Source organism: Anopheles arabiensis, chromosome 3 (genome assembly GCF_016920715.1).
Source record: "Anopheles arabiensis isolate DONGOLA chromosome 3, AaraD3, whole genome shotgun sequence".
NCBI classification, from domain to species: Eukaryota; Metazoa; Arthropoda; class Insecta; order Diptera; family Culicidae; genus Anopheles; species Anopheles arabiensis.
Genome location: NC_053518.1, coordinates 5,285,754 through 5,395,266, shown reverse-complemented (window position 1 = coordinate 5,395,266; position 109,513 = coordinate 5,285,754). Strand labels below are relative to the sequence as shown.

The 109,513-nt window shown below is 48.1% G+C and overlaps 8 protein-coding genes across 9 annotated transcripts; 4 read left to right on the top strand and 4 right to left on the bottom strand.

The window, feature by feature from the left end:
- The first annotated feature begins 44,741 nt into the window (after nt 1-44,741).
- Nucleotides 44,742-51,741, top strand: LOC120902442 (nuclear pore complex protein Nup205). Its single transcript, XM_040311178.1, has 5 exons — nt 44,742-44,945; nt 45,081-48,208; nt 48,275-51,026; nt 51,093-51,269; nt 51,333-51,741. The coding sequence occupies exons 1-5, from the start codon at nt 44,936-44,938 to the stop codon at nt 51,533-51,535; spliced, it is 6,270 nt and encodes a 2,089-aa protein (XP_040167112.1). The 5' UTR covers nt 44,742-44,935; the 3' UTR covers nt 51,536-51,741.
- Nucleotides 51,742-52,658: 917 nt separating this feature from the next.
- Nucleotides 52,659-63,205, top strand: LOC120902351. 2 transcript variants are annotated; one of them, XM_040311038.1, is made up of 4 exons: nt 52,659-53,997; nt 61,122-61,527; nt 61,606-62,302; nt 62,382-63,205. In XM_040311038.1, exons 2-4 carry the CDS (start codon nt 61,384-61,386, stop codon nt 62,627-62,629), a joined length of 1,089 nt encoding a protein of 362 aa, XP_040166972.1. In that variant the 5' UTR covers nt 52,659-53,997; nt 61,122-61,383; the 3' UTR covers nt 62,630-63,205. The 2 variants fall into 2 exon arrangements, with proteins under 2 accessions (XP_040166972.1, XP_040166973.1); XM_040311039.1 differs by lacking the exon at nt 52,659-53,997 and adding an exon at nt 60,213-61,001.
- A 4,781-nt stretch (nt 63,206-67,986) lies between these two features.
- On the bottom strand, nt 67,987-69,473 carry LOC120902352 (ribonuclease H1). Its single transcript, XM_040311040.1, has 3 exons — nt 69,267-69,473; nt 68,780-69,184; nt 67,987-68,715 (listed from the first exon to the last, which is right to left on the bottom strand). Exons 1-3 carry the CDS (start codon nt 69,362-69,364, stop codon nt 68,343-68,345), a joined length of 876 nt encoding a protein of 291 aa, XP_040166974.1. The 5' UTR covers nt 69,365-69,473; the 3' UTR covers nt 67,987-68,342.
- Nucleotides 69,474-69,683: 210 nt separating this feature from the next.
- Nucleotides 69,684-74,604, bottom strand: LOC120902348 (ribonuclease 3). Its single transcript, XM_040311034.1, has 3 exons — nt 73,759-74,604; nt 73,114-73,697; nt 69,684-73,046 (listed from the first exon to the last, which is right to left on the bottom strand). The coding sequence occupies exons 1-3, from the start codon at nt 74,401-74,403 to the stop codon at nt 69,779-69,781; spliced, it is 4,497 nt and encodes a 1,498-aa protein (XP_040166968.1). The 5' UTR covers nt 74,404-74,604; the 3' UTR covers nt 69,684-69,778.
- A 66-nt stretch (nt 74,605-74,670) lies between these two features.
- Nucleotides 74,671-76,863, top strand: LOC120902350 (mitochondrial-processing peptidase subunit alpha). The gene is made up of 3 exons (XM_040311037.1): nt 74,671-74,853; nt 74,992-76,391; nt 76,458-76,863. Exons 1-3 carry the CDS (start codon nt 74,798-74,800, stop codon nt 76,628-76,630), a joined length of 1,629 nt encoding a protein of 542 aa, XP_040166971.1. The 5' UTR covers nt 74,671-74,797; the 3' UTR covers nt 76,631-76,863.
- Nucleotides 76,864-76,905: 42 nt separating this feature from the next.
- LOC120902349 (endoplasmic reticulum transmembrane helix translocase) lies at nt 76,906-82,517 on the bottom strand. The gene is made up of 4 exons (XM_040311036.1): nt 79,147-82,517; nt 78,734-79,073; nt 78,386-78,662; nt 76,906-77,879 (listed from the first exon to the last, which is right to left on the bottom strand). Exons 1-4 carry the CDS (start codon nt 82,010-82,012, stop codon nt 77,763-77,765), a joined length of 3,600 nt encoding a protein of 1,199 aa, XP_040166970.1. The 5' UTR covers nt 82,013-82,517; the 3' UTR covers nt 76,906-77,762.
- A 230-nt stretch (nt 82,518-82,747) lies between these two features.
- On the top strand, nt 82,748-84,163 carry LOC120902353 (TBP-related factor). The gene is made up of 3 exons (XM_040311041.1): nt 82,748-83,004; nt 83,096-83,175; nt 83,451-84,163. The coding sequence occupies exons 1-3, from the start codon at nt 82,915-82,917 to the stop codon at nt 83,968-83,970; spliced, it is 690 nt and encodes a 229-aa protein (XP_040166975.1). The 5' UTR covers nt 82,748-82,914; the 3' UTR covers nt 83,971-84,163.
- A 10,559-nt stretch (nt 84,164-94,722) lies between these two features.
- LOC120901030 (PH domain-containing protein DDB_G0275795-like) lies at nt 94,723-108,890 on the bottom strand. Its single transcript, XM_040308734.1, has 3 exons — nt 107,980-108,890; nt 101,590-103,484; nt 94,723-101,504 (listed from the first exon to the last, which is right to left on the bottom strand). The coding sequence occupies exons 2-3, from the start codon at nt 103,447-103,449 to the stop codon at nt 101,385-101,387; spliced, it is 1,980 nt and encodes a 659-aa protein (XP_040164668.1). The 5' UTR covers nt 103,450-103,484; nt 107,980-108,890; the 3' UTR covers nt 94,723-101,384.
- Between the last annotated feature and the right edge of the window lie 623 nt (nt 108,891-109,513).

Sequence of the window (109,513 nt, the reverse complement as noted above, 5' to 3'; positions counted from 1 at the left end):
ACTATGCCGTACCTGCTACACTGCTATTGGATGATGTCTATTCGCCGGTTTGACCGAAACACTTGTCCGAATCGTGTTATTCAACCTGTACGAACGGGTCGAAGGCACAAGCACGTCGTTGCGCTTCCATATGAGCAGGTAATGTTTGAGTTTTATTTCCCAGGGTAATGAGTACTTTGGCCGCTCAACGAAATCGTTTGCGAGGAGTCTGTTAGTGCGTAAGAAGTCTGCAAGCCCTACAAAGAAAATGACTTCAGACATTGTGTACGATCTGCATTATCGTTCTCAGAATTGCATTTGACGGAGTGTCTTCGATGGTCGAAGCGCATTATAAAGATAAGAAAGAGCCATTCCTTTCCTAGGTTCGTGTTTATCTGGCTTGAGACATGCTAGCCTGATGATCGTACCATATATAAGCACAGTAATATAGAGAAGATTCATACCTTTTGCAATGTACCTGAGATAGTCTTTTAATACATCATTTTTACACTGACCACGAAGACAAAGAACGTACGATATGGTACCTTATGAACGACAACGCGTGTTTTGCTAATGCATTTTATTTGTTTTGATGCATCATTTCGCAATCAGAGGAATCAGTCATCGATCGATAATATTTTTATAGTATTTTTATCCCAAAGAGTCAGTAGTAATTCCTTCAATTACTTTATTATAACACTTCTTAGACATGAAGCTGTAACTGCTTACTCAATACCCAGGATTTAAAGTACATAAAAATAGCATAAAACATGCAAACTGTTTACTATTCTCATTACGTGAACAACAATCTAAAATTTAAAATCTAAAATGTGTTTATTGAATGATTTATTATTATTTTTCCAATTACTTTCCGCTCGAAAATCTACAATGTCTTACCTTTTGTGTATACCGCACATTTTACAAAGGTTAACAGAAAACAACAACATCTTCCCAATAATTAATTATAACGCCCCCAGCCTGCTCGCTAGTACTTCCGCCAGTGCTCCCCAAGATGCTCTTCTACGATAGTACCCCCGCTAGAAGATTGTTTGCAGTTTCGATTTCCGTTAGGCCGCGTCGAACGCTCGCAGCTATATTTAGAATTGAGCGATGTTTTACAGAAACGCGATGCATATTGTCTATGACGTTGTGTTGTGAGCATTCTTCTCAGGGGTGTTTGTTGCCAGCATTGTAACTTGAGGGCGATGAGTAAACACATTCCAGCCGATTTGTCTTCGGCTCGGGTAGCGCTTGTTAGAGTCGCGAGCAGGTTTTTTTATGCAGTCATCTTCGCATCGTTTTGCTTCGATATGCTCTTCAGATCACAATCAATTAATGCTTGATAAGCATTACCAGTTTTTCTCCTCTCAATCTCTTTTAATCGCTTCCAACCTAAATGGAACACTTTAATGTGTCGGACAAAATGAGCAGAACCACTTAGGAATATTATTTTTGCATCCAATTTATTCAACCCGGAACCCAGCGTCCTCTCCTTCGGGGCTTTTAGCACAAACATGTTTTCGCTGTTTATTCCTGCATTCTGCGAAGATTCTAGGGGTTTCCCGGATACACTGTCGCTGTTCTTGCGTTCAGTTCTTCTTTGTATGGATTTCCCGGTTCTTTGTTTTTGAGAAAGATTTCGTTCGAAATTTCCTCCCCATTTTCGAACCTATGCTGCACGCCCTTTCATTTGCAATTCCACTTCCGGCAGCCGAAACCGAGTGGGAAAAAGTTACGAATGAATAAGTCCCATACCGATCGTTTCTTTCAACGTGCCACAAAGCCAAATCATCCAACCAACGGACGCTCAAAACAAGATTGCAAACGAAAATGGCACCTGACAATAATAAAAGAACGCACAAAATCCGCTCCTCATCCGCCCCAGGGCACTTTAGATCACGATCGCTGGCCCTGAACACAGCAATTCAGAAATCTTCACGGGAAGCGCTGGTTAGCTGGAAGTCTCTGCTTAGCGCCGATGAGCCTCGCGGGCGAGAACTGATTTCCATCACACCCGGATGTACCGAAATGGAACCATCCCTCTTTGTGGAGCTTCTTTGTGGACAGCTCATCTGCCTCCGAATGAAGAATGGGCCGGCCAGTGCAAAGCTTCAGAATCCTGTCCCTATCCCGGAACTGCACGACGACGTTCCCTGTGGCATTTTGTTAGAATTTGGGCTTGCGTGGACCACAATCAACAAAAAAAACAGTGCCCGTTGCGTTCCTATGGTGAGGAAATTATAAATGTTAAATTGCTACAACCTCTCCACGGTCAGGGCGCCACCTATATCGCCATGGACCGAACGGGGGATTGCCCATAAAACATTCTCATTTGCAATTTTTCACGCTCAGTTGGTGTCATCCTCTTCAACTTATTTCGGTGTACCGTGTGTACCCTCCAAATTCACCGCACGATACCAATCTTGTTCAGACAATCATACAGCGCATTAGGAATGGTTCCACACCGCGCTCAATTGGCGGGAATTATGTTAGCCCTAAATTGTATTTATTCTCTCTTATTTCATAATTAGGTTTTACGGTTAAGCCTACGCACCTACAGCGGTCAATTCAAAAGTACATCCGGAAGCCCTTTCCGAGCCGGCTCTATGTCGTGCTGCTCGACCAAATACACTAGAACTTCCATCCGATTTAAGCCCTCCCAGCAGCAGCAACAGCAATTACCCAACTGGAACTGGTTCCGGGAAATTTGCAACCCGCTCGTCGATGCGGTGGGTGTGAGTAAATATCGCGAGGAAAATATTATTCAGTCAATTTTCCATTGTTCCAGCTCGGGCGTCTACGTCCGTGCGATGAAAAACATTCCCACGGAGCGCTTTTCGTAACAAAACTCCAGCTCTAAATCTAGCACCAGAACATGGCCACGTAAGGTCAAGCACGGTGCTGAGCCTTGGCTGAAAAGGTTTCGAACGAGCGTTAGGAAAATAAATCGACAGCGATTACAAACGATAAAGTGAACAAATGTTACGACGATCGGGCTAATCTCAATGAAAATCGGATCGTCTACAAATGAGACTCCAGAGTCGGGGCTGGGAAGATGTTTGTTGTACCATACGTGGTAGCGAGGAATTTGAGTTTTTTTGTCGACAAGGGTGAGAAAGTTGAGCCTGTATCATATTCTGTCTGGGCTTTCTATAATACATTACTTTTTGGCGCCATGCTCACACCTTTCTGCAGCAAATCAATAACATATAATGCCTTTATATTGTCGAATTTCCTTTCGCAGCGAAAGTCTACAGGAAGCACAAGCTTTCTCCACAAAATTTATCACTAAAAGGGGATTAAGTTTCGGCTTACTGCTCGCAAAAAAACACCCTCCGAGTGCATTTCCCTTGAACTTGACCATCAGCGGACACAAATAAGCCGATGCCCGCAAAGCCGCACGGCTCATCCATTCTCCTGCGTTCGTTCAACTTCAACCGGCTACACAGATACAGCGCCGCGCGTCTGCCGAAAACCTCTGCCTTTAATGAACAATCTGCGAAATGTCAATTACTCCCTCCGGTGCTATTCAAACACCCAAACAGCCTCCGCGGAATTAATCCGCACTTCCTTTTCCTGCTTCTTTGTGAGAGCGCCCGGGCACTGTTATTTTGGCAAGCTTGTTTGTATGCTCGGGCACGGGGGCCGTTTTGTTTGCGCCCGGCGCTTACAGCTTGGGCTTGAGGACATCATCACGCCCCGGGGGCAGTTGATCTTCACCTGACGGGTACAGGTAGACGCAAATCACCCCGTCGATGCAAATTGGGCCCCCCGGATGAGTAGGCTATAAAATTTCACCATAGCCAGTTTTTTTTCTTCTCTGCCCCTTAGGCTCTTGTTTTTGGACCGAAGACAATTTTTAGTGACACTTCCGGATTGCATCCATTGTTTCGAGAGGACGATGGCACCCGTCAATGTGCCATTTAATTAGTGACCCGTTAGTGGCGGCGTCAGGTTTGTTTTTTCGTCAGAATCATAAACCAACTGTAAGTTTTTTGTGTGGTTGTTTCTTATTATGCGTAAGATTTCCGCGAAAGAAACACACACACACGCACACACGAACGCCATACAAATAAAGCGACTTCTTGCTTTCAGCGACTTATTTCACACGCCAATAAATCATTCCTAACCGACGGGCCCGTACAGAAAACGGGCACGGGCGCCTGTGTCGCGCAACATAATCTCCACCTTTCCATAACGGGGCAGGCACGCAAAACATAAAAACCTCAGCGTCAAAAAATATGATCTTGCAGAATTAGCGAAAATAGTTTTATAACGCCCCGAACGGAGACTCCGGGACGTTACGGAACGGTCCTCGGCGTCTGTGCTGCGGTTTTTTTCTCTTTCCGAGGGACCCGCGCGTAAGCTTCCTAACCTTGGTTACGCACATTAGCCCATTAGACGGCGGCTTAGTGATGCCACCGGTGCCGACCCAACGTTGGTGGCCTCGTGCGCCTTTGGTGAAACTTCCTCCATTCCCGAACGTCAGCACATCTTCAATCACCTTGCCACTTAGCTGCGGGCGAATAGGTGTGTTTGGCGTTTATTCTGCGATGTTTCGATGTCTTGAGGGGGAGAGAGAGCACGTGCCTATTAGCGTACTTCATCCGAAAGCGCGTTGGCATTGTTTGTATTGCCTTGGGGAAAGACGCAGTGATGTCAATAAAGCTATGCCCCAATGGATTAGTCATGGATCACCATCCATTGGTTCAAGCGAATTATCTTCTTTTTTTTGTAAAATACTAATCAACATGTTTTACTACCAATGATGTTAAAGCTAATCTTGAGAGCACAATTTGCCACAAAACCTCGATCTTAATTTGTACACAAATAGCGCTAGCTTGTCTCCCTTTCACACAGACTTCAAGACGACAAACTGTTCCATTTAGCGCACACAAAATTGAATAACGAACGTGACACCATCAAATGCCAATCCGTCCATCATCGAATAATCGTCTCATTGGGACGTCCAGCCAGAACGATGGACCTCAATTGGACCGTGGATGAATTATCGCTTCAAAAACATTCCATCTGCATACCAGCTATTGTTGGCGCTCACATTGACGCTTGTCATGTGTCCTCTTCCTTTTGCTGCGGCACCACTGAAACGTTCCCAAACGAAGGCACGCGACAATAAGAAATATTCGTTGACTCACTGCGAACCTTCATGCAAAATAGACAAAATTGGCTCTTTAGAAAATCTAATTCAAATCACTCGCTCTATCGCACTCGTTTGCCTCTTGCATCATCACCCACGGAAGAGGGTTTCACTACGAATGTTTCCTTCTTTTGCAAGGGGCTACGAACGACAGCCCTCCCGCCAATACCCCAAATGGGCAGATAAGAATGCAACGCTGGCAAGCAAAACTCACCCAACAGACGTGGTCAAACATTTTTGTTGTCCCGAGAGACAACCCGCCTCGCGAGCAGGCGTTTCGTCAAGTCGGGCTGCAAAATTATACTTCCCTCGTCACCGGTTTGGACGATTTCGCAGCTCGCAGCCAACACAATGGTCCATTATTAGTGGGCTGTAAATGTGGAGCAGTAAAGTCGATGAGCCATGTACCGTTTAAAACGTTTGTGGCTGACTCTTCGCACACCGCCTCGGTGAGTGAATGTCTACCATGTGACAAGTGAAGGGTACGCTGGGTGTACTTTTTTGTGGTGCGTCCAGAGATTCAGCACCATTCCCTGAGCCTGAGCTTCCACAAAACAACGTTGTCGTTTTTGGAGAATTCAGACAAATCGCTCGTCCCAACCACAATCACGGGAATGTGACTGCTGAAAGATTATCAAACGTTTACTTCGGTTTTAAAGGAACCGCTTATGATTAGCGCTTAAAACACACAGATTAACAGCGATCAAACAGAAACGATCGTCGGGACGTAGAACCCGGTGCACGTACCGATCTGCTCGGTCCTCTCCCCCTCGGGGCAGCACGCTCCGGAATTGGGCCATTTGATCGGTGCGAGGGCGAAGGTGCACGCGCACACGCTCGGAATCTCCCTGCAGGCGGTCAATCTCGCCGTCGCACCGGCACCGCGTGGCCCCCGCAGGGCTGCGACGCTGTTCCGCTGGTGAATTTGAAGGGCGGAGATATTACTACACCGCTCATAATGAAATGCAAATTTCAAGTAGCAATCCTCCACGGCTGTGTGTTTCTTTTCTTTTGTTTTTCGCAGCCACCCCAACTCTTCGGTAGATAGCGCGTCTTGTGGTGTGTGTTTTTTCCCCTTCCTTCTCATCTTGCAGCAGCTGCTGCCGCTGCTTCCAATCCATCGACCGTGGCAGGGTGTAAGTGTTGTGTTTTGTGACGGCACGGTGATTTGTAAATACACACCCGGGTCGACCTATTTCTGATGAGTGGGTGAAGAAATCATGTGCTCCGGGCACGCGATCATTGCGATCAGCGCCCCACCACCCATCCGGACGCTACGAAATGGGAGGAATTTACTGAGTTCGGGTGTCGAAATTAGCTGGAGACGTTGGAGCATTGGGTGGTGAAATGGAAGGATGCGTTAGTGTTTTGGGGGTGGCTAGGCGGGAGCACTTTTTTGCGATCTTATGACATCCGATTGACGCGAGAAGGTTACCTCGGTGACGCTTCGCTGCTTGACAGACATTCCGGCGGGGGCTTTTAAGCTAATATTTGTGACAAGCAATTTGCAGCATTTATCCACCCACGATAATCTCCCAATCTCACCTACATTAATTAGCATAAATGTGAACCATGATCAAAGCAAAAAGTTCAACAGTGTTCTTTCACTGTTGTGGTCTTCGGTCCCGTCAGATCAGTTAAATTGAAGCTCTCGACTCAGATTGAACCTTTTAGTACAGCTAATTAATAGTGTTCATTAGATAACCTTTCTCAACTCAAACTCCTTTCTCTTCTACGAAACCATTACCTTCTACCAAACAACCATCACTGCACCAGTCAAACTGGACCTGCCAGTGGTCATTTGTTATACTTAATACCCTCAATTTCGCATCGTAGAACCTCCACAAACAGCTCTCCTTTCACAACTAAATTTCCCAACACACAGCACCTCTTGCGGACTGTCATCCCGGTTCTGCTTGAACCACGGCGCGGTCCATCTTCTGCCCCAAGAAAGTGACAGAACGTAAAGTGTCGCAATCGAAGCGTGGCATCCATTGCGCAAAAAGCCACCCGAACCGATCGGACCTGCCCGTACGACTAGCGGGCCCATACGCGCACGTGAAGAGCCAGCCATATCGAGGTGGATTATAGGGATTAATGTCCGGGTGACGGATGCGTTCACTTGACAAATGACAAACAGGCTGGCAGAAGAAGCAGCAACAGCAGCAGACGGCAGTTTGCACTCCGGTACAAAGTGGAGAAAGGTCAGGCAATGGCACCAGATGTCACCACCAAGGCAATATGATGTCTGCGAGAACTACGCGATTAAGACACAAGTGAGTGAGTTGATTGGCTTAAACTCTAGAAGACTGCGCACACTGGATGTCTCATTGGGTTCCAAAACTAGACTTGTCTATCAGGTTCAAATTTTCAATCTCATGTGCTTCAGGAAGAAGTCACGGACTGTAAAGCTACGCTTCCTCAGCAGCACACAAACAGCATGAGGGAAGAAGCAGTGATTTAGTTTTGATTAAAATCACGACTCAATCATACCCTCGGAATCGTGCCACTCGTCCCAAATCGCGACAACCGCGAACGAGTTTACCCGGTGGGGCGAACAGATTGACTGATTTATCGAAAATTACTTACTTAAACTGCTGTCTCGGATCATCAACACGGACGAGGCCCTAACGGCACGCTCATTTGCCCAGTCGAGCGGATGTCACCTTTTGCTTTATGGCCGACCATCATGCGAAGCAACGTTATTTGCACGTTTGGCCAAATGGCACCGGCCGTGGGGTGTTGGGAGTTTCAGCCCTCGGTCCAGTGGGATTGTCGCAACGGCGCGCTGACAGCAGGTGGAAACGGTACGCCAAAAGATAATCATGATCGGCCACGGCGATGCAGCTGAAGATGCTGAGTTACCGCATGATTTATGCTTGTGCGCTCCGCGCGGTCGCACATCCTTGAACGGGTTGCGTTTTTCGGTGTGCTGGGGTAGAATTCGCACATCAAAACCTCAACTGCGGGTGCGGGGAGCTTCGGTCGTTTGGTCAAAACGAGCAAATATCGTTTTAATTGCCCATTCTCGTGCCCAGTTGCATTGACATTCAACCGGATGGGTAGCTCGAAGAAAACGATCGAGCGCCTCAAATCTCACGATTTCGGTTTGGGCCGCAGTGTGCCAGCCCCCGTAACCTTTTGCGCGACAACAAAACATTTGGATGGTTCGCCAGCCCAGTGGTCGGGTACTTAAAATAGCCCTCTCTCATACACACACACACACACACACCCAATCGACACTTGCCGATACGGTTCTGCGGCACTATTTGCAAATGTCATTAGCGTAGCGATTTAGCGGACTTTAGCAGTTTGCGATTGTGGGTAATTTGCATCGCCGGAGTCCTCGGCTGCTCCCAATAGTGCGGGACATAAAACGCAACGCGTTTTGTTGCCAGATGTGGACGATGGGAAGTGTATCTGTTGTAAGAGGACATTAAAGACTGCGGGCTACTGAGCTTTTTTTCGCAACATGATGCAACGGTTCAATGGGTCTTCTAGGTCGCGCGGGAACAAAAACTGCATGCTTGACCTTAGAACTGCCTGAGAGCTTTGTACAAAACTGTAGCGTGAAGTGGATATTGAAATGCTGTTGGTAACATTCGATAACCTTGTGCAGATGTATTAGGATTCTTCTGAATTTCTATGGGCACTTGAACCTGTACTTCAAAATAATCGAAGAACCAATCACAGACATTGCAGACACATCCTAGATCTCGATCAATTAGCATCATTGATTCTTTTGTCAATGACACTGGTGACCAACCTTTTGCTGACGGATTTCCCTCAATCCTTGATCTGCAGCTTAAATGAGCGTTTTTTAATCGACTCAACCGATGACTCAGTCGAATTTCCTTATGCGGCTTCGATCGTTCCGTTGCTTCCCCGCGAAGGTCACTGGTATCCGGTCCACACATTGACACCAGGACGCCCACACGTACAGTTTTAAGGTACTGCCGCTAACGAAACGAAGCCACTAACGCATATGCACCCGACCTCGGGCTAGGAGTTCCCACACCCATGCCATCTTAGTCGCGCGTCAATTCTATCCTCCGTTTAGTCATGATTTCGATCGATTGCGCGAACGATGTTGAACCCTGTGTGCGAGTGACTCAAGTGACGTACAGCTCGCTTCTGATCCAGCAGAACAGTTACCCAAAGCCACGCAAATAGAGGGAAACACATTCATTCCTTGTTAACGGCGAATGAACCGGATGTCGCATGAGTGATCCGGGTCACCCGTTGTAAAAAGCGTGCACGCGAGTAGGCATTACCAGCCGTGTTCTCATCAGGTTCTTTGTGCCGTTTGCATTATGGAATTGGAAAATCATTTCCTGGACGCATCGTCAGCAGATTGAAGCGGCGAAGCGAAAGAAGATGTCATACGTGCCCACAGTGACAGCGGGCAGCGGGTCCTTCACTTTACATGGTCTCATTAGCGACTAATTATCTTAAGTACCACGCTTTACGAGTCATGAAGTGGTGACTTCTTGTTTTATTTTTCCGTTCATTTCTTCCACAAGGCCTCCAGCAAACCAACGATGAACTCATTTTACGAACGAGCGATGGTACAGCATTGCCGTTCGGTTTGTTTTTTAAGATGCATTTGTTTATGTTTGTCTCATTTATGGTAATCATGCATTGCTGTGTCTAAATATAATTTATCTGTTGCTAATGAAACTGCTGAGCTTTTAAATAATCCGCCCTTCAGGCCGGATTGAAACGTTTGCTCCACGTAGATCAATCCCAACAACAAGTGGAATGTAAATCTTCCCTTCAAATATAACTCCTTTGGCATCCGTTTGACCTAAGCCCTTTTACCGGGTCGTTTATGTGCATGCCTCATTTTGTGACCAATAAATCTTGCATTGAAGCATTAAATGTTTTACCCGAAAAAAGGTGTAAATATTCATAACACATCTTTTCGCTCACCCATCGACAACGGCTACCTCTAACGCCATCACGGTTGATAAGCGGATCGGAAACTTTGCAACCACACGGCACGTCAGCGTTTCAAACCCCCGTCGACGCATTCGGTGGCTCACCCGGCTACCCCAATGACTGCATAACAACGTCGTCCTAATCGCTTGCCGATAAAATACACCAAAAAATTTCCCGCCAAACGGTGATCGGCTCATCGGCGTGAGCAAAAGGACCCGACTGGAGGGTGTGTGCGCACACACACGGGGTGAAGGCAGCTCCGCAACCTTGTTCGGGGACACAGTTCGACCTTTCCTTGAAATACCTTTCGGGCCCGGGGGCAGGTGACCATTTCGCTGGGGACGTTTTCTGCCAAACCGCACCGGCGCAGGTGAGTCAACGAAGCGATGAGCATGCCCGGGCGGAAGGTGGTAGATGATAATAGGCAAAAACACCGCACAAGGAAGGCAGCTTTCGCGTGTTTTCTAGCCGATAGCGAAATTGGTGAGATAAACACAACAAAAAAATATCCCACCGTTGGTAATCTGGTGGTGGTTGTCATTCCGAAAAATTAGCAAGTATCAGGCAAACTACCCACAGAGAGAGAGAGAGAGAGAGACAGAGAGAGAGAGAGAGCGAGAGAGAGATCAAAAGGGAAGCAAAGAGTAAAAGGATGGATCAATTTGGTTTCTGGAAATTCGTAACGACTCACCGCGTTCAAAGAGAAGCGCTTGTCAGCGTGATGCGCTTATCTAGCCAAACATTCTTCAGTTTCCTGTTTTTTCGTCGCTCCCAGTGATGTCGAACGATAGAAAGATCGAGTTCTTCAGCAACCCGTGTTCAAAGATTTGTGTCAACCGGTCAGAAAGTGTTCCTTCTCGTTACCGATTCTAATCCGCCAGCAAGTTTTTTTGTGCAACTCACGAACTTGTTCGCGGTGCCATAAATCCGTAACATACGTGACTAAGCCTTATTGAAGATTGGCCGATCGTAAAGTAGATCAATGACCTGCTTTGAAGCAGCGGTCTAGAACCGTTTTAAGTGGCTTGAGAACGTGAAAGAGTATATATTGATGATAAAGTGATCCATCAACGCTTGTTAGTTCAATGAGATTATCGACAATTTGTTCCCAGTTGGGGAATTGCGACTCTAACAGCACAGCTTAAGATCAATGAAATTTATTTAAAACCACAAAACATGCTATTAAAGACGGACAGCAACACAACAAAAAACATCACCACCGCTTGCGAATATTTTAATATTATTGGCGAGAATTCATCAAAATCGAACAAGCGAAACCAGTTTCATAGTGGAACTTGTTTTCGGACCGTGATAAAAATACGAAGGACAATCGATGCTTTATCGCTCGTCCGCGCGATAGGTTGGCTTTGGATCTTTCTTTTTTTGTTTGTGAGTTTGTGAGTAATATTATGTCAGTGAAACCACACACCTGCAGAGCCTTTAAATAGAATGAAATTTATTTGGGTACCTTAGGCATAGTTTGTGTTTAAAATATTATAGTTTTAAGAAAGGATACAGCGACATTCTTTAACTAAACCAAGTTTTGGTAGTTTGTTTGAAGATTTTGCAAGCCCAAATCAAAACGGTGGGAACCTTTCCACGAAACAAAATAACAATAAAATATTGCCTTCGAACAAACCAACTGGTTGCATTCCAGTCCCTCTTGCTGGTAGAGATAAAAGACAGTGAATTTAAATTTTATCCATTGCATCCGGTCAAAACATACCGATTAAATTGATCTCAGCAACATTAGGAACATCAGGTTGGTTTTTGCTCCCGTTTTCGATTTCTACACCACTCGTCAACTCGATCCTTCACCAACGGAAATCATTCATTATCACCCAGACTCATAGTTCACAGCAAAGGATGTATTATAGAAATTTCTTAATTAAAAGACACATTACGAAAAGCGAGTTTCTGATTATAAAGTTGATTTGCATTTTTATTGGTTTGCCTTAATACTACAGAATCAGCATTGCTTTTTGACGCTAGATTTCAAACCTAGCGACACAGACACATTAACTCTAAGCGTGGCCTAACCTGCGTCTAGCAAAAAGAACGAATTCAATCTCAACTACTAGATTAAAACATGTCCGAAAATGTTGATTCCCTACAGGTGGCAAACGCTTCCCACCAACGAACCAACCCACCCCGCCACTGAGAAAAGCCTTCAACGTCCTTCACCTGCAAGGCGTGGAGAATTAATTTTGGGATTATGATACCAACAACCTTCTCTCCTACTCGTCCTCCCAAGCGACGTCACTCAGACAGTGTGCGAGTGCGGCCCTTTCCCAAGCGTACGCGTACGTCATGCTGCGCTTTTCTGCCCCCATAGCCACCGTACACCCGGGGTCTTGTCTTTTTTGGGATTAGGCTTGTTGTGTTGTTGGCCGATCGCAGGTCACTGCTTCTGGGCAGCGGATAGATTTTAATTAAGACATTGGGCAACGCTGGGTCGCTACAGCTCGGGCTTTACAAAAAACACCCTCGGCTGCAGTCGGTGCCCATGCGCCGAGATGGAATTTAGCTGGCATTTTCAGTTTTTATTAGCCAGCCTGCGTATCCATCATATCGTGTGTCGTGATCTTGTGCGCGATCTTGAGATTCGTAATCGATTCGGGAATACAAATTGCTGCTAATGAATCGTTTTTCGGCTGCAGGCTCAGGTTACACGTGCACGGCATTCCTGGGTGGCCTTAGGATTGACCCTCCGGTGCAGTCTGAATTACCAATCAATCGTTGGATTAAGACAAAAGGCCCCGCTGCTTAATGGTGCGGGTGCTCTTGGTGTTTTTTGGGCGTTTGGAAAATGTGACGCGTTATGCGTGAGGTGAGATATAGCTCCGTGTCTTGTGAATGTCTTATCTGTTTCAATTGAATTAATTCGTTTCACTTGTGATGTGTTGCGCAATCTGATCTTCCTTGAGAATCTGTGGAATGAGGAAGACGACACCCGCGAGATGTTGTTGAACTGATGTAGCAGGAAGCACCGCATAATTGAGCCACAATCGAAATAATCCATCACGAGACACTGCCGTACACTGTGACGCGGCGACGCATCTGAATAAACTCATTAGCGTTCGCTGCTGCGTCCTTCTATCCCTTCTTCAGGTTTTGCGGGTAGCAGAGCTTGAGCCTAGAAATCGCTTACGATCGCGTAATCTGAAATCAAATCATAATTTATCACGAAATGCCACTTCCCGCCTGTCGTCTTCTCAGACGAAACAAGGTCGTTGCGAGAGATGGGGGGAGTGCCCATCAGAGGCCGAAACAACGGCCGAACGAAGAGTCCGGAGAGCTCGTCGTGTTCTACTTCTGCACAATCAGATTGTCACGCGCCTCATCATTCAGCCCGTAGAGGGCCCTGGTTTGCGGAAAATCCCAGAAAAGGGTACGGGCGAGCGATCTTCCAGCAGCAGCCACAAAAAAACGGACGCTTAATAATTCCATGCGTGCCTGTTATGATGACATTTAGATTCACGGTTAAGAGGCGGAGTAGTTTCGGTACTTCTCTTGCTTCGGTGGCTAGCTGCGGCTTTAGCTAGCTGTGACCGGATCTCCGCGATGTAAACACCTTCTTTTAAAAGCTATTCCGACACCATCGCACCCCATCCCGGCTGCTCAATTGCTCCGTGCGGACCCCGAACACGGAGACTGTCCCAAAAACCTGTGACGACAAAAGTGCGATGACTTGCTGAGGTGATGTGGTCTGGCAGACGAAACAGCAGCAGCTAAAAAAAAACGAATGGGGGACACCACAGTCTGGCTGGACAAAAATGCCAAATTGAACGATTAGAGATGGCAAAGTGATCAATCATAATGATAATGCATTATACATTCATGATTCTTCCCCGCTCACTCACATACACACTCAGCTCACCCCTCACCGTTAAGGTGTTGGACGACGTCGCTCGAGGTCATCCGTGAGACCGTCTGCTCCTTCACGTCTAGAGCTAGCCATCCAACCAAAGACACTGGAGCGATTGTTTCTGGCTATTTTTGCGAACCTTCGTCTTAGCTTCGCTCTGGGCAGAATCTGATCTAAAGGATGCGATCTTCAAGGAATCTTCATGAAAAGTTCACCCCGACAAGCACTCACTCAAGTGTCTGTCAACGGTGCGTATGCCCATTCTGAGCTGCGGTGTGAGTCACGTTCCATTCCGGGGAAGCACTTTTGGGTGTAATCGAAAGCGCCCACAATCGTTCTTAAGGCTCTTCATTGTCAAGGGTTTCGCATGTGGAAGTTCCCGAGTGACGGCTTACCTTTCTCAAAACACTCAAAAGCAAAAGTCACTGAACCGACTCGATCTTTTTTTTTTGTACTTGCTTGATCGTATACACACGATTCACAGATGTTGGCATGAGTGGGGGGAAAAACCACAAAAGTATAATCCCAAAATTGCACACACACATTAAAAACGGCTCCTTCATCAGCCTCCAACGCAACCCAAAATCGAAAGGGAGTTCCGGTAATTCGGCTGTCTGTTCGTTTATCGTGTCTGCCCTCTAGCAAGCCGCTCGCAATCATTTGTAATGCTGAGAGTGTGGGAAGTACCTGAGTTAATCGGCAAGCACACGTTGCCTGCTACCGGTATATTAATCTCCGAGCGGATCCTCCTTTTCCACGCGAAACGAATGAAGACGGGCAGTAATCTGAAGCTTTCAAGGAGTGTGTCAATATTTCATTTTCGGTGTTTGGTTGGAGCAGATTATAACGAGTTCCCGGAATGGAATGCCTAACCTAATTTTGCTTTCGATTATACACGTTTATCATTTAAAAGGCTTCATCCTTTTTGCTGGGTAACTCTAGAACTTTCAAAACATTCGCAATAAAACACTTCAAATATATAGCGTCCATAAAATTGTTCATAGCTCGCATGTTCGTTTCAGCTGACTTCCCGTACATTCGTTTTGTTTTGATTGCCATCTCGTCGTGAGTCATTTCGTCATTCTAACTGCCACTCTTCCGTCCCCTCGAATTCGCAACCGTCAAAACAGACCCGGACCCAGTCCGGACGCATAATTTACAACCGTTCTGCCGAAATACATCACAGCCGCTTCGTTTTATTGACCTTGTTTACCCCCTCCGGCGTGGACGGCCGCACGACTAAAAATAAATCCAGAATCCTTTTCCAGAACGCCTACGGCACTTTCGTCATCAACACCGCACGGTTAAACCAGTTTCGTTCTTTCGAAGGAGACAGCTTCTCTTGCCGAACCATCGGAAGACACCGGGGATAGGTATACCAAAACATCTTCGACTTCTTGCTGGCGGGTCGGCATTCTTTTGCCTTTTGGTACGCACGCGTTGCCGTGAACGTTAGATCCGGTTCAGTGTTCCGCAAACGTTTCGGTTATGGGCCCCGGTGTGCTGCTTTCTGGTTCTGGCTAGCCGTGTGGCTCTTGCCGTCCACTCGAATCACGGCAAGAGCACGAGAGTGTACTTCACGCGCAACAGTGACGTAATTTTTATGACGTTCCGAACGAGTTGGACCAACCGTTCCAGGCCTTGCCAACTTTTTTTATTGCCACACGTTGATCTATTCTGGGAAGTTTGGTACAATCAAGAGCTTGTTCTGTTGGAAATTAAGTTATATAAACCGTTCTTTGATTGACAATAATGTTTCGGAACATAGCTAAACAAACAAACATTAAAACAGCTCTTAAAACTTCATCCCTGACTTGACCTTACCACTCAAGAATCACTCATTCCTTTTAAGGCACAAATATGCCATCGAAACGATGCTCTGTTGTCGCCAATCAAGAAAGTGTCGAAACGGCTGTGGCTGAAGTTTTGTTTGTTGCTTTATGGCACTTTTCTTCCCTTAGTTTCTCCTCGTCATCCGATAACTGGTGCTACTTTCTTTCATTTTCTTTCGATATTCGTTTGTTTGTTTGTTTGTTTACTGCATTTGCTTCACGGTCATTTTTTAACACATTTCATTTCGTGATGTGTTCGTTTCCTCTTTCATCTGCCTCGATATGGACGAAAAAGCGAATGGCGGTCGTCTGTGGGTATGATATTAATCCTGTCTGGAGCCGGACTGACCTATAAGCTTCTTAAATTGGGCTTATATGCGAGGATGCTCTGAAGTAGTATTGTCGCTTTCTCGAATCAAGTGAAAAGCTTGCTTGAAATTGTTTGAAATGAAAGAAGCAATCATACAAACTTGCACTAGTATGTTGCAACCCAACAGAACCAAAAATCTTTGCTAATTGAAACTTGCGCCTTCATCAACCGCTCAAAGCCTAAACCCCTAAGTACAGACTGAAGCTTCCTCAGTGCGTAATGAATATTAAATTCAAAATAAAACGATATTAATTACTGTCAGCCAGTACGACAGGTGCCAGTATCTCTTCGGCAGCGCTAACTCTTAAGCGCTTCTGTGGTTCTACCCATGCGCCTCGCGCAAGGACCTATCGTCAGTGGACCTGTCCTATTCGATGCTAATTTACGTTTCTCACCAAGCGGCAAAGGCAAACGCTTGCCCACTCAAAACTTCTAAACCGCGTCTTCTTCTATTTTAAACGATCGACCGTGTGCGTATGCGATGCATCCAAATAACGCAATTGATACCGGTTGTAGCTTCACCGTAGTGGATAGATTTATTGCCTAATTAATAAATAATAATCGTTGAGAGTTGTTACAGGCAATACTGTGCCCTTCGTCCGTCGAGGAATGCAAGAACTGTAATAAGTGGCAATCGTAGATCTTCACCCGCCACCATGTCCACAACCAATCTACCGGTATTTCAATTAAAGCCACAGACAATTTTCGGCCGTCTGCTGAGATACCATCTGACTCGCAGGCGGACTGCGTGGACCGTGTGGACCACCGGCAATGCGACAAAACGATTCTGGCTTACTGTGCTTCACCGCCCGGCCAGGCAGCGTCGGATGATTTATGCACTGTGTTGACATCGAACTGGTCACGCTGTTTATCAAAGAAAGCAATCCATCGAGCGAACAAGTGTTCGAGTATTTCACCAGCCGATTCCACCTTGCGTTAGAAGACACCCCAAAAACTGTAAACCCTCGAGCCGGATCTGCTTGGAACATTCCTCTAAGGACACGGCGCGTTCACACACCAACACCAGCATCAAGGGAACGCTTATTTATGACCTACACGATCCTCGAACCGTCTTGCCGATGACTATCAGGAGCTCCATTGACGCTCCTGCTGAACGATCTTCGCGGACGACCGATCTTCGTTGGTCCGATGATGAAACGACCAGCGTGCAGCGCCTGACTCGTGTTGGATATTCATTTTTAGTACCGTCTGCCGCCATCGATCCAGTGGCGCCACCAACTATGCCCCCTACTTCGGCCGAGCAGAAACTTTCATGCAATCGAGGTGTCAGTGTACTCAGTAGGTCAGTAAAATCATCGCTAGCTGGGATGGGAAAAAAGGAGGTGATAGTTTCGGGCCTGGGTGAACTATCCGTATGATTAAATATTTACAGCCAGACATCCACTCCACGGGCCTGTGGAGGGTGTAGGTATCGGTTGCGTTCGGTTCTTTGTCACATTTTGTACAATTTGTATCGTCCGTAGTGGATGCGCTTGGATGCTTGTAGGTCACTTCTTGTAGGTCGTTGGAGTGCTTGAAGTTTCAATTTATCTTTCCCGAAAGTATGAGTCACTTGGTGGAATTGAAATGTCACATGAAGTGTTTCTACCTTAGAACATTACAAATAAAACCTTGTTTCATAGCATTTGCCATCTGTAGGATGTTTACCTAGCGTGCTATAATCGTGTTTTATGTCGCTTTATTGCTGGTGAATGCAAATGGCTATTGCTGGTCTAATGTCCATAATATTGTAACGAAACGATCAGGCCCCCTATTGATCAACACGATCAAGCATTATTGTCAAGAATTTATTTAAAAAGACGACCGATAAAGTTGTCTAATTAATTTGAATATTTTTGCATATATATGAACGATTTCTGCAATTCCCTTCACACGCAAATATTGCTCAATTTGCCAACGAAAGCAATGGCTGTTTCATCATAATTAAAACTACATTTACGTGGGAGTTTTATTCACTCTCGCAAAATGGCCGTCCACGCTGGTGAGTGCTGTCCTACCACCACGAACCCTTTATAAAGAATTATTTAACAGCGTACCGATTTGTAGGACAAGCCATCACGAGAACGGTAAGGTGTCGCCTGGTTGCAACACGCAAGCATTACTCATTGCTCAAACTATACGCGAACATCCATTGAATGGGAATCGATCTCATCGTGGCGGCTGTTAACGAGGTCTGGCCTAGGTGTCTTACCTTCCGTTCGCGAGCGTGATAATGTCGCCTGGACACGGATTACGTCGCAAGGGCCGGGCACGGATCAAGAAGCCTGGCACAGTTTCGTCACCGGCAGCGATAGACCGGCAGCATTTCACACCTACCGCACACCAGCCACCACAACCAAGCGTCGGTACCGAACGCCAAAAGGTTCAAGAGCCACCGGAATGCACCATAAAGCGTGCCGTTTTACTGCCTTGACCCAAACGGGGGAGGGCAGACCGGGACGAGCTATTTCACCTGTTGCACCATCTGATTGGAACGCAGCTCGTGCTAACCGATCGCTGACCTCTTAATGTAACACTTTCGATCGCTGTCGATGTCACTTGGGGCTGCTATATGATCGAGAGGTTCGCCGCTTGCCACTGCAGACGCGGATCAAAGCTAATGCTGTTTCTTTTACACCCAACCCGGGTTTTTTTTTATCCCGGGATGTCATCCGTAACAAAACGGATGGACTTGGATTATGATAGGCAATGTGTAGATGAGGGCGAGGGAAAGCAGACGAGTGATAAAACGTTTAAGCGCGGCTCATCCATCGGGGTGACAACTGGGTGTTGATTTCATGCTGATCGTGAACCGACCCCCGGTCCTTATCAGGCCGCTTAAGATGCTCCCGCTTGGACCACAAGCGCCCGGGGCTAAAAGCATCCCGAAATGTTTCGTTTAGCGGGAGCACCAAGACGGCAAAAAAGCCCCCGAAAACGGGTGACGATGGGGAAATTTGAATTTTTGATTGATTCATTTAATTAGATTATTGGCAACCGGCCTAATGACCCAGCCTCCCGTACCCCCTCGCCTCGAGTAGGCCAGAAGTTCCTGCTTTTATATCACTCAGCGGGCCAAAACGTTCCTTTCAAATGGGCAAAAAAGCCTTTTTGGGGACCAAAAAAAACCGTGTGCGATGTGAGGATGCTAAGGTTTCCTCATCAGGATTCATCCATTCCACTCGATCAATCGATCGTTTGCTCAGGACCCGTTGACTCTGTACCCGTATCACACCCATTGTATAACGTGACTTTTCGAGCCGCGCGTCTTCCACCAATCGTGCTTGTCTCGAGGGAATCAAAGCAACCGGCAGCCGGTGTGAGGCTCGCAAAAGCATGCTAAAACTTAAGCTGTCCCCAACACCAGGAACACCAACAGCAACACCATCAACAGCAAAAACAGACTCCCCTAACGTATCGCACGGAATGCGCAGTCAGCTGATTTTTTGAACTCATCCTCTCTGCCCAGACTCTCGACAGCTTATTCATCTTCACCTGCCCTTTCCCCCTCCCTCATGTTGCCCGGTCGTGTCGGGCTGATACATTTTGTTTTGCTGTTGCCGTGTTTTCCTTAACGACTTTGACGCCATGTCAACGCGCCAAAGCGACGAACCTCGACGATGCTGTTATGTTGACCGTGCCGGGCTGTGCGTCTATCTTTCTCCACGTCTTTCCACCGGAGCCTTTCTTTCTTTTTTTGTCGCCTTGTGCATCCAACGTATCCTAACACCGGCAACCCTCTTCTGCTACTTTGCCACAGCTGCCCTTTACGAGTGATACGAACAAATCTCGCTAATTTGCCAGAGGTTAGAGATCAAATTTATGTTTTAATTATAAACATTCCTCGCGTTCCATTCCTGTCCATTCCTTTCCCTGCGGTGCGGGAAACGTTTGTTTGATTTGCGTATTGCAAAGCCACCCTTGCAAGACGACAACGCAAATCGGTGTCGCTTCGGCTTGTCATTCGGCGTGCAAATAATAGTTTCGACCTGCGCCAACCCTCCCTTGCGTACACACGTACGCTTCCCACACCGACGCGCGCGCACGCGTGAAAAGGGTGAAAGATGAGCCTTTCGGGGGTTTAGCTGTGGTGCTTTTTTGTTCGTCTTCAGATTTGTAAACGCTCAAGTTGTGATTTCTTTCGCGAGCCAATGTGCGCAATCGTACGCGTCATTACACTTGCGCGTTTGAACAGGTGGGTATGAAGAGGGCAAGAAGCCGGTCAAAACGAGGGTCACTTGGAATGCCAATTGCCAGTCCTGAGGGAGGTAGGGAGGGTGAGATGCTGTTTTTGTTGTGTGTGTTGCTTGCATAAAGGTGGCACACGCGATCGTACAACGACAGTTCAACGCTGCGAATTGAACGATCGCTTTCAATTTTGTTTGCGCAGTCAAACAAAATGCGTACTCCAAACACAATTTCAAGGTAGAGCTTGTTTGCGTACCTAGTTGGCAAACCCTCCGCATCCTTTTGTTCGCTCGCTTGTGCGCTGGGTGTAGGAAGAAAAACAGCAGAAAATCGATCACTCAAACGCTGCTCATCTAGTGCGATCGATTTAAACAAAGTACGTGAACGTTCTCCTTTCGTCGTCCTACACATAAAATCCTAATAATTATTTAGTCCTACACGCTTAAAAAATAGCTAAAAGCCTTCTGCCGTTAATGGCAACCCAACCCCATGCTAGAGTAGAACTCATTTCACCTTCGTCTCTTATGTCTGCTCATTATTTCTCACATCCTTCAAACGCCGGCTCGAAAACTCCAACCTTTCCAGCGAGCGACACCTTACCTAACGAACGCGTTCGACGAAAACGATTGCGAGTCCATCAATAAATGTCAAAACTAAATACTCACCCAAACGATCTTGGCAATCTCTATTACCCAATCTGGCGCGTTCGCAGAAGAAGATACGCCAAGATGCATCATGTCCTAGGCGCATAGCGCATGCATGCACCTTAGCGTATAATTATTCGCGACATCGAACGCGCTACCGCGCATAACGAGCTATTTCCACTGTTGCAGAAGAAGTATGAAAACCCTCTCGTCTATTTGCACGTTTCTTTTCTCGTGGCAAATGTGCCCAAGGGCACCAAACGCTACCACCCTTTGTGGTGAAAAGAAACGCATTGGCAATAATTGCTCTATAACTCATGTCACTGAACCGTTTTGGGGCACGTGAAAACCTATGGGAAAATCAACCTGCAGCTAAATATTTCTCAGCCTCGTATTCTTCCTCGTGTGGTTTTTTTTTATCTCTGCCAGTGTCATGTACGCCGAATAAGTGCATATTAAACGCTAATCGCTACCACTCCCATCGTGCTGCGTGTAAACTCATGCACCCTTCCCGAACAAAAGGCAAACAGTTTAGATCGCCATTTAACGAACGATACACAAATTTAGACCGCGTATAATGCGCATGATATGAAGTCAAAACATAAAGCGACAGGCGAGGCAACAATGAAGCATGTAAATTGTGCGGGATACACATGACCAACATGTGTACAACACATACCCACACTGCGAACGGCCAAAGACTTTTAGGCGAGGGAATAAACGCAAAGAGAGTGAAACAGTTTTTTTTTTGTGTGCAAAGCAAATTTGCGCCAGTTGCTCACACGTGTATTTCGAACATGCACGCGAATAAGTAATTGCATTCTCACGAACGAATGATAAACGGATCTCCCACGTGGAAGAGACGCTGCTTGTAATGTTCGCATAATGGGAAGTTTATCGATCGTAAGAACAGTGAATGAATGTGTGATCAGATCGAATATTTTAAGGTATGAAGGCATTTTTTAAAGTATTTGGTAGACTATCTTGAAAATATTCAGAGTGCTCGACGTACATCCGGAATAGCAGTAGTATTACTAATGTGAATTTTGATTTGCTAGATTGCTTTATATCTCTCTACCACAAGCATGCAATAAACCAATCAAGCTACCCTGGATTCCTCCCGCCATCCAAGCCTTAATTTACAATTATATTTCAGTTACCTATCCCACGGTCAACAAAATGCGTCTGATAACAGAGTAGCATCGATAGAACCCTATCCAGCAAACGCATGAAACTATCAATCAAACTACGCGAATACCAACCCAACGCTTCACCTTCGACTGGACCTCCAACGACGAAGCTATTGTGATGCTACCAACTCGAGGAGCCAGTCTCAATTCGGTGGCTCCAAACCTTATCTTTTGGCCACCCACCGGGCCGACTCTACCTCGCGGTGATGATGCTCACACACTGCTCGCCCAAGTGTGCCAATAGTTATAGTCAAAAGTCAAAGCAATTTCAATTCAGTTTCCGAAAGAAGAGCCACTCGGTACCCTTCCAATCCTAATCGGGAAAGGTTCGTCGCCTATTCGGCAGCCTCTCGAGAAGTCTTTTGTTTCCGCACGAGCCGTTTTGAAAATATTCCACCACAAAGCCTCTCTTGAGCTAGCCAGGTTGTAGCTCTGTATGGTATAGAGAGGTGAGGCTGCTACAGACGATCTTCTTGGAATGTGATGGAAGAGGAACTGTAAAGATTAGAAAAATATTGACACAAACACTCACACACACGCGTACACACGAGACAAACAACAGCGTACAGCCCCCAAAACAGCTGGCCAACATTAATGCAAACAAATCGAATTCCGATTGACTTCGAGTGGAACCTATTAATCATTGCCGGGTTTTGTGCTAAATATCATGTGCGAGAGAGCCGGTAAAGAGATGCTATGGCGCGGGCAGATCATGACTGAAGATGTGCGGATGGGGACACAAAAAAAACACGAGTGGAGCTAATCGAGTTGTGCACCGCGTGAGCGTACTGATCTTTCGATGCTGTTCTTTTGCTCGATGATTGACAAGGTTGCGCATGAATTGTCTTTGTTGAAGTTTTGTTTTCTTATTTTAATTCGTAAAATACATTGTTTATAATCAGTTTACACTGTTTCAAACACATCGATCGGTGTGTGAAAAACAATCAATCTAAGATCCAATTTTTTCCAACATTCCAACAGTCTCTCTGTCCTCCAAATTCCAAATGGCATCGGACAGCAGGGGCCGCAAAACGATTATCCTTGTACCGCGTCTTCAGATTGAAGTTTAATTGCTTCTCAACTGTCAACGAATGAAACTATCGAGCACTTCCTGACGAGCTCGTAAACCCTCTCTCAATTCGGCTGCCGGCAAACACGGAACACTAGCCTCCAGCGACCCTGTCACACTACAGTCAGAAGCAATCATATTGATGAGGCTGTATGTGATGTGATTTAGAGCATCTACCACAGCAAAAAAAACTATACCAGCAGGAAATCGATCGCATCATTTGTCTTCAACGTTCCACTCAACATAGGTTAAAGAACAAGAAACACTATGTTAGAATGGCAAAACACAATCACAACGCGCGTGTACTAAATCAAGCCCACCGGATACCGATCCGACAGGCCACCGGCTACTGCAGTTCACCACGAAGAAGATGTTAAAGTTGGCGATCCAAAGGCAGACGTACAGGGCCCAGCAGGCACCCGTCATCCCTCCCGCAAAAGAACTATTCGACTAATTGGTTTGCTTCGGCATGAGCTCGATTCGCGTGCGTTGCGTGCGTTGTCCAGCGATGCTGTACGATAATCAATATCACAACGCTGTTAAGAACGCTGGTTCGATTGATCGCTGCGGGAAGCTTAGGTTAGCAAGGTCACCCCCCCAGAGCCCAGTGGGATACTGCCTGCGCCGGGTCGGCACGATGGCGTTGAAAGTCACTGCCACGGGTACTTAAAGCTTCAATGACCTACTCCCTCGAAAAAGAAAAAGGCATTCTGACACTGACAGGCCCTCTGCTGGGAACGCCTGGTACTAACTTAAGAGATACCGACAAACGACGATGTACTGCTCAAGAAACAAACCGTTTTCATTCTTCTCTGCTTCGAACGTTAATAGTTGTAGCATGTTTTTATTATTTATTTTTTTACATATTACTTCAGTGATCAGCCTCCCTTACCAAACCGGCTCCGCTATGCTTGCTTCTGGCCTTTCGTAGCTTCCCCGTTGATCGCTTAGCACTGCAATTAGCGTAATCTTCAATCGAGGCATCTCAAACGAACGAGACTGACTGACGAGCGCGCCTGAGAAGCCGTTGGCCGCTGATTTTGCCCTTCAAGTCCAACAAATTGACAAGGTCCCTGGTGCAACCAACAAACAGCAGCAGCAGCAGCATCAGCACCAGCAGTTGTTAAACAATATCATCTACGCATCTCTTTTTTACTGTCCAAAAATAAAACCCTGCGTAGATAATAATTTCAGTGACCACTGCCACTACCACTACCACCACCATCATTATCTGTACGATCAGAAAGCACGGAGATGACAGAGCCAATAGAAAGATAGATTTTCGACCCCGATCGCCGTCGATGATGATTCGTACCCAACGAAGGGGTCGCATCAGCTGGTTGTCGTTCACGTGTCAATTATGCCACCGGAGGAATTCCGTTCCCACTTGCGACAAATGCCGTAATGGAGGGCCTCGCGTTACATCCTTTAGTTGATTTTTTGTCTTATGTTTGAAAGGGCTTTCATAAGGACAACAGCGAAATAACCTTTTGTGTTTGGGGGCTTTCGCACTCTCGCTCCTCTCTGCTGAAGGAACTGAAACATGAATATGAGGCTCGATTAGTAACAAATTAGGACAAAAAAGCCCTTTCACGACTCATCGTGGTTTGGGGCGTGAAGGTCAGCCTGATTCAGGGGCCTGAACATAAACAAACGGCTGCACCAAACAAATTGGGAACACAAACGTGAAGACGGTGAAGCGTCTCGGCTAGGCCAGTATCGAGGTACCAAACGGGTTGGTGCTGCTGGCCCCCCCTGGCACACGATGGCAATAGAGTGTTGAAGATTTTAATTGCAACTCGATTGGGCTGACGGCATGGTTCTCCCGCTCTCAGCTGGTTCCACTCGTTCTTTGGCGCCTTTAACGCTTCTTTTTTTTTCTACACATTTCACTCATATTTCGACAGCATTAATGAGCGACGGATCGATTGAGAGCGTAAGAAGCGGCTGCTGGCGGGCAAGATGCGCATAAGCCACAAGGAAAACCACCAGCAATTAGGGTTAGGACGGTGGACGGTTGGAACGAAAACATCTTTTTGACGGTTTTTTTTTTTTGCAATCACGGTTGTATGCGAGGCTCGATACTGATGAGAGCTACTAATTACTACCATTTATTGGGGTAGACATAAATAATGCGGCTGTATTGGAAGGAAGATAAGAAGCTGATTAGCCATTTACGAGACATTCATCTTGCACTTAGCGCGATATAGCCGTTTGAAATAATATTTTTACTGTCTGCTATCTAATTCCACTCACATAAACATTAGCAGACGTGTCTTCTGGCTCTCAGACACCTTCCATCGGCCGGGGACATTCCAGTGCCACTCATTGCAACAGCAACCCAGCCTTCCCACCCTTCCCCTTTTTTCCATTTCAACGCAATCTCTATTAATCAGCGTATAAGCTCGTGATACTTTTGACCAAATTACCTTTTTCCTCGCAAAGGTCAACCCGAGGCTGGCGGCACGATACCGCGATCCTTTCTTTTTGCGAATGTCGCGAAAATAATCCAATATCGCCCACTCAGCCCAGGGCGAGCCGGGGAGAGCCAAAAGCGCTCGGTGCTGATTAGTTTTTATTCCCCTTGGTCTAGGTCGCACATATATATATTTTTCAAACTCCCCGTCACCTCACGGGGCCATTGCTTGTGATCGTTTCGGTTCCAGCTCCACACTGGTTTTTCATACTTCTCCCTTGATTGTGCCTATTGTTTGAACGACGTGCTCGTATACACTCGCAAGCGAAACGGCGCTTAGTTAAAACCGAAATTTTGTAACACGCCTCCACCGCAAACTTCTAGCGGCGTGCGCCTGCAAGCATGCAAACTCGTTACGGAGATCGTGTGCGCCTTGCTCACGACACGCTTAACGGTTGTAAAGAAGGCACGGAGCCTCCTTGAAAATAAAAGTAATCACCCAAAGGAGCTCGCTAGCCTGATGAGCTGTGTGGGTCAGTAAAGCTGAAGCCCTCCCTAACCAACAGTCACCTCCTCGTAGGAGCTGCTCCAGAGCTGTTTTGCCGCCGTTCGACCTACTAATGTAGGCAATTTCCGGGCCCACATAATAGCCTCACGGTCTTCAATTAAAAATCGATATTTTACCTCATTTGCATTAATTTACGACACTCGCGGGGGTTTTTTTTTTTGCAAACACGTAGGCGAAGCGCCGGTTTCGTCTTACGTCGCTTACATTACTTACTTTTGGGGCCCGAGGCCTCCGAGAAGGGAAGGCTCAGAACGACCGGTACAGCACTGCCAGCGAAAAGAAAGAAGACCCCCAGGCAAACATTGTAAGGAGCAGAAAACACGATTCTGCCACAACAACATCGTAAAAAACATCGTCTCCAGTTGCGTCCTTCACCGATCGCGAAGGAACGAACGGAGGCGACCAACATAACGCTTCACTTTCCCTGTCTGCCCGTCTGCCCTGTCCTGCCCTGCAGTCGCCAGTGCAGTCACCATGATTTATGGGCGCCTGTGGGAAAGTAGTTTTTCATTTGACACGCGATCACGCTCCCTTCGACACTTGCCCGTACCGGACACTCCCATCCGAATCTTGGTGCCACCGTTACCGTACCAGCTTCTGGTGCGCTTTGTTTTATTGCATTGTGCAGATTGGATTATAGCAATAATGCATAACCGCACGACTACTCTGCACGTGCTTCGAACAAACACAAAAACGAAACCATTCCACAACAAACACACAACACTTCTCACCCCAAAGCATGGAGTGGATCCTCTGCTTCTGGTCCAACCGGGACACTGGGAATGGTCGAAAATACCAGCACGCAGTGCTCCTCGGGTAAGAAGCGTAATTTATTTGTGCTACCTTCACGGTCCCTGCCGGCAAAAAAAACGGCAAGGATGTTGGCTGGCCTCCAAGGTCACTGCGCACGCACACGAGGGCCGGCTATCGCACAGCGCACGAGGTCCAGGCACGCACTGTGCGCCCTTTCGGTTCACGAACACCAACCACAACTAATGGCAGATGATACCTCCGCAGCACGACGCTCACAGACAGACGCACGGCAAAAGCATCACGTCCTCCGCTCAGCAGACGCGGCCCGGCCGGACGCACCAAAGTACTGATTTTATTATTAAATTACACCACCGGTTGCGCATCCTCGCCATCTCAGCCGTAACACATTAAATGCTAATAAAGTAATTTATCGGAAAACTATTCCCTTTTGCGCCGACTTCGGTTGCGATCAAGTCCCACCGGTGTGAAGGTCGCCCAGCGTCCGTTGCATAATATCCACGATCCCATAACACCACCCAGGCGGGGAGGGGGGGAGGAAGTTTCGTTGGCCCTTCAGGTGGTGGCCACGAGCGCATGCTTTCACGATCACTGCCAGTTCGGTTTGGTGCTGTGGATTATCCTCTTATGGAGAGGATATTCTGCAGCGCTACATTTTTACGAGCCCTTTCCTAGATGTTCTCGGAGCTACAGCGGGGCTGTTTTGCGCCGTACAAACGATTCATCGATACAGCAAGATGCATAATTGATTATTTATGGCTACACTTGCCTGACAAGTACAGTGACACGTTCGACTGACATGTCTGAATGCGTCCTTTTTTTTTGGTTTTTCTTGCTACAAACAGTTATTTGAGTTACACACCTCATCGTATTGAAAGCAAAACCTTTCCCTTTCTCACACACTCGAATAGGTCACGGTGGGGTGGTGTGCATACATCGTGGGCTTAAAGCGCACAGTCGCAGCACATTAAATAATTTTTAACGGCACAGCAAAGCAAGCTCAGCCGAGGGGTAGTTTTGAAATTTATTTTAATACACTTAATCTGGCTCTCCATCTCGAAGACTTGCGTTGTAGTGGCTTTTATGTCTTATGAACTTTTGCGTGACACTTATTTTACGACTATTACTTCACTAGTGACAAATTTTTGCTATCTCAATCATCGGACAAACTACGGTTTGGCGAAAAGAAATGTATCCGACTGTGCAGTGAGACTTAAGTCGCTTTACTTTTCTCCGCGAAGCAGCAAAAAAAAACAACACCTTACTTTATTAGGCACTGCGGCTCGCGCCGTCCGTACCACCCAGGCGCTGAGGAGACCCAAAGATCGACCGATCGACTGACTGACCGACTGCGGTGGACGTGGCAAAATTATGAAATTGCATCATATCCATAAAATAACTCACTTAACACCCAAGCCGGCAGAGCGGACGATGAAGAAAAAGAACACGCCACGCACGCAGCTCGGCATCCTTGCATCAGCGTCGGAGTCATTCTCGGTGCTTGGTTCATTAAAAAAAGCGAACACACACACACGGTGTATTAAAATTTATAATCTGCGAACAGGACAAGCGCACGTTTTGCGTCCCACGAGGGCAGAGATAGGAAGTGGCCCCCGGGAGCGGAAGGAATCCAATCCAGGCAGGTTCGTCGCTTGGTGAGTGGTAGGCAAACGGGGCGTCCCCGGAGGTAAGGACACGATGACATCGCGAAACGATGCGTGAAATAATAATTGATGAGCCGGTACACGGATCGTACCGGGAGTAGAGGCGCACGCGCGCACACGATCGAGAATCTTACGTGAGCGCTGCGGCGAAGGAAACAAATTCCTTCGAGCGAGTGACGGCTGAGTATGCAGCCACGATCGCAAGCGATTGATAAAAAGCCGAACCACTACTGATGAAGTCATTCATTCGGAGTGTGCAGGGAATCGATCAGTTCAATGAGTTTGAGGCGCTCGAACAATTGAGCCATAATTCAGCAGCTGAGCTCTAATTGAAAACTGCAACAGTAACTCACACTTTCGTACAGCTTTCACGAAACTGTTCGAGGGGGAGTGTTCGAGCTCAAGAGCGTTCATTCGCCTCCGCCTGTCCTGTGGTAGACGCCAGTCCTTGTAATCGATAGCTTGTCGCGTGACATTGGAAGATGTGCATCAGTTAATCATCATCAATGCCTTCCTCCCCGGCTTTCTTTGTGCAGCGGCAATAAGGTTATGCAGATTACGCTTCCAGCACCGAGCTGGCCGGGACGCTGAGCTGAAAAACGGCATTGGTGGTATCGTTCGTCGCAAGATGGATTAGTCGCCCTGCGTAGTGCATGATCGATCGCTCGTAGGGTGTGTGCGTTAGTGAGTTACGGTGATCGCATCCCCGTGATCCAAGAGAATGGTATTTTAGATGCCTAGAATTCTAATATGTCAGCCTGCGCGACATAGGTAATTATTAATTTCAAAGACACACTACTATTGATGCTCACCCAGTGACCTTGATGTCTCTAGCGCGGCACAATACCCACTTCTGCGACATTGTGTTCATTAAAATATTGCCTCGCGGCCACAATAGAGGAAGCCATTTGTCGAGCACGCGCTGTGGAATAATAAGTATAGTAATCTGCCCCTTCGCGGATTAGCATGTGCAAACTGAATCTCGGTCAAGATCGTAACCTAGAAGTTATATTTATAAAAATGGGGAACGCTCTTCCTTCCCCATCACAATTTAAACGCGCAATCTGCATCTGAATTCCAACATCCTTATGCAATACAGAGACAAACACCGTCTTGCCACCGTATTCATATGTTTCCAAATCATCAGTTTAATGATGAAACTCTTCTTAACCGCCGCGCATTAGCACTCCATCTTGCGCTAAAGTTTAATTTTATTTAATGGCTTGTTAATTTGACATCGACGAGCCGTATCGCCGTATAATCTATACCTAACGATACTGCGCGCTGACCAGTACCGTACCCGGTCGTATCTGGCGGCGATGATCACATCCCCACGGTAGCAGATTTTGTAACTCATCTGTGCCTATCATTTGCCAATACGCACCAACGATTTGCTGGAGAGTACTCCAGCCCCAACCCGCGAGAAGAAAGCACCCGCACCCCGAAAGCTGTGAGTTTTTTGCCTCCCAAAACAAATCCTTCAAACGACACTAATTTGTTTGTTTACCACACTCTGCACTCGCGCGACCTGGACCGTTGTTTTCGGGACACTCAGCTGGTGCAGCTTGACATCAAGTACCGCAGGTGAGTGAGCAGCCGCCGAGAAGATGGGATGCCGAGCCGCTTTCTACGCGCAAAGAAGGTGGGCAACGTAGTAGTACCTTTGTGTACGCGTCTATCGATTGCATCACTTACAAACCCCTCTTGCCAGGCGTGTTTTTAACGAAGCGTTAACATAAAAAGAACCTCCCGCGTCCCTTCCCACACGCACTGCTGGTCGGTGAGGTTTGCAAAATTATAAGGCACGCGCATTATTCCATCGTGGAGCAAAGGCGTGTGTGCCAACATTAAAAGGTATCTAAATGAACGATAACGACACACTGGATGAGGACAGACCGTTGCGTTGCGATCTTCCTTGAAATCAGGGGGTTTTCGCTATCATTCAGACTCGCCTAGCTGCACTTACCTTTTTTTGATTCATCGATTTTAATTGCACCACCAAGACAGCGGCCACCATGGTTTAGGTTTCGCGCAGCGCCGTACCCGTACGCAAAATCATGCAACCTGTGACAAAGGATTACACTGGTGGAAAAGGGGAAGAAATCTGTGGAGAGGATTATCAAAACCATCAAATGTGCATCCTATCAACGTATCAGGCATCACCTCATTTCATTATACTAAAGCTCGCTTATGTGCGGCCGCAGCATTCACACACACACAAGGAAAAAAGGGGCTAAATTAAAAACGATACGTCTTAGCGCATCGAAAGACTTGCGCGATCGGGACGGACACGAACCCGCCTATTCGTGCAGTTTTGCGCTTTGCAAGTTCCCGAGGCCGGGGACCGCGGGTGATGAGCATGAAAGTGAATGATGTCGGACTCGGTTTCGGGAACGGGGTGGGGGGGAGAGAGAAAAAGTGTCCTCACATACACAACCGGGCGCTTGATACCGTACCGAAACGGACGATCGATGAAAAGTTGGTCAAACAGTGCGGGAGTAGCGAACGTCGAGAATTTACATAATCGCTACCGCAAAACGACGCCACCGTGCTCGTCTTCGGCTGGTAGTCCTGGGCTGCCTGTTGGCTACCCCTTTGGTCACCTAATCTCGGCACGTATGTATGCCTGTCTCGCTTCAGCAGTCACGCGGGGACTCCCTTATCGGGCTAGCTTCGCTGGTGGTGTAAATAAGGCTGCCTGGGAAGAGAGATGTACGTGCAGCTATTGCCACATGCAGAGGAATAGAAGAATGTACGTTTATCATAATGCGAGATTGGTTCATGAAAAAGAGATAAAATGAAATAATGCATCTTATCGGGACGTGCGATCGGCGGACGCCGATCGTGGACGCCGCTCGTGCGTTTCAATTAGAGCTGAGGCACGTGTCTCCTTATTTTACACCGTACAATTATTGTGTATTTTATGAGCAATTTTTAAACCCATTTCGAAGTTGTTCCATTTGTTATACTGCACCGTCTCCAATTCGTTGCATCTTACCAGTGAGTATGCAACTCCCCCAAAAGCGTTTGTTATGCAATGGTGCGAATATTATTGAGTAATCTTGCATCGCATACCGCGCAGGGGCCATAAGTAAGCTTCTGCTACTTTCTCGAGCAATGGATGCTCCATCTGTTCCTTATCGTTTTTGTTTCTTCATTCTCTCGCCTCCCCTTTCTCCACAACTCATGGTTGGGATCAGGCCACACTCTTGTGTCCCAACTCTTGCACTCAAAAACAGGCGATACTCCACATCAAGGAACAGGCACAAGCGGGAGTGTTGAGAAAAATTTGCATTCCTTTCGCCCCTTAACGGGCTAAAGAGAAGGTGAGAAAAACAGGGTCCTACGCGCTCCTTTCTTTTTGCCTGCCGGAGAGCTTCCTCTTCCACTCGCCAACAGAGAACGCAATCTTCACCTCAGGTGGGTGGAAGCGAGCATTCAATCGTTTCCCCAGTTTCGGTCTATCATCGCGGTACGATCTCTGCTCAATTTTCACGCCCGTTTGCGTCCGTTCATTCGTCCGTAACAAGGCCGTAGCAAAGCAAAAGTTGCAATAATGCACCAGCTACCACGGCACGGGTATTGTTTGGGTATATGCACCCTTGGGTTAGTCGTAACGCGATCACAATTATATACCTTTACTTTCTCACTTGGCAATTCGTATCCGGTAACTCGAAGCTCGGCGTGGACCCGGTATCGGTGGACGCGAAAACCCATCTACGAACGTTTTCGTATCGCGTTAATGAGGGTGCACATACACACACACGAGACGGCAGCTGGCAAATCGTAAATTAAGGAAAATATTACGACCAGTGCGGTGGTGAGGCCACGGTGCTGTGGTATGGTGGCTTCTATCGGTGGCAGTCATCTTTTTGTGCCGAAAGCAAACAATGGGAAAGCATAAAAAGGAGTCCGAACGTGTGGAACGTGTTACCGTTTTGGGTAAGACTGTAGTGTTTTTTTTTTTGTTTAAGAACACTTGCTTAAGGGAAACGGTTGGCATTGAGTAGTGCGGAACAAATCATTAGTAAATAGTGTGTTTTTTCTTAGGCATTTGCTCCTTTTAACAAATATCTATTATCCATAGAAACCTCTGAAGAAGTAATGTACACCATATTAAACCTGTCATAAATGCATTTTTTCTACGCTTTAAGTAAATCCAGAGCTTTATTAATAAAAAACACCCTAACGCTTTACTGCACAAAAACAAAACCCTCTTCGCAACTGGTTACGCTTGGAAGCTGCAGCATAGGGGCTGCAGGCTTGCAACGGGCCGTCCTGCTGACGCAAAGGAATCTGCCACCATTTGGAAGCGATATGGAGCAATAGAACGGGTGTAATTTTAATTAAAAGCTCACCCACTACCATTGAGCCAGCGGGCCAAGGTTCACGTTCAAGCCAGCCAGCTCGGGCAAAGGTTCGGGGAAGGAAAAACAACTCTCGCCCCGGAATGCCATTGTGGGTGGGAATTGTGTGTTTCATCTTTGGTGAAATCCATTCATCGGTTGTGTGTGCGAGAGCATCGGTCGCATGGTCGCTTGCGTCACAACCCGCCCGGGGACGGTCGGGGACCGGTGTATCATCTTCGTTGCGTGTGCTGTGGCCTTGGCACTCTGTGATGTAGTGTACGCATTGAGTTGGCTGGCAGGGTAGCCCTTGTAACTGGGGCAGTAGGATGAAAGTTCATGAAGAGATGACATCGTTGTATTGGATAATTTGTGTTGGATACTTTTACTTTCATTGTATTAAGAACACCGAATAGACTTTGCGTCTTATTTCTTTATCAGTATAAGTATGGCATTTTCTGCTACTAACACTGAAACATTACAGACATATTTAATATTTTCATGTTTCGCAACATCCACTGAAACGGGCGTGACATTGATGCAATAACAACCAAACGTATTACCTTATTATTATTATCCCCTTTCACTAAGCCCTTATCATTAAAATAATAATAGCCCTGCAGACAACAAAAAACGCACCCAGCAACCTAACACTATGCTGCATCTTCACTCGATCGTTTAATGTTGTTTTATGCTTTATTGCCCTCCCAAAACGCGTCACTTTAGCGTGCGCTGCGTTCTTCTTCTCACTCTATCAATTCCCAGCACAGCACGGTACAGTTTGGGCCCAAAACCCTTCACCCCACATGAACACAAGGGCTGACATGCACTGTGTCAGGTTGCTGTTTCGACAGTTTTCGGGAAATGCGCCATCATAGATCATCTACGGCCGCTTCTTCACCCGCCTTCGGGTGTGAACACAATGCACACAGCGCCGCCATAACTAGACGAGAGAGTACGAGCCCTCCCAGCGACCCAATGACCCATTGAACCCTTTGGTGGGATGGAGGAGAACTGTCGTGCCTTTTCCCTTTTCAGTGCGGTGTTTTTCGTCCCACCCTGAGGACAAGCGTTAAATTACCGGAGCGCCCAATTAGTTAAGCGCAGTTACTAAACGTTGAGAGACTGTTTTGAGGCGGACGCCCTGCTGATGCTACCGAAGGGCGTCGGCCAAAACGACCTCGATGGCCACCTCCAACAATTGTGAAAGAGCAAGAGAGAAAGAGCAAATTGGAGACTTCAACTAAGACTGTCCAGCAAGCAACATAATGCTGCATGCAACCCTTCCCCATCGTCCACCCCGTCACGTCACCTGTCGATGGCTGTTAGGCAGCAAAAGCGTTTCGAATCGAGTCGCCACCGCCGCCGCTGCCATCGGAATGACAGCCCAGCCGTGTGGCCAGTGAGCGCCGGAGCTTCGCCCGCGGCACACATGAATATGTAAATCGGATCGTTTAAAGGATTATTAAAAGCAAATGTGTTTGCGCGCGCGAGCGAATTTCACCATCGCTGATTAAATTTTATGCTCCCTTTTGGCGGTGGAGCGCGCCAACATTCCAATCGCTTTGCCGTCCTCGAAGGCAGATATTTCTATCACTCACTGTCCATTGTTAGTCCGGTGTGCATGCTAGAATAGCGCTATTAATAGCCCGCCGATTAGCATCTTCACACTAAGCAGCTATCCGGATTTAGACCGTATGTACTAAGAATCAATATCAGGCATCCCCCGGATGTGATAAAACCACGGCTTACATCGAAGGACGAGCTTAAGGATTACTTTATCGTGCGTTTTTGTCAGCTGGCATTTCCATAACAATCCACTCGACGCGACTCGTGAGTGGCAATTTTTCTCGCCCTGATTAACCATTCACAGGCAGCGTGGACACACGGATCGAACACATTAGCTAAACACCCGCCTCGCTCGCTCGTCTCCGGAACGATCCCGACTTTCCTTAAAGCGTTTTAAGTTCGAGACTAACCGAGAGAAGACCAAAAAAAACCTTCCAAAACCGTGCCAAACTAGTACCGAAAGCTTAACGTCATAAAAAAACAAGACGAATCCGTCCAACCCGCTTGACAGACCTGCCCGATGATGGACGTAATCGTAATCCATCGATAGCGGGAAAATTAACAGCCGCACATCTGCAACGCTTCCATCCGCAACCGTTGGCCGATGATGGTGATGGTTGGCAGCGCCCATTCTTCACCGTGTCCAGGCGCCTGTGAGGCGACCCCGCCGTCCGACGTTTGCATAACGGTGAGCGAATTTTCCAGGATTCGACCCCCCAATCGGCCACCCGCATAATGGCGCTGGCATTCGGGGCGTTCTTCTTTTTTTGTTCGTACTCAACGATCTCGACTCCTCCCGGCATTTGCAGCCTGGCAAAAGGTGATAATGGCGATGGGGGAGCCGGTCGTCGAACATAATGTGTGATAATGGCGAGCATAATAGCGATGATCGATTGGAGGCTGTTTTTGTTGTTTTGTTTTTATTCGATGTTCCAGCGTGATCGTGATCGGTTTTGGTGTTAACTGGAGGCGATTTAGACGATTGTTTCGATTACCGTGGGTGGGAAGCTTGAAGGAGTAGCAAGCTTTATTGGCCATTATAGACAAAGGTGTCAAAGGTCAGTTCACTGCCCGGGAGTCATATAATCATAAATTGAACTCGGTGCGATGTTGGTCCACGCAACAACAAGGCAAATTTAAGCACAAAAACAGATACATCGCCCCAGTTAGCTTAGTAAGCCTATTTAAAAGTCCATCTTTTATGGGTTTAGTAGCATTTGAAAATATAACACCCAATTAAGCACCATCAAAAAGCTTACCCTTCACCCATCAACACGATCGAACCTTCGAATCGATCAACCGCGAAAGCGAATCCTATCGACCAGAAGTTGACCAACCAACCATCACCCAGGAGCACATCCCTTCGAACGATTGCAATACGTCTACGGTTCACTGCTCGATCGATTTACATTTATGTTAACCTCCGCGCCACAAACAATAACTAACTGGATCGACTTGGCGATTTCGATCGGATTCGAAATAAATTATGCGATAACTGCGCGCCGGACAAAGCGACGATAATGATCGGTATCGCCCATTAATCTAATTTCTTTTTTATGTAAATATTTTCGTATTTTCGGATCGAGTCATATAGTGGCGGTCAGAGCGGTGTTGAGGAAATGTTCAGAAGATAAGGCAGGAACAGCTGAGACATTGCTTTCCTTGAGCGGGGTAGTGCCGGTTGCAGTGCCGACGGAAAGGCTGGATCGACTCGTTCTCTCGACCTTGACACAAATTTCGGCTTCTTTTTTTTTTTGTTAAATGATTCACTTTTAACTGGTACCAGACAAAGCAAAAAAAAAGGAAATTTGCGTTTGAAATATTGTCTGTTGAAATCTAATAATCACAAGTCCGGTGTATGGGGTAGTTTATCGTTAATTAATCGATCATTAATAATTCTATTATTGTTACCCATTCGCTCCATAGTCACTAGTTTTAAATGGTCAGGTTTCAAAAGGGCTCAAAGCTCCCGGTCGATGAACATTCCATAAAACACCGGGCGCCACCGTGTGCCTGTTGGTTGTTGCCACCGTACAGGGCATTAGCGCCGTTCGCACGCCCTTATTTGTACGCCCAGGCCGAGTGTCAAACACCTCGGCGCGCTAGATTTTGGGGATGAAAAATGATCACCAACGGGCAGTTCAAAGCGTACCTCCGAAAACATTCCAAATCTGCATTCGAAAGCATCGAACACACTTTTGGGGCCCTTTTTCACTCGGACTCCCCAGTGCCCTGGTATTCGATTCGATTCGGCAGCGCGCAACGTACATTCCATAAGGGTTCGGTTCCGATTTTTTTTTCTCCCGCTGCTTAAAGGATGAATCCAGTCTTCGGTTCGGTTCATAATTAATGACACCAAACGAATGGCAGCCTGAAGGTCACGTTTAGTAACATCATAGACATTTTGTTTTCTGCGCAGAGGGCGGGGATGGAGGATGGTTTGTACACATTTCTCAACACCTCCATTCCTTGCCCCGTTCCCACGTGTGGTCGATGCCAAAAGGGAGTTCAAAATCAATCACCTTCAAACGTAAAAAGAAACAAGAAAGTCGGAGGAACCGGCTAGCGGCGCCAAGCTTTTAGGGACAGGTTTGTTGCTGCAGATGAGCCCGGTCCCGGTACCTTTGACACCGGTCGGCTTAGGTTGGGGCGGAGGAAAAAAAACGAGACCGATGCCGAAATTAACCACCACCAAACCACCGGCCCCAAAGCTAACAAATCCGCCCAACACATGCCGTTGTACACATGGGCACGATTGCGCTGCGAACATTAATTATGCTTTCGCTCTCTCTCTCTCTCGACGACATGTAATTTATGCTCCATCCTGCTACAGCGACTCATCTTCGGGATTCCCTCTCAAAGACGGATTCCTCTGCCCACCCCTCCGACAGTCCCGTGCCAAACGGTTGTGGGCCAAAAAGCGGGAGGATTTAATGTTGCGCCCGGCGACGCTTGCGTAAACACGCGTGCGTTGAATTGGTGCGTGATCGGACGATGATCGTCTCCAGCGCCGACCTCGCTCGCCTTTCCTGCTCCTCCTTTCCCCGTGGCTTTTACTCCTTCTTCTTCTTTCTCTTTATTTATGATGTGCGACCAAAGCGAATGCAACGATGCTCCCGAGTAACCTGTTCCTGCTCGCTTGGCCACTTGTTACCACACTTGGGCTTTGACACGAAACGGGCAGGGGTGGTGGAAAGAGAAAAATCAACACGCCACGACCGCGGTTTCGTTTGCATCGGGAACGGCGCACACACACACAAATTCGAGTTAGAGGATGCATCTTTATCGGAGGTCGTGTATTGACAAACCGTCCCATTCGACCTGTAGGTGTCGGTTCGACTCTGTCCGTTTTGTGTTGGAATGCATTTCCAATCGCAGTAGCATCGAAGGCAGCATCGAAATGCATGTCTTGAGCTGTGTTCCACAACGCGGTGTGGTAGCATAGGTGGAATTTTACTACCATTTTTACACGCGCGTTAATATTGTTGCTCAAATTTATTGCGTTTGATTGAAATCGGGCGAGATCGAACCATTTTCCTTCCCTTTTGTATCCCTTTCGTCACGGTCCTCGATCGATTGTAATGAAGTGAGGGTTTTAGTTAATACTATTTTATGTGCGACAGCAGTCCACTTTTATGAGCCGGAGGAGGATTAGTGCACTCCTCCTCCCAAAAAAAACGATCGAAACATCAGTAGAGGGCGTTTGAATGGAGTGTCTGTTTTGAATTTAAATGGAAATCGAATGATGTTGTACATTTCGGGTACATAAAAGTCACCTTAAAATGCAATTTAATTGATTTATTTAAATATTTTCTTCTTCTATTTGCAAAGCAATGCATGTTATGCCATCCCAGCGGACCGATCTTCTTTCGCACGCCTTCGTCTTCGTGTCTACACTCTAGTTTCCGTTTTGGAAAGCTTTCAGCAGCAGCCGCAACATCCTGGAAGCCATCTGACCATGATTTACGATGATTAATGAATCGAACCACCGTTTTTTCCCTAATGTTTCGGCCACTAACCGTTCGGGGTAATCCTCCCAAATGGGTGGAAAAACAATTTTGCACTCCGCTCTCAAGGTTGGCCACAATTCACGTCCGCAGCTGGGAGGAAATCATTAGCCATCTCTTCGCCATTTATGCACGGTAGCTGCAAGACAGACGCACGGCTGTCACAATACCAGCGAGGGTCGGAAGTATGGAATTGCGCGTTTTGATTTATTTTGGCAAATTTGGTAGGATGGTTCGTCGCCAAATCCCCTATCATAATTTATTATCGGATTGCTTTATCGCTGTCAGCGAAGGTATTGGCGCGGTGAGTCTAATGATAGAAACGTTTAGTGAGGCCAAACAGCTACTTGTTTTTCGACGCTGAAGTTCCTCAATTTTGTTTCTGATTTGAAGGCAGCATTGAAATTCAGACATCTCTACTTTTCAATCAACCCTAAATGCTTCGGATGTTGAAGTAGGCAACGAACGTCCAATGCCTCATTACAAACCCCTGCACCACCAACCATAGCCCCCTGTGCACTGTGGCGTATCAAATTTCCCGATTCCCAACGGATTACAACGCCCGATTGCATGATCGGATCAGTGTGCGCGACAACATGCTGAAATATCGCCCGATCCATAAGTCAGCAGTGCAGTGGGCTAATGGGCGACGCCACCGGAGTCGTAGTCGCACGGAGAACTTTATCCCGCGCAAACAAAACCTGAATACTCCCGAAAAAACCTGAATTGTAAGCCGGAGCCGATCGCCATGTGATCATCACGGGGGGGCTGCCTGTATTACGCCTTCGGTTGTTGGGCACACTGTTCGGAATGGAACTAGAGAGAGAGAGAGAATAAGAAAGACTGCAAACAGCCGATCCAACAGATATCCATGGATATTTGCTTACATTTGCGTTGTTGTGTTTTGCAGAAAGTTTGTTTTCGAACGAAACAGACAGAAGATAGATGATAATTCTAAGCTATAAACATATTATTCTTGTAGTTCGTTTCGCGGATGATCTAACGATGAGGAAGCAAAAAGAATGCATCAATCAACCCCAATTAACATCACGGTATGGGAGTTTTCTAACGCGTCAGTCGGTGTAATGACTCAATTACTCAGCTAACCTTCGATCTCCGTTCTTCTGTCAAGCACAATCAACATCCAGTTAGAACGAGTGATAAAGGACCGCCAGAGCTCTCTTTTCCCTTGAGAAGCCTCCACTACTTCAACAATGTTTACTCACTTTGGCTGAACCTCTTCCTCCACTAATAGGCCAAACGGCGGGCGCCTTTACCTACCTGTGTGTCACGGTTGCTGTTCGGGCGTCGAAGATGACACCCGTACGCCCCACACCCGACACGTCCGTGTGGTTTGACAAGCTTGGCCTAATTTGTTTGACCAATCAACAATTATGCAACCACAAATCCTTCACACACACACACACACACTTGCCTTCGGTCGGGCGGTCGGGTGTGCCTTCCTTTCCGTTCGCACACGACTTCCCCATCCTGACGCCCGAAAGCCACTGCAAAAGAAAGCCACCCCGAAAACGATCCCCCGGACTACAAAAAAACACGCCAATCCGTATAACATATTTGCATACATGCATTTAGCGCGAGGTGGTTACATTTTTCACCACCCCATGGATAAAAGATAAAAAGGCTTCTCCCTCTCTCTTTTTCTCTTTCGGTCCCAACAACCGGCGTGATCGACAACGGCGTCAAAGTGCATTTTGATGGTGATACGCAAAAAAGTGCCAACATTAAATTGGTGGCAAAGCAGTGGGGAAAAGAAAGTTGTCCCACATTTAGTTCCAAATACTCAAGCGCGGCTCATGCGGTTGGATTGCATTCAGTTCTAGCTGGTGTTTTAAATCGGGAAAAAGGAAGTATTGCATGAGCAAACAAAAACAGCTATTAACGGGCTAAATACGTTTAATTTCGAATGATATAATTTAATTATCCTAACTTTGCAGTAGGGCGTTTCTCCACTTCTCGATCATTTATGTTCCCGATACGATCGTTTAAGTTGAAGTATCGCCAAAAAGCTGCATTCCAAGCACCTTTCGTACGATCGTATCATTTAAAAACTCGTTCAATTTTAGCCTCATTTCACGAAAACGTACGAATTTTATACACTCTCATTTTCATTTTATGACCCATCCACATTTGATTGCTCCCGGTCAGAAAAGCAATCGTGCGAGAGAGAGAAACCCAACAAAAAAAATTAGTCGCCTGACTTAACTCCACCCTTTTGCGTGCATCGGAAAGCTGCACCCGACGCTGGGTGCATTAAATTTGCCAACTTATCAATTGGCCAATGGATGTCACGCTAATTGCTCGTAAGTGAGTGTGGTCGCTCTCTTTTCTACCCATTTCCGATGGCGTGAACGATCGTCAATCTTTCTCCAACCCGTCCGCAACATGGTGGGCAGATTAATGGGGTTCGTCGTCTGCGCTTCGCCTGCGTGCACCAGAAGTGATTCACCAGGACCAAAAGCAGAGCGCAATGCACACACCTGCAGTCCGTTTTCGGTTTTTTTAAGCGTGGTCTTTTTATTCCAGAGCTTTCAGCGGACCAACGATTCAGGCGAGATAAGCCCGCATCGAAGGCATGTGAACGATAAAACCTTTGACATGAAAGGTTTCCTGTTTCGCGCTACAATGTAGGCTGCAAACAGATAGCAGAGAAATTGTCACAACATCCTTTCGTAATCTGCTTAAAGCTACACTACACACACACACAACTCTTATAAAAATGTAAAAGTAGACCTGAATTCCCTCATTCACACCACTGCATGCAGCACATTGGAATTGGAACTAACTGGGTGCACTAACTTGCCAAAAAGCGTTGGAGAATTACTAACAATTTGAAAAGTGACACAACAACGGGCGTTTGGGAGTGCGCCACACGCCAAATTGTTGAAACAATCACGGTAATAACTTATCCCGTGCGAAACTGCCCAGTTTTTCCTCTCCCCCTCTGCGTTACAGCCTGGGTGGAGGGGGTGGCAACATAATTATGACTTCTGCAAACAGCTGCAGAATCGCATTAGAGGTGTGACGGTTTTGATCTTCGCCCGGGCGCAGTGCAATGAATTATGCCACTTTTGCAAACAAAAGGGTACACCACACACCACCGGCAGTTGGATAAATTAGAATTTAAATTCTGTTTGATGAGCGCGTCACGATAAGCCAGGGGGATTTGCGCATACAATTCGCCAAGTTTAGCGCCGGTACCTGTTTTAGTGCAAACTTCCTTGTGACTGGGACTGTCACAAATATGACAAAACACTGTATTTTGCATTGTCTACAGGCTGCAGGTGTTGGCAGTGGTTGCAATTTATGTGTTTTGTCTAATTTAAAAGCTCATTGCAATGACCGCGGGTGGCTTTGGCCGGGCACGTTTTGGGTATACAGCTCTGTCCGCGAGAGTGGAAACGATTCATCACCAGCAGCACCGAAGGAGGTCGCACTATCTATCAAATTCTGTCGTTTTATAGCAACATATTTTAGAAACTGCGTCACGAGTTCGATTGTCATTACTTGAAGACAGTGTTAATTGCTTAATTTTGTCTACTGTGGTTGAGTGATTGTACAGGAAGATGCTATCAGGAAGCCCAAACTTCAACAAATGTCACATTTCATCATTAATCTATGACTTCTCTTTCCTCGGTTGGGCAGTTTTGAAGTGTCTTGAGCTGTCCCAATCTGCAAACTTTTGTGCAATAGGAGTTGGAATGGATTTATCTGAAGAGAAAGAGCTCCATTCCCACGCCAGTTATGAGTGTGTATCTGATCCGCCGGCAGTTCTCGTCGTCTGCAGTCATGCAACTAAACGGGCAATATTGAGTTGCGTGCCCATTAGAAAAGTGACATTTATAAATATCATTTGAAATTGAACACTAGCGTGCCTTATCGTCGGACATCATCGGCTGCTTCTGCAGTAGGTCCAATGTATCTCTCTCCAGACTGCTGGAGGTGCTGGTACTACTCGTGCAATGAGGTTTTTGTTAAGGTTCGGTCGTCTCTGTTGGAGCATCCAAACGTACCGGTTGTTATGATGTCCAACTAATGCCTTACGACGGTGATATGCATCAACACATGCAATTGCATTCGAGTGCAGGTGTTTCGGGTGGAATACGGGAATTTGAATGTTATGACATAAGCTAGTGATCGTAATGGGCGCATGTTGGGTTTAATGATAGTGAACTTCACCCAACTCCATTAGAACTTCCCCGGATTGTTCGTTGAGAGCTCTCATTACCTTAAATGCGCTTTCCACTCGAAAATTGATTAACGATCGCTGATGCACATTGACCTACCCGATGTAAAAAGGTTTGCGGGTGGGCAGCGCATCGAACCTGCAAGATCTATCGCCTCACCTTTGGCTTATGGACTAATCGGAGCGCACGGCGAATAAATTCAGTAGTTCGACGGGAGTCACCTTTCACGAAAGATACCGACCCAATCTTTCGATCGTTCACGACCCTCCCTAGCGATGTTGCGACAAGCGATTTCGTTTCATTCATCTTCACACAGCTCCTATACCAAAGTGCCTACGCGCAAAAGTATTCGTAAGACGGTAACAACGATTCACTCCACACTAGTATTCGGTGCGAATTTTGCCTTTTGACTCTTACCTCAGCCACCAGTCCGAACGACTCCCGGTGGGTAGATTTATCTGCAAACCACCTCAATGACCGTAAATATTCGCCTACCGGTGCAGTAGACCGGGCAAGCCCTCGAGGGGTAGTAGCGTTGAGTTATTGGGATGATTAACCACCCCAACCTCTCCCGAGTGGGGCTATGGTAAAGCAAGTGGTACCGAAATGTTTGAAATTGAGCTTCAGCCCAAGCAATTGAGGTGTGAAGAAATTGCCAGCAACCATCTTTCCAATGACCAGTGCTGTCTAATATGGCGATGCAGCGTCGATCGTTCAGTTTGGTTCAATATTGCAATTATGATCACGTTGCATGCCCAATAAATAGCACCAAAAGGCTATCCTGAAAGTAGCCAGGACTTGTAAAGGCTAAAGTTGTATTTTATATTTCACTTTCTAGGCTGCTTTTATATAATGTAAGTTCACACAGCGTTTGAAGCGATGTTATCCTGAAGTAATGTCATTATTCAATTCACAGTTTTCACATGAACCAAATACGCAACAGCGAGGAGCAACGAGTTGAGCAAATATCACCTCCTTCATTTGAAAGATTCATTCTTAATTTGACAGTTTGATGGATAAACATATTTGTGGCCATCATCTATCGATCCAGCCCGCCAGAAAAGGATCGTGATTCAGTGATCATCTCTACCCCTCGGTCATCCTTCCCTGCAGCGCATGTAGCGCTCGTTTGCACGGCCGCAAGATGACCCGAACCACGCGCAACCGATTGCAATGGTCGCAGAAACCGGCGCCCAACCTCGTTCGGGACGCATCTTTCGTTGCGGTGATGGCGCGGTTTTAATTGATTCTCTGACATTATATCCGTGCGATAAGCGATAAATTTTTACATAATCAGCACTTATAAACGATGACTTTTATTGATGAAATCGCGCTGTCGACGTGTCGACGGGACGCGCGCGATGATAGTGTGCAAGCGAGTGCAATGGATTTCATGATGCGCCCCGATGCTGCCGATGCTTATCATCGATCTTATGGAAAGCACTATTTTATGCTACTGTATGCTCTGGCTTTTGCGTGGATGGAATCGAGTGAGTTTAATTGCAAACATTTAAAACACTTTTATTGTCTTTGGGATTGTGCTGGCCTAGATCTGGGTCAGTAGGGTATAGAAATTAACTTTTACGTGTAGCATGAAGCATATAAAACAGCTTTTTATTTTTTTAATATCAGCTAAAAACTGCATAACGGCCAAACGGAGCACGAGATAGCGTGTTTGTGCAATTTTTCCAATTTGATAGATAGAATCCCCCTTAAACGTTAAAAACATCGCAAACCTCATCGCGATGTTTTTACAATATTTATGTAGTTTTGGATGATATTTTATTCATTTTGCTTCTTGCATCTCGCATATTTATTAAAATTTGTGAAAAATAATCTGCATCATCACAAGTATCCATTTTACTTCTGATTTCAATTGTTCTCTTTCGCATAATTTTCGTTTGCATTCCCTTCATGACCGTAGTTCCATCCCGTTGTGCCACAGTTTGACAGCACAAACATAGAACAGAGGAAAAAACAAGTAAAAGAATTCGTTTGCCGCCTGTTTGTGTCTCGGCTGCTGCTCGACCGCAAAACGACACTTTTCGCAGTAAAATAGGTTCATAACCGTGTAAAAAACACCCCCAAAGTGCTCTAACGAGTGCGCCGTACAGTTTCGCTTGTGGTTTCCGTGGAGTTCAGACACAATGGCCGATGGTAAGTGTGTGTGTCCGCCGGATCGCAGCCCCGATCCAGTGCGAACCGGCATTGTGAGGTTAGGTAGCGCGCGGAACAACAAACGCTTTTCGGGCTCACATTCCGTTCGCCGTGGTAATGCTTTCTCTGTTGTAGGCACGCCGGACGATCTGTGGACACCGTACAAATGTCTGCTGAACAACGTCGAAACCTATCTGCTTCCATCGACCGACCAGGCCGACACGACGCACGCCGTCGCGCTGGAAGCGTTGCTCCGCAAGCACAAGCAGAACTTTCTCTCGCTGCTGAAAAACCCGCCCAAGAACGGGAAATGCCGGGAGGCGATCAAACAGGGCATCACCGAGGGCATCACGCTGCCCGAGTTCGGTCACACCATCCTGTCCAAAGAGCTGGTCGACGAGAGCATCATCCTGTCGGACATGTTCGACATGAACGAGTATGTGGCGCTGGAGCTGCTGTGCACCTCGCAGCAGCAAACCATCAACCATCCGGGACTGACGCGCGGGCTGGTCGCGGTGCTGCTGTACTACGACGGGCGCAAGTCGCTCGTGGCCAGCCTGAAGCAGCTGCTCAAATCGCGTGCCGGCGTGTCGTGGTGCACGGACGCGCCGCCGGAAGTGACACAGATCGTGACCAACTACACCGACGGGCTGGTGGCGGACGGTTTGCTTGAGCGCATCATCGATCTGCTGCAGGAGCTGGACATCACCAAGGAGCTCGACATACTGACGACGAACCGTGCGCTGGGGCCGCCGCGCCACCATCGGCAGGTGCTGGATTTGTTCGAGGAAATCCGGCTGCTGCTGGCCCAGTGCATCTACTACTACGCCGCCCAGTCCGGGCTACCGAGGAGCGTGACGATGAAGCTGGTGCAGTTCCTGCGTGGGTACAAGTGCACGGAATCGAGCGGCGGCATCGACGACGTGACGGTCACGCTGCAGATGGGCCTGCTGTACGCGTTGGATTTGAGCGTACTGCAGCGGCGAGAGGACGGCGAGGAGCTGGTCCGCAAGCTGCCCATGATCAAGGACGATCTGTACATCGACTTCCTGATGGACGCCCTGTCGAACAGCTGGGAAAACGATGGTCTGCACGCGCTGACACTGTTCGCGTTTGGGCTGTCCATTGCGACACTTCGACTAGCGCCGCAAACGCTCGTGCAGGATGCTTCGAAAATGATCGACCAGGACGAGCTACTCGTGAACGGAGCGCTGCAAGGGAAGGTGTTCGACTTCCTGTACTACACCTTCCTCGACAGTGAACTCGTCTTCGACACGGAGTTCTTCTACCGCCGGCTACACACGCTGTTTGCCGACTTTATCGAGCTGATGCACTCCAAGGTGACGGAGCTGCGTGGCCGAGCGGACGAAACGGCTCGAACGGTGCAGGTCTACCAGCAGCAGGGCATCGAGCCGCCGGCCAACCTGTGCAGGAACTTCGAAATGCTGCTCCTCTCGGTCGGGAAGTTCTACGCCAACGATCGGTTGCATCTGAACCTCAGCATGGAGTACTGGGGCCCGACCGAGTTCGCCCACGGCCTCCAGGGACACCGGGTGTCATCCCGCTCGGTGTGCCTGTTCAAGTTCATTCGGCTCGCGGGTGAACTGCTGCCTCCGACGCTCTTCATTCCCTACCTCAAGATGCTGTCCGGGCTTAGCTGCAACGTGCAGGCCGCCCGGAGCGCGTTTAACCTGCTCAAGCAGGGCAGTGCCTACTCCGGCAGCAGCACCGTCTCGTGGGACCACTTTTTCAACTCGCTCAGCGAGTACTACTTCAACCTGCGCCAGGAGCAGAACCCACAGTCGGAAACAGTGTACCGCAATCGTATGATCTGCAAAAGCATCAGTCCGCAGGAAATTCTCGGCCTGCAGGCTGTGCTGCAGGTGGTGCAAGCGGTCGTCAAACACGACGAGCTGTCCCGCATCGCTCTGTGCGAAAGTGACAAATGGGCGCCACTGAACGTGCTGGTTGGGCTGATCAGCTGTTCCGTGCCCATTCAACTGAAGGCGGAAATCGTGCGCACCCTTGCGTCGCTGGCCGGAAGCTTAGAGAATGCGATCAAGCTGTGGCACAACCTGGAAGACTCGCAGATCGTTAATACGATCCCATCGACGAGCAACTTCAAAACGCGTGGCGTGATTTCCGAGCTGGAAGAGGTTGAAAGTCGCAACGAAACGTTCCCACTCACGCAGGCCATGCTCGATCTGCTCGCCTCGCTCATGAGGACCGCCATTCCGGACGATCTGGGTGAGGGATCACGTGCGCCCGGCATCCATCCGTACCTTTCGTACGTAGTCAACACTGTACTGCTGCGACTGTTTAGCCGTAACTACAAGGACGGTGCGGAAAAGTGGCAGCTGGCACAGAAGTGTCTCCAAATCGTGCACATGTTTGTGAACGGCTTTAACTTTAACCCTGCCAACGCAAACCAGATGAGAGAGCTGAAGGAGGGCCGCACGCCACCGGCCTACCGGATTATGCTGCAGCTCAACACAAAGTCCGATCTGCTGCGCTTCATTCTGCACATTATCGATGAGTCGATCGTGTGCTTTGACTCGTACACACCGTTCCCCGGGAAAAGTTCCCTCGAGGCCGCATCGCTGCTGTGTCTGCAGATCATTGAAAAGGCGCTGAACCTGCAGGAAGATTTCTTCAACATGCATCTCAGCACACCGAGCCCGGTGAATCTGAACGGCATCAACAAACTGCTGCTGGGGGTGAATCCACGCAGCGGCACGGCCAACCACATGCTGAACATAATGAAGCACATCACGTACAGTACGTGGCTGCCGGGGAATAGCCTGGTGGCGTTGCGTATCCTTTCGATCATCATGACGCTGCCGGACGTGAACCAGCTAATACTCGGCCTGGTGACCCAAACCGACGAGCTGAAGAACGAGATACGGCAAGGCTTTGTGGAGTGTTTGGAGGCCGATTTGAACGTATCGGAGGAGGCGGAACCGTTGCCGCTGTTGGAACAGCTGAACGATACGGCCTGGGTGATGGGCGTTGGACCGATGGAGGACGAAGCTTCGTCCAAGAGCACCAACGAAACGTTCATCACGACAAGCATCAAAGGCGCGGTCATACAGTTGATTCAAGAGTGCTTGCAGCAGCCCGTCGTACCGAACCTGGCCCACTATCTGCTAGGGTTCGATCTGGGGAAGGATTTGCATCTGACCAGCTTGCAGCAACCGGGCATCATGAACTTCCCGAGCCACTGTTCGAAATCGCTCATCACGCTGCTGGACAAACATTTGGAGGTAAGTGGTCGCTTTTCATTGGTACCAAAAATTCAAAAATAATAATTATATTACTGTTTTTTTTAGCATTTACGAACCGGAAACGCACTGTCGACGAGCTACAACAAGCTGATGGAGTACGCCTATCGACTGCTGTACCAAATTTGCCGCAACTATCACACCTCGGAAGTGTTTCTTCGCTTTTTGCGCTCATGCAACGATTTCCTTTGCCGGCACACGACGTCATTGCCCTTCCCGGACGCGAAAAATCCATTCCTGCTGAACCAGATGACCTTCCTGCTGAAAGCGATCGTAATCGAGCTGAAGCTGACCAGTGAGCGCAATCAAGCGACGCAGTTCGAAACGATTTGCAAAATTCTGCTCAAAATCATCAACACTCCAACGGTCGATCCAGTGACGTCGGGGCTGGGCGATTACTACACCAACACGAACATAAGCTTCTCGATCAATGCCACCGCCGACATGTCGACGACAGCGATCGCGGCCACCAAGGAATCGAGCGAAACGGCCAAGCGACTGCTGTGCATTCTGCTCGACTGTGTCGATTTCACCATCAAGCAGCTGGAGGAACCGCAGTGGAACTACTTCAACGGTACGGTACTGCACGAGCTGCTGCAAAGCTGCGAAATGCCCGTCACGCTCAAAGCTCGCATGCGGCTGATCGATACGCGCAAGCTGCAGGACGTTCTGCGCGACGAGCTCGACTCGATACAATCGATCGCAACCGGGCAGCGGGCGCACATCGTGCAGGAAATTAAGACGATCCTGAAGTACGCGGTGGACCTGAACACGCAGCGCAGCCTGTGCGCTTCGACGATAAAGTTCCTGGAGGCGTGGGGCCAGGTGGCGGAGGTGCTGGTATGCGTTACGCCCACCATGATCATGTCCCTCGACACGAAGCAGATCATCATCACGGAGATACTGCAGATAATGCTGAGCAAGGCGGTGCCGAACCAAATCATCCCCGAGCTGGGCAACATTGCTTCGTCCACCATTTCGCTGCTGATGGTGAATTTGCGCAGCTGCTTCTTGCTCAAATCGGAACAGATGTCACTGCACATGCTGTCCGAGCGGCATCAAAATGGAAGCATAAACGGAACGAGTCTGCTTTCCACCGGTGGCAGAAATGGGTTGAATGGTGAAATGAACAGCACCGCCCACCAGCGGCAGGAGGGCGCGTACGTCTATCTGGAGCGTGCGAATGCGCTGAGCTTGAAGTTTATTCTGAAAAACATTCTCGACTGGCTGCTGATCAGTAGCGACGGGTCGCCACAGTTGAAGATGAACCTGTACGTCGCGCTGCTCAACTACATGTACATTATCAAGGGCAATCGGGACAGTCTCGAGCGAAGTGAGAAGTTGGACAGCGACAAGGACGATGGTGGTTCGTTCCTGAACCGAACGATTAGCAACGCGGGCCGCAAACCGTACGGCACGGAGACGGAGGACTACAAGCACCTGAACATGATAATGGACATATTCAACTCGTTCGGGGACAGCTTGATCGACGTGATCTGCCAGGACTGTACGACCGGGCACGATATCTGCAAAATGCTGGCCATGTCCTGTCTCGATATGCTGCTGAGCATGGACGCATCGATCGATATAGTGGAGTTTATCGCCCGGCACGGCTACCTTTCGCACATCATCAACAGTCTGCTGAAGAAGGATGGCGACCTGTGCCACATCCTGCAGACCAATCCGAGCACGTTCCGCGCGCTGTACGTGTATGAGTCGAAGATGGCCCTCTTGACGCGTCTCGCCCGCTGCCAGATCGGTGCGCGAATGCTGCTGGAAGAGCACATCCTTGGAGTGCTCGGAAGCATGAAGGTGTACGATCTGCACCCCGATGTGCAGATCCTGAACAGCGGCAGCATCCAGCAGCAGTCGTACGCTTCGGCCATGGCAGTGGCAGCTGCAGCAGCGTCCGCCTCATTGTCCTCCTCGTTCATCCCGCCGGTGGAAGCACGGTTTCAGCAGATCCTGTTTCCCGCGCTGAACCTTTGCGATGCGATCCTGTCGACGCTGGGCCACGAGAACAACTCGGCACTGAGCCAGATCATTCACTTCTTCCTGTCGCATAGCGATATGATTGAAACAGTGTTGCGGGCGGGCTCGCCGAGCATGAATTTGGGGCTGCTGAAGGAGCTGGCCGGCATCACGAACCTAATCGCCCGGTCGGCGAATCAGGAAATTTACGAACTAACCGACCCGAACGCAAACCAAGCCTTCGGTATGCAGTTGTACCGGATGCAGAAGTTCATGTTGGCGCTGCTGCCCCGCTTCATCGTTTCGGAGCAGACGCTGAAGGAGCTGCACCAAAGCAGCCTGATCGTGCAACCGTACGCAAGCGGTGGAATGGGCATTAGTAGCAGCGTAAACTACGGCGGCTCTCTCAACAACAACCCGGCGGGAGGGAATGACCATAAGCAACGCTCGCAGCACGTGAAATACTTCCTCGAGGTGGCCGCCAACCTTGCCCTGTACACACGCAACTGCATTTCGAACCACGTGGTCGACCATCGGACGATAAATGTACTGTTTTCGCCACACTACAACGCGGATGGTACGACAGCTGGGGCAGGCGCGGCAACGCCCACCAAAACAATCGGTCCTGGGGCTGGATCGACCGCTTTGCTGCGTCAGGATACGTACCGGTCGGCGACGGAAACATCGTCGTCGGATGTGCCGCACAGCTTGTACGTCGTGATTACGCAGCTCCGGTGTACGGTGGAGTTTTACCATAAGGAGCGTAACGTGCTGGAAAGCCTACAGCAACAGCGCAACTCACTGCCGAGTATCGATTTAGATAAAAATAGTAAGTACAGTTTGGCAAAGGCTCGTGAAGCAAGTTTGAAAGTACAATGTTTTGTTCTCTTTGCAGTTCAATTACAATTTAATCTGCTAACTGAGCGTGTAACGGCGAAGCAGGAAGAACTGCAGCGAAGTGTGTTCATCATCGAGCACTATCTGTACATCCTGTGGGCGCATCTGGACTTTTTCATGCTGCGCGTCCTGCCCGTAAACAATCGCGTCGGAAGCTCTTCCTTTACCGGGCACAGTGAGTATTTGTTGACTCCTCTAAAAACTCGTGTCACTAATCTTTGTCGTCCTATGTTTCCAGACTTCCAATCCGACAAAACGGATTCCAGCTGGCGGGTGTCGAACGAGGACATTATCGCGCTGAAAAAGACGCTCATCGGCGTGTTTAACGAAACGTTCTGCAAGCAGCTGATCGAGATGGAGCAGAAACAATCGGAGAAGGGTTTTGTGGTTTCATTTATTAGACGAATTAAACAATCCATTCAGTTTGTGCCAGTCAAGTGAGAACAGTCGGATGAGCGGGATCGCGTTGCACGCGTGCGGCGAAATTTAACGAACGTGCGGGAATCAGTATAGCGAGTAAGCTGACCTTATGGAATGATGTTTTTTTCTTTATTTCCCAACGTAGCTATTGGTACGAATCGAGCGCCACAGTTAGCGAAGGTTTAATTGTACTATAAGTAAATAAAATGTTCAGATAATGAGAGAAAGTTTGCGGGTTTTAAAGGAATCAAGAGAAAGTAGCCAAATTTCAACGAATTCAGCGCGCTGTGAAAAGTTAACGGAAATATTTCAAACTCGTTTCAACCGGCTCGCCATGGCCAACTCCTCAACCCACCACTTTGAACGTAGTCAATTTCAAAACCCCCCGCTACACCCCGCTCCTACGCAGGCAGTGCAAAAACGGATTTCGCGAGCTCGCCAACGCTCCAAATAGGTGCGATTTTCCCTCGCTGGCGAGCGTTTTTGTAAGTCTTTGTGAGGGTTTTTGAGGGTTCAAAATGGCCGCCAAATAGCTCGTGTCTCACTTGCTATTGCATCAGCTGTTCCGGTAGTACCTTTTTATTTACTGTCTTCATTCGCTGGTGACCTTACCGCTGAGGGAATCGAGTAAAGCCGGTAAAGCACTTTTAACGGTTATGCCTGGCCACATTCTCGCGCTGCTGAACGCGTGCGGCCGATTTGAACGGCGATCCTATGCGTTGCACAGTAATCCAAACCCTTTCAGCTATTGATAAAATAACACGTGTACCAATTTTCTATTGATTGATATCATATAAAATAATCAACAAAACTGAGCACTTTTAATTCACATCAGCTTCACGATTTGTTTCCATTGTTTCACGCGTCTACATGCGCGAAAGAGACGGCACCACAAAATCGAGCGAGAACACACACACACCACGGTCACCAACACAACGAAAGGCATATGGTCAATGGTGGACGAAGCGTTCGAAGTGATGTAGAAGACGGAAGGGAGGGTGGCACGAAGGTTCAATTTGAAACGAGAACGAATAGGCAAGTAAAGGGACGGGTAGAGAAAATGAGCGAGATGCAGCAATATTCGAATGTCAAAACCGCTCGCCATGTTGTACGGGCCAAACACACGCCCAACTGTCAACGCCGCAAGCGAGCCGTACAGTTTTTTTTTATATTGTTCCATCTTTTCCCCCATTTCGCGCTGCATTTGGTGTTCGGTCCGCGAAGAAAAACGCACGGCAAACGGTAGCAGCGAGCCCGAGAGCTGTGCCACACTACCGTGGGAACGGCAGCATCACAGGATTCACCGTGCCAGAGGCCAAAGGAAGTGCATTCGCTTGTTCCTGCAGAGGGAAGCCAACAAGCCCCAGCGAGCACTCGAGCGAAAGCTGGGAAGAAGGGAGGGAGAATAGACAACAACAAAAAAAATCCCGTGACCGTGAACGGCCGTGATCCGTCGGCCGCTGGTTATCGCGGAAAATCTTCGTGCCGCCCTGCCCGTGATCGCCTGGTGAACAGGTTGCGTTATTTCCATTTTCCTCTCGGTGTGTGCGTGTGTGTTGGTGAATTGCCGTTTTTTGCAACATCTCGCTAAAGCTGAAACGAGTGCTACTGGGGTCGACGGGAGATTGCACACATTGCAATCGCAGCAACCTGTTTTTCCACCCCACTTTCGGCTTGGGCTGGGGCCCGGGGGGGAAAGAAATACGCGCAAACCCGCCCGTGATAGTGAAAATGATAGTGCACGCAACGACGACGATGATGCTTCTGGCGTTTTCCGCCGCTACTGGTTGCCGTAATACCGTCGTCGTCCCGGCCGCGCACCGCCGCCGTTACCGATGAGCGGGGAAAAGGCGCTTGAAGGAAAGCTCGAGGCTGAACGATAGCATCCTCGGCCGGACGGGGGAGGCAGGTGATCGGCTGGTGTGTTGCATCGACGCGGTTTTCGTCGCCCATCGTAGCAAACGCTGCTGGGTGGTGGTGCACTGTGTAAGTGTGCGAGTGCATTGTGTGTGTGTGTGTGATTATTCGTCTCATCCGTGTCATTTGAAGCGCGCGAGCAAGCGGAAAAGCCGAAAAGTGGAAAATATCATCATCTTCATTATCGGCCAAAAGAGAAAGAAAGAGAGGGTGCGAGGTGACAGCAGCATAAAGCAATAAATGTGGCCGTTTAGTGGGTGTGTTTGTTTGGTGAAGCTCGAAGTGCAGTGAAAATACGCTAACTAGAGAAAACCTCCCTCCGCCGTCAACGGGGAAAAAACGGCGAAGAAAAGGAAGCAAACGCAGCGGAAAGCATAATTTTGGGGGAAAATCATACCACCACCACCGCCGCCGCCGCCGCATACATACATACACGCACACACAGACACACACACGCGAGCGCATAGCAGCATTTTCGCGGTCGGTTTCGGGTTTGCGGCACTATGCAGTGCCTAACGGAGCGTCCGGATTTCCACCGAGGGCTGCAATACCAACACCACCAACAGGTAGGTCCACTAACGGGGCAGTTGGGGTAGGGCGCAATTAGGGGGGCGTTGTAGATTTTTTTCTTCTTTCTCCCACCCGGGTTACATCTCGCCGTAGGAAACGGTCACATTAAAACTCAGCCTTGAGTGCGTTTATCCTTCCTTTCCACCAGCTCGCAGCACAGATTTAGACACTGCGAGAGCCAGTGTGTTATACCTTCCCTGGCTCCCTTCCCCCCCCAACAACCCACTACCCCTTTCGTGCACCGAGCTTCGATCCCCGGGGCGTAAAAGAAATTTCCACATGATTGCGAATTGTGCAAGCGACGACGACGATGACGACGACGTGCGGTTGCCGTGCTGCGGTGGGTACGATTTTCTGTCAACTCGGGCACATCGCACAGAACCAAGCAGTCAACCCCGGGTGACATCGGTTGCTGTGTAGCAACCGGTGCTGCTGTATCGCCCAGGTCGTTTCATGGCTTGCCCTGAGACTCGTCACCATTCTCTAACCCGTGCCTCGACCCTGCTCGTGTGGTGGTGTTTAATTAAAGGAAGGGTGGGGGGTGAGATTATACTCTCCACCTGCTGCAAAACCGACTCAACCCAACCGCCGACCTCATTTAGCATACCCCAAGGTCCCACCGCCCCCGTCGGTGTGTTGTCACAGCATCAGCAGCGAAGGTGGTTTCACTTTTTGTGTGTCTGTTTCTACGACCAGGTCAGCATGGTGAGCTTTTTCTTATCTTTCTGCATGAGCCTGCTGCTGCCTCCTCACGAGCAGAAGATATTACTCACCATCCTCCCCCACCCATGTGAGTCGGTCGGTCGGTCGGTGTCGGTCTTTAACTTTTCTCGGTAGCCGTGGCGACATATGTAGTAGAGCCCCCATCGCACGCTGCTAACTAGAACCGGCTGCAGGGTTGCCTTGATGTGTGTTTGTGATTCACCTTCAGCCCTCAGCGCTTCCTGGTATATGTACTGTAAGGGGCGGGTGGTGGGTTGTGCGATTGTTTTGAGCCCGAGTGTTGGTGGAAAGAGCGCGAGAGAGAGAGAGAGAAGGGCATGTGAATAATCACTTAGAACATGTTACCATAATCAGACACCGAGAAGCGAGAAACCGCGAGGGCCGGGTGTGTGTGTGTATGTTTACATAATCCCCATCGATGACGGTGGAGAATATTCGAACCAGTCGATGATTAGCACATTTTTTCACCCCCCCCCCCTTTTCCTCCCCCCTCGTGCTACCTTCCTTTGGTGAGTGATTTTGGACAAAGGAAAACTGCGTTCTAATTTTTCGCTCAGCTCGCTGTTGTAGTGGGGCGGAATGATATTGTGCAGAACGGCTAGTCTCGATTAGGGCATTGGGTTTTCATTTTTTCTTTAAAATACAGGGTTTTCCAGTAGTACTCACAGCTGTCGGACACTTTATTGACTCTTTCTTACAAGAAATGAACTTAATATAATGGGAATTGGACTGTATAGCACCCTTGTTGGACAAATCCAATAGGAATTTCCAACGAGGCTGTCCAACAAGGTTGCAACACTTCCCATAAGAGTCAAGGAAGGTGTCCCAAAACTGTGAGAACCGCTGGAGAACCCTGTAAGGTTTACGTAATGTCTACAGTTAGGTTTAAGTTGACAGGATTAGTTTTAATCTGAAACATACATAAAAATATGCTTCGTACTGCATCATCATTATCTCTCTGCATGCTCGGGAGCTGTAAAATGTCGTCTAATCATAGGACATACGTGAAGAAATTCCTGTCAATTCACGCTACACGCATGAAGATGTCAATCGCTTCCTCTAATCGCAAGACACACACACACACTGGACAGCCTCCTTCCGTAGATTAGTTATCAAACCCAAAGCATCTTTCATACAACCCGACCAGAAGTAGGTACTACTGAAAATAACCCCTCTCAAAACACACATGATAACAATAAATGAAAACGAGCGACAGTGTTGCCTTTTTATTGGACCCACGACTTGAGTCACGCTGGACGAGAGAGGACAGATAAGCACAGCCACGGTGGTAGGGATACTGCTGCCTCCTCCACACCTACCACAACGCGATAATTAAATCTTGTTGCCACTGGAAGTTGCTCACCACCCACCCCAACGGGGGGCTGTGTTGATCCTGTTTCCGTGTGTTTGGGCAGTGTGGGCCTATCTGTGGCGTCAGAAATATCAGATAGAGAACGGAGAAGAGTCCACAAAATGCCATCCTCCGCCAAGGCACGTTGCACTCGCGCGCAAAGCTAGCTTCCCCCGCCACACAGCCACCGCCGAGTCTAGAGCAACAGTAGAAAACATCGCTTCAGAGTTTTTTGTTTCTGCTCCTCCAACCCTACATCGCATCCGGCCACAGGAAGGCGAAGGTTTGAGGGTTTGGAAGCTGTGCAGAGATAGAAAACGGCCCGTGTACACCGTTGTGGTGTGTGTGTGTGTGTGTGTGTGTGTGTGTGTGTGTGTGTGTGTGTGTGTGTGTGTGTGTGTGTGTGTGTGTGTGTGTGTGTGTGTGTGTGTGTGTGTGTGTGTGTGTGTGTGTGTGTGTGTGTGTGTGTGTGTGTGTGTGTGTGTGTGTGTGTGTGTGTGTGTGTGTGTGTGTGTGTGTGTGTGTGTGTGTGTGTGTGTGTGTGTGTGTGTGTGTGTGTGTGTGTGTGTGTGTGTGTGTGTGTGTGTGTGTGTGTGTGTGTGTGTGTGTGTGTGTGTGTGTGTGTGTGTGTGTGTGTGTGTGTGTGTGTGTGTGTGTGTGTGTGTGTGTGTGTGTGTGTGTGTGTGTGTGTGTGTGTGTGTGTGTGTGTGTGTGTGTGTGTGTGTGTGTGTGTGTGTGTGTGTGTGTGTGTGTGTGTGTGTGTGTGTGTGTGTGTGTGTGTGTGTGTGTGTGTGTGTGTGTGTGTGTGTGTGTGTGTGTGTGTGTGTGTGTGTGTGTGTGTGTGTGTGTGTGTGTGTGTGCAGGAAAGTGTTAATTAAGTTGATCCAAAGTTCAGACGACACGTCCGTTGATCCCGAGGCTCTTTGCCTTTGCACTACTTGTTGACTAACTGCCTACTGGGATGCTTGTCGAAAAACTGTCCCTTTGCTCGATCGGACAGACATCTTCCGGTCACACCGGTAGCGACCCTGTCAATCCAGCACACACACACACACCGACGCCCTCTTTCATCGTCAGTCGGTGGGACATGAGGACCTAATTAAATCGCGGTTACTAGTGGTGAGAATAAAAATAAATGAAATCACCGGTCCGTCGGGTGCCACTTATGTCGTGGCCTTTCGTGACTTTCCAAACCAAAAAAAAAAACCCCAATCTAATACCGAATTCCATTTTACATCACAGCCTACTAAGACCAGCAATCGGTTGGCACCAGGTGTATGTATGTGTATGTGGGGAAGCAGAAGAGAAGAAGGATGGCAAAGTAGGCGAAAAAAACGGAAACATTGTTTGGGCGACGGTTTGGCGGGCCCCAGTTCAATTACCCGCTCGCTCGCTGACGCACTGCAGTCAAGTGAAATTGGACGGCCACGAAAGTGCCACGAGAACGTCCCGTTGTAGAACGTTTCATCAGGTAGCTCACGACCCCGACCACCGAAAGGAAGGCCAACATGCAATCTTTAGTGGTTTTGTCCTCGCTCGCCTGGCTTAGATTGCTTTTTCGCCCGTCAATAGTTTGTAAAAGGAAGCGGCCGCGGCGTGCTTTGTTGGAGAAAAGCAAACCCCCACCTCTCGACTCTCCATCCTCGCCGGTCTCATCCGTGTCACTTCTTTAATATGTTGCCTGCTTTGGTTACATCCCAACCAGAAAAAGGATATTTTCTCCTTCTCTCTCTTCCGTATAGTTCGTATAATGGCTGTTTTCGGTTGCACACCGGGCGCTGTGTGCAGTAGTTCCTGCGAGGCCAAAAGACCACCTCTGGCGCCCCCGGGTTTGAATGGAGAACCGGCGCTGCTGGAAGGGTGGGAGAACATGCTGCTTGCTGACGCTGATGATGTTGATGATGTGGAGGAGTTACATAATCCTTTCGCCGTCAATCGATACGGTTTCGGTTTGGCCCGCTTATTTTCTCTTTGTTGTTGTAATGGGATGCCTCACGCTGGGCGGGGAGGACCCACCGGATATCGGATATTCTTCGTGCCCCGGATTGTTGTGACATCTTGTGACGGCTGGGTGGGGGAGGGGGTGGGTTTCGTGTGTACCAGCCCCCCTGTGGCGCACTGGTCGGGCCTCCCGGTGTGATTGGAAGGGGGAGCGGAGGTATTGTTTCATTTGCCGCAGTTGGAAATCAATTCTGCCCCCGTGTCTTCCATGTAGCCGGCTTGCCAGAGGCAGAAGCGGAGCCATAACATTGTGTCTGGTTTGTGTGATTCATACTGCCGTCGTCTTGGATGAAAAGGACTGTTCCACTGCTACTTGGGACGTCCTTTTGCTTCCTACAAATGATAAAACAGGGGTAAAAACTAAGAGTTTGCTATTTCCTGAAGCGAAATTTCACAATTTGTCTTCGGAATAATGAACAGGCTTAACTGTTTGTTCACCTCGATATGTACACGCGTCCAGATTATTGTATCAGTGCACGGGAATTCGGCCAGCAAATGAGGTACACTCCCAAGTACACCGACCACCGACCGCAGCAGAGCCGCCACCCCATACAGATAAGCGCCACGGTCGGAAGCGCAAAACACATGTTTTTAAAGGGTTTAGTCTGGTCGGCCGGCACGAGTAAGCACCATTCCCACTCATCAGCTGATAAGCTACGCGGGATTTCAAATATGCTTTTGTTTCTACACCGACCCGAACTCTGGGACATTTTGGTGTGGTCTCGCTCGGGGCGCTTGTTGTCGTTTAGTAGTACGATAAAAAGTCAATTAACTCGCTCGAGAGGAGGGAACCAGGTAAACACCGGTACAAACGGGTGTTTTGCTGTGTGCCGTTTTATGTTACCTACACCTGTGGTTACAGTTTTATCCACCAAAGCCCGTGTGTTATCCCAGGCAATAAGTATTGGAGTACACAACGCATTTGGTTGGAATTTGCTTATCGCTTCTAGACCCTGGAAAATTCCGGTTTACTTGGATAAAATCCTTCTAGACTGACGGGGGTTTAGGGGTACCGAAGTAGCATTCCCGACGCTTTGTATCGGGTTTTATCAGTAGAATTGGGTCGTCCCAACTCTAAACCCCCAAAAAACTTGTCCCATATCTGGGAGCTGAGGTGTATACAAAAGAAGGGACAAGTAAGCAGCTGCAAAACTGCACTTACCCGGGAGATGCATTTGTGTCATTATTAAAAATAGTTATTTCATTCTTCTGTGTGACACCCGATGGTGGTGCGGTCGTTCCGAAAAAAATGAACAATAAATTGTTAGTATTTATTTTAACGATGCTATCACCGAGCACAAAGCGAGCAGCTTATACTATTGAAAGAATGCGACACATCGCACACAGACTGCGACACAGAGTTCGGAATTAACTGCCATTTAATTATCCGGGCAAGAGAGTAACGTACACTGCAGCGAGGTGGGGGGGGGACCCTTAGATCAATTACCAACCAGCCCAGACACGGAGTAAGGTCACCCCCGAAAGGAGAAGGAGGAGGAGAAAACAAAGGTTGAAACCAAATCAACCCGTCCCGAGAAGGTTGTACTGGGTTGAATGGGGGGGGGGGTCACGTGTCCAATTTGCATCGCTCTGTTTAGTACTGGAGTGGTTAGGGTAAGAGAAGGAAGCCATGAAGTTGTAGTTCTTCTAATAAACTTTAGCTTTTTATGGGTGTTGAATTCTCGCCGCTCTGACCTTAGCAACTGTGAAGAAGAGGATGATGCGCCTGCCTGTTATCATAGTTCAGTTTCATGTTAATTAACGACAACACACCCCTGCTGGATCAAACTGTTCGTGTGTGTGTGTTTGAACGAGCTTCATTTAATATAGATACGCGTGCTAACTTCCGATGTTCGTTTGGTGATACTACTTGTGTGCATTAAAAAATCCAACACAACATTACCATTAGCCGGGTCGCGCTTAAAGGCCGCATACTGCGATTGCTTGGTTCGACCGCAGCAAGCACACTGGCTCGTCTTATCATATCGCTTTCACCTCAATCTCATCGCCGGCAGCGCCTACTAGTCGAGGCAGGCAGGCAGACAGGAGCATTACTAAAGCCCTACGTTCACACCGTGTCGAACGCGCGCGCGCCAATCGGTCCAATCGGATAATGTAACATTAAATCGCCATTTTCCGACACGTCCTCCAGGCTGCCGGCACTAGATATCCTCCACCTCCTCCCAGACACACGGAAATGGACTGCTAGTCTAACGGCCGAGTCTGTTAAAGCGTTAATAGACGGGGAGGAGACCAACACCAACCTGCCTAAGTCGTTGTTTTTCCCCCGTCCTGTCTGTTTGTGCCCTATGATGATGAAACACGCACCTACAATTTTTCGATACATCGCGCCGTGCCTGTCTCTGCCTACCAACAGGGAAAGTCCAACCCGCGCTGTTGTGTCGTGATTTAGGGGAGCACGACACAAGCGCCAGGATGGTGCAATGGGAAACAATGTTGCCCGATGTGCTTATTAGAATGAGACAATTGATGCCTTAGTATGGTGGGGACTGTTTTAAAAATGCATTTGCGATGTGTGCACTGTTGGTGGTTAAGAGTAAACACAACTGATGTTGTTGGTTGCATGATCGCTCGATGGTGGGAGGATGTTCCGATGTGTTCTTATCTGGGTTTTTTTCCCCCGGTAATGCCGTTGTGGATATTCTAGGCATGAAGTTGTCTTGTCACGGATTTCACACGTCTCGCCATTGACACGTGTCGTGTGATGATGGTTAAATTAACGGCTCAGCAGCTAAAACTTCAAACATTTCCATTTTTGCTATCAAAGTAACCATCTCTTACTTCAAAGCAATGATCCATCCGTCCATGTACCCTCAATGCCTCACTGCGTATGCTCTGAGTTCCGAAATTTTGCGCTTCCACGCCTTTATCACCAAATGTTGTGTTTGCCTGCTGATATACAGAGTAAATGTTGATTTTATTAATCGTTACGCTTACCGACGTGATTTTTGCTTCTACTCACCCCATTTTGGTCTATTTCCATGCTCTCTCTCTCTCACACACTCACCAAAACCGAACCTGCAGTATCCGTTTGCTGTTGCAACAATTGAAGCGTTGTCGTTGCCGTCTTCGTCGTCGTGTTTTGTAAAACTGAAACAGCCATCGTAGAGAAGCGCGTTGCGCATCATCGAAATCATCACAACATCCCCGTGAAGCGCGAAGAACACATTTCCTAGCGAAACTCGACGAAACGCCAACTAAACGAACAGAAGAAGAACAAACGCAGGAGCGGACGTGTGCTTAGAGAGGGCAACTGTAGAAACGGGGCATCAACTCGGCAGGAACCATGAGAACGAAACCATTCCTGCTGATACTGACGTGCGTGCTTATGACCACCTTTCTACTGATCCTGTTTGGTTCCGCCGGTCAGCAGAATGATTCGCTCAAGAACATTGTCTCCCAGACGCATCAGCAGTTTCGCAACTTTAAGGTAAGCTTTAGAGCACAAACCCCCTGACGATAGGTTACTCAAAATCTCTCTTCCTTCCTTTTTTCCCTATCATTGTAGAAAAATCTCCGTGAATCCAATGGCGAGCCGCGGCCCGAGGTCGACCCGAAGTATCTCGCCCAGCTCGGCTTCACCCAACCGCTGTACAATGCGAGCGCGAGGGCCAACTTCACCATCGTCACGTACGCCCTGCCGGGGGACATTGCGTCCGCCCTACTGTACGTCCAGCACGTGGCTATGAAGCTGCCCGCCCAGCCGCTGCTGGTGTACGATCTCGGGCTGGCCGAGGCGGACCTGCACACCCTGCAGGGTTCGTGCAACAGTACCGCGGCCACGCACTGCACTGTGATAACGTACGATATGAGCCGGCTGCCGGCGCACGTGGCCGACCGGAGCATGCACGCGTTTCGGCCGATCATCATCCACGATGCGCTGGCCCGGTCGAAGCTGATCCTGTTCACCGAGAACAGTGTGCGGCTGCGGGGTAGCAGCAATGTGGTGCGCGACCTGGAGGATGTGCGATTGCGGGCGGAAAACAGTACCTCCGGGGTGCTGGGGTGTGCGACGAAGCAGCCAGTAACGAGCCGGACGCATCCGAAGATGTTCGAGTACTTCGAGATTGCGGTGGACAACTTTTACTTCCTGCCGATGACGTCGCTCGAGTTTGTGTTCTTCCGCAACAGTGCGACGGTGAACGAGAAGGTGCTACTGCCCTGGGTGCGCTGCGCGTTGACGCTGGAGTGCTTGCATCCGATTGGTATGTGGTCGTTGTGTGTGTGTTTTTGTAGGAAGTGGTAAAGAATTCCTTTCTTTAAAATGTAATTCCTCCATTACAGGAGCACAAACCGGTGGCTGCAAGTACAACAAGAAGCCGCTGTACCGGTACTCCGGCTGCCACGAGTACGACACGTGCGCGTTCAACATCATCCTCGGCATGACGTTCGGGTACGACGAGAGCAACTACTCCAACCTGGACCTCGCCAACCTGTACTATCTGGAAACGCTCGAGCAGGCGACCAAGATACTGGAAAATCGGCGCAAAAACATCAGCGACACCTCGGAGCATCCGTTCACGGAGGAGTAAGCGTGTTGGAGGCCGCGCTGCCCGTCACTGCCCCTCTGTCTGTTGTGTGGGTACGTCGTACTGAGGTAGATTTTAGTTCATCATACTCTCCACCACCGTCAAAGCAAAACGACCATATAGCGTGTGAAATAGCGCAGGAACGCATTTTTTTTTTCTCGAATTTGATTTTCAGCATTTTCAGAGTGTGCCACCATCCCGTGACGTTGGTATCTCATCAAAGTGTATGAAACTTTGAACAGATATCGGCGGAAGGGTGACGACACACAAATGCCATACCCACACACATACACACACTCGCTCAGAAAGCAATTTCCAATATTCAATTACGAGCTGCTGCTGAACTGAAGAACACGTTGGACCTTTTTTCGATGAACATTTAATAAGAAATTTCCCAAGGAAATAGGTACGTGATGGTGCGTGATTGCATGCTTGCTCGAAAGCAATCGGCCCACACAGACACACAAGAAAATGGAAAAGAAATAACAAAAAGTATTAATTTTGGGAGCAAAAATGATAACATCACGTCACGAAACCGTGCCCGCAGCAACATATAAAAAACAAAAAGCATTAAAAATACATCACTTGGTGTGGGGGGGGGGGAGGGACGCTACCTGTGGGGGGAGGGAAGGGAAGGGTGGCACATAAGCGACATTCAATGTGTGGCTGTAAATACGTTCAAAGCACAACTTCAATTGCACTTGTATCCCCTTAAACGTTGCACATACACATACACACCCACAACCACTTACTTGATAGCAGGCGCGAGAAGGGGATACGGATCTTAAGGTAGAAGGAAATGGGAGAAGGAGTTGCTTATTATTTTTTTGTAAGAATTTTGTTGTGCTTTATAGTTGTTATCATATGCGCGCTGTGTGCGTAGTTTGGTCCATTGTTTCCGTACAGGGAATATCAATCAATGTGCTTGAGAGTTTGTTTTGCCTCCACTACTCCACGACACGACTCTATGTATTCTCATGTTTGAATTCTTTGGGTGAACTAAACATACTGTAGCAGATGGAAAAGGGATTCTGTAGCAGAGAGCAGTGACGGATGAATTCAGGAATAGATAGGATTTCTCGCACACGAATCAGCTTACGAATCGGCTAGTGTCAGTGGTAGTAGAATTTAGGTACGGAATTTTCTTTCCAATCCATGGGTCGTAATGTGATTTTGGTGCCGTCTTATAGTTTTTTTGTTGTTTTTTGTTGTCCCCTACCCCTGGGAGTGTAGGCAGTAATTCTTTGTTCGAACGCGGCTTGAATATGTATATAATTGACTGTATATGCTTTGTATATACGTTCCCTGCTTTTTTTGTTGCGTTTACTCGTTTACACGTAAGCAAAACGTAAGGCATTGCATTGCGTCGTAAAATGCGATACTATGATAAGAGAATAAATGTGTAAGAACAGGATAGAAAGGTGGTGATAACATCGTGATTAGCAAGCGTGAAGAAAGTCATTGTCGCGGGTTCCAGCTTCCAGGCAGGTACTAAAACGGGAACTGTTTGCAGTAAATGATGCATTGAAAGTACGTGAATCACACTATCGCTAGGAATTACAGACAACATTTGCATCTTTTTTTTCTATAAAACCACAGCTATCAAGTGTAGATCGCTCTAAGGAAATGGCTTAAACTGCAGTTTTAAGAGTAGCTGTCGCGCCAAACAGGGAAAACATGGAAAGACAAGGAAGTGGCAAAAGGTTGAACCACTCGTAGCTCGAGGTTCGATCGACTGGAATCAGTAAAAGATAGGCAGGGAAAAATGGGATAATGATTAGTTTCTCACTCGTTAGTTGTAACTGCAAACACTGTTTTAAAATGCTTATACCATAAAAACACATCACAAACTCTCAGATCCGCCCCAGCGATAGTCGTCGATCCTCGTCATCGTATGTCGTCTACACGCATCCTCTCACCCTCCAAAGGATCCTACGTACGTACACCGATTAATTGACAATCATTTTCCGAACCGTTTCAACACACGCCTCCCAGCGCGTTTCTGCTTCACACTCATGACAGCCGCTACATTGAACAAACCCCACCCCCGGTGCCAGTAGAGCCTCTGTGGTGCAGCATGTAATTAGGGCATGATTTTATCGAAATACTCAACCGATTATGGCTAAACTTCTCGCACGTCGCGCCTGCACAGCTGCTGCATACTGTAAAATCATACATTCTGTTTGTTTTGCTCATTCAACATTCATTCCCCATTTGCTTTCTGACAATCATAAAGCACACCCGTTCGTTCTGTTCCTGATTTGTGCGTGTTTGGCTTCTCTTCAGCGATATTATCCTCCCGATAGTAGTGTATAAAGGTGTAGTGAGCGCGCTTTTTTTTTTGCTTGCTTGCTTGGGTTGGGGTTTGCTGCCGCCTAAGCGTTTTTGTGCATCAGCATAAGTAATATTGTCTAGTCATGATCGCCCGAACCCGGTTTAGTAAAAGGGCACCACAGATCGCGCATTCCTGCTTTTGAAAAAGGGTTTCATCATCACCAGATATCGTAAGCATTGATTCACATTCACCCTTGTGCGCGCGTGTGTGTGCGTGTGCAATGGTTTTTCGACGATGGATAACAGGTTTACCGGTTTCCTGTGATACATACTAATATTATTGATTGTGGTACCGTCCAGCACACTCCAGCTTAGGAAGAATTCGCGAAGGAAGCGGTGCAGTTCCAGCTGCAATTTTCTTCTTCTACGTTCTTCTATGCGCTTTGCTTTAATCGTTTTATCGTGCTATTGTGCTTTTTTTTGTGTTGTTCGAATTTCTTTACTTAAACGCTAAAACTATACAAAAGAAGCGGGGTCCAGGAGATGTACGTCCTTGTGCGAAGAACTCGATTCCGTGTGGGTACTGGTACTGTGCATCTCGTTTATCGTTTTATCGGGACAGGGTGCTAGTTGTGATCGGGAAGTGAATATAAGCCGGAAAGTGTTAGTGTTCTACATCTACTTGATAAACAAAAACGACCAAGCTCTTGTGAGAGGAGGAATATGATAAATGCATAAGTTTTGCGTCATGGTTCGGTTTTGCTGCTACTCACTGCTTTTGCTCCTGTATCGAACAAACAACGTACTGCAATGTGTGCTACATTCGCTATTGAAAAATACTCATAAGGTCCAGTGCAGAGAAAAAAAAATAAATAGAAGAAACGTAAAAATTGATCCCCAGACCATGAAAACTTACCAACTCGCGTTACGAATGTTACAGGAAAACAGAAGCATTGAATTAGTTTAAAGCCACTAACCCGGGAAAATGCACACATACCATTCAACATATCTACTACTACTACTACAACCGACGAAGGTAGACATTACAGTAGTATCACTATTGAACAATGAGCAACAAAGAAGAACAAGACGAAAAAGGAAGAAAATAATAAATAATAAGAACAACATAAAAGCACAGGAAATGTTAATTAAATCAGCTTTAATAATTAAGAGCAAAAAGAAAAGGCAAAACAGTAATAGATTACCGAACCGTGAAAAACTAGCCAAACATACATGCGAACAAAAAGGAAAACTCGAAAGTAATCATTAAAGCGAGCCCCCCGATAAGTGAAAGTGACAAACGAAAAGGTTAAAAGCTTAAACGAAACAAACAAGCAAACACAAAACCAAACAAAAACAAAACCAATAATACCCCCGAAACAATGAATGCGCAAGTTAGATATGTAAGCAAATTTGGTATAGAAGAAAACAGCACCAACACAAAAAGAACACCCTGGATGGTTTGGATAAGGGCGGGGGAGGTATTAACTTATCGTTAGCATTTACAAACAAAAGTAACATAAAATCGCAGAAAACAAGAAGAATCTCTTACCAACAGTCTGGCGGAACGATTAAGAGACGATTCTTTGGATTCCCCTGCCGTAAATTTAACCCATGATGATGATGTATGTGCGTGTTACACATGTTTTAGCTGCCCCTAGCCAACGTACTATAAAAGAAAAAGTTTATAATCCCAAAACGCGAACTAGAGAGCGAGAAAGGGAGAGAGAGATGGAGAAAGAAAACGAAAATTAGGCGGACCAGTTTGTTATTAAAGTTAAAAAAGTAAAACAACCCCCCCCAAAATGGACGAAATCAGGTGGATAATGAGAGGAGAGGTAAGGTCGGATTTCTAGAATGCTTAGAAGACAGCAACAAAACACCCCCCTCTAAATATACGGATATTTGAAAAAGAAACAGTTTTGGACAACCGAAAACAACGACAGAAGCGTTTCGTTAGCGTAGCTCGATCATCATAAAGGTAGCTTAAAAAAAAGGGGAGGGATTAGGTGGGTAGATTAGGAGTAAGATAAGATCATTATCACAAGCAGGAATTGCGATCAGGGTGAACAAAAAAAAAACGCAACTGAACAAAAACAAAAAAAAGCTAAACTTAAACCAAGCCAAAGCGGAGGGGAGGATATGTGCGAGGTGCAGCCAATGCGCCTAGCACACGTGTGGACGTGTTGCAGTGCGCGTGCGTCAAAGCCAGTAATAACGTTTAGTAATAGTGGAAGGCGGGGTGCGTATCAATTGCGTTTTCCGATCTGTAACGATTTCCGATCGACGTACAATAATTTCTAACCAGGACGAATTACGAACAAAATGAATCACCTCGAATGATAGCTTCCTTGGGTATTTGTTTTTTTTTTTAACATTTTAAGAAAGAATTAAGAAAGACCGTCGTGCATGCAAAAGACGAGTTTCATTGATCCACTATCCATTTCGTTGTGTTTTTGTATGTGTGTGTGTTTAAAACGATACGGTGTTTTCTACTTTCAAAAATGCCATCATGCGATGCTTTTCCTATTTAAAATCCAGTTTATTAAAAAAAAAAGAAACAATAACAGTCATAGGGCTTGTTTTGGAAAGTGGTTCGGAACAACAAAAAAAAAAACAAACACAACAAGAGACTTGTGCCAGAACGTAGCCACCAGGACCAGGTGCAGCATGCAAGAAGAGTTATTAAGATCAAAAGTTTGCAGGGAAAGTAGAAAACCTATAACAAAACAGTTTAAAATAATCAAACCACAATAAATGCTAAAGAAGCAAAAGACGAGAAACGAGTGATGCAACAGAGTAGTAAACAAGAACAGAAAACAACAACACACCACAGGAAGAAAAGCTGCTGCTGTTGTAGTCTGCTGCGTACTACACAGTAAGTTAATAGTTACTAAGAGTCACGCAATGGAACGCTTTTTTGCATAAAATTTAAACAAAACAAAAGCCCAATGTGCTGTTTTAAGCATATGATTACGTGGAAAATGAAGGCAGAAAAGTGTGCAGCTTCTCTCCTCCAGTTGGTCAAGATCAATACGCTCGCAAACCGGAGAGAGAGAGCAGAAGTATAGTCATACAACAGGATATAAGCAAGCAAAGCAAAAAGCATTAATTAAGTAATTATTAGCAAAACAAAAAACATTTAAACATAAGCTAAATATGGAAACACTACTTCTACGGGAACTGCAGAGAGAGAGAGAGAGAGGGACGGAGAAATAAGCAGCGTTTGAACATGAAAAGGGGGGTTTGGGTGAAAGGCGCTATTTAATAAAATTTAACTACAATTTCTCATTGCCTTTTGGTGTGTAGTGTTTGTTTTTCACTGTATTATCACGGTTTTGTTGTCCAATTTCACCTTCTTTCAATTCCTCAGTCAAATGTTTGAAGCTGTAAGCTCTAAACACTTCTTAAGAACGATCCTTAACGATCCTACCAATCCCTGTTATCCCTGTCGCTTTGCCATTCGATACATCTCCGAACCCTTGCGTGCCAGCTGGTCCGCCCGCTCGTTGCCCAAAATGCCACAGTGCGCGTCCACGTGGTTCCACTTGATCTGGATATCGCCCGCACTCAGCTCCCGCTCGAGCTCCATAAAATCGGTCTGGTTTTTAACCGGCCCACCACTGGCCAGCGTCCAGTTGCGCCGCTTCCAGCCGGGCAGCCACTTGGTGATGGCGTTGATCAGGAACTGTGAGTCCGTGTTAACGACCAACCGCCGGATGCCTTGCTGCCGGGCGAGCCGGATCGCTAGCGAGGCGGCCTGTATTTCGCCACAGTTGTTCGTCGCCCGGCCACTGACCGGTTTGGCTGTGTTTCTACAATGAAAGGAACATCGTTGTACTTAACACTCAAACACTTTGGTAACGTTCGAAGACTTACAGTGCATGTCCTTCGGCAAAGTACACGCCCAGCCCGGCAACGGCCCTGGCCGTCCCATTGCCCTCGCACGAACCGTCCGTGTACACGTGCACAAATCCGTCCTCATCCTGCAGGAAGCTGTACTCGCCGTACTTTACCATCTTAGCCACCGCCGTAGGAGCTTTGTCGAGTAGGATGGTTTTCTTCGCCTGCTTGTTAGGCGGTGGAAGTGCTCCGCCAGTCGAGCTCGTGGATGCACTCCGCTTCCCGCTCCAGCTAGGCGCTGTCGGTGGTTTTTTGCCGGTGAGAACACTTCCTCCACCACCATCACGGTTATTATCTATGAACGCGTTTGCTTCTGCTTCGGTCGGAAACTTCTTAAATCGAGCACCGGTAAATCCGCTTACCTGTGCCTGGCATTCGGGCCTGAAATGAAAATGGGTCAGCCATTTAGTAAAACACACACACTTTTTACTCCAAGAAATGCTGTTGCGGAGAGTTGGTTTACCATGTGGAGAATATGCCCACCTGGCGTCCTTTGGCAACGGCGTAGAAAGGCATCCCCGGTAGTGCACGTAGCCCCTGTAGCAGCTGTCTGAGGGACATGCAGCTTGGCAAGGGATCGTAGAAGGCTACGATTCTGAAAGGACTTCCTGGAAACAGCTGGATACTGTTGCCGCCAAAGCTGCTTTGTTTACGTTTGTTCAACTGACAGTTCTGCTGCCAGTACCCAGGCGACAAGACAGCAGCTGCACAATGCGTTAACAAGGCGAAGATGTAACGGATTTTTCAAATCGGAGTTTTGTACTTTTTCTCCTTTTTTATTCTATTTCGCATATTTGGCAACTTATGCAATTGACCAAGAAACTTGTGAAACACTTTTTTATGGCATACAGTCAGCTATTATAGATTTAAGACCAATGGGTACAGCAATTCGATAATTCCTTTAGTTGCTCTCAATACTTATAATAATTAGAAGCTATTTGCGGATATTTCCTATTACGCACAAAAATAATAATTTCAATCAATCTCGCCCGCCTCCAAATCGGACGACAACTCATCCGTGCCCTCTACCTTCAATTGATACGCCTGCAGTATGCTTACATAGGCACCACATGTGCCACTACCACCACCACCGTCCTGTGCATCGTTAGTGCAATTTCCCTCGTCATTAATCTCTTTCAGAACAGCAGCCTCTAACTCTTCCACGTTCGGTTTAACGTCCTCATCCCTTTCCTCGCTAATATCATCGGTCATATCGGCGGTAAACTGTTCCTCGCCCTCGGAAATGTCGTCCAGCCCGAAGTCTTCCTCCTCCGACACGGAGCTGTAATCGCACGCATCCAACGGTTCATCCTTGATGTCGAGCGGTTCCATTTTTATCACCTCCGGCAGCGGTGTGTCCGCTGCTGCCGCTCTGGGCTGTTCCTCTCGTTCCATCTCGCTGTGGGTTCGTTTCAAAGGTCTTTCTTCGGTGGCACGAATCTCACGTTCATCTTCTTCCCCATTGATTGAAGTCATCGATACATCGGAATCGGAGCTAATGTCACTTCCCTCGACCGTGTTGGCGGCCACGGGAGGTTCTTTGCTGGGAGACCTTCTTCTACTGTCGCTGCTACTGCTGCTGCTACTACTACTGCTATCCGACGACCGTGAACGACGGTTTATTTGGTACTGTTTCGGCAGCCGGGCCGATTCGGGCAAAAAGACGGACGCATTCTTTTGCTCCCGTGTTCGTCTTGCTGCCGCTCCTTCCGCCTGCTGCTCACCGGTGCCCTCGTCTTCCTCCAGCTCATCCTCTCCACCCGGTTCCTGCTCACCGTTCGCTCCGGAAGATCCACCTACAGCGGCGGAACCACCACCATCACCTACACCACCACCCCCACCTACTGGTCCACCACGACCACCGAGTCCCCCAGCAGAGCGTGGCACCTTCTGACGCTTCAAACTCTGCGCAATCACTCTGCGCTGATGGTCGAGCTGGGGGAACAAATCCTTCGAGTTTTCCAGCGCCTGCTTCGCCGCGTTCATCTCCGCCTGCTGTATACTGTGCCCATCGGCACACGCCAAACGCTTCCCGCGGAAGTACACCGCCACCGAGTAAACGCGCGTATTCGTGGGCCCGGTACATTCGATCACCTTGTACACGGGAATGTCCGGTTCACCGCCATCCATTGTGCGCAGGGTTAGGCAGCACTGTTGCAGCTTCGACTTCGGGTCATTCCAGTCCTGGTTCATGATAAAGTCCTGCAGTCTCGGGAACAGACACACGTGACAGAACATTTCGCAGTATTCGAGCCCTTTGTCGACGTACAGTGCGCCCAGGAACGCTTCCAGCAGATCGGCACGGTCTTTCGTCTTCAGGTCGGCCTTCGGGTTGGAGTAGACGGCGTACTGCGTCATGCCGAGATCGTCACAAACGACGGCCTGCGTACGATTGTTTACCAGCGAGCTGCGCAACAGCGACAAATGTCCCTCGTGATGCTCAGGGAAGTGCCGGTAGAGATACTCGCTGCAGATCAACTGCAGTACAGTGTCGCCCAGGAACTCGAGGCGCTGATTGGACCCGAGCGTTAGATTGGTGAACCCAATGGAACGATCGGTAAAAGCACGTGCCAGCAGACGAATGTGATTGAACTGTACACCGATGGAATCTTCAAAGCGGGTGAGGGTTTTAAGCATCTCGAACGAATCGATATGATGTCGATCTCCCAGCGGTTCCTGTTCCTGCAGCGGATGAGAAGGATAGTTCACCCATATCCCGCGCAACGTGTCATCCTCCTGGAAGAGTGCGTACGCAAAGACACGATCTGCCACCTCGATACCTCCATCGAGCAGCAGAGCTCCCATTAACGCCTCAAAACAGTTGGCCAGTGCGTGCCTCAGTTCCAGCTCGTGACACAAATCCGACCCGTGCGCGTAAAGCATAAACTCCTCCAGATGTAGCTTCTTCGCCAGCACGGCCAGATGTTGATTCTGCACAATTGCCGCCCTGTACGTGGCCAGCCCACCCTCCTCCAGATCCGGAAACATGTGAAACAGATGAATCGAGGTAATGAACTCTACCACCGCATCGCCCAGAAACTCCAACCGCTCGTTGTGCGTAATGTTGCTGTCCGTTTCGTGCTCCTTCCCGAACCGCGACATAATGCTGATGAGCGTATTGATGCCCCGCTTGCGCGTGTTCATGTAGTGTATCTTACGATCACCGTACTCCGGCTGTCGGATGCCACAGTTCGTTAGGCTGTTCCGTGCGTGGTCCGGATTCGTGCCAAAGTTCTCCTTGTACGACGGGTGCGTCAGCGCAAGCTGCAGCGTGTAACGGTTCGTGAACGTGTAGCCAATGTACCGCTCGAGCACATTCAGCGACCGGTGGAACCGCAAATGCCCGGTCAGCACCGGTATCAGCATGGCGTGCTGCACCATATCGCACATAATGCCCGTCCGATGGAACGCTTTCGCACTGACCGCGATCGTTATGTTGCGCTTCATCCGTCCCTGCATGCGCATCTCCAGCAAGCGGTTCTCTTTCGCCTCCAGCTTCCGCTTGTCCTCGAACGAGGGCTTCGACATGTTTGCAATCAAATGGCGAAACTTGATGTACTCACGCCATGCCTTCTGATACTCGGGATTGCCGGCGTAGCTGAGCTGCGGTGGCCGGATACCAAAGTGCACAATCACCGGATGAACTAACCCGTTCTCGTCGATTGCGTTCGCTTCCGGCACATCGCCCACATTGCGATCCAACTGATCGACCCGCACCGAGCACGGCTTCATGCCCGGATTCGACACCACCATGCCCTTCACATAGTCCACATAGTCCTGCCACTCGTTCTGGCTCATGTCCATCATCTCTTTCAGCATGTCGGGCGGTACCAGTGGCCCCGAATTGTCCAGCAGATAGCGCAACACTTCACTCATCGCCAGCACCTCCTTCCCATTGTCGGGCAGATCGCGCACAAACCGGGGTAGAAAGTGATAGCACGGGCAGGAGCTGTCCTCACCCGACCCAGACGGTTGCACCGTGAAGTCAACGAGCTCAAGCAGCTCCCGGAACAGGTATCGATCGAACAGGTTCAGCTCGCGGATGGTAAAGTTTTCCGGCATTTGCTCCTCGATGTACAGGATCGTGTACTCGATGTTGAACCGGATGACCTTGCAGGTGGGCAGCTCGCCGATCGGTTCGTGCGCCAGCAGCGAGAAGCCCTCGAACAGGAACTCGTGCTGATCGTGCTTGATGATGGTGGGCGTTTTCGTGAGAAAGTTCGTTGGGGGAGAGATCGTAATGCTACCACCAGGAGGAAAGGGAGGACAGTTAAGAAAGTGATCAAGTGGTCGGATGTAAAGCGCCTTACCGGTAATGATACAGCTTGTCGGCATTGTTGGAATTGGGAATGCACTTGGGGAAACCCTCTTCACCCGGATACTTCCCATGCCGGATGCCCGTCCGCCGCGATCGTGCCGAACACCGACACAACGGTCCGTCGTTCATCTCGCCCGGATCATTGTACCACAGATCCACGTGCAGTCGCAGCGGATGCTTAATCTTAGCCGTCAGCTCCTCCATGCTGCACTCATCCTCAAACTCCATCTCCTCGTCTGACGACTCGGAGGAGGACGAACACTTGTCGTGCTTGTGGCGGCACATCTTCATCTTGCGCTTGCGTGGTGGCGGATTGTACGGCGTTTGAGTGGCACGGATGCGTTCCGCCCGCTTGATCAACTCCTCCTCGAACAGCGTGCAAAGGGCGTCGAGTCGGGCCGTCGATTCGACCACCTTGTCCGAGACGCGCTTGTAGTACAGCTCGGCCGGGGAGGAACGTACCCAAAGTGTGCGATCCTCATCGTTGGCCATTTCGGCCAGCTTGCGCGCGATATCCTCAGACGTTTCGCAGTAGTTGCGGCACCATTTTGATAGGATTTCAGCCCTCTCCGTGTCCTGCGTAAAAGAAGGGAGTGTCATAATTGTGCTTGAAATCGATTGAATGCTAATGACTTACCACTTTAAAACGAGAATGTCTCGAACTGGCACGCTCCGACGATGAAGAATTACTGTCCGAATCACGCCGGCAGGAAGCGGAACGATCCGTTCGAGGCGGTCGGCCCAACCGGTCCGTGTTGCTGGGTACAGAGTGTGATCTTCCTGACGGTGCGTATCGGGATGGTGCGGAAGGGCGCGTGTACGAGGCAGTTTTGTGTCCTGCCGAAGAATACGAATGACCGGGATGTTTGTACCCAGTGCCACTGGAAGTGTTCGATTGAACGGGATTATTGCTCGGTGATCCGTAGCGTCTGCCTTGCGGGGGGTACTGTGACCCGCCCGTGCCTTTGTACGGTGGTGGATGGCGCTTGTAAGCATGTTGCTGTGAGGAGGAATGATACGAGCCAGTGTTTGGGGAGTGGCTCCTCTCCGGCCGTTCCCGGGCGTAGTACGGTGCTGGTGGAGGTGGTCGCGTCATGGCGGGCGGAAGACTCGGCGGTGGAAAGTTAAAGTTTGGCATGGTGAATCCAGCGTTACTGTGGCCACTTGCGATTTCCCCGGGCGGAGGAATACCAGTGTGGCCGCCCCGGGGCTGATAATGGTTCTGTCGCTGCTGCGGTGGTGGTGGCGGTGCTGAATAGTTCGGCGGTCTTTGGTGGTTCATTGTTGATGTGGTATAGGAACGTTGAGAAATGAAATTCCACTATTTTGCTACTTAAACACTTAAAGCAAATCTGTAGCACTTAAACTGTACCACTTTTATCCCAAAAAACGCGAGTTTTATTAATTTTTTATGCAAAAACACGGAGCCAGCCGAAGCATGCCGGCGCTGCGCAGCAATGTAAACAAACCCCGGTGAAAAGGCCTCCCCACACAAACCCAACACCCGTCACAATTTGACAGCTCGGTCGGGCGCGTTTATACCGGCCCGACTTCAGCACTTGAAATTGCAAAACAAAGTCCAGAAGTTGCGCACGTTATCGACCGTGCAATTGTGCTACTAATTGCGGTGAAAATACATCACCCTACCGAACGGTCGCAACAGAAACAGCCGGAAAATGGTTCTCCCGTACAATCTGCGTGCGCTTGGCAAACGGTTGCTGCTGAACAAATGGTAACGTAACCGACAACACCGCCCGTCTCCACAGTCGGTGTGTGTGTGTGTGTGTGGGGCAGGGGAATTCCAAACTCACTTCACCCGGGCTGCATGATGTGATAATGTTTTTTGCTTCCCTTTTTTCCCTCCGCACAGCATCGCTTCACACTGGCGAACGTTTGCGAGCGAAACGACGGGCGGCCGGGCAAGCGACCCGGCCGGCACGACGGTGAACGTGCCGTCGAAAGACATCGTCACGCCACTCCCGCCCCTATCGCAGCCCATTCCCGACCTGCCACCGGTACAGTACGCCCGGCCGGGTGATCAGAAGAACGTAACGCAAGTCACACGGCTCAGCAATGGGCTGCGCGTGGCGTCGGAGAACCGCTTCGGACAGTTTTGCACCGTCGGTGTGGTGATTGACTCGGGGCCGCGGTACGAGCTCGCCTTCCCGAGCGGCATTTCCCACTTCCTGGAGAAGCTCGCCTTTCAGTCGACCTCCGAGTACGGGGAGCGTGATGTAATCTTCCGGGAGCTCGAACGGCACGGAGGCATTTGCGACTGCCAGAGCACGCGCGATACGTTCGTGTACGCGGCCAGCGCGGACAGCCGGGGGCTGGAGTCGGTGACGCGCATCCTTTCCGAGGTGGTGCTGCGGCCGCAGCTCTCGATGGATGAGGTGGAGCTGGCCCGGCAGGCGGTACAGTTCGATCTGGAGACGCTCGGAATGCGCCCGGAACAGGAACCGATCGTGATGGATATGGTGCACGCGGCCGCTTACCGCGATAATACGCTCGGCTTTCCCAAGCTGTGCCCTTCCGACAACGTGCCCAAGATTGATCGTGATACGCTGCTGTCGTACTTGCGGCTCCATCACACCCCGGAGCGGATGGTGCTTGCCGGCGTCGGTGTGCCGCACGATGAGCTTGTCCGGCTGGCTGAGCGGTACTTCGTGCAGGGGTCGGCCACGTGGGAAAACGAAAAGAGCCGCTCGTCCAACCCGAAAAGCGTGGACACTTCCATCGCGCAGTATACCGGCGGATCGAAGCTGGAAGAATGTGCCATCCCGGTGTACGCGGCGGTAGGACTGCCCGAGTTGGCACACGTCGTGATTGGGCTGAAGGGTTGCTCGCACCAGGACAAAGATTTCATCGCCGCTTGCGTGCTGAACATGATGATGGGAGGCGGCGGTTCGTTCTCGGCCGGTGGTCCCGGCAAGGGCATGTACACGCGGCTCTACACGAACGTGCTGAACCGGTACCACTGGATGTACAGTGCGACCGCGTACAACCACGCCTACGGTGACACGGGCCTGTTCTGCATCCACGCGACCGCACCACCAACGCACGTGCGCAGCCTGGTGGAGGTCATTACCCGCGAGCTGTTCACGATGCAGTCCCGGCCCGGGGATCAGGAGCTGCGGCGTGCGAAAACGCAACTGCAGTCGATGCTGCTGATGAACCTGGAGGCGCGACCGGTCGTGTTTGAGGATATTGGCCGGCAGGTACTAGCGACCGGAGAGCGTCGTCGACCGGAACATTTCATACAGGAAATTGGTAAGCAGCAAACCCCAAGTTTTTACCCTATGAACAGGTTACCTAACCGTGTGTTGTTCTTTGCAGAGAAAATCACCGCAGAAGACGTACAGAACGTTGCGCGCAAGATGCTTTCCTCTGCACCGGCACTGGCCGCCCGCGGTGAGATTAAGGGCATTCCGGAGGTGAAGGACATCCATTCGGCACTGGCAAACGAGGGACGGTTTCCGGGCAATCGGCGGTTGACGCTGTTTCGATAGATAGCCTTCGCCAAGCGACATCTCTCCATCATCGTTTAGACAAATCTTAGACTCACCACCAAACTGCAACTTTCTGTATTTTTCCAGCCTTTATGATTTTAGCTAGAGTTTGCGATGCGTTTTTTCGGTTGAAACAACAGATTCAGAATCAAGATATGGAAATATACCGTATCCTTACAGACAGCGACACTAAGGAAGTGTGCGTTTGTATGGGTCCTGTCGTGATAATCTAATGTCTGTGTGTTTGTTTCTCTCGTAAAGCAAAGAAGAAATGATCTATTTTTGGAATTTGTGTCTATTTTGTCGCGTCCCTTCGTTCCGCTCAACTTACACACACACGCTGCAAGAAAACGGTGCACAACTTTGTATCGTTTGTTTTATCATTAGCTTATCATTTTCACTACTAGCTCCCCTGCTCGAGTCTCCGTTTGCGTCCCGTAATCATTGAATTCGATACCGTTCACGCAATGGGATGTTGGATAAGTCTTTTTCTGTTCTTCCCTGCACACAATTCAAACCGGTCAAACACATACGACACGCTCCCGAAGCTCATCTTGGCCTCAAGAATAATTTAAAGAATTAAACCCCTCGCCACACATTCCCGATGATGATTGAAAATGGTTCCGCGGTTTGGCTTGTGAATAGAGAAGAACCCCTTTTTTCACTCCAAACACTCCCGCAATGATTGGATGCAGTCTACTTTCGACAATTAAATGGATTCAATGGAGACATAAAACAAATCAGCTAAAACGTTTAAACCCACGTGACACCAACAAGCAGCTTAGAAGGGGTACGTAAATGCAACTAAAGTAAACTATTCTAATGTGCCCCCGGGAGCCGTCTTACCTACATTGCAATTCGATTCGAATTCTAGCTCCGTATTGCTCTCCTTCCCGATTGTTTTCGTGAAATACTAACGAACGATTCCTCAACATCGAAACCAATGTTGTTTAAACCTGGCTGCAAAATCAAACTCTGCTCTTCAACGATCGTGTGGTGCGCAGTATTTGCTGTGAACTCTTGTGCAACCTCTTGGCATGAGGTGGGGGGCAGGAGATGTTTTGAATGGTCGTCGATCCATCCTGCCTCCCCAATTGCCGCCATATCTTATTTACCCGCAACGGCAAGCGCATTAAGTAATAATGTCCGTCTTTCCACGCGTTTCACCAAACAGAAACGAGCAAACGCGATCGACTAGGTACGCCAGCACCATATCCGCTATCAGCACGCCAACGAGTATCCGCCGGAACTGGAAGAAAACAGACAACAATCAGTTAAAAATGCAGTTTTAAAAGGAATTACACGGGCTTCCAGCGATTCATATTTCCAATATGTACAACATTTTTCATTGATTGCAAGATGTTTTTCAAACGATTTCCAATGATTTTCAACACGCTAGCAAGCAGGATTGAATTTGACAGTTCTCTGTGATGTGTTGAAAATCATGTGTAGGAGCTGATATTTTATTACACTGTTTTCCGGGTCAATTTTCAATGTGAACAGCATTATTTAAGAGTTGCAAGATGTTTTTCAACAGCTTTCATTATTTGTGACAGCTGGGCTGTTGAAAAAACCCTCTCGCTCGATTGTTGAATAATGACGTTCACATTAGATACGGACCTCGGACACAATGTATGATGCAAATACACCGATTTGACAGCTGTTGAAAAACATCTTGCAGATAATGCATAATGATGTGCACATTCGAAATCTTGGCTTGGAAAACCTTGTACTGCAGGGGTTAAAAGCACTCACATCGGCATCAAAGTCAATCACTTCAAACATCTCGAGCAGATCGGGCACAATGCCCAACGCCAGGCAGAACACGATCGCGCTCGAGCTGAAGATCGCGTACGACAGCAAACGATTCTCGCGCAAGCTCTCCATAAACGGATGGCCCTTGTAGTTGACCGCTACGGTAGCGATCTGCATCGCGATGCCGATAATGTACACCGTGCTGTTAACGATGTTCGGCTCAAACTCTTGCTTCTCGTCCGGTGCTAGGTCCACGTTTAGCTTCACTTTTCCTTCCCTGTGGAGAGAACAACACACACATATCATTAATTAGAAGCTGCGATGAAAATCTATTCAACAGAAACTTACCGTGGAGGTGTTCGCGCATTGGCTTCGTGCACCATGTAGATCAAGGCAGAGAAGTGGACCGCAAACTGGGCCAGAATCGTCGTCACCGAGTACAGATTGAAGATGTTTGGCAGGGGCGCTTGTTTCGACAGCACCTTCAGCGGCTTGGACCGGGTGATGAACAGAAAACAGGCCGCCGTCAGCAGGCCGTGCAGGGTGAGCTGAGCGTCGCTATGCTTCACACCGTCGATGTACAGCACCGACTGGCAGTAGGCGGAGATGAGCGCGTTCAGTGCAAGGATTTTGAACATCTGCAACGTCGTCACCAACGTGCATCGTCCCTGCTTGATGATGTGACACACTGGAATGGGGTAATTTTTATATTTAAAAAACGCACATCTTTGCCATGCCATTCTACTACCATCCGCACTTACCGCAATTGATCGATGTCAGCCTGCTCGTGAACGGTGCGGCAATACTCGCATCGCCCAGCTTCACTATCTGCACCTGCTCCTCGTCCATCTCCTTCAGCGCCTTCTGCAGCCGTTCCTGCGCCGCGCTCTGATTTTCCCGCGCACGCATAATCGCCCGTTCGCGTGGTGTTAGCTGCCGCCGATTATTGCTACCATCCTCGATCGCTCCCGCACTGGGTCCGCTCGCTTTCAGTGCCTTCTTTTTCTCCTCCTTCTCCTCCTGCTGCTCGCGCTGCTGCTTGCGCTCCGAGCGCGAGGGCATGTGGCTCAACAGGGACACGCCGACGTGCGCGTGCTTGAGCGCTCCCACATCGTTCGTTCCGTCGCCACACATGAGCGTATAGTAGCCCAGCTTTTTCAGCGTCGTTAGCACGTACTCTTTCTGCTTCGGGGCAAAGCGCGCAAACACCGTCGCGTACGGTATGAGCTGCTGCAGGTACGCGTGACGTTCGCGACCGAGATACTGCAGCCCTTCGCCGGTTATGCAAAAGTCGTACTCTTTGTACAGCTCCTTAACCGTTCGTGAATCTAGCGGCAGTCGTAGCTCCCGGTTGATAGACTCCCAGTGCCATTCGCCCGCGCCCGCCGTGCTTCCGTTAAGCTCTTCCGGTGGCGTAAGAATGACGATCGTTCTCCGGCTGAATCGAAGCTCCTTTGCGACGTGACACGCCGTCAGCGGATTGTCCCCCGTGATCATCATCACCTTGTGCGACGCTTGTATGATTTCCTTGATTGCGTACTTCGAGTCCGGCTTCAGCGGGCAGGAGATGATGATGAATCCCGCAAACTCAAGATCACGCTCCACATCATCGCGCTTCAGCTCCCGCACGGTGTTGTTGTCCAGCGTGCCGAAGCTCTTGTAGCCCAGCGCAAGCACGCGGGCACCACGGCGCGAATACTCCAGATACGTACGCTCGTAATGCTCGGGGACGGTCTTTAGCATCTTCACGATCACTTCCGGCGCTCCCTTTACCGTGCCGATGTAGCACGTTTCGTTCGAGAACGGCATCAGATAGCCGGCCAGCACCGACATACGCTTCAGGGAGGAGGAAAAGTGAAACCGATGGTAGATTCGTAGCGCTTTGAACTTGCCACGCTTCGGCACGCACGAGTCACCCTTCGTAAGGTTCCAATCGATCGCCGTCAGCGTGGCTTTCTCCAGCGGATCACCCACCAGGCCTTCGTCGAGCTGTACGAGCGAATGGCAAGATCCGAGTACGTGGGCCGTCGCTTCCGGAATCTCACCGATCGGTACGATCGAGGTATCCTGCTTGAGACCGGCAACACCTTCCACCAGCAGGTTGTCGCTCGTCAACGTTCCCGTCTTGTCGAAGCAGCAAATCTGCACCTTGCCGGCAAACGGCATGCGGAACGGCTCCGTACAGTACACGTACACCTTGGACAGCTGTAGCAGGGACGTGTTGACCGCTAGCGACAGTTCAATCGGTAGATCCGGTGGAATGATCGACGTAAGGATGAGCGTACACTCCAGGAACAGCTTGTACCGGTTGCGCTCCGGATCCTCCGTCCCCTTGATCCATACGTACGTGGCGGCGGCAACCGCAAACACGAGCAGGAACAGAATGAACGCGAACGTTTCGAGATTGTTCTCGGTGACGCGCTTCACACCGAACAGAATCGTGCGCAGCAGCTTGCCCTGGGATGTGTTGAAGCCCGTGCGCAGCACGTACCCGATGCACCCATTGTCCGGCGAGCGCATCGCACCCTTGCTCGGGGCAGAATGTTGTACGACCTTCGTGCCGCGGAACAGCACGTGCAGCTTGCCGTCCGCCTCGATGTCGAGCACCTTGTTATGCTCGTCCGTGTTGTTCTCGAGCGATTCCTTCATCTGCGGCACCGACTCGCCGGTAAGCATGCTTTCGTCCACGATGCACGAGCCGCGTATGAGCAGCAGATCGCACGGTACGATGTTTTCGTCCTGCGAGCGCGTTACCGACACGAGATCGCCCGGCACCAGCTTGGCGGAGCTTATCGGACGCCAGCGCCGGTTGCGGAACACGTTGATCTGGTACGGTTTGTTGCCCATCTTGCGGATCTCCGACAGGCTGCGGAGCTGCTGCTGCACCAGCACACACTCGAAGATGACGAGCATGCAGAGGGTGAACAGGGAGTAGTACATGTACTCGTCCAGGCACCACAGCAGCACGGAGAATATCTGAAACACGAAGAACGGTGCCGTGGCACGCTCCTTGAACAGTTCGAGAAATTCCGGCACCACCATCTCCATCTCGTTGTCGCCGTAGGTGGCTTGCGCGAGCGTTACGTCCGCATCGTCCAGGTGGCCCTTCGACTCGAAGTACTCCTCGTACGTTTTGTGGATGGGAAACTCGACGCTCCGGAACTGGGCCTTGTTCGGGTCCCAGATGTATTTGGTTTTTTGAAACAAAAACCAGTACGTGAGTTCGCCGTCCAGCTTCGCATCTCCTTCCGCCTTCGTCTGGCGAATGCGCACCAACTCCGAGGAGCCATTGTTTTCGGTCGGCACAACCTTCACGACCGCTCCGGCACACGGCACTTTCGTTCGGCGGCAGTTGAGGAATGTTTGCACGTGCACGCTCCAGAAGCAGCACAGACACACGAAGATCTGCGTGAAGCCAATGCCGGCAAGAAACAGCAGCCCGGCATCCTGGTACTCCTCGATTCCGTAAACAAACACCCACAGGTACAGCCAGAGTGCGTACACGACCATGAACGGCATCACGGCACCGCTCAGCACCACCGGCAGCGGGATGTGTATCGTTGCATACTGGACCAGCTCATCCAGCGAGCCGCTGCCGGCTGTTAGACGCTTCGTTCCGGTACCCATGGTGGACGTGACGTGGTCTTTCCGTGAGTTTTGGCAGGTGAGATTTCCTTCAGATGGTGCGGACACCTTCGCCTTAAGAAACTAGCCCCGTCCGCCAACCGGTGCTAACACGGTGGGTTTGAGGGGAAATGAATACTTTTGTCACAACCTCGACGTTTTGAAGGATTTGCTCCGACGGTGGGGAGTCGAAATCACACACGCACGCACATACGATAAAAAAAACCCTAAAACCGAACCATCGCTGTACGCCGGACTCCCGGGAGAATCGCTGCTGCTGCCAACTACCCGACACGTGATTGCCGGGCCGGGAAACGGGTGTGCGGTCCTGTGCGGATTGAAACGACGAACACAACAGTAGTGCCAGCTGCCAGACACAAACGAAAATGCACGGCGGTAAGCTTTTCCGATGGTAAATACCGGAAAGCACGGATTTTTCACCGAGAAGAAATCGTCGTGGCAGTAAACTCGTCACAAGTTTTCTTTTTGTTGCTTTTCTTCCTTTGACAGTTGGTGATGTTAATGTGCAGTTACACGGTGCCATGAGTTTGACAGTCGTAGAAGCGCTAATTTATGAAAATGTGAAAGAATTCGTAATTTAATGAGCAAGGATTTATCATATTTCGACAAAAGAGCTAAATTTTTCAATTTTTTCAGGAAAAAGAATTGCAAATATTTCCAAAACATTATCCATTTCCCACCAACGTACGTGTAGACACCGCTGCATGTTTGACGTTTGGAGTTGTTTTCTTCTCTACGACATAAACAAACCACAGCAAAAAAACCGTGCGTGCGTTCGTTTTGTACGCTCGCCGGTTAAATGTAGCTAATAATTACGTGCAATAAAAGAAAACAGGTGGTATCGAGCTTGCGGACAACCGGCCGGAGTGTTCTACCAATCGGAAATGGATAAATCGGCACCCGAATCTCCGCTGAAGATGCTGCTCAGCTCGGCACCACGCCAGGCTGGCACATCAATCGGGCAGACAGTGAAAGTAAGTGGCATGTTCTGAGTGAAAAACACTCCTAAATTGAATGGTTTTTCCTTCGAGCATTTATAATCTGTATCTATCGTTTAATTTGCAGCAACCTCCACAAGCGGGCATACAGATGCAAACACCCGTACCCACTGGACCACAGGAAGCAATCAACTCGGTGCTTGTAAGGTAATATTTCTGGTTACTTTGCTGAAGTACTAATAGTTATAAAATCGTTTTTCCCTGTTTTGTGAGTATTTTTAAGGTATTTCTAACATCTTCAGTCACAAAACCATGTGATAAACACATAATTCTAACCATTTCCCATGAACAGTAGCCATAATGCTTCCTTTTCTATGGATCCCTTTCTCATTTATATCCGTTTTGCAATACCTTCACTATACGTAAACTCCTCTCCAAATAAACCTGATGTGATATTAAAATCCCACCCCACCCCCAAACAGAAACTGTGTCGCGACGGTCAGTGTGGGCTGTGAGCTAAACCTAAAAACGATCAATTTCCGCACGCGCAACTCGGAGTACAACCCGTCCCGATTTCACGGTGTCGTCATGCGGATACGGGACCCACGCTGCACCGCACTGGTGTTCCGCTCCGGCAAAGTCATCTGCACCGGGGCAAAGAACGAACAGCAGGCACACCTCGGGCTGCGCAAGTTTGTCCGCATCATCCAGAAGCTCGGGTTCGACGTCAAGTTCCTAGACTTTAAGGTACAGAATCTGGTAGCGACGGCGGACCTGCGATTTCCCATCCGGCTGGAAAACCTTAACCAGGTGCACGGGCAGTTCAGCTCGTACGAGCCGGAACTGTTCCCGGGGCTTATCTATCGGATGGTGAAACCGCGCGTTGTGCTGTTAATATTCGTGAATGGAAAGATCGTTTTTACCGGTGCTAAAAATCAGCGAGAGATTCACGAAAGCTTAGAAAACATTTACCCAATCTTGCAAAGCTTCCGCAAGAACTAGATTTCCCCCCGTCAACCACAGGCAGGTGTGCATTTTGTTGTTTTGTTGGCTTCTCACAGAGCCGTTAGGGAAGGAAACGCATTTGGTGCACTTTTTAATTCGGAAATTTTTGCTAATAAGTTAAACTCAATTGTAATGTTTTTTGATTGCATATACATATTAAAATAAAATATACTCTTATTTAACGTCGTAATGCACCATGGTCGAAGGACCAAAACTTAAAAATGCCGAAAATAATTAGTAATTCATCCCTCATTGAAGCATTTTTTCCGATAATAATGACCCATAAATAAGCGAATAAGTGGTTCTAATATTGTGAGCTTTTCGTAACGACAAATCAATTCATTCCGACCCCCAAGTCCCGTCGCAAAAATAGAAACCCCAGCACTGGAGGAAAGCAACCCTCGGAAATCAATTCCATTTTGGCGACGCGCGGAAGTTGAATGAATTCGTTATGTCCCCCATCGTTTTGCGTGTACGTGTCCCTCATGTGTGAGCGTGCACATGTGTGTGTGTGTGTGGCGTGGATTATGCTGTGCAAGACGCCACACGCCGGCCAGCAACAGCGATGTGGCGCGAGAGTGTATAAAATTCCTACCCCCGAGTATGGGAGAGGGAAAGGGCTACACCATCACGGCTCCTGGAAGTCTGAAGTCGTGCAGTTGACTGACGCAAAAGTTTTGTCACCAAGAGCATTTGCCATCATTGCTATGCAATGATCATCGGCTGGATGGTTGGGTGACAAAGGGAAAAGAGGAGAGAGAGAGAGAAAGGAACCCGAATGTAGAATAGCACGGAACATGAGCTCATGCTGTGATTTTTGACGCTTTTTTCTACCGATTCTACAGGACGAAGGAAGAAGGCTACTGTCGTTGGCCGGGGACGACTGCCATCCATTTTAGAATGGAAGACACACACACGCACTCGAAAGAGCATATAGACGCTCGAAGTGGCGGTGACCAAGTGTTTGCCAACTGCAACCCGAACGAATCCGACTGACGGTGTGTTGAGTTCATATCTTATGCGATCGGCGAGCTTTTCGTTGCTGCTGCTGGTGGTGTTTGCAAGTGGGATGGTGGTCCATTGATTCGATTTTTGGAATGTGTCCTAAATGTGGTGCCAAAGGAGCAGTAAAAGCGAGCGTCTTCAAACCGTGACTACTTAAAAATAGATCCCCTGTGTATCCCCACGCCGAACTGCCCCTAGCAGTGACGCTGACGGCAAGCAGAGAATGGCAAAAAATCAATTTAACCCACCGCGACTTGTTAATAAATATTGCACAACTGCGACCGGGGTGGAAGTTGCCCACCCCCTCCCCAGTGTCATTGGTTCCGTTCTGGAAGCGGTTCCTCCCTTGTGCAGTTTCCTCGTTCCAGGTCGTTGAACGAACCGCCCCAACCCAGCTAAGCTGTCCCATCCCAGCTGTGCATCGGCGACAGCATAAACTGCAGAATAATTTCTACCGCTAAACCCCACAAGGGAAATGGCATTTGAGTGCAATCGGGAAGCGGGAAGCGCATTAAATTCGCATTCCTTCCTCATCACCGGCACACCGAGTATGATTGAATAGCTATTATGTTGAGCGAATGACGAGGAATTGGGTCAGCACTATGTTGGGGGGTTTGTGCTCCCAACTTCCCACACCGGCTTAGTAACTACGGGGCGGGAATATTCGGGAGGCAATGGCGTTGAAGCTTTAGTGACCGACAAGTTAAGTGCCGGTGTCATCAATGTGCAAGTCATTTCCGAATTACCCAGCCGAAGCGATAATAAATGGCTGGTAAATGGAAGGAAAATTAAGCTACTACTCCCACATTTTTACGAGTAATACGACATGAAGCACATTTAATTAGTGGCTGTGGCCATTGTTTCGAAGGAGTGCACAGGGGGAAAAGCGAACGATCGACGGCAACAACCTTTTCCACTGCGTTGGAAGATTAATAGTTATGATTGGTGGTACCAAATTGTGGGTGGAGTGGAAGGTGTACGAGGTTCATAAAGTTTTTGGGGCAGGGTGAAATGGGATGAAATATAAAAGAAGTTATTTGGCGGAAATTGGAAATCGCGGCTCCGTACGCTCTTCCACTTAACGATCGGAATGAGCTATATCTTTTTAGTGTTATTTCGTTTCGGATAGCATTGTGTTCAGAAATTGACGTCTAAAGTGCAGAAGAGTTGGGTAGAAATACAACACAACTCACATAAATACTTCAAGTTCTTTAATATCATATTCTACGCTAAGAAGTGGAGCCAATTAGTAGCCCCCAACAAGAGCTCTCCACTTAGCTTACCCATTAAATGCACTGATCGCCAACATGTCTGTACTGAGTACAAATTTCAAACCGAGATTCATTGAAGTTCTTCAACAGATTGCAGAAGTTTATTGATACAATATGGTGGGTCAGAAGATAATCTCTTCAGCCAAAATTATATATCTTTAGTATGGTTCACATCATTCAATAATATAATTGCTAATGTGGCCCCTCTAAACTCTCTAGAGCTCTACATTAGTGTTGGGTTTTCATGACTCTTTCGATGAGATTTATTCATATGAATCTTCAGTGATGAGTGATTTGAATCTCGATTTGACTCTTCAAAAATTCATGAAACTGTAAAGATTCATGAATCTCCAAGGATTTATGAATCTCGAGAGATATATGAATCTTCAAAGATTCATGAATCTAAAAGATTAATAAATCCATTAAAATTCATATTTCTCCAGGGATTAACGAATCTTTAGAGATGTATGATTTGCAAAAAAGTTAATTTGTGCGGTCTCACCAAACAACATCCTCAACATCTTAAACAACACCTTAAACCCGTCGTGGCTTTAACTTGCGAACGTGTGAACTTGCCAAGAAGTCTCGAAAGCTTGTATAGGATGGCATGAACATGTAGGTTCTTGCTTCAAAAAGAAGAATAATGAGAAGTTCAAGCTCTATAAATTTTTGGAGATGTATAAAATCATGAGATTCATGAATCCCTAGAGATATGAATCTTTTGAAATTCATGAATCTTTCGAGATTCAGGAGTCTTTTGAGATTCATCAATCTTTGGTGATTTTCAAGAATATTTGGAGATTCATGAATCTTTGCACTTTCGCAGCTAAAGTAAGTTATGAAGGACATTGAACATATTGCTTTTATTTTCAGTAACCACCTCGCGATGCTCTCTCCAAATACTTGGACCATTTGCCGAAATTCAAAGAAATCCTAGAACCTACTATGGCTTTGAGAGCCGTTCTTCTATTTGGCGTAGCATCCTACGCGAACATGCCGGCGTATACAGGCTTTTGAGACTTAATTCATTAACCACACAGCCGGATAGCCAATCCTTGCTACGGGGGGAGACGGTCCATTCTAGGTTTGAACCCATGACGGGCATGTTATTAAGTCGTACGAGTTGACGACTGTACCACGGGACCGCCCCTGGTTTGAGAGACGTTAGCCATTCCATTTTAGCTTATTGCAATGCTACTCACGTTATATTAGCTGTAGCATACGTCATGCAAAAGCAACGTCATCTTCAGCAAGTCAAATATTGCAGAATTATTTCCTTTAACATATTTCGTCTTTATCAAATTACCATAATATTACGTACACTGCTCCCGTTACATCAGCACATTAGAGTTATCTAATGACACAGAAGGGGGAGATGAAACAACAATTACACAATGATGCCTCCAACGTTGCAGAGAGGAGTAACACGTTGCCCAGCACGCGGTGGTACGGTGGCTATCACCCATTAGCGTACCCTGAGCGATATAACCAATAGGGGGGAGGATATTAGATTTCAACCATGTCCCGTACGGTGTACGGTCGGGCATATCTGTGGCATCTATACACTGTCCGTGGGCAGGCTGACCTTTATGTGGGTCAGCATGCTGAAATCTGAGCATCGCGTATAAATATAATCAAAGTTTTCTTGATAACTACAGCAGCATAGTTTCTAACAAACAAAAAGAACCACCAACATAAGATTGTCTTTCAATAACACACCTGTTTTGTAGTAGAGTAGCATTCTCCACGGTACTGTAGGTGTGTGCTCGTCTTTACATCGTCTTAAGGGTGTGCTCTTGTTACGCTTTCTTCGTCACACAAAGGCGCGGTACATGATCTTCATACCATACCACACGGCGTGTAGGGGGCCAGAGAGGGGTCCCACACATCAGTCTCGGCGCGTAGGTTGGTGGGACCATTATGTTTCGGTCAAATTCAGCGCGACACATGTCACGGCACACGGCTGCACGCGGATAATATTCGAATCCTGCTCAGCTATTCCTACCTGGGCGCAGGCGTGGGTTTTTTTGACTACTTCTTTTTACACGAATCAGTTACCAGTCTGTCACAACATTCTAACCCTACCACCGCATTGATCCATGTGGGTGTGTGTCTGTCGGCTTTTTATGGGGGAGAAGGGCGCTCAAGTTGAAATTGAATTGGATGGTTGTACTGTGAAAGGAACATCATCATGATCTCTTCTTCAGCACTGCTCGCTTCTTCAGGCACTCCAGTGGGGACGTACTGGAAGATGGATTGAAAATTCGATTTTGCATGACTAAATCAGCATGCAGGTTCGTTTGGAAAACGTGTGGTGGAAGTGGTCGCTTGTTGCATTGTTTCTCACGATCATCGCCGTATTTTCGGTAGCTGACAACATCAATCACTACATTAAGGTGACAGGCAAAATGAAACCAAAATCCAAGGTTATGCATGCGCTAATGAACGTTGGAATTGCTGTTTTTCCGTACGTTCCGCAATGTGTGTGTGTGTCTATGGCCAGCAGCTGAATGGCGCCACTTGCAGCAGCAGCAGCAGCAGCTACCAACTAAATACCGGAGCACCGGATATGATCCTTGGCGTAGGCAGTGACAGCTCCTTGTAATCTGCCCACACATTCTCGCAACTCACACGTTCGATTGAACAGCAGCAGCAGCACCGGCAGCTCGTGGTTAAGCATTTCTCCCTCCCACTGCCGCACAGCTCGGTGGAATGTCCCGGAAGGCACACACACCAGTTGCATCGTTGTAGCGCCAACCGTCTCTCCTCTTCGCCTTCGCGCTCTGCGGCCACCAAACCCATCAAACACGCTTGATAAATGGCGTGTTCCGCTGTTGGGTTTCCCTTCGGATAATGTTCTCTTTAGCCCACGCATCGCTTTTTGCATCCCATTTACCGCGCTGCGTGGTTCGCTTGTTTATTTTGCGCGTTCACATCGGTTTTGCCAGCTGCCAGCATTATTGCTGTCACGCCAAACGGCGCAAGGTAACAAGGGATGATGCTGCTGCCATTGTTTTTTTGTTGTTATTGTACGCTTTTCACGATGTGAAGAAGGCAGCGTACTGTAAAACTGTGGGCGGGAAAAAAGGATATGCATTTTCTTATCCCAGTCCGAGTTTGGGGCCGGGCCGAGCGTCGTGGGCGCACTCTACTTCTTGGCGGGGTCGGTTTTTTACCTTTTACCCTAATGCTCATTCGGCACATGTCGATCCGCTGGGTCTATTGTTTCCCTTTACCGACCGGGCCTGGTCGTTTCTTCCACTCCCGGGGAGTCCATTTTGTAAGCTTGATACCATTTTCGCTTATCTCAAAGTGACTCGTGGCTTAAGAGATGGAGGCATTTTGGGCTCGGTTGCTTTCGAAATTTTAGCGTTTTTGTGTCTCATTTTTGTATGTAGTTCAATTTGCGCTTTTCGTTTGTGTGTATGTGTGTGTGTTTTATGCTATACAAAACACAAAACGGCACAAGCATGGCGGCGAAACCGAGTCGTCGTCCAACCCACTCGCATTTTCGGTACGGAGCGAAACCGCCGGTGGGGTTTCACTAGCCGCCGCGACCTTTGACATTTAGCCGTGCGAGCGCTGGTTGGCGGTTCCCTGGTGGGGTTTTTTTTTGTTGTTTCTCCATCCGCTGTACAGGGATGGAAAATCCCAACAGCAGGCAGCTCTAGCAGCCGTAAAACAAGACAAGGTTTGGTTAGGAATCTATCGCGGCATTAGCTAGCCCCGCACGCGTTGTATCGCGCTGTCGGGTTTCGTGTCTCGTCCACTTGTTCACTGTTTTATCCTGTTGATTTTCCGTCTCCTCTCCTCTCTCTATCTCTCTCTCTCTCTCTCTCTCTCTCTGTCTCTCTCTCTGCAACATAACTTTTGTCATGAGAAAACTTTGCTCTACTCCCATCTGCCCATTGCACCCGTTTCACCTTGCATCTTGATCCCTCCATCCTCACAGCCGTGTCCTTCGTGCGGAAGACGTGTCGTGACGTACACCGATATCAATTTGCCTCCTGGTTCCACCCTTGCCCCAAGTGCTACAAGGATCCTGCTGGATGCCACGTGTCTCGTTACCGCTCTCGGTACAAACAAGGTTGAATCTTCCCGTGTGTAAAATGGGAATTTTATTGAAAATTCCCCCCCGGTATTCCGATCACTGTGCACTGCACTCTCCGTTGGTCAACCGTCGGAAGCTGTGACCTAAGCATGGACTAATTGGGGACTAAGGGGTCGATGGAAGGGATGCTGTTCGCTGCACGAATGCGTTGCTGCATCGAATGCAACAAATGGACAGTGGATCATGATTTACGTGTGCGATACATTATTCAACAAGCGGTGAACCGTTCGAGCAGAATCAGCTGCCTGACCTTTGCTGAAGCTTTATGGGAATGGTATTTACATCTAATGCGGTGTTAAATAGCGTCCGTGCAAGCCATTTTCACGAGAATCTTATTGAAATGTTTCGTGCTAAAGTGCGGTTTTACAATACACAGCGCATGTTGGCATTTTTCCTACAAAAGAAACTCATTTTTAAAACACTTGTAGGAGCTCTCTTCGTCTGGGTGTTTTGCTTCCTCACCATCAGCAAAGCCACATGATTGCAGTGCGGGGGAAAAAAAACGGCAGGCCCTTTACCAAGCACTGTTTGTTTGAGTACAATTGTACGAACGACGATGATTTTTGTTTGAAATGTGACATTTTTTCACTCTTCTGTTTTGTTCTCTTCTTCTCATTTCTCTTCGTTTGTTTGACCTTTTGAACCTAAACGATCGTTTCAATTGGGGAAGGATCGTTGGGCTCCAATTAAACGGTCAAATTAACATGCAATCCCACTCCCTTTGCCTCACATGGGCCAATGTTGACTGTACGTGTCCTCTCAGAATAAAGAGCGACGGAGAGGGATAGAGATAGAGAGAGAGAGAGAGAGAGAAAATCGATACAAAATGATACCAAAACTCCACCCAAACGCCTACAGTTGCAGTGTTGTGTTGTGAAAGGCTTCCCGTTATCGATGTGGGGCCCACGCATGTGAAAGCTTGATTTTAAATTGATTCTATTCCGACTTCTATTCCAAATCGATTCTATGATGGGAATGGGTGTGGGAGAGGTCAATTATGATAGCAAAAAAAAAAGATGTAGAGTATCTCACCATCCGTACCACCCCAATTCCAGCTAAGTGGACTCAATTATGCAACATTTAATCAAACTTTTGATGCAAACACACACGCGCGCACACACACCCCATGCGGCAATTAAATGCAAAACCTCATTGATACGATACTTTGCAACATTTCGGTAGAACCGGTAACCCGAGCAAGCTGTTCACGAGCCTGCCCATAAAGCGATTCGTGGCGATAGGGCGTCATGGTACGATTCGCGGAAAGTGGTTCCCTTTTGCGCAAACACGCGCGCGGCCCCCACATGCGGCTTAAATGGAAAACTCCTGTTGACAAACGGGGTGGGGTGGCCTTTTGTGTCGGCGTTGAGATGTAATAAAGGGGGGGGGGGGAGTGAGTATGCAATGGCAACCACCGCATTCTTGTACCGCTTCTGGGAACTGGAGCGCCTGGTGGAATGTGTCCACCGGTTTGTTGCCACCCTTCGTTCCAACTGTTTAACTGTGAGCCATTTTCCCGCCAAGCATTGCTCGGTGAGCCCATTGTTCGGTGAGTCGTAGGCAAGGACGAGGGGTGGATGAATTTCCCTACCTTGGCTTTTCCCTTGAGTGCCACAGACAAACACACACACATTTCGGCTGGTGGTCCAGTTTGATCGACCTTTGTTCCTGCTGTGTTCTGTGGTGCTGATGATGAAGTCAAAAAGTTTCCCAGAAATTACCTCTACCAGCGGTGAGAGAGGGCACACAGGGCTTAATAAATTCGTGGTTGAGTGTGTTGTCGGCTTTTTGCTATTGGGGTTGGGCAGGGGTTGGTTCACATTTTGTTAATCACTCCTCCGTCCCTCCATGCCGTGGTGGTGGTAGTGCCGGTGGTCGTCGTGGTGATGGTTTACATATGTTTCATGTGGATTTCCAATTACGGCAGGGAAATTTCTCGGAACCGGATTCGTTGAGTGATGTTTGCTTGATGTCCCGGTCAGCTGTTCGGGCGGTTCAAATGGAGCGAATGCGGATCACTTAACCAGCCGTAATGCGAACCGGTACAGAAGGTGTCCCAGCTGGTTCAATACAGCTACATTGTTTCGATTCTCATTTTTGGCTTGAGAGAAGAGGTAGCGTTTGTTGAGGAACGCCACAATTTATCGCTCGTCTCTTAACACATTCGTTGCCTTTTGGGAGGTCCGGGGACACTTTGGCAGCTGGTATTGATGAACAACCAATACTTAGAAACCGCCCCCCAATAGATCACAATCAAAAGAAAAGCACAGGCAAAAAATCTGTCAGTGTAAAAAGACCTTACCGTCTCGACCTGTGGGAGTTGTGGGAAATGATTTGTAAACCATTTTCCCTGAAATAAAGCGCTGATAATGCAATCAATAATTCACTCCTATTGATTGATTGTCAACTTTTCCCTCCATTTGACACCAGCGTGTGGATGTGTGTGTGTTTGTGTGTCAGATATTTCTAATGCGTCAGAGCGAGAGAGAGCTGAAATTCTGTGAAAATTGTCACCAGATTATGTTTTATATCTGCATTATGTATGTTTCCCAGAATACGAAACAGCGCATCATCTCCTTCACTTGGGAACAAAGGTTTTACGCTGAAGCATGAAGCAACAGCACCGCCAAGACACACTACAAAACAGATACCTCAACAACCTCCTGCAATGGTGCCTTACAAGTGTTTAAGTCATTATGATAATACTTCATAATCATAAGAACGTACTGCACAACAGCTAGAAGAAGCAGCAAACAGAAACCTCAACAACCTGTTCCAATGCTGCCTTACAAGTGTTTAAGTCATTATGATAATACTTCATAATCATAAGACCGTACTGCACAACAGCTAGAACAAGCAGCGGCATGTGGCGTTGGGTTGTGAGCCAAAAGGAATTCTTATGATTAAAAGCATCCCATGCAAACCGATGCTTCCGGTGTATCCTTCCGGGAACATAGAGGCGTGAGCAATGCTGTTGCGCGTCTGTGCAGAATTCTACTGCCAGTCGGGCCTCCTGCCATCTATCAACGCCCACGACGCTCTGGACCGCTTGGACCGGGCAAGGTTACTTCCCCCTGCCAAGAAGAACATCTCGTAGTCACGTACAATCGACATGGCAGGCTGATGAAGTTGATTGAAATATTACGAGCGTGGCCACGCGTAATGTTCCGCTGCACTACACGTGGCTCCCTACCCTGGCGCACCAGGTTGGCGGCTTCCGGAGAAGATGGTCTCAAGGACGGCGGACCCTCGGCCCACAGAACGCCACAACAACAGGTCCCGGGATGACGGGTAGAATGGTGAAAAATGGGCTCCACTAATGCGGCGTATGTGTGTGCCTTCGCTTGCGAGCGAGCGTGGGCTGGGCCAGCATCTAATGCGAACATTTAATGAGCATTCCGAGACTCGCTAAATGTTTAAACGGAAGTTTTAGTCCGAGTTTGGTGCAATATAAACAGCTCTGTGTGTGTGTGGGAGGTTGAAATCAATTATTAATTTGTGCAAAACCTAGACACTTGGTTCATGCTGTTCTACAAAAACTTTACATAAAAATCAGACTTCAACTTACCACCGCTACGGGGCGCCACAGTACACAGAGATGCTGAGAAGTACTTTGGAGTACACAATTCCTTCCATGCTGGCATTCTGACACACCTACACGCGCTTCCACTTCTTTGCGCCACACGTCAAGGCTGTGTTCGGGAAGGGAAGTTTTGAGGAAAAATTTACAATTAAGTGCAATTCCTCACATGCCTCACTAGAGAGATCTCCTCCCATGCCCATGCCTACAACAGAGATCTCTTCGTTCGAGTTGTGGTTTTGAAGAGGGGTTTGCAAAAGTTTCATAATACTCACCCACATCGCTCACTGGAGCGTGCAAAAGTATTTTAAAAATGTCATCCACTGGCCTTCTCTGGCACGAGAAGTAGTAGTAGTACTACTAGTAGCAGTAGTAGCAGCAGAAGCGTACCGTAATTTTCACCCCAACTCTGCATCCTGCTGTGTTTGATAGAAATTTTTGTTCATCTAACTTTTGTATCGTACCTTTCCCGCGGCTTACCTTACCGTTTTTCCCATCTGCTCTGCTGGGCCCCGTTTGTGCGCTGTTTGACATTTGACCTTTTAAGAGTGAAAAGCAACAAGTAGAGAGAAATGATGTGTACGAGCACGAGGCGAAGCATTCAGCTGAGGTGGAATTTCTTTCAAGTTGTAATAGTTCCACGAAATGAAACGCACACAGAAATGCCGTTGTGTATGTATATAATATATATATGTATGTATATATGTATATATTTGTATTTATTCTATGTACAAAGCTGCTGATCGGAGTAGTTTGGTTTTGGTTTTTGCTAAACTCACGTATAAAGATCGTAAAGTGTGTGTGTTTTATTTTTGGTTTTATTTCATAGAGAGGATATGTACATTTGTAGTGTGTTTTATGTTACTTTCCTTTCTTTTCTTTGCATGTGTTTTAGGTTTGAAGTTTTGTCTCATCTTTTGCTCATACTTTTTGAATGTTTTTTAATTTCCTTTTCAGCTTCTTTCTGTTTTAAGTTAAAAGAACATTTAATTTTGATCTGTTTGTGAATGTTTATCGCTTGTTTATGTATATGGATTTATTTTATCATCTGTTTTGCTCTGCTCTGCTCTCTCTCTCTCTCTTTGTGTTTATCCATCATTGTTATGTTCCTGTTGCTCAGTTATATCGGCATTTTCAGCTTCTCGATTCAATTCATAGCAGCATTATCAATACTATCACCAACAAGATTTCATTGTCTATGTTATGTTTCGGTTTTGCTCGGGCTTTTAAAATTATGTTAGTTGTGATGTTTCACCTGTTAGCTTTACTTTGTTATGTTCTCATCATAGCGACAAAAACCGTATGATTATTTTCTGCTGTTTATGCAATCACCCTTCTTCACGACTCTTGGTTGGATATCATACCACGGATCACTTACAATAGTATACTGTGTACTGTACTGCATGGGTAGCTTATTGAAATTTTCAATGTCTTAGCTGCTTGCTTAGCTTAGCTTCGTTTGTATTTACTGTAGTTTGTGCTCATGTGTTTTGTTTTATTTCATTTTGCTTGAATGTGTTTACTTCATACATGTTTGCCAATTTTACTATTACATTCTGTAATTCTGTTATGAATTTGTATTTTCTTGTCGTTGATGTAATGATTAGAACATCATGTGGAATAACTATTCTCATACTGCAGTGTTCTGTGGTTTTCGGTAGTAACTTGTAGTGCAAAAGTAATGTTTGTCTGCTTAAAAGTAACAAATTTTGAGATCCCGTTTCCAGTATGAGTGTCCATCAAGTTATGCACTATTCAGAAATGCGCAAGGTACCAAAAATATACACACATCAATATAGAATGCTTATGCTTTCTTCTGTCCGTCGTAATTCTAGCCTCCATTTCCCTCCATGCCCCATTTACAGCCATTTGATTTACATCGTTCGTTTTTTTATAGCATCTGAGAAATATGCATCTCTGCGTAACTATTAGAAAAGTTGGCACTATTTCAAGTATCTCAAGTTTGTTTATTTCATTTGTAGCTTTCCAGTTTCGTTAGAGCAGCGATTGATATTGGTATGATAGTGGTAAAGCAAATGAAAATATACCCCTTTCAGAGGCAAAGGCAGCTAACGAAAGAATGAGCGTAAAATTATCTTAAATGAAACATATAAGTAAGTGTTTGAAATTTTTATACAAATTTATAGCACAATAATAAGTGAAAACGTTTGTGTGAGTACAAAAGAACACAGTGGATAAATAAGAACAGCCTCTTATTTGTATCTTGTCGCATGTCGTTCTCACGTCTCATACTCGCCAAACCCAACCCAGCGCTCGCTCAGCTATTTACCTAACGACAAATAGTTTGTTTTAAAAACGATTCAATATTTTTATTGTCAAATTTGTGTATGTGATCCTTTTTCTTTACTTTTTTTTATTCCCATTTTGCAATTTCTCTCCTAATCCATTTACTAACTTTTTTCATTCTACGTATCACTACTTTACATCCACACATTCTTACCCTCTCTCTCTCTTTCTCTCTTTCTTTCGTCTCCCTTTCTTTTATACTTGCGTGGGAAAGCATGAAGCATCGTCCCACATGCAGTCCTCAAAATCAAAATCTTTGTTCACCAAATTAAGAATCCATTTTTCGATTATCCCTTCGGGTGATCTTTTTACCCTGTTTCCTACTACCATGAGGGGGGAGTCCTTTGGATCGTTTGCCATTTTTTTCTTCCTGCTGTGTAGTATTGCTGTTTGTGCTGTAGGTCAGTTGGGTTATTTTTTGCGATTAACTTTTCCCAAACAAGAACCCTTTGGTGCTTATCAGAATTTTTGATTCCCAATTCCCTTCTTTGGAGAGGAACATGAAGACATCACGTACACCGTAAGGGACGCCTTTTGGGAACTTTTAGTCGCTTGCAAGAAGGATAGCTTCCTCTTTTGGGAGGGTGAGATTTTTGGGTACTTTTGGGTAAGTTGTTCTTTTTCCCTTTTGTTTTGTGTCCCCCAAGTCTCTTTCTGTCTGGCGAAAATTATTGGCATGCTGCTGGTAGCTGACCAGCAGCAAGGCAAACCCGGTCCCGAAATCCAGTGTACATAGGTTTGTCGTGATCGAGCTGAGTGGGAGGAAGAGAATACGTAAAAAAATCAATTCCTCTCTGTCAGCGCGCATGGCACAAGGATGTGGTTCCTGTATGTGTCATCCCTGGTCCGGTCGGCCTCGGCAGCCATCGGCCAATGTGGCAAACATTCCCGAAATGCTGGGGGTGAATGCACTCTTGCCCGGCTTCCGGCAGACTTTGGGGAAGCAGAAGCTGAATTCTGGCCGTGTGCCAGAACAGTGTCCAAACTCTCTGCTACCTTATATGCCGGGCTGAGGACTTGTTTTTTGGCAAAAAAAAACCTTTTTCGATCACAAGAAACCTATTGCCGGCTAAAGCGGCAAGGAACATAATTTTCCCGCACCGGATTTTCCCTCCACAACTTGGTTCTCCCCTTGGTTTGGTTCTTCCGTTCTGATTGATTTGGTTGGGTGCGCTTTTGCTGTTTGCCAGCGTAAGTGGGTTGTTGAATAACGTTTCTGCCATCGCGCAGTCAGTCGTCGCGACACATAGCGACACGGTCAATTGTGTGTGCGGGGGATGGTTTGAAAACGGGGCAGCAATTTCTGCATTCTATTGGCGCACTTGCATTGTCCCCAGTGCGTGTGCAGACTTGCTTTCTTTGAATGGTTCAGCAGCTGCTGAAAACATAGTTTAACATTGAGTTATGTTTTGCAATGTATTTTCACTGGTTCAATAATGGTACTTTTCTTACTCCAAGCACGTTCAACCATCCATTCATTGCTCTCCCGCTTTTAGCTATATTTAACCAAACATCCCTTTAAAACCCAACTCTTGTGTATGACGTAGCAAATTGTGGTTATTTTCGGGGTTTTATGTTCGTAATTTCGCCTCGCTGTTGATGACCTTTTTATACTGACCGATTTATCAGCAAGGCAACGAACGAAAAGCACTCCCCAACAAAGGGTGGACGACGAAAACAACGTGTAGCAAAGCGAACGATTGCTTGCTAAACTATTTTGGGAGCTTGTAGCTCTATTTCTGGCACATTTATGCTTGAGCTTGATGAAAAACAAAACAAAAAACACACAAGAGTTTGGTACCCTTTAAATGCTTACCGGGTGGAGTTGCTGGGCGTGCTTAAAGCGAACTATAATTACACACTCTTCTCCATCCGTTTGACCCCATTGTCCGTAATAAGACAAGGAAATGAGTAATCGTTAAACAGAAGTGAACCCTTTTTGCGTAAAAGAAAAAACAATTACAAAGGAATCAATTTGGGTTGATCTTATTTCTACCTAGAGCTTACCGCCGGTCAGTAGACGGAAACACGGAAAGCGATTATGATAAGCAATGCAGGAGAGAGTACGTGAAAGTAGCCCTTACACGCACCCACATCGAGCACGTCAACCACACCTGCCCATTAGACCCACAGACAGGGTTGTTAGCGTAAGCTTGTTAGCTAAACTCGTTTAAAGATGAAGCGCTGTTTTCTTGTATGTGTTGGTTTGAATTTCCTTTTAAAGCTTTTCTTATACACCATTCCCAGTTTGTCCGCACCCTATGTGAGGGGGAATAGCTAGCAGTATGTTGTAATGTTTTTTTGTTATGTTTAAAACACTTTCATTTGAATAGATTTGTTTAATAGCTACATGCAGTCCATGTTCTCTGTTAATGTTGATTTACGACGCTGACGCTATCAGTGCTATCAGGGAGAGTGGAGAAAACAAAAGTGCGCACACACACACATGCTTGGAGCGAAGTCGGGAAAAGCGTTCCAGTGTAGGAGAGAAAGGGCGGAAGCAGGTAGAGAGGAAATAAAATTGTAATCTTCTTCCGCGGGAAGGGACAGTGTGCATTTCTTAATTAGTGCACGCGCAATAATGCTTAGTTTCATAATGCTAGAGTGTGGTGTGATACTTGATTGTTGATTAGGTACCCAAGACGAATAAGGCTTGCTTGTATATGTGTATTTGAGTTGCTGTTTTGTTTGTTATTTATATTTACATGGCGGGGTGTTGCTGAAAAAGCCCAACAAAATATAGTGCATAAAAGTGAGAAAATTGTGGCTTAAGAAGAAGAAGAAGAAGAAAAGCAAATAGCAAAAGAGGTGGTAACCAAATGGGGGAAAAGTAAAGTGCGAAAGCACGGCATGCTTAGCTAAATTTGAGACCGATTTGAAAGCTCTTGATTTCAATGTTCTTAATTGTGTGCTTTTTCTTTTCACGCTGCTGCTGCTATTTACAATTTTTGTACAGATTTGATTGTATAGTAAGTGTTCAGAGTTCACACAGCATACTCACACACACACACATTTACATGATATCGTAACGCATTTTGAAATTTGTAAATAAATTGTCCTTTTGGTTACCAATTTGCTGATGAAAAAATGGTGGCTTTCGGTGGTTGAACAGAACCAAACAGCTGTGCCGAACCATCGTAAACTGTAATCTGTTCCACTGCAACTGTGCGTGTGTGTGTGTTTGTTTAAACATCAATAAGTAGACCGGTTAGTAGTTATTTGTTTGTTTTGCTTGCGCTTAGTGACTAATACCGTTTTTCAACACACGAGCTTTTCCTTGTTTTCCGTATGAACTGTCCCTTTACAATACAGGTTTTGCACTTTATATTATCGCTAATATATCGTTACTCGATTCCAGGCTCCTCGTCGACCCGCACAACCCACCCCTAGACATCACACACACACACATACACGATCCAGTAGCCAGAGCTTGGCAGCCTCCAGGGTAAGCTTAATCGTTTGTGCAAACGTGTAACCGAACGCAGACGCGCTTTCGCTCAACCGCACGCAACCAAACGCAAGCCTCTGGTGTGGTGCGCCTGGCCTCATGATCGTGTTATGTGATTATGTCCCCGGGCGTGTGTGTGTGTGTGTGTGTTTGTGTGCTTGAGTTTGGTGGAGCCAACTTTGGAGCTGCCGAGTTTTGTGTTTGCTTAGGGCGCTAGCTGCCATTTGGAAGGGACTTTTGCCACAATGTGTGCGCCCTTTTTTCTGTTCGCACGGGGTGTGAAACTCCCCTTTGTGTGTGTGTGTCTGTTACCTTAGAAAGAGTCTGTGTCTGTGCGCTCTCAGTTCAAAGAGCTGGATGAATTTTCGTCCCACTTGTTTATCTTGACAATGGGGGGGGGTTTACTTTTCCCCCTATTTTTTCACCACCACATCAACAACATCCCGATGTGCGCGTGAGTGTTTGTGTGTCATTTTCTCTTATTTGCATGTTTGTTATCATTTGCTTGATATATACGAGTGTTTGCACTTTCCCAAGAAAGGTTTCCACAGCTTATGTTTTTTTTTTTTATCCTAGCTGCTTTTTTATGTTGTTGGGTTATTTCTCCCCTTTTTTGTACAGTGAAAAAAGCAGCTTTGCTTTTCGTTTGATGATGAAGCTTGTCGTTTTTTGAGGTTTTTTTCCTCACCACACCTTTTATTCCTCTCTCAAAAGGATAAGTGATTTGTGCCTTTTCTGTTACGAGCATCAAGCTTCCTAAATTAAAAATCGCACCCATCGCACCTCACAGTAATGGAAATATTGGAAAAGGAAAGGCGAATTGACACATTTTTCGTTTAACCCTACTTTGTCTGTTTGAACGACTGAATCGAAAAAAGGAAATAGAGGGGGGGAAACAGTTTGGGCAGTACAGCCCAGAGCGTAAAACACAAACATCGGGTGCACAATTGTGCGTCAAAAGTAACGATTCCAGTCCGTGCCGCCTCAAAAGCACGGACAACCACTGTTAATCCCAACTCACACAGTTGCTAGCCTCACAGCTCACGGAAGGGCCGCACGGAATGGTATGGTCACTTTTGTGGCGTCAACTTTAGAAAGTAAACATACGTACGGTTGCCATGTTTGTCTCCTGTCTTTGGCCTGTGTTTGTTTCAGTAATAATTCCTGTTTTCCACCTTCTGCTTCAATCACATGCGGCTGGTATAAATATGTATAACAAGAATCATCATTTAGCGGCTTCCCGCCTAGTGCCGCCTTAGGTGTTCGCTTTGCAAACTTTGGTATATATTTGGCTGTTTGCAGCCTGTATAGTGTTTTGTTGTTTATGCTACTCCATATATACAAGAATTCAGTCTCAACCTTGTTTTGTGTGTGTGTGTGTGTTTCTTTTTTGCTCTGCTTTGTTTCACGATCAGCTAGTCTGCAGTATAATTGGGTAACTAATAGAGCAGCACTGTGCGCTTCACTAGTGTTACATTCGATGGTATTTGAAAAAAAGGTATATAAATTTAGCTACAAAGAACTATTTCGTGTTAAAATGAGAATAGTTTGAGCAGGTTTTTGGTTTTTTTTCGAGAGGAATGTCACAAGAAAAGAAAATATCTAGCTATAGAGATGAAGGAACAAAGATGGGTCGTCCTTACACTGAACAAAAACTCACTTAATCGATGTTTGACGGTTGCGATTGACTTAAGCCGAACGCTTCAAACCGTCCAGCTGCTGTACGAGCGACTCCTCGTTCGAAACGAAACGCTTGTGGATGTGTGCCAGCTGCTTCTGATGCTCCAACTGCTGACGAAGATCGGCACCCTGGAGAAAGCAGAAAAGACAAGAAAAAAGACCCAAGATGCTCGTTAGCTTAGCGTCACAAATTACTTCACACCTTCAAACCTACCTCCACATCCTGCTTCATGTTGATCATGGCCCGTAACGCATCGTAGATCTTGCTGGACTTTGGCTCCTTGTGCTGTTTGGCGCTACCGTCCTCCGTTTTGGGCGTACCGAGCTGCATGCGCGTTTCATCCACGGCCTGGATCAGGTTCGCCGCAAACAGGTTCCGCGGGTTGGTGGGTCTGGGCAGGACAACCTCCTTCTGGCCGCTGCCGGTCGCCACTTTCGTCGCCACTGTAGCGGCAGGCTTCGAGGTAACCGGTGCCACAGTGCTGGCAGTCGCCTTGGCCTTGGGTTTCTTCGTCGTAGTGCTGACGAAGGTGGCCTTCTTCGGCTGGACGTTCCGTTTGCGGTCCCAGTGGCTCCAGGAATCGTCGTACTCGTCCGCATCGTAATCGTACGCATTGTAGCTCGGGCTGTCCTTCTGCCAGTTGTCCGCCTGTTCGTAGGTTGGTTGGTAGTCGGAGGAGAGCGTACGCAGGAGCTGTTGTTGCTTCTGTTCCTTCTGCAGCTGCTGTTCCAGTTGTTGCTGCTGAAGTAAACGTTCCTGCTGCTGCTGCTGCTGCTGCTCCTTCAGTCGCTGTTGCTGTAGAAGTTGTTCCTTCTGTCGTAGCAGCTGTTGTTGCTGCTGCTGCTGCTGCTGCTGTTGGGGTTGAAGTTGTTGGTACTGTTGTTTCGATTGTCTCTGATGTACTTGCTGCTGTTGCACCTGCTGCTGCTGCTGCTGCTGCTGCTGTTGCTGCTGATGCTGGGATTGCTTCTGGGGTGGTGAGTACGGTTGCTGCTGCTTCAGCACGAAGGGAGCCATCTTGTCCATCAGCATCGGGGGCAGCCGCTGGCTACTCTTCTGCTGGTGGATGAGCGACTTCAGCTCCTGCACCTCCTCATCATCCTCGTCGATTTGATTCTTCGCCATACTGTTGCGGAAGCTGTTCAGCTTGCTAAACGTGTTGCGGCTGCTCGCTGGACCGACGGCGTACGCTGGCACACTGTCCGATGGGTAGCCATTGCCGGAGAAGTACTCACCATATCCCGGCGCTCGTGTGTCAGCAATCGGAACTTCATAGTCGTAGTCCGGTTCGGTATCGTCGTACTCCTCAAAGTCTTCCTCGTTGGACATATCGAGCGGTGGAAGCTGTCTACCGCGAGCACCACCAAAGTTCGCCAGCTGGCTGTTGTACAGGATCAGATTGCGCAGGAAGGCCGAATCCGGGCGGGAAGGACTTTCGTACCACTGCTCTTGTCCGACGGGGTAGTAGTCGCGCGCCCGCTCGCGCTCATCCTCCTGCAGCATCTCCTCGTGCAGATCGTCCAGCGGGTTGCTCGATTCGTGATCGTCCGAGTAGCTGTAGCTCGGCCCGTGGGCGTAGTAGTACGGTGTCGGCTTGTACTCGCCCCGGTACGTCGGCAGCCCGTAGGAGGTGTACCGTTCGTTGTTGCGCTGGTACCGACGGTGCTGCGGCTGGGGCAGATAGTAGTAGCTCTTGCCCGCGCTGTCGCCGTAGTATCCCGCATCGTCATAGTAATCGCTGCTCACCGGGGGCTGGTACGGGGCGTACGGGAAGTACTGGGGTGGCAGCTGGGCGTCGTAGTACCGTGCGTTCGGCAGGTGGTACACCGGGAGCGATAGTCCACCCTGTCCACCGCCGTACTCACTCGAGGGCAGCAGGTTAGAGCGAGTGTACCGTTTAGTGCCAAACACTGGGAAACCGTTGCTACCACTGCTACTACTGGCGCTGCTGATACTACTGGAACTGCTGCTACCGCTACTACTGCTGCTACCTGGCAGTGAGGAGGCAGCCCTTCCGAGGCTCATCACACTACAGAGCGCCAAGACCCACGTCAGCGTCCACGTGTTGGCCATTGTGTGCGAAACTGTGTGCAAAATTAGTACCTGATCTAATGAGCCGCCAAGAATAGGGGTTCAGGGGGGGAAGAGAAGAAAGAGAAGAAAGAGAAGAAAAATATAAATTTAGCTGATATCGAAAAAGGAAACTCCAATTTCACAAGCACCATTGTGTGTACAGCGGCTCTCCGTTGAAGTGATAATAAATGCTTGCAAGCGTTTTGGGGGCACCATCTTCTTCACCTCCCTCTTTACCCATGCACGAAGTAAGTTTTGACGCACGAACTTCCAAACAATCCTTCGCCGGTGGGAAGGATATGCGGCGAAGGAGAAGCAGGAGCAGGGATTAGGGACGCCCGGTGGTCGGCTGATTATCAACATCAGTCGACAGAGAGGCATAGAGAGCGCTCAAGGATTCCTTACCGCATACGGGCTCAAAACCACGAAGGGAAAACGCTGGATCAAGGGACGCGGAAGGGAAGGGCATAACGCCGGGCGCGATTTGCGTCATCGGCGTCAGACAAAGACCGACAAACGGCGCCGTACTCTCGAGCGCGCGCAACACACGTGGGAAAGAGCACGCTAGCTGTGTTACTGCCATGGCAAGGAGATACACACATACACACCGCACCGAACCCGCCGGGTGACATTCCCGCTGACCCCACCCGCTGTCCTACATTTCCCGGATTAGTGTGTACGTGTGTGTTTGTGTGTGTGTGTTTGTGTGTGGTTTTGGGGCCGGTTTTTCCGCCGCTGCTATACCCGCTGGTTCGGGTGTTAGACCTTGGTAACCCTTAACCTTTGTTTGCGTTAGCGTGCTTTGCGTCTCCTTCTTCCACCACCACCACGACCGCGGGGGTAATCGTTACCGACGGGAAAAGCCTTTCCAAAGAAAATCCCATCTACCTTGTTACCAGTTTGAACATTTTGTCGGGGATTTTTGTCATGAAAAAGGGAAAAATTGGAAAGCCCCAAGAAGAGAAAGTGAGGCATAACACACACACAGACACAGAAAAACACACTTTTCCTCAACGCCGCCGGAGACAAGCCGTCGGAAAGCTGATGCGGGGACATGAATCACACCGTTTTATTTGACCATAATCATTATCATTTATCTTTCGATGTGTGTGGCAGGGCGCGAGCGCGCGTTCACTTGCGTCATTCGGTCAAAAGTTAGTGCTGGCGCGTCGTCGTCCAACACTGACGCTTACCCGCTTGCGTCTTCCGCCGGCTGTTCCAAGCTCCAGTTTTCCCTCTTTGTGAAGAGAGTGCATGTAACCTCCCCACTGCCTTTCCATCACCTATATTGTGTGGCGAAACACACGGCCACACGGTGCGGTTTTGGTGTTGTTTCCTGAGCAGGCAGCCACCGGTTGTTATTTCGAACGCCAGTAGCCGATCCGATAGCAAAGATAAAAACTACTGTTTGCGTTTTTCTCTCTCCCCCCACCAAGCTGGTTGTTGTTTTTTTGGTTTGTTTTTATCTTCGCCTCAGAAAACTGGCCACACACACACACCGTATATCACCCTGCGGGAGGCCGATAGAGTGTGATAAGAAACAGGGCAGAGAGGGCGCACTGGCTTCCGCCTTTCGCTCCGTTTTGCGTCGTGTGCCGTGCGTTTCGGTCCGTTGGTGACCCCGGACAACAGGAAAAAATAAAAAAAACACACAACACTATTTCTGGAAATTGTCTTGCCGTCTTTCTTGTTGTGGTGTTTTGGGGGTCCATTTCTTCTCTCCTTTTCTTAGCCTGCTTTTGTGCTGTTGCATGCGAACCGTTCCGGTTTTGGTCGCTGGTTTTTCTGTGCGCACCAGTGTGGAATGTTGTGTGAATGTGTCTTAAATTAATAAACCAAAAATTGGGAAGACGTTATACGGCGGGACCACGTTGACAGGAGCGCCAGCCTTACTGGCAAGGACACTGGATAATTTATGCTGGATTAAGGGAGAAGATGAGAAAGCCTACCACAACGGATGACCTTCGGTGAGCGTTCCCCGGGATGGGGTTTGGGAATTTGTTTGTCGAAGAAGCAGAAGCGCTAGAAGAGCAAAAACAAACCGCTCTTTCCATGACACAGTCGGGATGGTATGTAACCCTATCTTGCTGTGGGGTCGAATGGGTAGAAAATATTTGCCCTTGGTTGTTCCCTTTCCCAGCGTCTTCCTTTGCTCTCAAAACACTTTGTCTTATTAATTTATGGGCAAAAGGTTAAAGTGGAGTGTTGCTAAATCTCACCGTGTCACCGTGTGGCAGGTTTGTCGCTCTCACAATCACACTGTCCCAAGATGTCCCATTGGTGCGCCAAGTCCTTGGCACAGAAAAAAACACCCGCCCCCCCCCTTCAACAAGTGCTCCAATCTAATCGCAAAGAAGTGTCCACCACTCGAGACAACACGCGTCTTAGCCAAACATCAAATTGGACTCGATGGCGAGTTGTCAATTAAGAGGCTCGCCGAAATTCCCAGAACGCACGCTTAGAGCCGGGACAATTCCGACACGATAACATCATTTTTACTTTGCCGATTTCCCAACCCGCTGGGTCCCGCTGGCCGCAAAAAGAGAAAGGTACACTTCACGGGGACAATCTTCCGTTCCGATGAGTCCCTCCGGAGCTTATCGTTTCAAATGCTTCTTCATCCTTCATTGCTTTTTTTGCTACCATTTTAACCCCACAATCGAATCGAACCGACCAACCAACGTGCGATTGAAGCTGTTGTGGGGCCCCACTTCTTCTTTTGGTGTCCCCCCGTGTTCGGAGGACGTGTCAAAAACTTTTCCACGAAAGATGAGTAAATTAAGCAAAAGAGCTAACCCCGGATGAAGCCTAACAGCGCGGACTGACCTTCCGCAGTGACTGACTTTGTCATATTCCCGTGTGAAGGTTTCGAAGGTTGCTAACGAATATGCAACCAGTGGAGAGGAGCGTGAACGAGATGAGAGTGAACAGGATGAAAAGTTTTATCCACTCGCTCCACCAACCGCCCCGGGGAACCCGGAGAACCCCCGACGATGCTCCCGGGGTCGTGGAAGGTCATTGCGGGAGCTGTTGCAGAAAACGTGACACGGGACGGCCTCGAACCGAGCTTCATGACCCTTTCAGGTGGAAAATCCGGTTCGGCTAACAAGGTTTGTTATAAACTGACACAGCCTTCACACAGTCACACAAATTAACATTTTCCAAAAAACACACACACAAAAGGGGTTGAAATTCCCTTCCTGATTCGCCTGATTACGCCGCCTGTGGAGCGATCTCTAGTAGTGCGCGAAGCCGAAAAACGCCACAGCACATCAGTGCACACCCCAGTGGACCGTTTAGTGATAAGACCGGCTTTGACAAATAAATCTAAGCGGATTTTAGCTTCCGATGGAGTTGGTTCTGCTAATGTGCTCGCAGATAATTGGGAGCCGGATTTGTACAACACAAGCTTCCAGCTAAGGCAAGCTTCAGAATAATGCAAAAAGACATACAGAAGCGAGAGAGAAAGAGAGAGAGAGCGAGCAAATGAACGAGATGTGTTGGAATTAGAGTGGAGGATAAAAGGATCTCATTACCAAACATTCAGCCATCCAGCAATCCGCTCCTCTGTGGAGGGAAAAGAGGAAACGAACTGCTCTGCTATGAATGGCAAATTTTCAGCACAATCGACAGTTTTAGAGTGGCGGCGGGGTAAAAGGGTGGTCTATTTTTGTCAACCACTCCAACAACGTGCTGCTCCATCCATCGCCAAAAAACGGCGATGGATGGATGGATGGAGAGAGGCTCCCATCCATCAAAGAGCTTCGCAATAATCCAAACAATTTGCCAAGGTATAGCGAGCCTTGAGGTCACTTCTGCAGCAGCAATCTAGATAAGCTTTTCAGTCTTGCTAGCCTTCTCTCTCTCACACACACTCTTGCTCAACCGTTTATCGCGCTTACCATAAAGAACGTGCACACAAGCACACAACTGGTGGCATAGGCTTTCGAAGGACACATGCGACAGTTGGTGCAGTGTAGCGTGTCACTTGCTGGAGCCCCTGGTTTTTTTAACGCTATTTAGCCCACAGACACAGACACACACATAACATGATTTCCTGCATCGACCGACCGACATTATGATGGTGCACGGACACGCTACGACCTCCCCTCGCGAGACAGAAGTTCACATTTGACCTACATTACCTGTCAACAGGTCAACGCAGGGCCACTGCTGCTGCACTTGCACAGGACTTTTGTTCAGTACGGTGCGATGACCGCGGACCCTGGAACTCGCTTCCGCAACAACGGAAGGAGAAACACACCGCCTGCTAGTTGCAAAAAGGGAATTTCATTTACGAGCGGCTTCCAAATGGCACCCAACACCGCCAGCACATTGCACCGAGTGTGTGCGTGTGTCTGTGTGCCTGCATGGGGGCAAAATTAGGTCAACGGGAAAAGCAGTGGGAAAGCTGGGAATGTATAAGCAGCCACACAACAGAGGCGAGAAGTGTTGCTGCTGCTGTTGATGGTACACGCGCGCTTACTTTCCCTGCCCAGTACAAGATTAATAGGAGCTGCTAGCACTTACTTGGTGTATGTGACTCTGGTGGTACTGCTGGTGGACTGGATAAAACTTCCCCCGTAACGAATCACTCTCCAGAGAGTTGCTGGCGAAAAAGTTTGTTGCCCTGTTGTTCAACAGTTTCAGTTCGGGCCGTTTTTCTCACTTCACTTCACTGCACCCCGTTTTATTCGTATCACACACTTCTAACGGGTTGATGCTTGTTCGGAACACAAAGCCAAGTGTTGCTTTTTTTCTTTCCTTCTTCTTCGGATCCGTGTACTGATCCTAGCGAGTGTCGGGAACTGACTGACCTGGTCCGTCGGTTCGACTGCATAAATCGTCCAGCAGGATTGTGTTGTGCCTGGACGGGTCAGCCTGCGTGCGTGCGTAGGTGTTTTCGGGTGCTTTCGTCCTCGGACACCCACGCCAGTTCAAAGCCTTACCGAAGGCAAATACACAGACAGACACACACACAAAACCAAGTCGACGCAACAAAGGTGCGTGCGCGAACACACGACGACACTTCGGGACGCTCCACTTCGGGAAGATCAAACAACAAGTTGATTCCAGCAGGCAGAGGTTGCCTCGTTGTCCTTGCCCTATCCCCCTTATTTCCCACACACTCGACACACACACACACACCGTCGCCTAAGCAGAGAAGCTCACTCTCTCTCTCTCTTTCTATTTTTCTTTCTTCTCACGCACCACAGGAAGCTATATTGTCTTTGAGATGGTGATGCACAGTAGGCTAGGAACTTGTTTCCACTGTTATCACTGTCACTCTGTCAAAGGGCTGCTACACTGGTCTCGGGGCACACGTCTCGCAGACGGATTTTGCTAGCGGAATGTTGCCTTTGCGCGTACGGCCAGTTCCTTTTATAGACTTCAACCCCTCAGCTCTCGGTTCGTTCGGTTTGTTCGGTTCGTGCTGCTGCTTCGGGTCGCGTTCGGGTCAGTCGCCCACACGTTTTGAATGAAATCCCCCCCCCCCCCTCTCGTACACCTCCTTCTCTCCCCCATTTGTCTCACCGCCGCAATGGCTTTCCCCGTAGTGTGGGGAAACTTCTTCACTTCTTCACCATTCGCAGTTCCATAGAATTCGCCGCGACTCGTTCGCCGATGGGAAAGCTTTTGTGTTGCGCAGTGTTGCAGCGTTGTGGTGTGCCTTCATTGAGCAAAGTTCCGGGTTTGTGTGTGTGGTCCAGCGGTGTGTGTGTGTGTGTTGGACAGTGAATGTGGAAATGAAAACGTCACACTTTTCGCGAAGCTTTCTTTCATTTGCAGCGGTCTCATCCCTCCGCTGAAAGCTTTCTTTTCGTTGTGTACGTGCGGGTGTGTGTTTGAAGCGATTTTCCCGCTGTGTGTGTACGTGTGTGTTTGGTTCTTTCCGGCCCGGACATTCGAGGGAGACGGTGTTTATGACGTCCCATTTTCTGCACGCTCCATTGCCTGCCTCAAACATTCGGAGCGTTCTTGGGAGATGGAGGAACAGGAGGAGGGGAGGGAGGGGGAGTGATGAGCTTCCGCGTTCACCACAGCCATGCGCCACCATGGCGCG

Excerpts from the sequence above, each read along its gene's own strand:
- LOC120902442 (XM_040311178.1), top strand. Across the intron at positions 51,027-51,092 it reads TATCGATTTAGATAAAAATA|TTCAATTACAATTTAATCTG; the intron begins GTAAGTACAGTT and ends TTCTCTTTGCAG. Across the intron at positions 51,270-51,332 it reads CTCTTCCTTTACCGGGCACA|ACTTCCAATCCGACAAAACG; the intron begins GTGAGTATTTGT and ends CTATGTTTCCAG.
- LOC120902351 (XM_040311038.1), top strand. The coding sequence starts at position 61,384 with ATGAGAACGAAACCATTCCTGCTGATACTGACGTGCGTGCTTATGACC. Across the intron at positions 61,528-61,605 it reads AGCAGTTTCGCAACTTTAAG|AAAAATCTCCGTGAATCCAA; the intron begins GTAAGCTTTAGA and ends CTATCATTGTAG. Across the intron at positions 62,303-62,381 it reads GGAGTGCTTGCATCCGATTG|GAGCACAAACCGGTGGCTGC; the intron begins GTATGTGGTCGT and ends CCTCCATTACAG.
- LOC120902352 (XM_040311040.1), bottom strand. The coding sequence starts at position 69,364 with ATGTCCCTCAGACAGCTGCTACAGGGGCTACGTGCACTACCGGGGATG. Across the intron at positions 69,185-69,266 it reads GTGGGCATATTCTCCACATG|GCCCGAATGCCAGGCACAGG; the intron begins GTAAACCAACTC and ends TTTTCATTTCAG. Across the intron at positions 68,716-68,779 it reads TTTGCCGAAGGACATGCACT|AAACACAGCCAAACCGGTCA; the intron begins GTAAGTCTTCGA and ends CTTTCATTGTAG.
- LOC120902348 (XM_040311034.1), bottom strand. The coding sequence starts at position 74,403 with ATGAACCACCAAAGACCGCCGAACTATTCAGCACCGCCACCACCACCG. Across the intron at positions 73,698-73,758 it reads GACATTCTCGTTTTAAAGTG|GACACGGAGAGGGCTGAAAT; the intron begins GTAAGTCATTAG and ends TCTTTTACGCAG. Across the intron at positions 73,047-73,113 it reads GACAAGCTGTATCATTACCG|CATTACGATCTCTCCCCCAA; the intron begins GTAAGGCGCTTT and ends TCCTGGTGGTAG.
- LOC120902350 (XM_040311037.1), top strand. The coding sequence starts at position 74,798 with ATGGTTCTCCCGTACAATCTGCGTGCGCTTGGCAAACGGTTGCTGCTG. Across the intron at positions 74,854-74,991 it reads CGGTTGCTGCTGAACAAATG|CATCGCTTCACACTGGCGAA; the intron begins GTAACGTAACCG and ends CCCTCCGCACAG. Across the intron at positions 76,392-76,457 it reads ACATTTCATACAGGAAATTG|AGAAAATCACCGCAGAAGAC; the intron begins GTAAGCAGCAAA and ends TGTTCTTTGCAG.
- LOC120902349 (XM_040311036.1), bottom strand. The coding sequence starts at position 82,012 with ATGGGTACCGGAACGAAGCGTCTAACAGCCGGCAGCGGCTCGCTGGAT. Across the intron at positions 79,074-79,146 it reads GCTGACATCGATCAATTGCG|TGTGTCACATCATCAAGCAG; the intron begins GTAAGTGCGGAT and ends ACCCCATTCCAG. Across the intron at positions 77,880-78,385 it reads TGATTGACTTTGATGCCGAT|TTCCGGCGGATACTCGTTGG; the intron begins GTGAGTGCTTTT and ends GTTTTCTTCCAG.
- LOC120902353 (XM_040311041.1), top strand. The coding sequence starts at position 82,915 with ATGGATAAATCGGCACCCGAATCTCCGCTGAAGATGCTGCTCAGCTCG. Across the intron at positions 83,005-83,095 it reads CAATCGGGCAGACAGTGAAA|CAACCTCCACAAGCGGGCAT; the intron begins GTAAGTGGCATG and ends TTTAATTTGCAG. Across the intron at positions 83,176-83,450 it reads ATCAACTCGGTGCTTGTAAG|AAACTGTGTCGCGACGGTCA; the intron begins GTAATATTTCTG and ends ACCCCCAAACAG.
- LOC120901030 (XM_040308734.1), bottom strand. The coding sequence starts at position 103,449 with ATGGCCAACACGTGGACGCTGACGTGGGTCTTGGCGCTCTGTAGTGTG. Across the intron at positions 101,505-101,589 it reads ACATGAAGCAGGATGTGGAG|GGTGCCGATCTTCGTCAGCA; the intron begins GTAGGTTTGAAG and ends TGCTTTCTCCAG.